This window comes from Myotis daubentonii, chromosome 18, assembly GCF_963259705.1.
Source record: "Myotis daubentonii chromosome 18, mMyoDau2.1, whole genome shotgun sequence".
NCBI lineage: Eukaryota > Metazoa > Chordata > Mammalia > Chiroptera > Vespertilionidae > Myotis > Myotis daubentonii.
The window spans coordinates 19988636-20130063 of record NC_081857.1 but is presented as its reverse complement, the minus strand read 5'-3'; the positions used below and the strand labels follow the sequence as shown (position 1 = coordinate 20130063).

Below are 141428 nucleotides of genomic sequence, written 5' to 3'. Positions count from 1 at the left end.
TCACAAATCTGATACTGAACAGTAATTTACTAAGCAAGCACTGCCGGCAATGTGACAGGTCTGGGGATACAGTCCTGAGAAAGAAAAGGAGGATTCCTGCCTTCACGAAGTTGTCAGAAGGTTCTATTGAGTGATGAGCTTTCTTTGGGACAGCAAGTTACTGGGCAGACTTTGCGCCTTATTGGTATAAGGGCCGAGCAGTAGCAGGAATTACCTAAGAGCAGCCTTTGATGAGATTGGTGAAACCCCAGAACCAAACGTTGGCTTAGGAACTTCTTTCATCCACTCCGTGTGCCATTCTACCTGGGAGCGCCCAGCAGTGACCATCCAAGGAACTCCCAGGAATCTTCTCTTAGCTCCCTGGCATTCCTGTTAGCGTGTGCAGTCATCCTTTAGCTCTTCTCCTATGACTGGCAGGATGAAAATAAGGGAACTTATGTTTAACATGGAGAGTTCCTTTTGTGCATGTTGGCCTCTGTCTCTTTAAGGCTGAAGGCTTGGCTGTCATTGTTTAATCTCACTGATAAAGTTATCATGTAACCCAGTGTCTGTTAAATGAGCTATAAAAAACACCTTTGAAATACAAGAGAAGTGCATTGTGACCTGCAGGTCACATCGAATTCTAGGCAGGAGGGTAGGGTAGAGAAGGAAATACCCTCATTGCTTCCACCTAAATTCTGATCAAATTACTCTAGAATTCTTTGTCACGTAATCTTCGTCAGGGAATTGCTTTCAATGAACAAAAAATCAAAGTGCTCAAGTCACTGCCTCAATCTAGGGCCCGCGCTGTGCAGAGCACAAGCACTGCAAGGCGGACCCAGCGAAGAGAAGACGAAGAGCTTCAGCTGAAATAAGAACCACCACGTAATCTATCAGTGAAACCAGGAAGACACTGATAGGCGGGCACTCTTAATAATCATGCTGAAACAGTAGGTGCAAACTGGGACTAGACCCAGCAAACTCAGAGGTAAGATCATCCATCCTACTTTGAAAATCAAATTGTGCCTGGAGCTAACCATCCTCGAAAAATCTAAAAAAAAAAAAATACCGAAGACTGGAGCAAATAGTCACCTGCCCAAAGAAAACTCATTTGTTCGCTGTAACAGGCCCCAGTTAACTCCGAACTGAGGACATCACCTTTAAAAACAGAAATATGAACAAAATGTGGTGATTACTACTGGCCACAATACCCGACACCTTAGGTTCAAGTGTTGGATGAGTAAGTGGTTTTGCTAGAAATGTGTACAACACTATGGAGCCGGAGGGAGCTCCTACCCAGCCTGAGGTAGAAATGAACTAAGGCAGGAATGAACCAGGAGAAGGTGGAAGAACTTCCAGGTAAAGGGACCAAGAGCAAGGGCACGGAGGTGTAACATGAGCTTTTGGGGAATCATAGGCAGCTCGCTGGTCTAGTGCAGTGGTCGGCAAACTGCGGCCCCTTGGGTGTGGCTCTTCCACAAAATACCACGTGCGGGCGCGCACATACAGTGCGATGGAAACTTCGTGGCCACACTCAAGGGGCCAAAGAGCTGCATGTGGCTCACGAGCCGCAGTTTGCCGACCACTGGTCTAGTGCAAGGGAAGGCCCATCCAGGGCATACGTGGGCTGGCTGACCCTGAGCACACCCAGCCTCGGAAGGCTTTAACCAGGATAGCAACGCGGTCAATATTTGCCATTTAGATGAATCACTGGCAGCTGGGCAGAGGATGAAATCGAGCCCAGTTAACAACACAAATACTTCAGGCTGCTATAAAATTATGGCAGAGGAGTGGTTCAAAACAACGTTACAGGGTGGTAGGTCAGAGCCCAGCTCTGAGGCCAAGGGGTTGGGGTGGAGGGTTGTACTCTATTATGTCTCTAGGGCTGAGCTATGTCTTCATCCAGAAATGCCAAATACCCAAAGTACAAGGAAGAGTTGTTCAGCAATATGACTCGATTTTTAATTCCAAGAACAGGTAAACTTGAACTTATTTGGCCTCTTAAATACTCATGCCCCCCCACCCCCCTTTTTGGCAGGAGAGGGAATGAAATGGCACACAGGGATTTAAAAGAAGCAAGTCAAAAGATATAAATGTTAGCTTGATTTAGAGCTGCTCTGGGCAGTTAACAGTTTGTTTACAACGAGGAGTTATCTAACCCTGAACATACTGTACATGGTAATGAGAAGTCGTCACGGCAAAAAAACCCACAGCCAGCTTGCTGCCCCAGCCAACACAAAAACAGCCAGGAACAGTAGGGATGAAGGTGGGGTTTGTTTGTTTTTTATTATAAAAGAAAAAAATAACTCCTCAGTATCTTAACGAACGAAAAGGAATATTTCACACTCAGAACAGACACCAGGATACAAAATTACAAGTGTTTAACCCCAGTCTTGTCCCCCTCCCCTCTAGGAGCAGACAGGAAGGAGACAGTGGAAGCAAACAAGCAATTCTGTAAGAGACTTCAAATCCCTACAAGTATGATTAAAATCTAAACTGGTTTTGCTTTAAAAAAAAAATTTTTTTTTAATATATCAAAAGGCCTGCTTTAGTGACATGCTAGTCCCCCAGAAAATAACCCAATACCCCCCTTGTCAGTAACATACATGCTCAAGTTGACCAGCCAACTCATAATTCTAAACCCCTGTGCATACATGTGTCTTTATAATCCAAAGCCAAGGGGCTCGGGTGACTGCTATTTGCTCCTGTTAGCCGACCCGTGTCCAGAAGGGCAGGCAGGGCACAGAGAAACCCTTAAATGGTAGTGCGTGTTTAACAGCCCCGACGAGCCAACTTCTCGAGCACTGCCACCCTCACCCCCTCCCCTCAGAAGGTGAGCCTTATTTCTAATCAGACTTCTTGCCTCAACTTTGGCTCCCAGCGACCAGAACGGGTTTTGTCCTTTAGAAAAAGCACACAGATCTGCACACCCATATATATAATTTTTTTGTTTTTGCATTTAAATATAAAAATACTACTCTGATTTGTGTTATAAACGGAGGACCAAGCAACGAGAACTTTTTCTTCGAAGGTAGGGCTACCCATCCCATCCCTTTATGCCGAGCCAGGAAAGCAGGTCACTGTGAAGGGGTCACAGTTGGCAGGTAAGAGGGCTTCCTGCCTGCTGCCCTGCACCCCTTTTCTTAATTCTCACTTTCATTAGAAAGCTGCTTATCACTTTTTATGGAACTTCCCAACCAAAGGGAGTTTCTAACCTAGTCACAGAGCAAGCCCAGCACTCCTACCCCCTTCAGCTACCTCAAAGAAGAAAAAGGCCCTTCCCCTCCCTTCACAAATACTATGCTCACTGTCCAGATAGCTACGCCTGTTGGACAAACACCTGATTAAGTGAAGCAGTGGTTATGTTTCCCCGCCCCCTCCCCACTAACACACTAGAAAGCTTCAGTGATAGGGGAAAAAAGGGTGTGTGTGTGTGTGAAGAGACTAAGAACTTGACCCCGCTAACCTGGCCAAAGAAAGCAAGAGATTAACTGGGCAGGAGGAATAAAAAAAGACCTTGATATTCTGCCCTTTGAGTTACATTTGTTACGACAATTGAGGGGCGAGAGTGGGAGCGGGATGAAGAAGTGATTAGAAGGAGCTGGATGGCTGCAAGTCTAGTCCACTTAGTTTTTGTACTGGAAGGGCTCATCGCCAGTTTCGTTGAGAAGACATGTGCGGATGAGGGCTTCTGTCACTGCAAAGGGGTCGCAGTTGGCAGAGGGGCGCCGGTCTTCAAAGTACCCCTTCTTCTCCTGGCCCACAGACCGGGGAATGCGGATGCTGGCGCTACGGTTGGCCACGCCGGCGGAGAAGTCGTTGATGTTGGAGGTTTCGTTGAATCCAGTGAGGCGCCGGGCATTGTCCCGGCCCCCCTTGGGATCGTAGGCTCGGATGTGGTACTGGTGCCGCTTGCTCAGCCTCTCGATGGACTCCTCGATGTACCTAGAGGAAACAGAGAAGATGAGGGTCCGTCCACGGGTCCCCAGGAAACCTGTCCTTCAGGGGCAGGGGTAGGTACGGATTCAAGAATGGAGTGACTTATCTATCGAAGACTTTTCCCAGTTACCAATTCACCTCCACATTGCTCCAGCAGAGCAAATGTTCCTCTTGTTCCTGGCCTGTCCCAGTGCTCAGAAATAGTGCCAGACACCCAGTACCTGACATTTGTTGAATGAAAAGATCCCAGACTTTCTCTCATCCATAAGCATGAAGTTCATTCACATGCTTGTACTGTTACTAATTTAGTTCTTATTAAAGATTTTCACATGCCATGAAGCTATGTCAACTTTCCCTATTGCCACCCTTGAGTTCTATTCCTGGAGTCATTTTGACACTTTTCAAATAGGAACAGGACCACAGGATTAGAAGACAGTTTTTGAAGCCAAGTGGCAAAAGCTAAGGTCCGAACTAAGAAGTCTGGCTTACTCATCCCCAATACATCAACGTCCCTGGCAAGTCTTCTCGCACAGAAATAAGATGGCCCCAGCAGGAGAAGGCACTCACTTCAGACCGTTCTCCTCTCGCATGGCCTTGGTGCTGAAGTTGGTGTGGCAGCCTGCACCATTCCAGTTGCCAGGAATGGGCTTGGGATCAAAGGTTGCGATCACTCCGAAGTCTTCACACACTCGGTGCAAGATGAAACGGGCCACCCAGAGATGATCTCCCATGTCGATGCCTTCACAGGGTCCTATTTGGAATTCCCACTAGAGAACAAGAAGGTTGGCCTTGAATATAAAGCCAACTGCTCACCCCACTCAGAAGCTCTGAAACCCGCTCCCTTCTCACCTCTAGTCCATCCAACCTTTTAGGTTTTGGGTTAAGGAGGGGAGCATCAGCAGCCCTTGCTACCAAAAAGCCTCTACTTGCCTAGCGATGGGGAAAGCGGCGGATGAGAGCCATTTACCTGGGCGGGCATGACCTCGGCATTTGTCCCTGCGATCTTGATGCCAGCGTACAAGCAGGCCCGGTAGTGAGCCTCCACAATATCCCTGCCGTAGGCTCTGTCTGCTCCCACACCACAGTAGTATGGACCTGTAGAGGCATCAAGACGAAATGTCGAGGGAGGAAATCCATAACACACACCCCCCCCCTTTCCACCTAAGATGAACAGCCCAAGGTCAGCAATCAGAAAGCTCTACTAACACTGGCTCTCCGGAATCACTGTCCCCGCCTTCAGCTGGCAGTGGGGCAGTGGGGCAGGGGGCTCCTCAGTGGAGCCAAAGGTTTCCCCCCCAGTATCAATGGCTAAACATCTATGTTTGGGTCTGGGTAACATGAGGGCACAGTATCATTCCAGCCAGTCTCAGCGACACTCCCATAGCTTTTTGATCCACAAGGAGTCACTGCCATCTCTGGGGAAAGAGACTTTCCTCACCAATTGAGCAGCCGGGGAGGAGCCAAGTTCACTTCTCACCCGGGAGACTTACCTTGGGGTCCAGGGAAGCCATTGGAAGGCCAGCCAAAAGGGTGCCCATCTGTGCCCATGAGAGTATATTCCTGCTCCATTCCAAACCAGGGATGCTGATTGCTCACCATGTCCATTATCCGTTTGCAGGTATATCTTAAATTGGTCTCTAGAAAAAAAAAAAAGAGACAACAATCCTTTAGAGCAGTGGTCCTCAACCTGTGGGTCGCGACCCCTTTGGCAGTCGAACGACCCTTTCACAGGGGTCGCCTAAGACCATCCTGCATATCAGATATTTACATTACGATTCATAACAGTAGCAACATTACAGTTATGAAGTAGCAACGGAAATAATTTTATGGTTGGGTTACAACATGAGGAACTGTATTTAAAGGGCCAGAAGGTTGAGAACCACTGCTTTAGAGACATCTGGGCAAATATACTGAATCTCGGTGCTGGTGGGGAAAAAAGAAATTCTTGCGAATCCACGCAGCCAAAGTGTTGAGAAAAAGCTAAACTGGCCCTGTTTACCTTGCTGGGTCCCATTGGTGTAAAAGAGGAAAATAGGAGATGCTCTAATTAAACACTTGTAGGGAGGTTCCTCCAAAATTTGTTATAATCAAGTCACATGACAGTGGCTCCAGGAAAGTGTAAGTGTTCACCTTATCAGCATGCTGGCCACCTCGTAAGTACCCAATGCCAGGCACTTACACTGTCTATTCACAAGACAGCACTTGTACAGCCAGACCTATTTCTAGTTTCTTGGGCATTTAGAACCAAACCTACAATTTTTATTGAATCACTTGTGTATTGGGAGCCTTGAATTCATTTCGGGTGAGAAGATTTAGTGCTGAGTTATAAAGAATTGGATAGTGCAAAAGAAAAACATTACAATGAGATGAGCTCAACTGGAAACAATTTCTAAGCAAGAAAGGAACTTTAAAATAAGTAAATACAGACGTACTGACTGCTTAACTATGCCCCAGGACCCATTTAAAGAGGTCTACATTAAGAAAAATCCACAACCAAGTCTTCCTAACAATCCTGAGAAGGGTATTAGACATCTCCACCTTTACAAGGGAGAAAATGAGGCTCAGAGATGTTAGGTGGCCTGCCCAGGTTACAAGGCAGGCAGCAGAGCCAGGAAACCCATGACTGTCTTGGCCATCAGAGCTCACGCCCTTTACCACAATGATACGGGCTCTCAAAACAAAGGCATTACAAAACTAAGTGACTTGCCAAAAAGTCTCAATGCCAAAGTGTAGCAAGAGACTACACAGAAGTGAGATTTCAACTGAGTTTAAAAAGATGAATGGCCGAGAACTGGGAACGATAGGCATGCCTGACGAAACCCAAAGGTGCAGTTACAGCAAACCTCGAGGTAAACGTATGTTATCAATGAACCAAGAGGCTCATACTTCAGTCAGTGGACAAGGAAGAACAGATGTCTGGAATGAACCAGCAACCGATAGTTGATATCAAACTGCTCTCAATTATTTGCACATATTAACTCATTTAATCCTTCAAACGACTTTTAGGAGATGGATTTTATTACTCATTTTAAAATCAGGATAGGGGAATGAAGGATAGGGAATAAGTAACTTGCCCAAGTTCATAGCTAAGAAGTGGCAGATCGCAAATTCAAAACCAACATTCTAACTTCAGAACCATGTTCTTAAAATCTACAGGCATGCAGGCCGGACTATGTCACGGGGGACTCCACCAGCAAACAGACTTAGAAGAATTCAGTTTTATGCAACCAACAGGAGACCATGGGAGGATGGCCCACTTTACCACTTGGAATGAGGACGTTCAAGGTGGAGAGATGCACATTCAACCCCCAACTCCTTCCCCTCCCCTCCCCGACTCCTGAAACATTGAGACAGTCCATTACTAATTTGGCAATAGCCTCTCCCTCCCCTTTATTCCATTCATGAACTGGGGTGGGGGTATCCATATCTATCCGATACACACCTGCAGGTTTGCGGTTGTATTTTAAGACTTCACAGAACACCAGCTTGTTGGGGTCCTTGCGGAAAGGGTCCCGAAACATGGTAGCAGGAACAAGATACATGTCACTGTTGGAGCCTTCAGACTGCATAGTACTAGAGCCATCAAAATTCCACTCGGGCAACTCTGGGGTAAAAAGAGAGGGAAATTAAGTTAAAAATGCACAGCTTTCCAGGCAGCACACAGCCCTTCACCCGTCTACACTCTCATTTCCAGAAAGCCAGTGATGCATGTCTGCCACAATTAATATGCACTGTGATGCGTGCATGTAGCCCTACAGTTCTTTCTGAGTTCTAGTAAGACCCTTACATCACTTCCTTAACGAAATAACAGTCACAAGGACAACCTAAGAATGATGGTTCTTCCCTTAATAAGACCACTGGACACCAAGGAGACAAATGGAAACATTCTGACATCAGCAGTCAGTCATCATTTTAAATATTGAAATAGGAGAAACAAGGATTCTCAATCCCCCCACTAGACCATCTGTGTTTCTTCTTTCTCTGATTCATCACCCCCTCCCTGACTGGGTCTATGGTCTGTCCTTAAAGGCCGGTTTCTTCCTCTCTCCCGCTGAGTTCTCCGAAGGCACAAACCAAACTCTTACCAGTACCCCCAATGTCTTTCTAATACCTGCCACCTAGCAGACACACAAGATATGTCTTATATTATGGTCATTCATTCACTCAAATGTCAAGTTATCAGAAGAGGCACCTATCCTAAAAGTAGGTAAGAGGTGACAAGTTGTTCTCTGATCCCTTTTTCTAGAAGGAAGAGGGCTATGGCTTCCCTAGTCTAGACCAAAAAAATAAAGGCTACAACTCATATAATGACTGCTAGTGGAACAAGTAATCAGATTATTTAAAAATTTCCAAAAGTGGCTCAGCTGGTGTGGCTCAGTGGTTGAGTATTGGCCTATGAACCAGGAGGTCATGGTTTGATTCCCAGGTGGGACACATGCCTGGGTTACAGGCTTGGTCCCCAGTGTGGGATGTGCAGGAGGCAGCCGATCAATGATTCTCTCTCATCGTTGATGTTTCTCTCTCTCCCTCTCCCTTTCTCTCTGAAATATATATATAAAAAAATCCCAAAGTGTCATCCGTTAAAAACACATGAATGGCTGTTCCTTTTAAGAAAGCATTTTAGGGTGTTGACTTTGCATCTAGGAACCCCAATGATATGAGTTCAAAACAGTATTCAAAGAGTTTGTAAAGTAGATGTCTCAGTCAGATTAGAGCAGTGGTTAACAAACTGGGTTCCTGGGGAGGCCTTAGCCAACTAAAGGCTACCCAAGTCCGCAAAGTATCCAGCCCCCTTTCACCCCCCAACCAGACTTTATTTTTTGTCTTATATATACTGACTTACACACAAGATTTCATTGAAATAAAGGAGTCCACTGTGGCCACGCTTGGAGGCAGTGTAAGAGCTTAATGTTGAGTGACTGAAGTCTGAAAAGCCCTGCGTTAGAAAAGCTTTCCAAACAGAATAAAGAGGCCCAATCTAGGGGCTTGGTGTCTCAGGCTGCCCACCGAGCACAGACTCCCCACTCTGCTCACCTTCTATACTCTTGGGCTCACTGTCCAGGGTCCGGGTCTTGCATCGCAGTCCTTCTCCAGTACCGTCAATCCAGATGTACATAGCTTGGACTTTATCACCCTGCGGCAGGGACATGTACATCTGCTTGATGCCTTTGTTCAAGTGGGAACTCGCTGAGGTGGACATGGTGGAAGTTGCTCTGGTGAGAAAAAGAAAATAAACAAATGAAGAACACCAATTCCAAAAGGATCCTCTACAGGAATCACTCTATAAGGACAATGAAATCAAGAAGTCACAGAGGGAGTGGTGACCCCCTCCCTTCGGAAGTTACACACTTCAAGGGTCTGTTTATTACTCTGCTTTTGGGGGGATTAAAGATTTATAGGAGACAAAAACCTCCTTATAAGCTTCCTCAAGCTAGAATCTTGAGGGCTAAGCTCTATTGTCTCAGTGTGGCCATGGCAGGGAAATGGTTTTACTTATTTATTTTTATACTAAGACACTGGGGAGGAGGGGAGGGAACCCAAAACAAAAGACGCAGAAGTTCAGAAACACAAATTTACAGAACAGACGTGGTCTTCTAATACAAACAAAATCCAGCCACAGGAAGGCTTGGCTGCCATGGTCTCTGGGTGAGTCTTCCCTTTGCCTGGCATCCTTAGTGGGCATGTCAATAAAAAACCCGTTTTGAAGATTCCTCCAAACCCGGGGGGGGGGGGGGACGGGGACGGGACTGGGACGACGACACCCTCACATTCAGATAGTAGGTAGGATAAAACAAGGGGGTTAGCCAGGCTTAAAAGACTGGTGGCTTCCTAAAAGAGCTGCAGTCCTTATAGTCACCAAGATTAAAAAATAGCTGATCCAAGTTGGATCCTAAGATGCAGGCAGCCATCACTTCCATCAGTCAAAGCCAAAATTCTCACTTCAAGAAGGTAAGTTTGAGAATGACATGTTGAGATTTCCACTAGAGAGCTTTTCGAGGAATGAGGGGATTCCCACTAATACATGGAAAAGGTGTGCAGTTTCAAAAGCTGACGCCCGCTAGAAACTGCAAGCCAACACCCCAAAACCTCGGAAAAGAAGACACTCTGCAGCCACAAAACCTAAGAGGGATCAGTTCTACTGCTCCCTTCCCCCCACCCCCCTCGGTGGCTCAAAAGGGAACACATTGTTCTCCTCCTATGACTTGGGCAACTCTGAAGTACAATGACAAAGTTTCTATGGGCAACCGTCCATGTTTACCCAGCTGAAAACATCAGCTTCTTCCAATATCTTCGCCCTTCCCCTGGGGAAGAGGAAATCGCCTCTCAAGTCGCCCTTTGCCTACCGTCTTAGAAGACTCGGTGGGAGCGTCAAATCCCACCCTCACCCCCACACCCGCTTCTTAAGTCCAGAAGGAACAAATCCCCCCCCCCCCCCATCCTTTCACAGCTCCCAATAAAAGCTACACAACCCAGTCTCCGGCTTTCCTCCCAGACACCAAGCCCACTTCTCCCATCAGCCTGGGTGGGGGATGATCTTGGATCTTCTGCTCTTTTCCGTGACACACGTTGGTCGCCAACAGCCTAGTTGTTTACTGTATCACCTGGTGCCACCGCGTGCCTAGTTGACCCGGTGAGGAGGAACACAGGGTCCTGCTGTTTCTGCAGCTGCTGCTGGCTGGAGAGCCTCCTCCCGGTCTCCTCACTCACCCCAGCCACAGAAGGTCAAGCGGGTCGTTGAAGTTGCACTCTTTGGCCCTTCTCTTTTTGGAGTGGCGTTCGTGCCTGTCCTCCTTGTCCCGCTCTGGCTGGAACATGCTCCGGGGCGAGGGAGTCGAACGTGGCGAGGGAATGGAGCCCGGCGAGGCAGCGGGAGAGAGCGAGGGAGTCAGATCGCGATCGGACCAGGACGCGCCGGAATACGCATGCTGGTGGCTCGTGGTCTTCATCCTAACTCGCGATTTCTCTCCTGGGTTGTTCATGGAGTAGGCGACAAAGCCGAAGCAGCTGGGGGGCTGCTCGGAGGAAATGGACTCCTGGTCATCTTCATCTTGCTTCGCTGTCTTCACCGAGGATCTGCGGCTCGGGGAGAATACCCCTGGGCCACCCCCGGGGTAGTTGGAATAATCCACTTTGAGAGCAGCCCTTTCCTACGGAAATGTCCCGACAGTTGGTGCCCCGCCGCCCCTCGGGCCCCCGGCCCGATCTCAGGGCCTGGCCGTGGGGGCCATACCCCTACGAGGCCCAAGGCTGGGGGACAGCGCGCCGAGGCCGCCTCTCCTCGGCCAGGCCAGGCCTCTCCACTGGCCAGGCCCGCCGCCGCGCCGCAGCCCGGGGTCCCCATTGTTAAGTCACAGTGGCAGGTCCCCGGGACGGGACCGCAGCCGGCGCTGACCGCACTAACACGGCCACTCGCCTCCACGGAGGCCGCTAGAAGAGCATCAAGACCACGACGACCACCGAGGCCCGCCGCCGCGGGGGAGGAGGGCGCGCTCCCGCAGGGGCCACCCGGCGACTCCATCCACCGCGCGCACAGCACCGCCCGCCGAGCGACCTCCAGGGGCGGCGCTCGGGGCCGCCGGCAGCCAGAGGCCGATCAAAACAAGTCCCCGCCCTCCTCCAAGCCTGGCGACCGGCGCGCCCCACCGTCGCCAACCCAGGCCCCCCGAAGCGGGGGCGGCGCGAGCCAGCGAGGCGGCCTGTCGGCCGAGGGGCAGACGGAGGCCGGGAAGCGGGAAGGGGCTGGGCGGCGCGCGCCACCGAGTCCCCGGGACCCGCGCGCCGCTTACCTGGGGGGCGAGCAGGCGGCAGGGGGGCAGGGCTGGCAGGCCGTGAGAGCGAGGTGCAGAGAGGAGAAGAGAGGAAGCTAGGAGTGCTGCTCAGACACTCAGCTCTTCTCCCATCCTCGGCTCTGCGGGGCCGAGCGCTGCCCGCACCCTTTATCGGCGGCCCTGGCCGTCCCCGGCACCCTGATTGGCTCCCAGCGGCCGGCAACCGGGGCGGGTCGGCTGATGCGCGCCCGGGCACCGCGGCCATTGGGCCACAGGCGGCGCCGCCGGGGAGGGGTGAGCGCGCCGGGAAAGAAAGAAAGGGAAAGGGCCCTGGGGGAGGAGCGCGGGAGAGGGGAGGGGGCGCCAGTGCTTGGGCGGAGGGGAGGGGTGGGGCGGGAAGCAGGGCGGGGTGCGTCACGAGGGGCGAGTTCCTGCGGGAAGGACCCTGCGTGCCCTCGCCTTCCGCCCGCCGCCGCGGGGCGTCCCTGCCGCGCCCACCGGGCTCTGGAAGCGCGCAGCAAGCCGCCCACAGCGTCCGTCCCTGCAGCCGTCAGGTTGGATTAAGTTGCAAGAGTCCTGTCTTTCAGGAGGTCCTACTGCAGACCCCGTACGAAATTCTAACGCCGCGGAACATAAATTTGCCTTTTGTTGTTAGAGACACCCCCCCTCCCAGCCCCATTCTCCGCGCTCGTGTCATATGGAGAAGGGCGCAGGGCGCAGGGGCCGGAAAGCCCTGGGCCTGCGGGTGGAGAGGTCGGCGCAGAGAGGGGGCCTCCCGGGGTAGGCCTGGGTGGGTTTGGGTGAATGACCAGATGTCTTCGAGCTCACAGTTAATAGTCAGTGTGCTGTGTTTATAGTACCGTCCATAGAGAGGAACCTGAGGGCAGGCGAAACAAAGCTGGGGACCTGTCTGATTCCCCTTCTGTTACACAGAAAGCAAGTCAGTCTCTCTGGGCCCAAGTTTTCTTGTCTGCAAACAAAGGTTTTCAAGAGAGGACCTTTAGAGTTGCCCACCAGGATTGAAATTCTCTGTGTGCAAACTTCCCCAAGAGCGGCTAAAAGGAAAGGGAGGTCTTTGAATAGACCTAGGGTAGGTAGAAAATTTAGGATTCCTTAAACAAATCCTCCCTGGTTTTGCTTTTCAGGTAATTTATTGCGCCTTCTTTTTAATCTGGAAACAGAGTCAGTATCCTTCCCCCTCTCAGCCTTGCAGTGATGGTTAAGAAAATGGATGCTTGTCAACAGATGCACAGTAATTGTGTATGTGTGTGTGTACATATACATATATATGTACATACACACACACACACACACACCGATATATATGCACCAGTTTTATTCATTCTCTATTTTTATTCTCTGAAGTCCATCTGAAGGTATCTGGCCTTTATTGCATCTTTCAGGAGGAGCCCCAGTGTTGGAAACTTATTTTTGTTTGAAGACTGAGAAGGCATGTTTTCAGTGCCTTTAGAAGAGGAAGGGAAGAAGTTTGTTCTTTTGGTTATTTTTTTGTACCACAAATGTGGGGAAAAAATGTTGCCTGTGACCACAAACACACAACGTGGCTTCTTGGTCAACATCCCTCCCCTTTAAGAGTTTGTTCAACACTGTAGTGCTTTAAAATTACTGTAGTGCACCCTTCATCTTAAAAGAGCTTTTGGTATGTTTCGGACAGGTGACATTCTGGACTGGGTAAAGTGCCCGGCAAGTGTAAGGGATTCCATGTTAAGTTTCAGTGCTGCCTGTTGGAATCTTAGCATGTGGTTGTTGAAAGCTGGGGCTTCAGGTCAGACAAACGTGGGCTTTACCTCTTACCAGCTTTGTGTTGGCTTAGTTACTTAGCCACATGAAGGCTCGGTTTCCTTGCCTACAAAATATTGTAGGGATTAATTGTGACAGCATTTGCAAGTAAATTAGTATAGTATCTGGAACATAGTGTTTATGATTATTATAGGATAAAATGTAATCTGGAGAGATTGGATTATTTCTTCCCTCATAACAACCCATTAGGTACAACTTTCTGACTCTCTTACGCTCCACTGTTTGTTTTCTGAGAGTGGGCTTAGACCTGGTAACAGTGAGCTGTCTCCATTCCATTTCTTTCTGTTAAGTCTTGAGTTTAAGCTGGTTGAGGAGGGGGAAGGGAGGAAGTGAAAAGGTCCTTTCAAACAAGATGTTCTTGTTTAAAAAGGTGTTGATATCCAGATGCCAAACTGCCTCAGCATAAACCAGAGCCTTCTACTCTACTGACCACCTCTATCCAGCACTTGAGGTGGGAATGGCAAACATAACCGGAAATGGAGTAGTAGCAAGTGCAGTGTTTTTGTAGCTTATGATCTCATATTTTGTCCTGTGAATGCTTGCTAGGTAGCTTAACATCCTTGAGCAGTTTACTCATCTTGTGATTCCCAATAGTATGCAGGGTGAGTGTTCAATAAGTGGTGTTGGTTGACCACACAGATAGGACAGCGGCACCAAGAAACCATGTGGTTTTGAGCTGCTTTTCCAAGAATGGAAATGGATTTGCTTTGAGCCATTCCTGTGACCAGGGACATACTTTGTCAGGGCTAGCAACATAGTACACGAGTGCTGAGTCTTTCGGGAGGGAGCAAGAGGCCTTGTCCTCCTTGGTCCACCCTACACTTACTGAAGCCAACCCAAGTAGGGCTCACAGGAGTCCAGGGACTGATCTGGGAATCTTAAAAGGGTATGAGGGAAGGAAAAGTCCTGTTACTAACCCAGACTGTACTTTTGGAGAAGTTAAAAGTAGAACAGCCTGTTTCATCTGGTTTGGCTTTGCTGTGTCTGCTGCCCTTTGTTCTCCTTCCGCTTCTTCCCCAAATGGCCACCCACCCCGTTCCCCACCCCCTCGGTGAAAAGGGCATTAGAATGCTTGAGCCTATGTACGCTCCTATCTCTTGGTACACTCAGTATCAGAGCCGACAGGGGGTTCTATTACATGTGCTGCAAATTCAGGTTTTTGTCTCTTAGGTCGAGTCCGTGTGTCCAAGGGGTGGGTGGAGTGGGAGAGCAATTTTTAATTTTTTTTGTTAATCCTTACCCGAGGATATTTTTCCATTGATTTTTAGATAGTGTAAGGGAGGAGGAAAGACAGAAAGAGAGAAACATCGCCGTGAGAGAGACACATCGATTAGTTGCCTTGGGGATCACCTGGGGCCTCGGAGGTATATACCCTTGTCTGGAATCGAACCCGAGACCCTTCAGTCCTTGGGTCGAGGCTCTATCCACTGAGCCCAACCAGCTAGGGCCAGGTAAAGATTTTGTTCCATATCAAAGGATGGCCGGGGACTAAAAGCATTTCTTCAATATTGCTCTATTGGCTGAAATAAAGGCCTTGTCTAGGGTGGGTTTACCTGGGAGTTCACCTTTCAATTTCTATCTCTTTTGAAGGACTCATTCTCACCCTGCAGGTAGGAAGCCCTTAATCTGGCGGTTTGAGGTACCTTCCCAGGGCCTGCATGGCTGCCTTGTACTCCTGAGGGGCAAGATTTGGGGTAGGGCTCAATCAGACACAAACCGTCAGCCCTCACATGTAGTTTGAGAAATGGAGGTTTCCCCTCATCTGAATGATTTCAATAGGCATTCGACAAAACCCTTTAATCAGGCTAAAGGCACACAGCTGAGACCCCGGCTTCAGAAACTCCCTGGAAACCCAACCCCAAATCGTCAACTATTTTTGTCTTTAAATAAATCAATACCAATTCTTTTCAAAAGAATAGACCATTGTATAATCTTAAAACAAAAATCCAAAAGAAGGAAAGGAACGGTCTTGGGAGTTAATGTCATTACTCTTAAACCAGATTTAGGGAAGGAGCTGCAGGTGGCCAAGCTTTCCAATTTCATTACACAATTAAAGGAGGGAAGACCAGGGTTTACCTTAATTCAGTACCTAACACTGAACACAGAGAAATTGTTCTTTATATCCTTCCTGATTGATATTCTTTTTTGTTTTGTTAATTTTTTAACCTGGGATATCCCGCCCCCTCCCCCCCCATTGGTTTTTAGAGGGAGTGGAAAGGAGGGAGAGAGAGACAGAGGGACACATCAATGGTTGCCTCCCACACGTGCCCCAACAGGACCAGGTCAGATGGAGCCTGCAACCAAGGTAATGTACTTGACCGGACTCAAACCCTCAACATTTCAGTCCTTGGGCTGACACTCTCACCACTGAGCAACACCAGCTAGGTCAATTGTTTGATATTCTTAAGCTCAGGTTATAAAATGAGAAGTTCAAACCTCAGCTGTGTTTCTTTAGCCTGATTTTTGTTGAAGGCTCCTTGAAGTCATTCGAATACAGTGAAGACTTGGTTTCTCAAACTCCATGTTTTGGCTGAGGGTTTGAGTCTCTTTAAGCCCTACCCCAAATCTTGTTTCCAGTAGGGAACTGCAGAGTTGGGAAGCATTAAGTTCATCTTAGCTAACAACATGGGAAAATAAGTACTGTTGGGAAAATTAAAGCCGTGCAATTCTGGAATTAGATGTTCATATTATTCTGTCTTAAAGGTGAGGAAACGGAGGCCTCAATAAGTCAGTAGCTTGCTGATGTCATCGTAGGGCAGTATTTCACAGCTGTGTGCTTCCAGTGTGTAACTCCCTTGAGAGCCTTACTCTCTTTCACTCTGCAGCAGTGGTTCTCAACCTTCTGGCCCTTTAAATACAGTTCCTCATGTTGTGACTCAACCATAAAATTATTTTCGATGCTACTTCATAACTGTAATGTTGCTACTGTTATGAATCGTAATGTAAATATCTGATATGCGGATGGTCTTAGGTGACCCCTGTGAAGGGGTCGTTCGACCGCCAAAGGGGTTGCGACCCACAGGTTGAGAACCGCTGTTCTGCAGTGTCAGGCTGTGGACAATGCCTTCCTGGACTACCACCTCTAAAACACTGAAATCTCTACCCAAGTGCTACACTACTACTGTGGGTTTAAGTGCCTTCCATATAGTGGGCATGCAATACATTCCTTGCGAACAACTGGATTACCAGAAACAAAAATGTTTTACGGTTCCATTTAAAGGGATCTTTGGAGATCATATTTCATATTCAATAATTGGCCCCCAGTTTCACTGTTTTGTGAATCTGGGATACTCACTGATAAAATGGGTTCCTTGTTCTCAATGTATGGATGGATCTATCTTTGTTCTCTAGAATGATGTAAGCATTGTTGAAGTTTATGAAAAAGTTGAGATTTAGCATTGTGGTCAAAACATTACTAGGATCAGAGTGTGCCTTTTTTTAGTTGGTACTTTTCCCAAAGATATCCTCAACTGGGTCCAATGTCCTTCTCCCCCATCCCCGTCCCTTTAATTGATTTGAATCCCTGTGTATTTCACATGCACATGCCAAATTTTCATGGGAAACAAATAGCCCTGGGGTATGTTTTCTGGATGCTTGGGCAATACTTAGACGGGTTCTGTATTTGTCCTGATCTCCTCTGCCTTCCCATTCCGGACCCCTGCTTTTTAAACCTTTTCTTGGGAGACTTGTTTATCAAGTTGGAGAGCTAGAGGCTTAACTGGGGTGGTGTGAACGTAGTGCCCCCTGGTGGAATTTTGTGAGAATTACATGTCTCCCTGCAAGTTGAAGAGTGGGAAGTTGTTTTCTGACTGGCTTTCAAGGGGAGGGCCTCTCTGTTGCATCTCAAATATAGTAAATTAATAACAGGTAAGTTATTACCTATACTGGATATTGAAGAGGTATTATCCTGTGGGTATCAATTGATTACCAGAGGCTTGTTTATGGTTATAAAATTAAGCCAGATGTCTAGACATGGGCAGCAAGCAGCACTGTGGTGTTTCGCCTTCTCCATCAATGCGTACTGGAAATGAAGAGAAAGAAGGTCCCCTCTAAAAAAGGTCATTGAGAAAAGCCTAGGAACCAACAGTTAAGGGGAAATGGCAAGAATCAGGAAACTTGGTCACAACGAATCTTATCCTCAGCCCTCACATAGATCTGAGCCCAAAAATTTAAGACCCATCTAGAAGTTGAGAGTCAGCTAGATTCATTCCCCCCCCCCTCTCTCTTTCTCTCTCTCTCCCCCCAGAGGGCAAGGCTGGGGGGTGGTGATGAACAGAAAATGTGACAAGAGACATCTTTTAGGGGAACCTAGGGTATTTGCACTGCTGCTTGCTCTTGTTTCTCTTTTCTCTCAACAGTTTCATTTGAAGGATCACTCCCTTCACCATTGCCATTAGCAAAATCACAATTAGTGACCCAGAGGACATAGTCATTGGCTTGAGTCAGACACACCTACACTTGAATTCCTGTCTTGCTAGCTCTAAGACTTGGGCAAGTCAACCTGTTGAGGCTCAGCGTTTTTTGGAGGTTCCTTGTAGAAATGCTTGTGGGAATTTTAAAACAACTAGAGGCCCGGTGCACAAAATTTGTGCATGGGGGGTGGGTATCCCTCAGCCCGGCCTGCACCCTCTCCAATCTGGGACCCCTTGGGGGATGTCCAACTGCTGGTTTAGGCCTGATTCCACTGGCTCCTAACCACTCGCCTGCCTGCCTGCCTGATCACTCCCAACTGCCCTCCCCTGCTGGTCTAATCACCCCCAACTGCCCTTCCCTGCTAGCCTGATCTCGCCCCCTAACTGCTTGCCCCCCTCATGGCCTCATCACCCCTAACTGCTTGCTCCCCTGCTGGCCTGATGGCCCATACCTGCCCTCCCCCGCTGGCCTGATCACCCCTAGCTGCCCATGCCTTGGCCCCCGCCACCATGGCTTTGTCTGGAAGGAACTTAGACATCCGGAAGATGTCCGGTTGACCCAGTCTAATTAGCACATTACCCTTGTATTAGTATAGATTAGCACAGTAAACCATGCAGAAACAGAAGAGTGGATTTTGTTATCCCAAGAATGAGGAAGAGTGGGCATATGACTAAGGAGGTGACTTAGGCTTTAGGCTTCCAGAGTTTCACAGACCTTCCGACCTGTCTGGCCACACCTTTAGAAGAAACGTGTAGGCAGAGATTTTGAAAGCAAACAAGCCTTTATTAAGCATCACCTATGCTACAGAGCTTGCTCATACATAGGAAAGTATGTAACTTGATATGGCCTACACTCTACATGGTGAGGAAAGGCCTCCCCAAGGGGAAGGATCTCAGAAACAGGGCAAGCAGAGTGTATCAGCTGTATGAGCCAATGAACACGGTGGGTCTAGTAAATGTGTCGAAGAGTCCCAGAACAAAGGAGTCATAGTGGAGAAGGCCTCCTTGGGGGTGTTCCATGGTGTGAGGTTGAAGGTGGGTCTTATGCTGGGTTCCAGATAACATGATAAAAATGTGACTGTGGGACGGCTTTCTGTGAAATAGAAAGGACTGAGATTTTGCCAACACTCATGGGTAGGACCTAGTAAATTACATGTGCTAAGGTGGTAATGGTGAACTAGGCGAGCTTTGTCTGGAATAGGACTAATAAAATATGAAGTTAGGAAAACACTGAACATTTGGATTCTATAAAAATTTCAGTTGTACAAATTTGAAATGTTACTATATTAAAGCAGTAGCATAGTTTCACTTCATTAATTTGAAATTAACCCAATCCTTAAAGGGCTTTCTTTGGGAGGAGACAAAAGTTCTGTTGATGCTAGCTCCACCTGGTAGAGCCATTTTGGTGAGCAAACAGAAATACCCACTATTCTTTATCAGGATGAGACATGAATGATTCCAGTTTGGAATTGTAAGAAATCATTATTCCCTCAGTTAAAAGGCAATCACTTGTACCCAGAGAAGTAGCTGGTAGATGGAATGACTGCTGGACTCCCCTCTCTTCCCTTCAAAGGCTTCCCTTCTATTGCATTTTTAATCCCCCTGGCTTTTCTTGCACATTTATCTATTCACTTGGTCTTCTTCCCCCCACCTCCCCAATCTATTCAGCATCCCTTTCTCAGCCCCCTCTCATTTCCTCAGCAATTACAAGTTCAGGAGATGTACCAGCAGACGGAGACCAAATGCTCTCCATGGCCATTACCTTCATTGGAGACCAAAGAGGATACAATGCACATGTCTGAGAGAACCTACAAGGAGGAAGAAGGGATGGACAATGTGCCAGGTATCCTGGGCCCTATCTCAGGGTGAGCTCTCTGGGAGGAGAAGAGCCTGGTCATCTTTCTCTGACTGCTCCACTTCTGGCAGCAAGTGGTAGACGGGTCCTTCAGTGTTTGCGTAATATGGAGCTTTTTTGGATCCTGTCAGCTTCGACTTGGGACTGTAACAATGATGCCAAAAGGAAAAAACACCATAGATTCCTAACAGGCACAAAGCATTGATCATCACATGCCAGCAGAAGAAGGTGGTGACAAACATGATGTCACTGATGTCATCATCCTGCCATGGGTAGCCGGTGACTGGTCTGTACAGAATAAAGCCTGCCTGCATCAGCCAGGAGCCCATCATCAGAAACAGAAAGGCCTCAATCATTGAGAGGTGAAATGCATTGGGAGTCCACAGCTCAACAGTGAACACCAGCATGAGCAGGAACACCACCAAAATGAGTAGAGAATGAACCTGCAGTTCCACCCCTGTCGAATCTTGAACATGTGACACCAACAGCATCAGGAGCACGTAGAAGATCAGGACCAGGGCGCCTTTTTCTAGGAGCACACACCTCTGAGGCAGCAAGTTCTTGCTCGTGACATCTACACAGCCATTGAGGGTGAGGAGGATGAACATGGTGAGGTGCTGCCACTGTTTGGGGAGCATAAATCTCGGTGGCAGTTCCCTGTTCATCAGAACCAACCCTCCTTTAATGCAGCTGTTCTCGTAAGCTATCAAGATGGAGCCGGTCACTATTTTCAACAAACCTCGGTAGGATATTTCCCACAGCTTGGCCCATCTTCCCTTATTTCTTGGAAGACATGAAGGATTCAAGCGAGAGTCATTGAATATCGCAGCTTTGGAGACCACTATTGCCTGATACAGTCCGTATGAAAATAGAAACAGCCCCGGGTACACATGACCGATAAAGGTTCCCATTGAACTACAGATCTTCTTCACGAAAGAGAGAAGAACAAAACTTGGGGACGTCCGCACCTTCTGGGGCCACTCCAAGGTCTGGACTTTGGAAAGAATTGCCTTCCACCAACTTTTATCATCTCACCCCTCCCACTGCCCCCCTACAGAGAGGAAATGTTTCTTGAATCAAGCCTACACCTTCGGTGGTGTAAAGCATCATTGTTCCATTCCATTCTGGTACATTGGGAACTGGCTTCTGCCAAAGAAGAAAGTTGATGAATGTGTTTTTAGGGGCTCCCCTCTATGGCCTTTGGGGTGCTTCAGGTCACACTTGTCCCTCTCTCCCCTGGATTCCTTCCCCTTGTGCTGCCCAGCACTTAGAGCAGAAGGAGAGAGGACTAAGGGATAGGGTAGGGGTTACCATGATATCCAGAGGAAGCCAGGGCACTCACAAACCCTTGAATATCATTCAGTACCCCTCAGACATAAGTTGGGTCCAATTGTAAGGTTTTCTTTCTGGATACATATATTTATAAACATTTGGATATATAGCCATTTAATACATACTGTCTACCTGGCTTTTCTTTTATAGACACATTCTGGAAAATGACCAAGAAAACTCCCTTCACCTCCTCCCCTTACCTCTTCACATCTTTGTCCCACCCCTACCCCCACTTCAACATCTCCACTGGATCTAGAGAGCTTCCTTTTGAAGAAAGTGGTGGTTTTGTAGTGTATAAACCTAAGCTTGAGTCATGTTTCCCAGAATTCCCTTTCCTAAATGGTTCCAGGTTGAGCTGGCTTCAAGAGAAATTTACCTGAGAATCTGAAGGTGGGAGTAAGGCAGCAACCTAAGCACACTTTGAAGGGGTAGGTGCCAGGGACCACTGTAGCTTATGCATTTGGTTACTGATCTGTTGGCTCACCTCCTTGGCAGGGGAAAGGAAGTTTATCACTCAACACGAGCCGTCCCATGCTAACATCACAGTCTCCTGCACAATCATCTGCCCTCACAGTACAAGCAATGCTGTGAGCAGAGAGTTGGCACCTGCATGCTGACAGCGCCCCTGGTGGAGAGGAGGAGAATTCACACCCAGGTCACACAGCATTGCCTCAGCAAATACCTACTCTTCCTCAAGTCCACTTAATTCCAGAAAAATAAAATTTCTCTCTGCTCTCAAGGATGGCAATAATTTAGATTGCTTCTTGCTCTTCAGAGATTTGGTCGGAATGGGTATTGGAGTGTGAAGGCAAGTAGGAAAAACAAAGCTTAATTCTGCTTTCTGAAGGACTTTGCTTTATTTAAAATTTTAATTTTAGGTGTTTTTATCCATTGTATAGTCATTGTGGAAAAAACACACAGAGAAAACATCTAAGCAAAAAGAAGAACATTAAAAAATCATCTGTAGCCCCACAGTCTGAAGGTGACCATTGTCACCACTAAGGTATAGAAACACAGTCTATGAAGGCAGCCTGAGAAAGTGGGAAAATGCATTGACTGGAAGCCAGAAATCTGGGTTCTAAATCCAGTTCTCCCTTGATTCACTGAATTTCATACTCCTTAACTGAAAAAAATAAAAATTGAGTGTTGAACTTTCTATTAAAGTGAAAATAAAAGGGCATGGATACTGTTACACAGACATGAGCTTATCTCCTGACTGGTTTTTCCCATTTGGTGAATTTTGAAAATACTTGGAGCACACTGTAAAGCTCAGTGCTTGATTCGAAGTGACAGGTTTTATGAGTCAGGAAGGAGAGGACCCCAGGGATTCTCTTTGGTTCTTAGATTTGCTCCGGGAGAAGCATAGGGTCCATTGCTCCTCCGGGGATCAGCAGGGCTGGGCTAGAGATCATGTGGCCTGTAGGTCCCAAGAGGGGCTGCATTTGGTCATTAATTGTCTCCGGTACTTTGAGGCTGTGGGTCCCAGTGAGGTGGGGGCAGTAGAGCTCACTCCAGCTCCCACACTCGTCTCCCCAGTTGTTCCTGGCAGCCATGAGCTCGTTGCCAGTGGCCAGAGGAGGAGAGAAAACAGCAGCACTGACCCAGTAGAGATGACCCAGCAGTTGCAAGTGGCGTGGATGAGGACAAGTAGCCCATCCTGGATGCTCAGGCCCCCACCTTGGCCACACACCAAACAACGCTGCATGTTCTTTGAAACATGAACACTCTGATCTCTCGGCTTTGAAGATAAGAATCTCCCACCCCAAACCGGACACTGCCCACAGGTAGCTGAGAAGAAAGCCAAAGGGAGTGAATGATTAGCAGAGCTGGCAGACAGTCCTGAGTCTGTGGGCATTGAGTGCCTGGGAAGCTGTTTCCTAAGGAAAACTCACCTTGACCATGGAGCCCGTGGAGGTCTTTCATGGCCTGGCTGCTCCATGGTGAGGCTCCCCTCAGACCTGCCTCCCCCATCCCATTCTCGAGGGTCCCCAGGCACAGCCACTGCCACTTATCTGGTTTGATATGCTAGAATGAGTAGGAAGGTCCTCAGGAATTTAGTAAACATGAACTTACTAAAATCTGTGAATCCTGAATGCTGCAGGGCATATAAAAAGTATATCGTAGTTCTTATCCTCAAAGAGCTTATATTTAGTTGAAGGCACACAGTTCCATACACACATACACACATACACTGAAGACATGAGAAAACTAGACTACCTCTCTTATAGAAATCAAGTGTCACATGTAATTTAAAATTTCTAACAGCAACATTAAAAAAAGCATATAAAAGTGGAATTAATTTTAATGAGATATTTAACCCAACATGTCTAAAATGTTATTTCAACATGTTATTATAAAAACTATAAATGAGCCCTAACCAGTTTGGCTCAGTGGATAGAGCATCAGCCTGCAGACGCAAGGGTCCCAGGTTCGATTCCGGTCAAGGGCTTGTACCTTAGTTGCAAGCACATCCCTAGTGGGGAGTGTGTAGGAGGGAGCTGATCGATGTTTCTCTCTTATCGATGTTTCTAACTCTCTGTCCCTCTCCCTTCCTCTCTGTAAAAAATCAATAAAATATATTAAAACAAAACTATAAATGAAGTATTTTATGTTCCTTATTTCATACTAAGCCTTTAAACTCCGGCATATATTTTATACTTACAGCACATCTCAATTCAGACAAACTAAATTACAAGTGCTCCATAGTTGTGTATAGTTAGGGCTGCCATATTGGATCATGCTGATTTAGGAGAGAATGACATGTTGAGTGAATTTCAGTTTTAGTGAAAGAACAGTTCGGAGAGGCTATAGAAGTTTGGTCAGAAATGGCATCTAGGGAGCCACAGTATAAGCTTTTCAATGGTTGGGGGGGGGGGGGTTTAGTATGGTGCTATCTACAAGCATCTTTTAATTTACTTCCTTTCTCTTTAGGAAGGCCTTTCTCCTCGTCGTCGTCGTCGTCATCATCATCATCATCATCATCAGAAAATGATTGCAGCTCACCTTTGCTGCAAGGCAGAAATACATCAGAGGAAGAGAGAACGCCAGAGGCTGGGGGCTCCAACAGAACCAGGCACAAGGTCAGAGATGGCACGTGTGTTCATGCTGGCATTTGACTTTATGAGGGTGGCAGAAATACCCTTCTGTTGTGTTAAGGCAATAGGAGTTAGGGTTTTCCTGGTTTTAAGTCAGGTAATTAATATACATTGTCTACCAAGCCTCCAAGAGGCTCACTGAAAGCTCAGTAAATTCCTTAATTTTGATGTGACAGACATCCAAAGGGTTATGTTTATTATTCCCACCCAACTTCCTCCTCTACCTTCAGTATCTCACAATCTAGAATTCTCATGTACTCTGTCCAAGCCACTGTTTGGGGGCCCAAGAAACTAAATTCCACCTTATGATTATAGACACAGAGCGTAAGAACTCGATGGGCCTGAAGCTCCTCATTCTCATTAGGATCTCAGCTTCATTTTGGATACAATCTTCCAGTGACATCAATGGTGAGAGAGAATCATTGATCACCTGCCTCCTGCATGCCTTCTCTGCCCCCCCCCGCCCCCCGCCTGCTTTCTGGGGATTAAGCTGGCTACCTGGGAATGTGCCTTGACCAAGAATCGAACTATGACCTCCTGGTCCAGAGGTCAACCACTGAGCCACACCAGCCGGGCTGAGCCGTACATCTTTAATGAACTGTGGTGTTTTTCGTCCCTAACCTGTGCTGGATAAACCTTCACCCAAAACGAATACGAACTGCATTAGTTTTCTATTGCTGCATAACAAATTAACTTCAATATAGGAGCTCAAGCAACACAAATGTGTTATCTCATGGTTTCCATGGCCAGGAATCCAGTATGGGTTGACTGAGTCCTCTGCTCAGATCTCACCAAGGTGATGGCTGGGGCTGGGATTCCCATCAGAGGCTCAAGATCCTATTGCAAGCTCACTGGATGTTGGCAAAATGCAGCTCCTTGCAGTTCTAGGACCCAAGCTTCCGTTTTCTTGCTGCCTGTGAGTCAAGGACTGCTCTCAGCAACTAGAGTTTGCTCGCATTTCCTTGCCATATTGCCCCCAATAGGAAGTTCATGACACTGCTGTTTGCTTTCCTTCAGGCTAAGAAGGTTGCATCTCCCTGATGGCTCACGTTCTTGTAAAGACCTCACCTGACTAGGTCAGACCCACCCAGGGCAATCTCCCTTTTCACTAATTTAAATGCAACTTATTATAATATGAGGAAAGAGCTTGGATTCAGAAATCGTCTTGTTTTTCAACTAGTTTACTATATATTTGTATTTCTGAGGTTCAGTGTCTTCAGCAAAGTGGGCATAAATTATTATATTAAATAAAAATAAGCTGCCTCAAAAATATTATTACGAGGGTTAATAGTAACATATAAAGAACCTCGCACACAGTAAGTGCTCAGTAAGTCATATCTATTTAATAAAGATATATTAAAGTAACAACAACAACAACGAAATAAATTCAACTATTATAAACAAACCATGGGAATGATATTCCATTACATTCACTGGTCCCATTCACACTCAAGAGGAAGGGATTGTACAGAGTGTGTACACCAGGGGCAGGAGTCTTGGGGACCATCTTAGAATTCTGACCACACCATCTAATCTTCCTTTTCATTCATTACTATAAGTTGCACTATAATTGTGTATGTCTGTTTGTGTCTTTCTCATTATTGTATTGCTAATCCCTACACAGTACCTGGAAAAAAGTAGCTGTTTAAGATTTTTTTTAATGAATGAATTAATCCTTTGATCATCTTCATTGAATTTGGAAGATCCCCTTAATTTATTATCTACCTGTTTACAAATTAGTCTCCTTCACTGTAGGTTCACTTTAGTGAAATTCAGTTAAAAAGTTTTTCTCTTATCATTGTTCCAAATATCTGGGGGTGAATTCTGTTTAAAGCTCTGGTCTCTGCAATTACTCTATTAGTGTCTATTGGGACTCAGAGAGGCTCCCAATAGGAAATAGATGGCAACCTAAATTGGAATAGTTCAAGGAGGGCTTAAAAGGGTACTTCTTACACAGATGTGAGCTGGGTGTAAGGTGACTGCAAGGGATAGTTGAGTAACAGATGGAGCTGTAACTGCCTTTAGGCCCCAAGGGACATGGGACAGAAAGTCCTGGTATGGGCAAGCACAGTGTGGTGGCTTACGTGGTGGCCTCTAAAAAGATATTTCCAAGTCTTAACCCTAGAACCTATGAAAGTGACCTTATTTGGCACAAGGGTCTTTGCAGATATAATTAAGTTAAGGATTTCGAGATGAGATCATTTGGCTTTAAGGTAGGTTCTATATCCAATGGCATGTGGCTTTATAAGAGAAAGGCAGAGGACAATGTGAAGGTGGAGGCAGAGATTGTTCTTTTTCTGAGCGATGGACACATATTTTCTTTTTTAAAAATATATTTTATTGATTTTTTTACAGAGAGGAAGGGAGAGGGATAGAGAGTTAGAAACATCGATGAGAGAGAAACATCGACCAGTTGCCTCCTGTACACCTCCTGCTGGGGATGTGCCCGCAACCAAGGTACATGCCCTTAACCAGAATCGAACCTGGGACCTTCCAGTCCGCAGGCCGACGCTGTGTCCACTGAGCTAAACCGGTTTGGCGACACTTATATTTTCTGCCCATTTTTATATCAGGTTGCATTTTGTTTGGCAGTGTTAGAATATCTCTATATATTCTGGATACTGATTTTTTTTTTTTTGTCTGTTACATGTGTTAAAAGTATTCTTCCCAGTGTCCCTTTTATTTTCTTTAATATATTTTTACTGATTTCAGAGAAGAAGGGAGAGGGAGAGAGAGATAGAGACATCAATGATGCGAGAGAACCACTGATCGGCTGCCTCCTGCATGCCCCCCACCGGGGACCGAGCCCGCCACCCGGGCATGTGCCCTTGACCCAAATGGAACCCGGGACTCTTCAGTCTGCAGGCCAATGCTCTATCCATTGAGCCAAACTGACTAGGGCTGTCTCTTTTCTTTTTTTCTTTTTCTTGTGTCTTTTAATTATGGGAAAGCTCATTAAAATGGGTAATCTTTTTAGAATTTGTCTTGCTCGAGAAAGTTTCATATCTTTTATTATAAAATATCTTCCTGTATTTCCTTTAAAATAATTTGATAGTCTTATTGCTGATGTTTAACTTTTCAATCCATCTATAATTCTTTCCTTGTGTGTTGTCTGAGGTAGAAACTAAGGGTTTTCCTCCCAAAATAGAGAGTCAGTTATTCCTCACATTAATTGAGGAGCCCTTTCTTAGCATGTATTTAGTTCTCACACTATATTTCTGTGTCCGGAGCGTCTATTACATTATACTATGTTGATGGACAGCCCAGTGGTACTTGCTTGCTCCTATACCACAGCTTTAATTATAGAATATTTATAATGTATTATGAAAGTTGGTAAAGCAATTTAATCCTCACATGTAGAGGCCAACGTTATATTCCTCTGGAACATGCTGAGCAAATGAGGTGCCTAGGATATGACAGATCTCTGCTCTTAAGGAGACCGCCTTGAGTGGGTAAGGCAAAACTTCCCTGTGAGAGACAATGTGAGAAACAGGACAAAGAATGTATCACCAGCATGGAAAAAACAAGGCAGATTTAGATGAGGTGCTGAAGAGTTCCAGATCAAAAGAGTATGTGAGAATTTTCTGGAGAAATAATTCTCGGTGGCAGTAGTGTTAAGTTTTAATGCCAGGTATAAAGTCACACTGTATAGTTTATATGTGACTGGCGATGGCTTTTTCCAAATTGCACAGTGTCCTTTGGCAAAAGCACAAGTGTAGGATACAGCAAAGTAGGATCTAGTAAATTCCTGGTAGGGCTGGTGGTAGTTAAACAAGTAGCTACGTCTTGCTTTGGCTGGATTAGAAATCAAGAATAAGAAATGTGCTACCATTTAATGGAAATTTGGTTTATGGGAATTTGACAAAATGTGATATGAAAGTACTGATTCTTTATGTGGAAAATTTGAAGTAATCCTGATCTGTCCAAATTTTAAAATGTATGTATGATGTTCTTATTACTGTAACCAGGTGAGAAAAGTGGTTTATACCATAAATGTTTCACTTTAGTTGGCAAACAGAAACACCTACGGTTGCAATTTTGATTTGTGAGAAAGTAGTCTTTATTCCACAAGTAAAAACCTGGAGAAACAGCTGGTGCCGGCATGACTGCTGGACTCCACTCTCTTCCATTCAGAGGCCCATCTTGGATTGCATTCTTTAACTCTCATAGCTTTTCTCCCACATTTATCTATTCCTATGGTCCTCTTCCCCCAATACATCAATCCCATCAGCATCCCTTTCTCAGCCCCCTCTCTCCTCATCTCCTCAGTGATTTGAGGTTCAAGGACAGGAGATGTACCAGCAGATGGAGACCAAATGCTCTCCTTGGCCATTACCTTCATTGGAGACCAAAGAGGATACAATGCACATGTCTGAGAGAACCTACAAGGAGGAAGTAGGGATAGACAATGTGCCAGGTATCTCAGGGTGCGCTCTCTGGGAGGAGAAGAGCCTGGTCATCTTTCTCTGACTGCTCCACTTCTGGCAGCAAGTGGTAGACGGGTCCTTCAGTGTTTGTATAATATGGAAGCTTCTTTGGATCCCATCAGCTTCGACCTGGGACTGTAACAATGATGCCAAAAGGAAGAGATGCCATATGTTCCCAGTAGACACAAAGCATTGATCATCACATGCCAGCAGAAGAAGGTGGTGACAAACATGATGTCACTGATGTCATCATCCTGCCATGGGTAGCCAGTGACTGGTCTGTACAGAATAAAGCCTGCCTGCATCAGCCAGGAGCCCATCATCAGAAACAGAAAGGCCTCAATCATTGAGAGGTGAAATACGTTGGGCGCCCACAGCTCAACAGTCAACACCAGCATGAGCAGGAACACCACCAAGATGAGTAGAGAATGAACCTGCAGTTCCACCCCTGTCGAATCTTGAACATGTGACACTAACAGTATCAGGAGCACGTAGAAGATCAGGACCAGGGCACCTTTTTCTAGGAGCACACACCTCTGAGGCAGCAAGTTCTTGCTCGTGACATCTACACAGCCATTGAGGGTGAGGAGGATGAACATGGTGAGGTGCTGCCACTCTTTGGGGTACATAAATCTCGGTGGCATTTCCCTGTTCATCAGCACCATCCCATCATCAAGACAGAAGATCACATAAATCGTAAAGATAGAGCCGGTCACTATTTTCAACAAACCTTGGTAGGGTATTTCCCACAGCCTGGCCCGTATTCCCTTATTTCTGGGAGGACATGAAGGATACAGAAGAGAGTCATTGACTATGGTGCTCTTAAAGACACCTGCTGCCTGATACAGTCCATAAGAGAAAAGATACAGCCCTGGGTATACATGACCATTGAACTTTCCCATGAAATTACCGATCTTTCTGATTCAGGAACGAAGAGCAGAACTCAGAACCTCTCTGCCCTCCTCTCTTTTGAGGACCCCCTCAAGTTTTGGGCTGTATATAAAGAGCTAACTTCTACCTACTTTTATTATCTCTCTCTGCCCACTCTTCCCAGACAGAATGGAAAGTTCTGGACAGAAGCCTACACTTGTGGTGAGGTGGGTCTCATTGTTCCATTCCATTCTAGTACACTGGGAACTGACTTCTCCCAAAAAAGGGAGATGACTATTTCCTGGTATGCACCTGTGAGAATGTGTGTTCTCATGAGCTCTGAGTTGGGGCCTTTGAGATGTTTCTGGTCGCAGCTGTCCCTCTCTGCCATGGCCTGATTATCCAGATGAAGTCTGGGTTACTCACGAATATTAACACATCTGTTAAGACTGTATCTAAGGCAAGAGGTTTTCATTTAGAGGGGATGGTAGAGAACAAGGTGCTTGCTCCGAGCACACAAATGGTTCTGGATCTGTTGCAGGAGGTACATGGAACAGGAGTTTCTCTGGGCCTGATCGTTGTGCTGAGGGGAGAGGAAATTCATTACTCAACATGAACCATGGTGACATCGCACAGTCTTCATAATCACCTGTCCTCACGGTGAAGAGCAGTACCGTGGGGTAGAGAGGCAACACCCATATGCTGATCGTGCCCCCAGTGAGGAGGAGGAGGGTTACCCCTAGGTCACAGCGCTGCCTGAGCCCTCAGCCTTATCCAGTGATCTCCCTTTTCTACACCCATTTACATCAGAAAAACCAATCTATTCATACCCTTGAGGATGAAGGGCATTTCTTATCAGTGGGACCATGGGGATTTGAGTGTGAAAATGCTGTAAGGGAGATAGAGTTTCAGATAGCTTTACAGAGGGACTTGCCTTCCTTATTCCATTTTAACTTCAACTTTCTTTTCCTTACAGTGTGGCATAGATTGACTACACATTCACTGTATTCATTTCCTTTTCTTCTTTTGTATGCTGATAAACTACATTTCCCACTATGCCTGCAGTTCCATGCAGCCTTGCAACTGAGTTCTAGCCAATGGAGCGTGAATGGAAGTGATATACATATATTACTTTCTGGCCTCCCCCATAAAAGTGTCCCTCGTGTATTCTTTCCTTTCCTCTTGCTTTATACAGAACATTACAGCTTATTTGAAAGTCACACTGGAGAATAGGGGAGCTCCAAGGTGGAAGGAACAGGTTTCCTGAATTGCTTCTTCTAGGAGGCCTATGAACTCTTTAGGAACACTCATTTTGGACTATGTATGGTCAAGTAATAAACATTTTTGGGTAAGCAATGGAAATTTTTACACTTGTTTATTATAGCATCCAGTTTACCCAAGCTATTTCAAAAGTAATATATAGCCTTTTGCAGAAAAATTTGGAAAAATCCCTAAGCAAAAAAAAATAGAGAAAAACAAGCACTTGCAATTCCAAACCCGACGATAATTGCTGTTAACATTCTGTTGTAGAACCTCAGCTTTAGGAAGGCATGGTTTGAAATGGAAAAAATAATGACTGGCAATTGAGAGACCAGGATTCCAGTCCAAATTTCCCCCTAGTTAGCAGAGCTTCTATTTCTCTATTAGAGAAAAGAAAGGGCTTTGGCACCTGTGTTCTCTAAAGAGAGGGGGGAGTGGAGAAGAAGAAAGAGGAGGAGAACGAGAAAGGGGGAGAGTAGGAGAAAGAGAGGAAAATGTGGGGGTTATTGCATAGAAAGGAGTGACTCTGGTACCCCCAATTTTCCCTTTTTAGCTAGTGGTCAGAACGCCCAGAAAATGTCAAGGAGCTGAATGCTTAGGGAGAGGAGGTACAAAGGGAAGTGTGAGTACGACCCTGGATTGGAGTGGGTCATGGAGGAGAAAGCTCTGGGACTCTCTTTGGTTCTTGCCTTTGTTCTGGGAAATTGCTGAGCTGCTCTGAGGGGAGGTGGCCTCTGGGCAGCAAAGTCCATTGCTCCACAAAGAGCCCAGGCATGTTTCTGAGTAGCCCTGGTTCTACCTAGAATGCACTGAAGGTGTCAAGTGGCTGTAGCCCTCGCTGGTTTGACTTAGTGGATAGAGCATCGGCCTGCAGACTGAAGGGTCCTAGGTTTGATTCCAGTCAAGGGCACATGCCCGGGTTGTAGGCTTGATCCCCAGTAGGGGGTGTGTAGGAGGCAGCCAATCAATGATTCTCTCTCATCATTGATGTTTCTAGCTCTCTCCCTTTCCCTTCCTCTCTGAAATATATATATATATATATATATATATTTAAAAGAAGTGGCTGTTTTCAGTCACTAGTTATGTTACTTCCAGATGTCATAGCTGTGGGTCTAAGGGACATAGTGGACATTGAGGGAAGTGCATTCACTTCCTGACCACCCCATTTGTCTCCACCTTTTGGCTATTCCTGGCATCTGTGAGCCAGTGGCCAGAGGAGGAGAGAGAACAGCAGTGCTGATCCAACAGTGATGCGAAGTTGAAATTGGCACAGATGAGGACAAGTAGCCCCACTTAAGGTCCCATCCAGGATGCTCAGGCCCCCACCTTGGCCACACACCAACACTACATGCTGTTCATTGAAACATGAACATCCTGACCTCAATTTTGAAGGTAGGAATCACCCACCCCAAACCAGACCCTGCCCACAAGTAGCCAAGAAGAAAGCCAAAGGGGGTGAATGATTAGCAGAGCTGGCAGACAGTCCTGAGTCTGTGGGCACCAAGTGCCTGGGAAGCTGTTTCCTAAGGAAAACTCAGCTTGATCACGGGAGCCCATGGAGGTCCTTCATGGCCTGGCTGCTCCACAGTGAGGCTCCCGCAGACCCCCCCCCCCCGCCTCCCCACATTCTTGAGGGTCCCCAGGCACAGCCACTGCCCATTGTCTGGAATCAAATGTTAGAATGAGCAAGAAGATCTTCAGGAATTTAGTCAACATGAATTTACTAAATACTAAGATAATCTTGTCCCCACAAAGCTTACAATATAGTTAAAAGCATAGTATATACATGCAGACACACACATGAAATATAGAAATGTATGGTAATTGGAGAATTATTTCGAATCAGAGAATGTCATGCCAAGTGACGTTTAGATTGTATTTTAGAAGCTTTCAATGCAGGAATTGTTCCTGAGGGAGATTCAGTGTTAGTGAGAAACATCCCCAGATATGTCCTGGACTGCCAGTAACTCAGGGAAGGTTTTTCAAAAGCTTTTATACCAACTATAAAGGAATCTTTCATTTCTTTTTGTTGCAGGACAGACAGACATGGCTAAGAATCTAGTGCTGTGTTGTATGGATTGTAGAGAGACAGGACTGATTAAATGCTTTCCCCCCCACCGCCACCCCCACCCCCAGTCTCTAATGCTAAGACAGGGGCACTTGTGGGAGGAGTGGGACCCTGAGATTTAGGATGGGGAAACAGGTGAGGCTGAGAACTCTGAACTCCCCAGTTCCATAGAACCTCCCTTTCTGATGGAAGAAACCCCTCTCCCCAGCTGAGAGAAAAGTCTTCCTCTGTAGAAATACCTTTCAATAACTGCACCTGGGAGAGTTCTGTCACCAGGGGACACCAGTCTTTGTAGGACTCACTCCCACCACCCCTATAACCTCCACATCCATAACAAGAGTAGATCCCAATAATAGCCTTGACAAGGATGTGCAAAACCTGAGGTGGGAGAGGAAGTCCACACACCAAAAGAATTATAAGACCTCACCAGTCAGTATTGGCAAGAGTGCGGTGAGCATGGATGTGAATGAATTAGAAAGTGTTTGACCATTAGCATGAGATAGAAAAGTTGATTGAGCCCCATTAATCATTATGAGTTTACCTTCCTGAGATTCTAGGGTCAGTATGTGGCTTGAACATCTCTAAGCCCCATTTCCCTCATAAGTAATATGGGGTCAATAATAGTATCACCTCAGAGGGTTACTATGAGGATTAGAAGAGATAGCCCTGGTAAAAACAGCATAATCCTCAGTATACAGGGAGAAGTCAGGAAATGGTAGCCGATAATTGTTAACAATTATCTTAGTCCACACCCAGGACTCTAGACAAGACTGTTTTCACATAAATTGTTGCTTCCGGGAGAGCCGTGGAACTCCTTGAAGACACATGATATCTTTAAGGGGCATAATCTACCTCTGTTGATATTCTTAGTAACCCCAAAGCTGACAGCAGATGTCATTTGTGAACAGAGGCCAGGGCCTTAAAGGGGTGCTCCAGGTACTGGCCTTGTGCTGGCAACCTCTGCCCTGTTTTTATGTTTCGTCTGCAGTTGCTGCATTAAGAAGACCTGGCCTTAATGAAATACTCAGTCCTGAATCTTTTCATGTTTCAAATTAACTTTAATGAGCAAACAGGGAAAGATCAAGAGACCTGCGACTGGGACTTAGGGGGAACTTTGAAGCAGAAGCCAGGATGGGATAGATGCCCTCTGGAGACAGGCCAGCATTTGCTTTTGATTGCAGCGAACTCTCAGATCTTGTTCATCTGAGCAGCAAACAAGGGGCTCTGGTACCAGATACCCGAGACTTCACCTTTTGTAACACCTCTGTGCTCCTCATTCAACAAACGTGTTGAGTACCTGCTGTGAGCAAGAAACTTGTTCTCATGCATTTCTTCTGTGCATTGAGTAATACCAAGGTGAATAAGACACCATTAGTGCCCTCAAGGACTTTATATTCTGCTAGAGCAGTGGTTCTCAACCTTCTGGCCCTTTAAATACAGTTCCTCATGTTGTGACCCAACCATAAAATTATTTTCGTTGCTACTTCATAACTAATGTTGCTACTGTTATGAATCGTAATGTAAATATCTGACATGCAGGATGGTCTTAGGCGACCTCTGTGAAAGGGTCGTTCGACCACCTAAGGGGTTGCGACCCACAGGTTGAGAACCACTGTGCTAGAGGAAATAAGATGGACACGAATAGGCACATTAGGAGGGGGACTGAAATGTTACAACAGAGGTACAAAGTTCCAGGAACAGTTGCTTCTATCTTGGAGGGAACCGAGGCTGCGGTACTCAGGAAGTTAGATGGGAGCTGCCCTTTTAGGAATAGTAGGATCTGGACAGGTAGAGCTGAGCAGTGATCTTTCAGATGGAGCACCGTATGAGCAAAGGCAGGGAAGTCTGGGGAATGTTCTGGAAATAGTGAGTTGTACCTCCCTGTCTTCAGTGTTTTCATGAAAAAAAATCTCTTAATTTGAGTTCAGTTTCCTCCTGGGGCTAGTTCTGTCTACTCAGAATTATTGTGAAGAATGAATGATTTGTAATAGGGAAGTGTGTAGATTGTTGTACATGCTGGTATAATGGTAGTTTGGGTCTATCATGCCTGGTTCTGTTTCTTCACCTTACTCTAGTCCCTAAATGGTGAGAAATAGAGCTTTAGGAACTTGAGGGTGGGGCGGGGAACGGGGGGGGGGGGGGGGGGGGGGGGAGGCGCTGCATGTCAATACTGATGCTTAAATAAGGAAGTTTAGGATTGCCACAGGCAGGCCCCAGCAGAGAGTTCTCTCCTGCCATAAAAGGGCCCTAATCCTTGATAGAACTGGTCCTGGACTAATTGTCACATTGTTCCTGTCCTTGTCACAGACTCCTGGATGCCATGGTCATCTTTCCCAAGTGTCCTGTCCCATCTACATCACCAAGATCTCTTCTTTCAAAGACATTGCTTTCATTGCTTCCCCAGTTTTCTGATTGAAGAAGAAGCTTGTCCCGAAAGCTTACGATCTCAGGAGCTTAAGAATTCATCAGACGGTTTTTTCCTTAGCAGAGTTGGTCTTCTGGACTTGTCTCAAGAGTGTTGGGTCTCATTTTGGAGCCATATATTGTCATTTTCTATTTTTGGTATTGAATTCAACAAATGTTTGAAACGAGATCTTAACTGTAATTCATCCTTTGGTCTCTGAGTACCAACAGTGGCTTCCAAGGCTAATAGTAAAACAGTGGCAAAATCCCAGTGTCATTCCAAGGTGGTGGTTGGGCGGGGGCGGCGGGGGCTGGAGCCTCTGTGTAAGACTTCCAAAGGGGAGGCCTGGAGTTGTGCTGCCAGCCTTGGTTCGTCACCCAGCTCTAGCCCATGGAAGAAGCTGAGGTTGACAAGAGATTGGAAACTGGGGCTTTCTTTGAAGAGAAGTGTCAGTGCCCTGTGTGCTCTCTGTTCTCCATCACCACTGGCTTGAGGGAGGCATGAAGGTGCACTCCCCTCACCTAGAGCCAAGTGAGATGGCTTCAAGGGTGCTAGGTGGAAAGCAGGACGTGTGTTCTCTGGAGGGATGAAGAGGCTGTGTCTCGCTCTCACCTGAGAATCTAGTGGCAAGAGGCTGTCATGGGGCTGCAGCTGCCTGGTGCAGAGCCGGGAGAGGTAGCCTCATGGTGGGGAGGTGCAGGCCCATGACAGAGGACAATGGCGGTTGTCTCCAGCGTCTGCATACGAACCCTGTGGAAGCCAGCAGGACAGAGCTTCTTCTAAGGTTCTCCCCCCAGAAGAACCCCTGGGGGGTGAAGGAACCTAAGGGTGGAGAGGAGGGGTCAGAGGTGGCCATCTGGAGGAGGGGCATTGCTGACATGGAGGTCACCTCAGTTTGCTCAGAAGACCATGAGAGGACAGGAATGAGACATGAGTATAAACAACTTTTTTTGGAGATTTCTAGTAAAGGGAAGCAGAGCAGTAGGGTAGTATGCAGAGCACTTAGCACAGTGCCAAGCACATAGAAAGGGCTCAATAAATGTTGGCCGAAGAAGGACTTGATGACTCCTGGGTTGTGCTCAGTAAATGTTGGCCTTCTGAATCCATGCGAACAGGAAGAGCTGTAGGCATAGGGACTGGTCAGGAAGGGCTTCTAGGAGACTTTTCCTTTGGGTCCTAAATGATGGCATTACAGGAGGAGCATAGGGGTGAGAGGATGTTTCAGGCATGAGCCAAGGCACCAAGATAGGGAGGAGTTTGGTAGAGGGCAGCGTGCCTGCCAGGCCCCAGAGCCTTTGGGGGAGCAAACCAGGCTTGAATAGAGACAGCTGGAGACAAGACTGACAGAAGACCTTGAGTGCTAGACTGTGGCATTTATTTTGGGTCTGATAATTCAGTAGGGAGCCAGAGATCTTGAGCCATCAGGGACATAATGGGAATATAGCATTCATTGTATTTTTCAGGCTATGTGCTGTGTTTCTATTCCAAGCGTTGAAGTTGAGCAGGTTATAACTCGTGCTCCAGACAATCTAATGAGAAGCACATGTTTTTATACTAACTCCAACCTTCAGTTTCTTCCCTGAGTTAGGACAATCCTGGGAATAAAATTCTGAGGATAAAGATTGATAGGAAATTGGAACTCACGTTAGGAACTTAAGGAGGGGTAGGGCAAAGGGGGGTCTCCTGAGTGAGGTCATTGGGTGCTGGCTTGAAAACAGACTGTTTCTGCAGAAATCCAGGCACCGCTCTCTCAGCTGGCTATTAGGAGCAGGCTTTCATGTCTCAGGCCTGTAAGCCTGAACAATGCCTCTCTCATTTCCACAAGTCAGGGTGGCAAAATAGTCACCTGGTTGGATATTTTAGAGTTCGGGTGATTCATCTGGTCACATATAGTATTGAGATTCTGACCAATCTGGTTACCCAGGGAAATGAGTGGTGAGTGTGGGTCCGAGAGAGCAAGCACCAGGCCTTGGCCCAGCGGGACCTGGGTTTGAATTCCCATCTTTCACCTCCTGGCTATGTGACCTTTGACAAGTCCCTGAACCTTGATTACTTACCTGGCAAATGGGGGTGATAGCTCCGGAGTTTGTTGCATAAGAAGAATGTCTACTATTGCCATTCATTCTGTAAATGCCATCCAGTTCTAGCTAGTCAATAAATTCCGGGTAATTGGAGAACTATGGGGGAGAAGCAGCAGTACACCCCAGATTATAGTCCACTCTTTGGCAATCCTGATTTGGTTACATGTTCCAGTTTATAAGGAAAACTCTTAACAGGAGATTGCAGCCATTTCTGAATTCTTTTGATTATTAGATTATGACTCAATATCCTTTTTGATCCTGGGGCTATTTACACAGAGCAATTGGGCAAGTACGTAGCTGGAGGGAATGAGTAGGCAATGAAAATGTTAACCAGTGACTTTGGGCTCTATCTGCACTCAGAACTATAGCTTTTTATTAGGTTACCAACTGCTGGCTGGGATGATGGAGACACCAGCTATGGGTGTCACGGCCTTGCTTGCCCCATTCCACCATGGAAAAGATTCCGGACCAGCTATACTTAGGCAGCCATAGAAATTCAACATGGCCGGTGAGGAGGGTGGGCCTGACCAGGAATGAAAGGTATTGTCCTAATTACACTGCCAGGGTGGCAAATAAGCCTTTTGTTCCAGAAACTTGGATCTTCCTTATCTCTCAGGCGGGTGGACAGCTCTCTTTTTGTTCTGAAAATGTGGACCCTTCCTGTTGGTACACAAACTATTGCAGCAGAAGGGGTCAGGATGGACCCTTTGTTTAGAAAGTGAAAGAGCCGGGGGCCTTAGATGAAACCCCAGGGATTGAGACAAGCATGAGACTCAGGGTTTATCTGATGCAATTACTCCCCTGAGCAGGACTAAAGAGAGGACAGCAGGGGTCTGATAGGATTGAATGGAGAGACAGGGTCCCAGGGCCATGCAAGGAGCACGTGTCTGAGCTCTCAAGGAGTGACGATGAGGGTGGTGGCTTAGAGCGGCCTCCTCCTGCAGCCCCTGCTGGTGTGAGCAGGGACTAACTAGGCTGGGGCAGCCCGTTTACGCCCTGGGCTGCAGCACCAGAGATGGAGTGTCACCCCCCACTTGGAGCTAGAGGAGAGGGACATTGTTGCTGTATCAACAGCAAGCACTCTCTCGCATGCCTGTCTTCTTTCTGAGTGGCTTGAGCAGAATTGTTTGGAGGTGAGGAGTCTGAGATCCAGGGGCCAGTAGAGTTGGTTCCTTCTGCGGCTGTAAGGGAATCTGTTCCATTGCCTCTCCCCGAGCTTCTGCTGGTTGGCGGTTAATCCTTGGCATTCCTTGGCTTCCAGAAGCATCACCGAATCTCCGCATCTTCAAGTGCTGTTCTCCCTGTGTCTTCCCAGATTTCCTCTTTTTAGAAGGATGTGAGTTAGATTGGATTAGAAATCTACCCTACTCCAGTATGCCTCATCTTAACGTAGGTAATTACAACTATAATGCCCCTATTTCAAATAAGGTCCCATTCTGAGGTGCTGGAGGTTAGGACTTAACATAGAAATGGACGGCACAGTTCAACCCATACCAAGGACGATCCACACAAGCAGGGTCCGCTGGCACACATGGTTAAAGAAAAGCACCCCAAAATGTACCATAGAGGAATCTAAGCAAGGCTCTTCACCTCACTCACACTCAATTTCCCCAGCTGTCACAGGGAAGGAGCCTCCTTCACCTAACAGGGCTGTTTTGAGGGTCAGAGGAGATAATGTAGAGAAAGCTCAGGAAACTAAAAACATGACTTTTCATTTTTATTACATTATTTCATTAATTAAAAAGATAACTCCCATCTACTGAAGGCTGTGCTAAACTCTATCACATTCCATTCTCACCATAACCCTATGTGGTGAATATCCTCATTTGATGGGTAGGGAGACAAAGATTAGAGATAGGTTCAGTTATTTGACCGATGGGCTCATAAGTGGCAAAGCTAGAACTGAAACTTTGGTCTGTCAAGGCCCAAAGTCTGAGCCTTATTCTGAATTTCTCTGGTATTAGAGCTGAGTTCTGGGCAGTAGTGAGGCTGAGGAAAAGGCAAAAGAAAGAGGTTATGCTTTATACTAAGGAGGAAACACCAATCTATTGAGCCCAGTAGATGGAGACTTAGTGTAAAAGCAAGTAAGCATGGTGTTAGAGGATGGGGGGGGAAGAGAAATAAAAATATGAATAAAACCTAGTCCAGTGGTTGGCAAACTGCGGCTCTTTGGCCCCTTGAGTGTGGCTCTTCCACAAAATACCACGTGCGGGCGCGCACATACAGTGCGATTGAAACTTCGTGGCCCATGCGCACAAGTCGGTATTTTGTGGAAGAGCCACACTCAAGGGGCCAAAGAGCCGCATGTGGCTCACGAGCCGCATTTTGCCGACCACTCACTAGTCCATGTCTTGGAGCAGGTGTGAAAGCAAATAACAGATATGGAGGGAAAGGAGTCTCTGACCCTAAGCCAGCTTGGGGAGGGGGCTCAGGAAGGGAGCAGAGGCGATAGGGGGCAGGTGACTTTGACCTGACTTGGAATGTGCCCAGGGTGTGTACTGTGCTTTGAATCCCAACTCCCATAAGTGTGTAGCTTTGAACAAGTTACTTACAATCTGGAAAACTCCGTTTTTTAAACTGCAAAATGGAAATTTGTGCTTGCCTTCTGAATAGCCACCTGCCTCTTCTTTCTCCCTAAAGGACCCCGTTTTTTGTTTTGCTAGTTACCCCTCCCCCCCTTGTGTATCAGAGGAGGTTGGCCTGGGCACCAGCCATGTTTGCAGGGACCGAAGCAGGCTGACCCCACTGGTGGTTGGTTCCCTTGCTGTTGATGGGGCTGCACTACCTCTGGAGTTCTTAAGCGAGAGAATAAATGTCCTAATGCTTAAGCCAGTGGGATCAGAGTTTTCTATTTGCAGCCAAAAACATCCAAAATGACTTATTACCTGCTAGATTTGTGTGGAATAAATGAGACATTCCTATAAAGGGTTTAGCACTGTGAAATGTTAACAATTATCATTTATAGGATACTTTATTATAGAATTATATAGGACTTTCTTCTTTACTAATATGTATCATGTTTCTCCAAATACATATGAGAACATTTTTGGCCAGAACGCAAGCTTCTGCTTTGTTGGTGCCCAACTCAGTTGTCAAGAAAAATGCATAGTAGGTATTTAATATCTATTTCATAGTGTGTGTGTGTGTGTGTGTGTGTGTGTGTGTGTATGTATATGTATGTGTATGTATGTGTATATATATATGTGTAACTCTGATGGACGATCTAACCCAAGAGCCCTTGTGAGTTGGTTGGAGACTGTGACCCAAGAAAAATGTTTCATTTTGCCACTGAAAGTGACTTCCAGGAGAATGTACTCTAAATCGTTTGAAAAAGGGAACAATGGCAGACCTTTCCAAAACAGGAAGGCGCCAGAATCCCAGGCTCTCGGGGCTGGAAGGACCTGGGAACCATCTGGTCCATCGCCTTCATTTCCCAGCTGAGCCCAGAGGCTGCCTCATGGTCAGGCAGCCAGAGGCCAGGCCAGGCCTGGAGCACAGCCTCCGACTCCTGCTTCAACCCCTTTCCCTTTTGTCATTACTTTCTTCACAGTCACCTTCCCTGCCAACCTCTCCCCAGAGGTTGGGCTGCCGGGAATCCATGGGAATGTGTGGGAATCCATGAGAATTTGTGGGAATCCACTTCCTACCAAGGTCGTCCTGCAGAGTCGCTGCCAGGGGCCAGGTGGCCTGGCATGAGATCTGAGACTCGGCATCCTTTGTTGACTGCAAACATCATCCCTGAAGGGTCACGAAGGGCCAGGTGTGGGAAAGAGGCCTCTCCCTAACCACTGTCTAGTGTGCAGGGCTGGTTAAAGGGTACCATCCAGGTCAGTGCAAAGGAGAGCACAGCACCTGCGGGCTGAGTGGCGCTGTCCATCCCAGGGAGCTCTTGAAAGACTTCTAGTCTGCTCTAGGCTGGCTCTGCACATGGCCTACCCTCCCCCTCCCCCACCCACCCACCACATTCACAGCTTTGTTCACACCACTGTCCATACCTAGATGCTCCTACCTATTCTCATCTGCTCCCCATCCCCAGGTTGTTGGCCAGTGCAATTTAAATTTCAGTGCAAATATTTACTCCTCCATCAGAATTAACCCCACACTCCTCTATATTCCCACCATACTTGGTCTATTCCATCATCATAAAATTTAATCCAAGATGGCTTTAGTAGGGTCTTTTCTATTAGATCTGTGTTTCCCAAACTTTCAATGCATACTAATCATACTAATCACCTAGGGATCTTGGTAAAACAGAGATTTAGATTTAATTGGTCTAGCTTGGAGCCTGGGAGTCTGTATTTCTAACAAGCTTCCCAGTGATGCTGACACTGCTGGCCTATGGGCCACACTTTGAATAGCAAAATATTAATATAATTGGAGAGGGGCATAAGTACTATATAAATGAACTAAAGTCAAACAGAGCTAAGTATGGGGCCTGCTATGTGCTGCCCGGGGCTGACTAGAGATGCAAGCAGACCACAGGGAGCTTCTGGAACAAAGAAAATTCCTGTAAAGATTGATTAACAGTCCAGCTGGAGTGACTCTGTGATTGAGCATCGACCTGTGAACCAGGAGGTCATGGTTCAATTCCCAGTCAGGGCACATGCCCAGGTTGCGGGCTCAATCCCCATTGTGGGGCATGCAGAAGGCAGCCTGTCAATGAATCTCTCTCATCATTGATGTTTCTAGCTCTCTCTCCCTCTCCCTTCCTCTCTGAAGTCATATATATATATATATATATATATATATATATATATATATATAGCTACTCATCCATACTTTTTATTTACCCATTCCATAAAGGGAAACCGACCAGAAAATATACCTTGTAAAGGTTAAAGTTAATCCCAACATTTTGTTCCATTCTCTATTTCCTCATACAAGCAGTCTTCCATAGAAACTATAAGCAGATATAAAAGCTCAGCCTGTAGGGACAGTTAGGGTGTCTCTTCCTTCTCTTGTAAGGAGAGTCGGCCACTCTCTCAGTGGAGTGGCTTTTCTTGCTTATCCTCTCTGCTCTAGAAACTTGCTTCCACTCTAACCTCTTGTCTGTCTGGCTCACATCTTGAATTCTCTCCTGCTTGAAGCCAAGAACACTCTTGGCTCAGGGCCGGATTCTCCCCTGGGGACTCACCCCTCCAGCATCGGTACTGCTTTTGAGTTGCCTGAGAGCAGGTGCCATGTCTTATTCATCTTTTCAGCACCACCTTATAGCATAATGTCTGGCTGATTATAGGTGGTTAACACACATTTGTTGAAGTGGCTAAGTTACTGTTGTTTCCTTTAAGTGTGAATATGTGATCTGGGCAGTGTTAGAAAACTGTTGTGGCTGGGATGGCAGAAAGTGAGGTGGTGCAGAACTTGGGGGTCACAGGAAGGCAGGATAAATCCTGAGTTGAACCAAGACCTCAGCGTTACAGATCCAGAAACTCAATTTTATCAGTCTCTTTAGGTTCTGAAGGACTGATTGGCACTAATACCTAAACCAGAAGGACAATTTATTCACTAATATTAGAGGCCATGTCTTTCCAGTGACTGAGTTGCTTATGCCTGCTAATGAGATACCCCTACCAACCATCCACGCTCCCCCACCAGCGCCCCACCCCTGCCCCTTTTGCTGGGATCAAAGTAGCTAGGGATAATTTAGCTCAGAATATTGACTCTGAACACAGATGACTAAATGAACGTGTGGGAAAAATAAAGCAGATAAAGGAAAAGCTTGAGAAGTTGTCCCTGTTCCAAAAAGATTTCACTCCTGTAACAGAGTACTCATTTTCTCCCAAATAGTCTTTCTCCTTGGATGGCACTGTATAAAGCAGTGGTTCTCAACCTTCTGGCCCTTTAAATACAGTTCCTCATGTTGTGACCCAACCATAACATTATTTTCGTTGCTACTTCATAACTGTAATGTTGCTACTGTTATGAATCATAATGTAAATATCTGATATGCAAGATATGATAATGACCCTGTGAAAGGGTAGTTCGACTGCCAAAGGGGTCACGACCCACAGGTTGAGAACCGCTGGGATAAAGACAGATAAAGTCTGTGTTTCCAGACTCCATGTTGACCAGCCACTCCTCCTTCAGCCAACACATCCTTCCACCAGGAAGCCCAGCTTCAACATAACTGATTCGCTCACAGCTCTTTCTAGCAGCATCTAGTCTTGAGGACACATGCAAGTGGGCATTTTCATGCCAGGCAGCGTGTGTGTGGCACCTAGAATCTCTTAGGGTGAGGATGCTTCTGCAGAAAGTATTCCATTTATTTGCTGCTGACTCTCCTTGTCCCCCAATTCTGCAGACCTCTCATTTGGCTTCTTCTCTTGACAGTACCACTGAGGCATTGGGCAGAGTGGGACAGATTGAGAGCTAGTCAGTGGGCCCGCCAGGAAGCTGGGCTCTCCTGCAGCCTGGGAGCTGGCTGAGAAGGGGGCTCACAGCCTTGGTCCACTTACGTGTTTGCCTTATGCTGACTGAGCTGGGGTTTTCTTGTGCCTCTTGTGGACAGCCAGCTTGTGACTCTCAGCGTCCCAACTAAGCCACCAGCCATGTGACATCCTGTGAGTCACTTCTCTCTGGACTTTAGTTTCAAATAGGCCCTATGGTCTCATCCAGCCCTAAGATGACCAACTTAAAGTAATTTATATTTATAACCTGCTTTAAAATACAACATATTATGGAATCCCACAATTCCATGTTTATCTATGAGGAGAATGAATCTTGGAGAAGATGAACACCTCATCTTGAATCATCTGCCTAGCAAACTAGGCAAACTAGGTCTTAAACACAGATCAAACGTTTCATTTTCTTAATCACTGATTGACAATGTCTCCTGGGACCTGAACAAGGAGGATTTTTTTTTTTTTTTTATCCTGCTCCTTTGCTTTCTTTTCCTTGCCTCTCCCATTTCAGGAGCTGAGCTGATTTTACCCTCTTTGCCTCAACTCTCCGTTGAGTTCCCCATGTTCTCTTTCAGTCTTCATCTTTCCTTCTTCCCTCCACCTTCTCCCTCCCCTATTCATCCCTCTCTTAGCCTCCTCCTCCCTCCCTGCCCCCTTTCTCCGCGTGCATGCCAACCTCTCTTGGTAAATATTGCTGGGTTCTGCTTTGTAAAGATGTCTCCCCACACTCCTGGGTGAATCTGTGGGTCAGTGAGGGCCGGAGGATGGTGTCCAGGTGCAGCCTAAGGATCAGGGTGGTGTTTCCTAGTCTAGTGCAGTGGCTTCAAGCATCAGCTAAAGGATGGCTGGCCTACATTGGAATCACCAGGGGTGGGAGACATGTATGATTCCAGATGCAGAGACTTTATTCATTAGGGTCAGGGTGAAAACTTAGTACTCCGTAATTTAAAAAAGCTCTCCTGAGGTGCTTATGATGAGTGGAAAGGTTCATACTTGTGCCCACATGGCCCTGCCCCTAGTGGTGAGCCAGTGAGTGGCCAGGTGTCCACAGGAGTACCAAGAGGGTCGCCTAAGGTAGAGGTCTTTCTTGTAGGTCATGGAACATCAGCTAGTAAGTTTGGCATCTGCTCCCTCCACATTCTAGGACCTAGGTGGATGCCCCATCAGTGATACCTCCAGCTCAATAGGGGGAGCTCTTGCTTCTGCCATATTTGTGCAAGCAGAGTATTCTTATCTGCATTCCATCTATTTTTGGGTATCAGTCCCCAAACCAGAGATGTGTCCATTCCTTTCACCCTTTTAGATGGCACTTCCTTTTCTGATACAGTTGTCACCCCTGTTATTGGCTGGAAATGAGAAGAGCAATTTTCACTCAATTCTCTCTTAATTGAATATGTTTCCTAATTAAATTAAATTCCTAATTAAATTAGGATCCTAATTAAATGCCAGGACTTCCCCACATGAGATCTCTGGGGGACACACATGCAGAACTTGGTAGAATCTTTGAGGCCATCTAGTCTACCTGTACCAATGAATCCACTCTGCCTATTGCCGAAAGATAAACAATGTTTGCAGATAAGCTCTGTGCTGCATCCTCACCAAGCTTTTTGCTGGATTCACACTCTGCCCTTGGTTTACACCAAGTGCCCTCAATGGGGGCAATATCTCCCCCAAGAGGGTAAAAATATTGTGATTTTAGGTATTACAATGGTTCCAGGAGGCCATAGGAAATAAAATATACAATATAGCTGTGATATTAAATTTTCATGGGGACATTTGTAATAGTGTCAACAATAAAAATAGTTAAAAATGTTTTCATGCAGGGAAGGTGATAAGGGAACACATGTTGAAAAAGTTTCTTAGAGGGGACAAAAACTAGAAAAGGGTTGAGAAACACTGATTTATGCAAAGGGCTCTGCGCCTGTGGCTGAGAAGTTAAAATTATGCCAAGTCATCCACATCCTTTCATTCTGCATCTCCTGTGTCCAAGGACGAAGAAGTCAGAGATAAAATTCTCCTCTAACTACATAGCTCTGATCATTTGTTCCACTCATATAGCTTTAGCTCTGAGCATTAGTGGCCTTGCATCATTTGTATGTATCTGTTCCATCTTCATAACTAACTATAAAACATTTTTGGATAGAGACCATGTGCTCATTTGACAGTTCATTAATTTATCCGTTCATCTATCAAACATTCATTGAACACCTCTAGGCATGGGGCTAGATTCTAAAGGGACAAAGAATGCAGGATATGGTCTCCAACTTGAAAGACTTCCCAGTACGTAAAGAATGGTGGAGCAGTGTGTCAGGTATAACAATAGAGATGTGTATAAGTTGCATAGAGAGGATCTTTCCCATTTGGGAGGAGGCAGTGCTTGAGCAGAGCCTTGAAGGAAAAAGGAGTGCCCCAGGTAAAGAATGTGGAATAGGAAGAACATTCCAGAAAAGCTTCCAATATTCCTGGAGATGGTACAGGTGGGAGGGGACTAGGAATGAGGTCAGGCTAAAGCAAAAGGCGCCTTCAAGCTTATTCTCATGACATGGATTTTACCCATAAAGCAGTGTGATGCCACTGGGGGATTTAAGTTAGCCAGTGGCATAATTAACTCTTTTGACTGCAATGTGGATACGAACAGGGGAGGACTGGAGCCCAGTTAAGAGATGTTGCAACAATGCAGAGTTGGTGATGCCTGGATGAGGGTAGTGGGTGCGTTTTGGGAATCCAGAGAACTTGTTGAGGATGTGGGGGTGAGTAAAAATTGGTACCACCACTTTGAATGGAGATTCATCACTGTCTGTTAAAACCCCCCAAAAGGGAATAGTCTGTGATTCAGAAATGTCAATTGTGGTTACCTACCCTAAAGAAGAATATCTGTTCAGCGTTGTTTGTTTAAAAGCATCAGACCAACATGTTCATTGGTAAAGAACTAGATGAAGAATATGACATTAAAAGGAATGAGCAGCACCTCTCTCTAGCAAAATGGTTCTATCTCCAACACATTCTATGACTGAGTTGAAAAAAAGCCAGTTGTGGAATGATACGTAGAAGTATTGACATCCGAAAGAAAACTCATTTTGGCATATGAAGAGCCCCTTTGCAAACAGCGTCTTTTCCACTTTTTCATCCTACAGTGGACTTGTTAGGCATGGTCTCACGTACCCACACAGAACTTCTACTGTCTTCTTATTTCCTTAAAAAAACTACTTAATATCCAATAGATACAAAATAACATGGAACTCTTGGGGGTCATCATTTGCCTGAACTTTGTTTATAGCTTCACATATGTGTTCACATCGTTCAGTTTTGTGTGTTTTTGAACTTTGACATTCTTCTTTCACTTAGAGTTATATATTTGAGGTTCCATGTTTGTATTAAAGTTCTGCAGAGAAATAGAACCGAAAGATCTATGTAAAGGAGACCTATTATGAGGAGATGGTTTGTGTGATTATGGAGACAGAGAAGTCCCACCATCTGCTGTCTCTATCTAGAGACCTGCTGGTGTCATTGCAGTCTGAGTCTAAAGACCTGAGAACCAGGGGTGCTGGTGGTACAAATCCCAGTGCAAAGGCAGGAGAAGACCTATGTCCCAGCTCAGTAGACAGGCCGGAAGCAAAAGGGGCAAATTCCTTCTTCCTCTGCTTTTTCTTCTATGTGGGCCCCCAACAGATTGGATGAAACTCGTCCATATTGATGCAGGTAAGCTATTTTAATAAATCCACTGATTCAAAAGCAAATCCCATAGGTACACCCAGATACAATGTTTAATCTGGGCTTCTCAGGAGTGAACATTTTCCTGGCAGTTCTCAAGTAATCAGGCACTAAGTGTGTTTACTGTGGCTCTTAAAGACTATTTATACCCCGGGAAATACAGTTGTACTTGTGTTTGTATGAGGTTATATGTGAGGACTCCAAGGGATGTTCTCTACGTTGTGTGTTCTCCGTGCTTCCTCTGAGTTCTTCCTTACATTCTGTGAATTTGGAGGGAAGTAAGGAAGGTAGCATTGGCATCAAGGACAAGGGGGAGGAGAAGCAAGGGGGACCCATAGCATAGTCTCTGAGAAGGGCAGAGGCCCAGGCGTTGTGCTGGAGAACATGCTTATATCACTATTTGGCAACGGTTGGTTAGTTATCAATGAACCAGAGCAGAAGACCAGACGGAAACCATGACACCCACCCCGCCATAACTTTGGGTCTCCTCCAAAACCATTTCCCTTCTGAACGTGGATGCAGTGAGCTGGATAGAGGATATAAGTCGACTTCAGGAAGCTCTCTCCACATCCTAGAGCCTGAGGAGGTCCTTGCCAACCCTCTCGCCTCTGCAGTTGGTCAGACCTGTCTTCAGTTCCATGGGAGGCTTTGAGGGTCATCTGTACCCAGGCCTGTCCCTCTTCCTCTACGGACTTTATCACGCACGACTCGTTTTCAGGGCCTTGATATGCAACAACCCCGTTCAGTATCTCCCACGCTGTCCCTGGAGCAAAGGCAGATGGGCCAGGCTGCAGCAAATATACTATGTCGGCTTGGTGAAGATACTGAGCGCCTGCATTTTAGTGGCCCAAGAGCTGCATAGCATTCCTGGACAGTTTGTATTCATCAGCAAGATATATCACCAGAGGAACTTTTTGTACCGCAAGCAGTGGCAGCATTTCACTCTGTATATGACCTTCTTCCTGAGTGGGTGTGTCGATGTGGTGAGCCAGAACCTGCTGCCCCAGAGGTGCGCTGCTCTGGAGCAAAGTGCGCAAGTCCTGGGCATGTTCCTGCTTCTGCCCCTGATGGTGTCTCACATACAGGACTCAGAAGGCGTGGAGCTGCAGTCGCACATCCTGCTCATCCAGGTCATCTTCCTGCTGACACTCGTGGCCATTGCAGAATTCTGGGCTCCCAACGTGCTGCAGCTCTGGGTGTTGAAGGCCTTTTTGTATATGATTCTAGGCTCTTGGCTGATGCAGATAGGCTTTATGCTGTACAAACCCGTCTCCGGCCATAAGTGGATGGACGATGACAAAAACGACATTATATTCGTCACCACCTTCTTCTGCTGGCATGTGGCTTTCATTGCCGTTTTCATGACCTGGATCTACGGCTTCTCGTTTTGGTGGTATTGTTACGTTTGTTGATGTCTGAACCTGGGCGGGCCCAGAATGGTTCCTGTCACCTGCACCTTCTGGAGCACCTGGTGGAGAAATTGAGGGAAGTGGAGCTGTCAGAGAGGAGGACCAGGTGCCCTTCCTTCAGAGCTTCCACCTGATGCAGGAGACGCTGCTAGGACGGGCAGGCCGCCCCCCCCCCCCCCCACGCCCTTCTGGCTCCTCCTCAGTCTCATTTGCTGAGCCGGGTGCAGAGGAAAGGTGATAGGCATGTGACTGTGACCTTCACTCCCAGCTCCCCGAGTATTTCCCCTACCTCTCCTCACTCTCTTCAACTCCAGCCAAGGCAGTCTGCTCACCCTGCTCCTCTCTGCACTCTCCACTCCCCTCCAGGAGAATGGAAAAATAATATACTACATCTTGCCTTTGGGTCTTGATAAATACCCTTCACCCACCACATAGAATACCAGCTAGTCATATTTAGTACATCATCATAATTCACATACTGTATCACATAATAGTTTACCTCTCATAATAACCACCTCCACATCTGGCCTCTTTATGGATCTCTTCCATACTCATACTGAGTTGGAACTGCCATTTTGAATATATAGCACCATTAGAACTGTTACTGAGTTCTTTGTTTTGATTACTTTATAACTTGTCAAAAGGAAAGTCAGATCTTTTTTTTCAGCTTTATTGAGGTATACTTAATATACAAAAAAAAATCATATATACTTCATGTATATATTTTAGTGAGTTTGGACCTATGTGATACCGTGGGGCATTGTCCTCCTCAGAGTCTAGTTCAGTGATGGCGAACCTTTTGAGCTCGGCGTGTCAGCATTTTGAAAAACCCTAACTTAACTCTGGTGCCGTGTCACATCTAGAAATTTTTTGATATTTGCAACCATAGTAAAACAAAGACTTATATTTTTGATATTTATTTTATATATTTAAATGCCATTTAACAAAGAAAAATCAACCAAAAAAATGAGTTCGCATGTCACCTCTGACACGTGTGTCATAGGTTCGCCATCACTGGTCTAGTAGAACAGAGTAACACCCTACATGAGTGAGGCTTAGAAGGGATCATCTGCTTCCAGAATTTCTGTCTCTCTCTTCCTGAGTGTGTTCTGTAAGATCTTCTATCTGTGTCTAGTACCAGTCCATTTCTCTGTACATACCTCAATCAATTTCCAAGTAGTAGACCCACCTGGACCCACTCCTTCCTGGTTTTCATGTATAGTACAATTCAACGGCTTGTTTATTTCACATCCTTTTCTTTTTACTCCTACAGCTACCCTGTCAGATTGGTTTATAGATGATAATCTAAAATTCAAAGAAAGTGGCTTAAGGTGGCTAGTCATTTTGCAACGCCACATAATGCCATAGCTGGGTGTCAAGGAGGGCTGGAATTCTGAAGAGTAGAGGTAAATTATTGGGGACTTGCGAAACAGTGTCTCTGTGTCACCATGCTGCTTCTCCCCCTGCTGTGCCCAGGAGATGGAGCATCTGTCAGGTATTCCTAAGGTTCCCAACCATCTGCAGAGCCTCCCCTGTGAAGGAAACCCACCCACCAAATATTGTTCTGAGGTTGCAGCTTTAAAATGGCAGCATCAGTCCCCATTCGGACTTCTGATAGCGTCCTGGGACTCTCCAGCAATGAAGGCTCCCTGTTGTCTTTTAATGGAGGATTCCCTGGCCAGCCCTCCTGGCCCCGCCCCAGCAGGGTAGTCCAGATTTCTCCAGGCTTCTGGGCCTGTGGAATTCTGGCCCTTCATTCAGCTGCTGTGCTTCTTCTTGATCCAGGTGACCAGTGGAGCTCAGCAATTTCCCCTTTAGGTTCTGCTGTGTTCCTGGTTGACCCCTCTGGTCCCATCTCCTTGGGTTTCTCCCCACAATCTTGGGTATCTTTCCAAGCCTTGCCCTGCCTTGCAGCTCCCCCTTTCTGTAGCCTAGTTGAACCTCCTCTAGTGACCTGCAATTGGGGTGGTAGGAAATCTGCTATATCCTTTCCTATTGATATAGCAAAACTCTGTTTCCTACTTCACTCAGGCCTCCTCTTTTTGATATTTAGAGCATATTTTGGATTTTTTTTAACCTAAAAAAATGATACTTTTTTGCTGTTATAATCAGACCTCATCTTGAGGCAATAGCTTTCACTAATTAAGGGATGTTGTATACAAGGAGAGAAAAGCAAAGCCTGCATATTAATATTTTGAGGTATTTTCACTCTACAAGGGTAAACATTGAAGAGATACCAAAGCTACAAGTTGGCAGAGCTGTCGCATTTCCAAGGACTTTTGAGTCCTATTAGATATGGATGAGCTCATTCTTGTAGTAAATTAATGCCTAGAAATATTATGTCTCACAACATGTGTCTTTCAAGTAAAACAATAAATATTAATAGGGGCCTACAGAGCCACCAAGGATTATTAATGGGGCCTGAGATAATGGTGGAATGGGCAGGCTTCCTGTTTAGATGATAAGGACATTTCTTTATTCCTACATCACAATATTGTATGCGCACTCTGACAGTAATCCTAAACTTTGAAATGTAAAACCAACTGAAGATACATTTTGGGAAGAACAAAACCAAAAAAATAAATATGGTTTTGGAGAGAAAGGTGTCATCTTCACTACTGTCCACCAGAGGGCACTATCTTTACATGTGCCCACTAAGGCATTTGCTCTCCATTTAGTATCGAACTATCCATTTAATAGAAATGAAAGAGGGAAGAAAAATACAGAAGCAAGGGTTGTCTAAGAATCCACTAATATAATGAAGGTCTGTGTGTTTCCTGTTAAGCTTAGATGTGTGAATATGATAAGCATAATATTTAATCAATAGCTACAGATTATATTTTTAGATCTATAAACAACAGATACATATATATAGATATCTACACATATATAGATTTATAGATATGTATGTATCTCAAAAATACAGTGTCAATATCCCTTGAGCTAAAATCGCTGCTTTTTAGCAACCTTATAAGAACCATCAAAATGCTCTTTTTAGCTTATCTGTAATAATCTGTAATAATAAAAGTGTAATATGCAAATTGACCAAATGGCTAAACAGCAGAACGACCGTTCAGATGACCTTCTGGATGAAGCCGGGGCTGCGAAGGCCTACTCTTGCACCAGTTTCATGCATCGGGCCTCTAGTCAGATAATAGGCATGCAATAAGTAGTAAACAAACAGTCTGGTACAGTAGCATAGATGAAATGTCAGTTTAATTTTGATCTTGGTTTTGAAGGATAAGTGGGAATTTGTTAGAGTTGTTCAGGCAGGCGTTCTAAGGTCTTGTAAGTTCCTGTACTCAGACATCTAACTTGGCATTGCAGTTCCAGTGATGGGATTTCATGGCCCAGTGGTTCCAGAGAAAAATATTGAGTTCCTGCCCCCTAGGAAGGGTGACTAAGGAAGAGCCACACAAAATTGTTTTATGGACAGCTTGAGGATTTGCTTTTCAGGGCTGAGAATTGATTGAGGACAAAGTATAAACCCCTAGTCTGATTTCTTCTTCATGGAAGGTACTTAGCTAATGTTTATTGTCTCCCTTTTTAAAGCCAGTGGAAAATGAGATAACCCACAGCCAACCAGAGGAAACTATCTGGAAAGGAGGGGAAGAGGTGGAAAACAAAACTTGGATCTTAGGTTGAATTTCCTAGCTTATATGAGAGACAAGTCATTACATATACATTGATTACCTGTTAAATTTCTAGAAGGATGTTATATCCAAAAGATACATTAGAAATGGCAGATTCCTGCTTTCCCAAAACATAAAGTCAAGTTAAAGAGGCAGAACTTAAACTTAGGACTTAAAACTATCATTGGACAACAGTGACAAAGAACCTGTCAGTGCACACAAGAAAATATGTACTAAAGGCCTTAGAGTGGGAAGAGTCTGAGACGTTCAAGGGGATCCAGGAGATTGGGTCACATAGAGACTGGTAGAATCTGGAACCCTTTGGAACAGGTGTCACTGTGCATTCTCAAAGAGCTGGGTTCTGTTAATGGGGCTCATGCTGCCCCTGAATCACAGTGGCAGGAAGAGCACGGCAACATGAGCAATGCTGGTGAGTCCCTGAGAGGGAGGGCTCCCAGGCTTTGAGTCCCCAAATAAGGCAAATCACTCACCTTCCCAGTCATTAATAGACCTGAGTCATTCAGGGACATGACGAGTGGCTCTTAGTCCTTCCTGCCCTCCGTTTTCCTTCACTCTGCTCTTGTTTTCCCCACCCCACCTTCCCCACCTCATGCCACCATATATTTGAGGACAGGACAGGACCCCATTCATAAGACAACTAAGTAAAATGCCGGTCAGGCCATCCTGTGTCATGCCTCCTCCAGGCCAGCATGAGGTTTAGGATTAGTCAATGATTTCCTTGGTTCTCAAGTTGATATTGTTATTGTGTGGAATGAGTGTTGAAAGCCTTCCCAAATTATTAGGAAGATTGAAGGCAGAAGAGGTGAGAAAGGGAAAACAAGAATGAAGAAATTATAGGATGAGTAAGGGGAAGATGTGGAGAGCTTTGTTCCCATACCCCAATAAGACTGTCCTATCATAATCAAGCCCTTGTCACCAGCCGTGTGTATAGTTATGGAACACAACCAACTGGGAAATTTCTGCCAAACCCCACTTTCCTGTACTCAACTATCTTAATGATCTTATTAAACAAATCCATGGTAGGCCTTGTGAATGACAAACAAACAAAAGTCCTAAAGATTGAAGAGCTATAGAACTTAGACATTGTGAAAACCCTTTCAGTGCCCATGAAAAGAAAGATGAAAAGGCAAGGTCCCTACTCTCATAGAGTTCAGTGGAGTGAGGAAGACAAGATACACCAATGGATGAAAACAATGACTTGTTCATTGTAATGATGGGAGATGTACATGATGGTGTGTGTGGGGGGCGGTGCCATTGCAGTAGCTTCTACTGTGCTTGGTTTACCACAAAGATTATATGTAGCCCAGTTCCTGATGGATGACTAGTTATTTCTGAAGCAGATGGGATTGAGATGACATTTCAGGCAATGGGAATGCAAGAACAAAGACATGGAGGTTGGAAGTGAGAATACAGAGCAATGTGTAAGGAAGAGCAATGTCTCGTCTGGTCAACAGGTGGCACTGTTGAATGTCTTTGATAGCTTCTTTCCATATAGATATTGTTTACTTCCTCTTTTATAACATCTGTAGGAAAGGAAGTTTAATTAAACATGAGGATACACACAAGAAGTGGCGGGAGGAATTATACAGAAAAGTCCATCATTGAGAGGAAGTCCAAGGAGTTTAATTTTAAGGGGTGGTGGGAGATGAGCCTGGGAGGGAACCCAAAAGCCAGAACTGGTGAAGCTCAGATACTGTACTAAGGAGTTTGACTTTAGGACAGTGAAGAGTCTTTGAAAGGTCTTAACAATAATAACATCAGAAGATTATGGCAGCAGTGTGTGGAGAGGTTTGGAAAGGAAAGAGCCTGGAGCTAGGGAGGTGATTTTAAGAAACTGATGCAGTAGTCTAGGTGAGAGATGACAGGGGCCTGAAATAAGGGAGTGACTTATTTTATGGATGGAGAAGAGAGGACAGGTTCCAGATACATGTAGGGAGAAGCCACAAGGCATGGTCTTCCATTGCATGTGGGAGTATGAGAGAGAGAGAGAGAGAGAGAGAGAGAGAGAGAGAGAGAGAGAGAGAGAGAGAGAGAGAGAGAGAGAAAGAGAAAGAGAAACAGAGGAATCAAAGGTGATTTTCAGGTTTCTGGTTTAGATCATTGGATGAGTTGTGGTTCCAGTGACAGAGATTGGGAATACAGGAAAAGGGACAGGTTGGATGAAGAAGAAAAAAGAAAGAAAGGAAAAAAAGGTCAGATCAGCGTTGAAAATATTGAGATGAAGGTGCTGGTGGATGTTCATGTAGAGATGTCCCATAGCTCTTTGGGCATTTAGAACTAGAGATAGAGAAGTTTGGACCAAAAACACAGATTTTGGAATCATCCACATGGCACAGAATAAATATCTCAGGGAATGCTTATAAAAGGAAGGGCAAAGGGCTGAGAAGGGAGACAGAAAAACATGGATATAAATTTACAATACAAACAAACATTTGCCCCACAACCCCACCTGGAGTATGGGCTCTCCAGCCCGCCTGACGCTACCCACAGCCACCACCACCTTTCAGAATGGCCAACGGCACGTGCCTGTGGCCTGAGCCAGGAGGTGCAGCAGAAGATTGCGAAGCAGTACAGTGCAGACCTGGAGCAGATCCTGATCCAGTGGATCACTGCCCAGTGCGGCAAGGATGTGAGGACATCCAGAAGAGGCTCAGGGATGGCCCACGGTGCTGTGTGAGCGCATTAACGGGCTGTGTGTACCCCGAGGGGCTGGCCCAGTGAAGAAGATCCAGGCCTTCTCTGTGGCCTTCATGTGGATGGAGCAGTTCCTGTCAGCAGCCAAGCGCTGCGGCATCTGTAGCACCGACATCTTCCAGAGCAGGGGCCTCTGGGAAGGAAAGAAATGGTCTGTGTGCAGAGGACACTGATAAAATTGGGTGGCAGTAGCCTGGGTGATGGATTTTTCTCTGGGGATCCCAACTGGTTTTTTAAGAAATCCAAGACAACTAGCTGCAAGAGGGCAAGAACATGATTGGGTTATAGATAGACACCAACCACAGGGCATCTCAGGCAGGCATGACTGGCTATGGGATGTCATGCCAATTCCTCTGATCCGTCCTCAGCCCTGCTCCTGCCCTCCCTTGGACAGCTTATTTTTATTTTATGTATTTATTATTTATTATTTTATGTATTATTTTATTTGTTTGTTTGTTTTAGCAATGACATTCCCTAGAAGCCCCTGGAGCTCTCAAGCTCCCCTCTGCCAGGGTGGGGGCCTGGGCTGGCATATCTCCTCTGGGGGTGCCCAATGGCAGCCTCTCCCCCTGTGCTTACTAATACAGTCCCTTCTCCAAACTCACAAAACCTGGACCAACTGGCCTCTTCTTTTTCCCTGACCAAAATTTAGGGCCTTTTCCTCCTCCTTCAAACCTCTCTTCTCCCCGGATCTCTGTGCCTTCAATTCATTCCTTGGCTGGGGGTCATCAGCAATGCCTTTGGGCCTTCCTTCCACAAATATGCCTCGCTCACAGCTGTGGCTGCAGGGACTTAATTTATAGGGAGGGGCCTGTGGCAGCTGCGACCCCTGCGAAGCTGGACTGGGGTCGCCACACACTGAAGGAAGCCTGCCCTGGCAGAGGCCCTCCTGGCCCCTCATTTTCCATTCCCCTTGCTGTGGCTAAGGGATGGTGTGAGGGGAGAAAGGAGGAAGGGCTTCCCACTGTGGTCAGGGGCTTGAAGAATCTGAATTTGCTGATTTAAATAAATTATCTCTGTGTTGTTGGTTTTTTTAATTACAACACGAGGTGGCAGAAAGAATAGGTCTGTGGAACAGAGGGCATGAGCTGACATACTCTGTAACAATAGTGTTTGGTTGTTTTAGCTTTTATTTCCATTTTTATTATATGAAGACAATAATCATCAACTGTCATCAGGAAAAGTTATGGAAGTCTTGTTTAGTTTTCTTATATTATCATAACTACACTCTAGTGGTGGAGAGTGGTACTTACTATTCACACCAGTTGTTCAGACTGAGGGATAGGACTAGTTATGTATATAGGTTGCTCATTTTATAAGTCTCCCATGATAAACTTTAGGTGTGATGGGCAAATGTAGGAACATCGATAGAACAATTAGCTTATTATTCTCTAGTTGAGCATTGTGCTCTAAGAGCAGAGATAGTGAATTAGAGTTAACTTACAGGGGTCACCTCGTCCACCTGTGGTCTCCATGCTTGGCTTTGTAACGTTCAACATTTATCTCCTCAGATGAACTTGGACAGTGCAGTGATCAAGCCTGAGGAGAATGAAAATATTTTGCACGACCAGATCAATATTTAGAAAAGCTCTCGTTGGGTTTAAAGTTGGGCCCAACCCAATAAGTTACACTTTGACTGGAATAAATGTACATTCTTGCCCTTGGTGTCTGAAAAGTAACTGAATAAATAAGGGATGGTGGAGTTAACAGTGAAATGAGAGAGCACCCACAGCTAACCCTACTTCCGGCCACACTGATAAAACATGCGATATGGACAGCAGTTGTCTGTGTCCTTCCCTGGGGTGAGTGCAGATGGTTTGAGTTGTGCTAGACACTCCAACCAACACAAGGGGAACCAGATGGCAAAGAGGCGGTTGAAGAATTGCTTAATGACTAGCAAGAGGGGTTGGAGATAAGCAGAAGGTTGTGATGTCTTCATCAATGTGAGAGCATTGCCCCACTTAAGAGGACTTAAATGAATCCTGTGAAGCTTCAGAGGGTAGAATTTCTGTCCGTAGAAAGAAGATAAAGGAAGGCAGTTCACAATAGGAAGAATCTTCCTAACCAGTTCCTCTTTTCATAAATGGCATGGCAGCCCTGGGAGGCCGTGAGCTCCCCACAGCTGGGGGTGCTCAAGCGGAGTGATACTGCAGAGGAGAGTCGGGGGTGGGGGGGAAATTGAGTTAGATGACCCCAGAGGCCACGGTCAGCTGAGATTTGGCGATGTGAAATGACCCATTCAGTTGCTTCGTTTTCTCATCCTGAGTACAATTCTGGTTCGTGAGTGTGTTTGTTTTTTCTCCCCAAATAGAGATAATCTGTTCTACAAATCTCATAATTCTGCTGGAGGATGAAATCTTTGCTGATTTTTTCAACACATTTCTTTCTCTCCCGGTAAGTTTTCTCACTCGGACTTAAATCCACATGTTTCATCAACAGACAAGTAGTGAATCTCACTGAGCCATGTGCCTTTAAAAAAAATAAATAAACTTACCCAATAAAAACTTTTCACTTTGAGCAAGTAAATATGAATTAGAATTTCCTTTAAATATTCAGGAGCTTCCCATCATTGATATAATCCTAAGTCCCCACCTCCTTAATTGCCTTTACCTGCCCATCACACCCTCTGCCGGTACCCAGTAGTCTACCAAAGGGGCACCCCTGGCATTCTTCCTCCTCCGCACCTCTGCTGAGCTGTGTTCTTAGTTTCTGTAGTTCCACCGTCCAAGGTCTTAACCATTTTTCAAATCGCTGCTTACATCCTATTCTCCTTAAGGAATTCCCAGGTTTCCTTCCAATGGGACTTATTTTCCCTGCCTCTGTGCCCCTTAGCACTTTGCAACTAATAAAATGTCTTAGTATTACTTCTGAAACCTTTCATGACACTGGCAGAGGTAACAGTATGCGTGAGGATCACCCCAAAGACCTGCTCTGAGAGGGCTCTTCCTCTTTCCTCTTTTTACCATGTTGCTGGCACTACCATCCATCCAGGCAGCTAAGCCTGTTACCCCAAAACTCCTCCCTCTTGTTACCGCCTCTCCCCAACCTTCAAACAGTGAGAGGTCTGGCATTTTGCTTCGTAAAAAATCTCTCTTATCTGTCCCATCCTTTTTGCCTTTAGATCCTTATCCCACCTGGTTCCCTAGGTCACAGGCTCTGCTCCATGACAAAAGGCTAGAATTATCTATCAATTTTGGACACCTAATGCCCCCATAAGAAATCAGTACCCCTAATCTTCATATCCTTGGTCCTTTCTACTTTCTCCAGCTCAAGAGTTCAGGCAAATCCAAAGCTGTTTCTCTTTATGAAAGAGTTTAGACCTTTGGCTTTAGCCAATTAATACACAAAATACACAAAAGTCAACACCTTTTAATAGCTTGGGCTTTGGCCTTTGCACACAGGCAAGATAACTCCCAGGTTGAGGCAGGTCGGAGCCAAAAGATAAACAAATCTTGTCATTTCGTCTACTTTGGGTGTTTGGGGGCAAGGCAAGTTGGTTCAGTGGCGTACATTTAAGAATGAATGTCCCCTGAAATAGGAAGCAATGGAACCTCTCTTCCCCTGTGGCTGCGATGCCCGGTGACGTGTTCGTGAGGAGACGCTCTGCCCCTTTGGCTGTTTCCTAGTTTTCTTTTGCAGGTCTTCGGTCAGACACCGTTTTATACAGTTGAAAATGCACAGTGGAGCTTGTGGCCAGAAATACCTCATGACTTGGTGAGTAAGGGCCTTACTTCAGTGGCGGCCGTCTTGGGGTCAGGGGGCTGAGGGAGCTGAAATGGAAGTGTGATTGGGAGAGGGAGAGGGAGGAAGGAAAGCAGGTGAGTAGAGCAAACAGTATCAAGCCAGTTAGACATTTCTCCTTTGTGCATTCTTATCACTTGGCCAAGAGGTGCTGGTGAGTTCCTTCTTTTATATTCCAATCGAGGGTTAGCAAATGGGACGTCATCTCTCATGCTCACTGTGACTGGTTGGGTCATAGATGCTTGAAGCCCTGTGTTGAAAAGAACTCTGAGGCCACACCTAAGCCAGAAAGAGTCTGGGAATTGATTGGCAAAGCCTGACGTGGGTGTGGGGTAGGCAGTCACAGTCCAGGGGCTACATAGTAATTTGCATGATAAAGTGTAGTTCAAGGTCAGATGCCACTCTGCAATACCTACTCCGCCACTCTCCTCCAGAGATTTGTCTCACTTTTCCCTCTTTATATCCTTTTCCTTGTCCTCATCCGTTGTCTTTCTCTTTCCCTTCTCCCCCTTCCTGTTACTAGTATCCTCTTCCACCGTATAAATGTTAGACATACCAATGGCTTCCACATACCCTGCCGGCGGCAGACAGCCTCAGACAGATCATCCTACTCCCTGCTCACAGCAAGGTTTTGTTTTTCCCTGGGATCTGGAGAGCTGAGAAAGACACCCCACTCTGACTGTTACATTTAGTATTCCTAGAACTCCGAAACGTAAACATTTTAGTTTTTTCCTCCTTTTTCTGGTGGCTCAGTGTCTCAGGGATCCATCCTGTACTCTAACTGATGTTATGTGTGAGTCTTTGTGTGCTTTTGTACACGCTGTGCAGTTGATATGGGTTGGGAGCCTGCAAAATATTATAAATGTGCTTACAAAGAAGCACATTGAATAGAGTTATGACTCAACACCAAAGTCTCTTCTGCTCCTCTTTTATCAAGCAAGACTTAGATCTTATTTCAAAATGGATATGATTTTGACCCTCTCTGGGGTCATGATTTCAGAGAGGAAGGGAGAGGGAGAGGGAAAGAGATAGAAACGTCAATAATGAGGGAGAATCATTGATCAGCTGCCTCCTGCATGACCCCCACTGGGGATTGAGCCTGAAATCTGGGCATGTGCACTGACCAGGAATTGAACCGTGACCTCCTGGTTCATAGGTCAACGCTCAACCACTGAGCCACATCAGCTGGGTGACTTAGACCTTTTTTTAAAACAGCTTCACCCACGAATATTTCTTTTGTACCAATCCGTTCACTCCTTTGGGAGCCTCAGTTCAAGTCTTAAGTTTCTTTAGGTTCTCTTTTTAATCTCTGGGCCAGACTCAGCAAGTGTTGGGTTATTTGTTGCCCTTTTCTAAGCTGCATTTCTTTGCAGTTCAGTTCCATTTCTCTTTTCTGTTCCTATTTTGTTTGGACTCTAGATTCCAAAGTACAAAGGATTATTGACCTGGCTGGGAAAATACCGATTACCTTTCTTCTGTAAAACCAACTTGTGTTTCCATTACATTCTTTGTCAAGAGCTCATCAGTTTCATTAATTCCCCAGAAGGAGGTAAGCATGAAAGTATAAGTATGAAGAAACATGGGAAGCCAGGCTGCGTGTTAGTCCTACAGTAACATACAAATAATGGCTACTTTTATAGCCTTAGACATGCAGGTGGCTCGGTCTGTGTTGTGATAATAGGTAAAATCTTGAGCTGGAAAATTGTTACCTAGATCAATAAGCAGGAGTCAAATGGGCTGGCTGTTGTCTCACTACATTCATAAATGAGAGAATGAGTGGTGGCCACAGAACATGACAAAATTGCCTGAACTCTATGCAAAATCAAACATATCTGACCACCTTCATTGCCACCACCTGGTCTAAGCCACCATCATTTCTCACCTGGCCACTGAAATCATCTTAGACTCCTTGGTTCTGCTCTTGTTCTGCTGCTCAAAGCAGTCAGGGTGAGCCTTTCAGCATTTAATTCAGATCATGTCATTCCTCTACTCACCACCCACCACCCCTGCACCAATGGCTGCTTTCTCAGTGTGAAATCCAGCACCCCTACAATGGCCTTCAAGGTCCTAGAGACCTGGCCTCATTTCCCTTCTGACCTCATCTCCTCCTATGCCCCTCCTCAATCACTCCATTTCCACCATATTGACCCTCTCGCAGTTCCTTGAACGTGTTAGGCATATTTCTATTTCAAGGCTTTGCACTGGCTGTTTACTCTTCCTGGAATGCTCTTCCTCCATATCCACATTGGCTCCCACTCTCATCTCCTCAAATCTCTGTGAAGTTCTCACCTATTCCATGAAGACCATAATGCCCACTTGTCCACCCTCTGCCTTAGCACTCCCAACCCTTCTCTACTTTTTCATTTTTTCGTGTAGTGCTTCAACTTTTCCAGATAATGTTCTTGTTATACTGAATGTTCATTGTCTGTCTCATTCACTAGACTATAAGCTCCTTGAGGGCAGGGGTTTTTGTTGTTTGCTAATGTATCCCAAACACCTGGAATGGTACTTGGCACTTAGTAGACATGTAATAAATATTTGTTGAAAGAATGAATGAATAAAATCTCCATCTAGGATTGAATTGGTAACTTTACTTTCAGCTCAACTAACCAAAGGAAATCAGATAGGCTCCACCCAGGGAAGGTTAAGATCCAGGAGATCCCATTGAGTAAAATGTTGTAACAAATCACTGCTATGCTCTCTCTCTCCTGCGATATACCTATTGGGGAAACTGGGTTGGTAGAATTACTGTCATGAGGGGATGGTAGAAGGCAAAGGGGCTTGGTTGGAGGGTGTTTTGATTTTGGATTGTACGTATGCTTGTGGGTCTCTCACATGTCAGTTGATGCATATCAGTAGAGGGTCTGGTGCCTAGTTTCTAAAGCACCACATAATCGGGACCCAACTCATCTAACTATCCACCATTTCTCCTCACTGAGCGAATGGGGGTCTGACTGTGCGTGAGGCTGAGAGAGGAGCCGGGGACAGAGCTCACTCTCTCTCACCATGGACTTTTCCTGGCAGCCAAGATGATGAGATGGAAAAAGGCAGACCAGTGGCTACTCCAGAAATGCATTGGCGGGGTCAGAGGAATGTGGCGCTTCTGTACCTACCTCAAGGGCAGTGCAGGTGGGTTCTTGGAGTTCTTCCTGGGGCCTTTGCAAGTTCTCAACAGTTTCTAGGATGCCCCAGAGCACTTACTGACAGTTCTGTGTGTCTATGGTGAATATAAAAAATTACTTATAATGCAGTTTGAGTAAAGTCTTTTAAAACTGGGATTCATAGTGTAGGTTAGGGCAAACGCATTGAGTCCCTTTCGCTCACTCATTTGTTCATTCATTCAACAATGGTGATTGAGCACCACTCTCTGGCAGCCACTGTGCTGGTAGGTGGGGATACAATGGTGAATGAGAGCTATACTAAATCCCCACGTCATAAAGCTGCCACGGTGGTGGGGAGACAGACAAGGAACAAGTAAAAAAATAAATCCTGGTGGCGAAAGTGTTGGGATGCATCGCTCTCTGCTCTATTGGGTCCAGTAGTTGGTGGATACTGGGAGGCTAACAGCTTGGACAGTTCAGTAATGTTAAGTTTTACTCAGGGACAAGCCCTGGTTTAAGGGTGAAATCCTGGATCTCCAGGGAACATGGAGGGAAGAACTATCATTCAGTTTGTCACAAGGACTTCAGCCCTGACAGTTATGAAACGGGGAACATAGTGTTTGGCACATTTTGGCCCCAGTGTCCTTCTGCTAGCTACTCTGGGTCCATCATCTTGGAAATTTGCTTTACCCTCTGTCTTTATTTTTTGGACCAAACTCCAATGTCTCATGATCCATCTTCAGAGTCGTGCCGTTTTTCTTAAAGTGACAGTTTTTCTAACAAAAAAGTCACAAAAGATCCCTATCCATTAATTCCCTTCCCCCATGACTCCCATCTGCCCCCATATTAGGACATTTCTGGAGATGGTGCCTTGACCCAGAGGAGTGGCTAATGTTGGAGGCAGTAGAGCAGGTGGGTGGTGGGGGTATCAGCTGCCACACCCAGATGCAACCCCTGAAGGGGCTAGATAGGGGTGTAGCTCTGTGCCTCCCCTGTCTGATCTGTAGGTGAAGAGCTGGTGGATTTCTGGATCCTTGCTGAGAAGATCCTGGGCATAGATGAGATGGACTTGGAATTGAGAGACCACTACCTATCGCTCCTCCTCCTGCTGAAGGCCACCCATCTTCAGGAGGGCTCACGGGTCGTGACCCTCTGCAACATGAACATCAGTGAGAACTATAAAGCGTATCTGAAGTAAAATCCCTGGGAGATGTAACCAAAGAAATCAATCCAGTGTCTGATAGCCCTCAGTCTCTGGCTTTGCACACTGCCACCCTTTCCATCTTCTATGCATCAGGGATGCCAGTTGGAGACCCAGCCCATAACAGGGGAGGGATGGGAGAGACCATTTGTCCTTAGGCTGATACTGGCCTCTTCCTGAGCTTTTACTTGCCGGTGATGTTTTGCTGGATGGAGTGAAGAGGAATTGGAACAAGGTAATTGCATGGCTCCTCCATCTTCTGAGCCTGCAGGGCTTGTCTTTTTTTCTTTTTCTCTTTTTTTCCAATTGGGATTCTTTAGAATAAACTGCAGCCCATGGCTCAAGTGAAGTACATGTGGCCTATGAACTAAGAATGTTTTTTATATTTTTAAAGGGTTAAAGAAGACAAGTGTGCAACAAAGACTGTAGGTGGCGCACAAAGCCTGAACTATTTACTAGCTGGCCCTTCCCAGACAAAGCCGCCAACCTCTTCTCTAGAACACCCAGTGAGGAGGCATTGCTAACCCAAACACAAATGTGTTCCGGATTTGCTCTTGGGGATTAGTCACGCTACTCTTAATTCATAGAGATAATTGAGAATTGATGGCATTAAAACCAGGGCTAATAAAGACTCCTTCAAATTATTGTCCAAAGTCCTTCCTCCTGTCAGATCTGATCCCGAGAAATCCCATTCAGAGGTACATGTTCTTACACAAGTTTTCATGTGATGTTTGCTTTTCTTTACAATAACATTCTATAGTCTAAAAAATAACTTGAAGAATCCCCTAGAATGACTTATCTGGGGAACAAGGAAGGTAATCAGAGAAAGGCGTCACTGTGCTGAGCAAATCGTAAACTTGCATCCATCATATATTTGACCTCTTTTTTTTTTTTTTTAAATATATTTTATTGATTTTTTACAGAGAGGAAGGGAGAGAGATAGAGAGTTAGAAACATCGATGAGAGAGAAACATCGATCAGCTGCCTCCTGCACATCTCCTACTGGGGATATGCCCGCAACCCAGGTACATGCCCTTGACCGGAATCGAACCTGGGACCTTTCAGTCCGCAGGCCGACGCTCTATCCACTGAGCCAAACCGGTTTCGGCTATATTTGACCTCTTCACATCCTTGGGTTGCGTGAGGAACCAATGAAATTCTAATCAAAAAACATTCGGAAAAACTTCAAAAGCTCACTGGCGCCACATCGTTTTTCATCTTCCATCTCTCTGTCTTCTTTCCAGAGTCTCTCCTGAACCTTTCCATCTGGCATCCCAACCAGTCAACCACCAGGCGGGAGATCTTGAGCAACATGCAGAAAGTGGCTTTGTTCAAACTCCAGAGCTATTGGCTTCCCAACTTTCACACTCATGCCAAGACCATCATAGCTAAGGAGGATTCATGCCAGCATCTGATGCAAGAGTATGAGACTCGCCAGTGCAGTCTTTGCTGTTCCCATTTAGGAGAGCCCCCTCTGAACATGAGCATCAAGAAGTCCTGCCACGCCCAGAGGTGGTACTCGAGCAGGAAGATCAAACGGAAGATGTGGCAGTTGATAGATCATGCCTCGTGGTCTCTAGAATTGGATACCAAGCCAGGCGACAATTCTACGTCCTCCCAGAAGATCTCTCCTCAGGAGAAAGTGGTTGTACACATGCCTTCCCTGAAAACGGCCTCTTCAAAGGAGGGAATAGCCAGTTCTCTGGAAAAGGACAGTCTCAGTGCCAGGAAGTCCAACATGAAGAAGAAAGCCAAGAGCCATCTCCACATGGAGGGCCTCTTTGAGACAAAGATCGCTACCCACCTGAGGATGGCCACCCCCATCATCCGTCACTCCCCCCGTTTGACCATCAAGGGGGCCATCAAGAAAAGACTCTCCTTGGGGTACACCCACTGGGCCTTGTGTGCTGATGCCTTTGCAGGGAGTCCCTTCCGGGACCACCTGAAGAAGCTGAATTTGAAAATGGAGATCCAACTCCTGGACCTCTGGCAGGACCTGCGCCATTTCCTCAATGTCCTGATGAATAACAGGAAGACTGGGAATGCCATCTTTTGGCACATTCTGGGCAACCGGATCTGTGAGCTCTACCTGAATGAACAGATTGGTCCACGCTTACCACTCAAATCCCAAACCATTGAAGGTCTGAAGGAGCTGCTGCCTTCTGGGAATATGAACCCCTGGATACCCAGAGCCCAGGAGGAGATCTGCCAGGTAGGTCACACCTTACCGAGATGGGCTAAGATCTGGAAGATTGGGTCAAAGCTGACCTAAAATCCTATCTGCTCATCTGTACTAAGTTAATGATATACTTACCCATATAACCCTTCACCTATTGAAGAGTCTGTTAATTTTTTAGGAGCAGGCTGTACAAATTCCCAAGAAACAGCCAAAACTCCAAAGTAGAATGGAGATGGGGGAGTGGTCAATATCCACCTTTTATTCCTTCTTCAGTTCCCCCTTATGTGGAGTCTCCCAAAACCATGAACCTCTGAATGTTCCACTGAGGGAAGTTTTAATAACTCTGTTCTGAACATCGTGTATTAGAATGCAAGGTCTTTCTTTCCTAGAATAGCCAACAAGAAAATGGCCAATGGAGAAGGGTTTATTCTTATCCCAAAACATGAGATAAAAGCAGGAGACCATCCTAAAGACTCAAAGGAAGTAAGGCCCATTGCTTGATTGTTGTATCATCAAGATCTTGGGAGAAAATAAATGGCAGAGTCAGCTGGGAAACAGACGAGCATCCAATAAAAGGGATAATTACAAGGTAGTGGGCGCGAGAGTAGGGAAACTACAGAGGATAGTGCAGTACCCCAGGGCCAGTAATGGTGGATCACCTTTATCACTCCTAGGCCAGAAGAGTGGAGGAGAGGGAATAGTTGCCAGAAGAGCTACATGGAATGGAGCGCTCGGCAGGAGCTGTAATTGTCAGTAGAGGGATGTAGCCAGTCCATAGTGATCTGGCTGGGAGGAACCAAGGGGAATAGATATCGGCTCCTGCCTTCCCATCTTCTGACTGGATAAACCCAACCAGAGGTCATGGGAGCTTATTGATGTGGTCCATACAGGTTAATTTCCCAAGGCATAAGCCCGGTAAAGAAAGGGTAGAGAGTAGATCTGGAAGGGCAAATAGATATAAGTAGCAAATTTTTTAGTGCGTTATAATTTACCTTATAAAACACATTACCTCCTCGAGGCTTCCTAGCACCTCTCAGAGGCATACAGGGTAGTATTGTCATTTGTACAATGAGGAAAGTGAGACTCAGAGAGGTTAAGTGGATTAGCTCAAGGCATACAGCAGACTGGTAGAGGAACCAGGGGGTAGAACCCAGGAGTTCTTGGCTCTAAGTCCAGCACAATTTCCAGTACAGAATAATTATCCAGGGTTGCACATCTGGGTTGTATGGGACCAGGTGAGTCCAGTGGATCCACAGCCACAGCTCTCTTGCGCACAGTTCTTCAGTCCTGGAAGTCTAGAGGCCCCCTACCTCTTGTGAAATATGTTCCCTCCTCTCCGCTCCCAGGGAACTTTGCCCACACCTCTATGGTGGCATGTGCCGTCATGTTAGAAGGTGAGCTCCTCGAGAACCAGGCTTGTAGCATATTGATCTGTATATTCTCAGCAATGGGCACGGTGTCTGGCACGTGGGAGGCACTGAGAAAGTACTCATCAGATAAATAAATGAATGAACGTGAGGGTATAGATCAGGGGTGGGCAAACTTTTTGACTCGAGGGCCATAATGGGTTCTTAAACAGGACCGGAGGGCCGGAACAAAAGCATGGATGGAGTGTTTTGTGTGAACTAATATAAATTCAAAGTAAACATCATTACATAAAAGGGTACGGTCCTTTTTTTCAATAGTTTTATTCATTTCAAACGGGCCGGATACGGCCCGCGGGCCATAGTTTGCCCACGGCTGGTATAGATAGATAAACCTAGCTAAGCACTAACTCATAGCTTTCTGTTGTTATTATTGGGCTTTGTTTGCTTATTTATTTTAATGTAATGAAATAATTTTCACAAGTGGACAAGGTCTTCAAGGAGGAGATATTAAGAGTAGACACACCAAAAGAAGATGGTTGGTTTTCAGGACAATTTTGAGAATCAGATGAGATGGTACTTTGGAAAGGAACAAAGATTTAAGAGGTGTCAAATGGCTGTCCTTCAGTAAACTATTCGTTGTACCTCTTCTTAAGTACCGGTTACTATCCTCTGAGGTTCAGAGAGAGGCTGCATGAGCTGCAAATTTAGAAAGACAGAGGAACGTCCTGGTTGGTCATGGCTAATGTTTGCTGTTCCATTGTATCTCCAAACTAGAGACTCCGGAATCGGCAGCCTACCCTTCTCCCAGGTAAACAACCAGCAGGCTGAGCACACCTCCTAACGCTTATGTCCTTATGTCGTGTTTGAATTGCAGATGCTCAGCTCCTGGTATGATGAATTCCTGAATGAAGAGGACTCCTTGTTTCTCACTTATGCAGTAGGAGGGGCTTTGAGTTGGGGATGAATAAGGTTGAGGGAAGAAAAGAGAGTAACTGCTCTTTTAGAAGCCTTATTCGTTAAAGTAAATGAAAGTCTGATATTTTTTTTTCCCTAGAGGCTACTGGGGGGTTTGACGTGGTCCCTGATTCTTAAACATAAAGCTCTCAAGGCAAAAGACTCAAGTGCCTAAGCTGACTTTAAAAGAGTCACATTCACATCGAATGTCTCCGTTATAGGAAGTGGGTTTGCAATGGATCTGAGCAAATTGAAAACCGCCAGCCTCAGTCCGCCTGACAGGGAGACACAGGAGGACGGGGCTGTTACAAAAGTCTTGCTTCTGGTCTAGTTCCTGTAGCAAATATTGTCTGTCCCCCTACCCCTTCTCTTAGACTCAGACCAATGTCAACCACACGAGGAAGCATAAGAAAGACTCTATAAGCAAACAAGAGAACATTCTTCTTTATAAGAGATTGGAGGAGTCCCTGGCATTAAGCCAGGGTCTGGCTAACATGGAGGAAATGGATTCTGTGCAGTGGAGAAAACTAGCTACTGAGGACCTGAGACATGACGGGTCTCTCCGGGTAGAACTGAAGTCTCCAGTATTTCTGACAGGTGAGGGCCATCACCATAATTTTTTCGACCCCTGACACATAGGCATCTGGGAACTATGGAGCGTTAACATCTAGTGTTTGTTTACTGTGTGTCAGCACTGTGCAATGCAGGAAGCAGCCGATTGATGTTTCACTCTCACATCAATGGTTCTCTCTCCCTCTCCTTTCCTCTCTCTAAAAATCAATAAAAAATTTTTTTTTTAAATAACACTCAACTCTTGAAATCTTTGCCTTGCACAGTGCACTTTATATACAAAACAAGATGCACTGGACATTGGCCCCTCAGAGCTGTGCCTGAGCATGAGTTATTTAAATCTACCGTGATCAGGCCCTCTGTTTTACCTAGAGTTTCACCTTCTCTCTAAATCCCGAACATTCCAGAACCTCTCCCAGAAATGTAGAGAGAAGTGGGAGAAAGGGTAGCTGGTAAATATCACCACACCATACAGGGCAGCAGGCATTTCTTTAGTGGCCAGGAGTGTCAGGGGCAGCCAGGAAGAGGGAACCACCCTCCATGGAGACGCCCCCCCCACCCCCCTCCCCCCCACAGCACACATGATGGTTTCATCCGCCGCTGCATTTTTTGAACAAGGTCTGACCTGATAAGGGCCTCCTGTGCATTGTCCATCTTGGAGCTCTGTCTGCTCAGGAGGCTGATGCCTCTACTCAGGCTGCTCCGGAAACAGAGCACCGGAACTAGAGTGCTCTCCGCTTTCACACAGAGGAAATTGGTCCCAGAGAGGTGGAAAGGTTGCCCGAGGCTGCTCAGCAAGGGAGGACTAGAAACCTAGATCTTCTACAGAAATAAGCCACTGTTCTTGCAACTTACAGCCAGACACCCTTGGCTGAGAGGCGCTATTGACAACAGTGGCAATTGTCATAAGGACAACTGACATCTGTGAGTCCACACGCTAGGATTCCTTCTGGACTTCACCAGTATCACTCAGAAAGCACTAGACTGCCCTGGGAGTTCCAGGACAACTGGTGTGCCTGGGCAGAAGGTCCCCACGGGTCAGGTGTCTCCAAGAAGGACAGAATCCTCCCAGGCTAGAGGGGTGGCCCACCGTCTTTCCTTGCTTCTAATCTGGCTTAGAGAACTTGTGTTCCTTGCGTATAGACATTCCATTAGAACATTATTGTTGTACTTAAATAATGTGTAAAAGGCAATACTTTCAACAAAAGCATATCAATCTTTGACTCCAGAGTGGTCAACTAGACTCTCCCCTGTTTTTATCTACTTGATAGATATAGAGAAAATGTCCTTTGAGGAACTCTGCTACAAGTATCCAAAGGTGGCCATAGAGAAGATAAGTGAGGACTACAAAATATATTGTGAAAAAGCACCTACTAGAAAGATGGGTAAGTGTTTAAACGAAAGAATCTCCCAACGCAATGAGCCAAAACCCAAAAGGGGAACCGTGCTTGGTTTGAAATGAGGGATGGTCAGACTTGTCTCCCAGCTCCTGCCCCCTCCTACAAAGTCATAGAAGGGCATCATGAAAATGAGATGCGATGATAAGTGAACGAGGATGAGGATGAAAATAGTTAATTCCTAACTTCTTGCCTAGTTATTACTCTGGGCTTTTAAATAATGCAGATTTATCTTCTGCGAAGTTCCCTGGAGTCAGAGATTTATAGAAGGAGGTTTGTTGGGAATAACGCCTGGAAGGGAATGAGGAAAGCAGCACTGGGCAGAGGTAGGCGCTGACTGTTAGGCAGTTACAGTAGACCTCCTCAGATCCTGTAAGAAGCTGGAGAGCCAGTGACACTTTAGCATGGTCCCTCACTGAGGCAAGGGGCTTTTATAACGTCTGTATCAATTCACATGGGGTGTGGCTGTCCCTCAGGAGGGTCTGACCTTGGGTCAGGCAGGGCCCTTTGTTGGAGGCAACTCCCAGAATGAGTTTCAAGACTTCCTGCATTTCTGACTTGTCCTTTGTCAGTTTTAGGAAAATTCCAGTTATTATCTCTTCAAATATCTGTACTGCTTCATTCTATTGCCTTCTGATAATTTTACTACACATATTTTTTTAAAAAATATATATTTTTTTTTATTGATTTCGGAGAGAGAGGAAAGGAGAGGGAAAGAGAGATAGAAACATCAATGATGAGAGAGAATCATTGATCGGCCGCCTCCTGCACGCCCCTTACTGGGGATCGAGTCTGCAATCTGGCCACGTGCCCTGATTGGGAATTGAACCCGTAACCTCCTGATTCCTAGGTCGATGCTCAACCATTTAGTCACACTGGCCAGGTCACATATTTTTGACATTTCAGCCACATTCCCCATGTCTCGTTGGCTTTACTCTGTTTTTCCATATTTCTTTTTTCTCTCTGTGTTTCAGTATAGATATTTTCTTTGGGTCTTACTCCTAGTTCAACAATCCTCACTCAGCTATTTATAATTTGTCATCCTACCCATTTCTTAACTCTCAATTTTCTACATTTCAGTCATTAAACCTTTTATTTTTAGAATTTATTTTTTTCCTTTTTGCGCTACTCGGTCCGTGTTGATATTTTTTCCTCTTTTAATTGCTTACATTAAATGAATAGTAGTAATTTTCAAGTCCATATTTGGATTTCCTGCCATGTTTTTTTCAAGTGTCATGTGTCTTTTTTCTCCGTGGTGTTTGGTCATCTTTTGAAATGCCTTGTTATTTCTGCGTTATTTGTGAACGCGCTGTTGGTCCAAGTTTGTAGGGGTGATTTGAGGCTCTGGGTGCCCTTAGTGTCCTCCGGAGAGGGCTTGCTTTACTTCTGACACACACTGAACAGGTGCATCCAGATGACCGTCACCCACTGAGGGTTAGAGCTGGTTCAGAACTAGCTTCCATGCCTTTTGATGGGTGAGCGAGTTCTGGTTTTCCTTCCTTTTGGCGGGGGGCGGGGGGGTTCCCAACTGAAAGCCTGGGGTGCTCTTCAGGGCCTCTTCTCCTTTGCTGTCTTCTGCCTTGAGAGCCCACCAAAAAGTTCTGTATTTCTCAGTAACAGTTGTCATACCTGTCAAATGCCTTGAACGTAAAAGCAGTGGCCAATGGGTTTCTCTGCCCATTTTCTAAGGGCGCACGTCTTTGTCTTCAGTCCTCTTCTGGCCTTGAACAGGGCAGATGCCTCCAGGGCAGATGCGCTGTTGGTGTCAGCTTACCCTCTGGTTTCTAACCTTCTCTTTGCTTCTGATCCCTAAGTTTCTATTTTGATTTTGTATTAATGTCTTACAGGCTTCCTTACAAGTTTGAACACGTGTTACTCTTTTAGCCAGCATTTCTAGGTGTTTTTTATTGGGAGGTTTCTTGGGGTTCTTTGTTTTGTTTTTTAATATCTGGTCTTACATTGTCTGGGTTGTACTTTTTCACCTATTCAATTGCATATTAGACTCAGTATATGTTTCTACTGTTTTCGATCCTTTGGCATATTATCTGTCACTGAACGTATTACCGAACCAGACAGAAATGTCCTATGTGTGTGTGGGGTGGGGGGACATTCTAGTTAATAAATAGTTTATAAAGGATTTACTATAACCAGGCCATGTTCTAATTTCTGGAGGGGCAAGATGAGTAATATGCCATCCCTGCCCTTGCAAAAGTCTGCATTATTTTCTACGATATTAACGACCTCAAAAGGCTCTTTGAATACTAAAATGCTTGGAGCCTGTCATTCTTAAAAAGGAATGTTTTTACATATTTTTGAAATAATGGTTTCTAAGTGGCAATAGGGCACCAGACACCCACCCCAAATTGTGTACTATGGTGCGACAGAATACCACTTGAGAAGTTCGCTGTGCAAGTTGTGTCCTCAGGAGAGGGAATGGTTTCTGTTAAAGCCAGAAGATGGGGGGAACTCTTAATGAGGAGGTCAAGGAAGAATCCGTGAGTTTGCCCTAGCTGGTTTGGCTCAGTGGATAGAGCGTTGGCCTGTGGACTGAAAGGTCTCAGGTTCGATTCCAGTCAAGGGCATGTACTTTGGTTGCGGGCATGTACCTTTGTTGCGGGCACATCCCCAGTAGGGAGTGTGCAGGAGGCAGCTGATCGATGTTTCTCTCTCATCCAATGTTTCTAACTCTCTATCCCTCTCTCTTCCTCTCTGTAAAAAATCAATAAAATATATTTAAAAAAAAAAAAGAATCCGTGAGTTTACTGATGACAAAGCAGGGGTTCCAGAGGACAAGTGGAAGGGTTTCGGAGGAGGCAGCAGAGGTGTCCGGGGAGACTGTCACGTGGAGTACGGTGTAGTAAAAATGACTGACTGGGGAGAGATGCTGTTTGGTGCTGAAATGATAAGAAGTATGATGGAGTAGGTCTCAGCAGTTTTCTAAGGAAGGTGGGCTCTAGGCCTAATAGCCAGCAGACGTAAATAACGCAGCCTGGACTGATGTTACGGTCAGGGGTTAGAATCCTCCCCAAGTCTCTTATGCCCTAATGGCCCATGCACTCCCAGCACTAATGGCCTGAGATGGCAGCAGTTGCGCGGACTGTGGTTTTCCCACACGCACTCTTGCTACTTTGTCCCTTCTTCTTCTCTGCAACGTTCTTTATAACATGGTGTTGCCCAATGTTGTGACTTCTCATTAGGTTACCAGTATAAAGTCTATCGTCAGATAATCACCAGAGAACCAAGGACACATTCACCCCCGCATAAGGAAGCGTCCGTGAAAAAGATTCCTGTTGCAAGGAAGCCTTCCCACGGACCCAGGTAAGACATAGGGTCTGGTGACACCAATATCTCCAGGCACAGCCCTGGAGTTCAGCATGAGCCTATTTCTCTGTGTTAATGTCCACACTCTTTTCCATGTATCGCATATACATGCACAAGCATACTAAGTATTTTAAATCACTGTCTGTTTTTGAAACCTGGCACCATGCAATATGTACAATACACTAAGTTTTTCAACATAGCAAACTATTATGGACATCCTTTCATGTCAATATGTATACAGGTCTACTTTCTTCCATCGAATGGATGGAGCATGATTTATTTAACTATATGTTTTTCATGGATATTTATGTTATCTTCAATTTTTTATTGCTATCAGCAGTACCATAATATTCGTCATTGTACATGTGTCCTTGCATATTTGTGTTTTCTGGATTGCGTGTGACTGTAGAAGCCTCCTAGCTGGGTCCTTCCTTCTTGTCTCTCCCCCTCACAATCAATCCAAGAGTCGCCTCTGGTAAGATCCCACTGCTGGCAAAGACGCTGTGGCCCGTGCTTTCAGGAGTGCCCCCTCACCTTTATCCACTTTTCTTAGTACAAATGCCACCTCTACATAGAAGTGATCCAAATGTATGACTCCCTCTCCTCTGAAACACTAAATCCCTAAAATATAACCCCAAACACTTACCATGTACTATTTTGTACTGCTCTTTATTTTTTAGGTATATGGACTACCTTCTTGACTAACATTTTCTTGTAAGCCAGAACATTCATTCAGTCATTCATTTGTTATTTATTTATTTAATTAATGATGTTTGTTTGTTTTAAATATATTTTTGGTGATTTCAGAGAGGAAGGGAGAGGGGGAGAGAGAGAGAAACATTAATGATGAGAGAGAATTATTGACGGGCTGCCTCCTGCATGCCCCACACTGGGGATCAAGCCCACAACCCGAACATGTGCCCTGACCGGGAATCGAATGGTGACCTCCTGGTTCATAGGTCAATGCTCAACCACTGAGCCATGTCAGCTGGCCAGTCATTCATTTTTTTAATTCACTATCTATTAATGACTAGTGACATGGAGAGTTCTCTTACAGAGGATAGAGATAGATTAGCACGTACAAGTTTGGTAGTCAACATCGCTAGCAGAGTATTTGCAAAGAAAAGTTCCCAGAAGTATGTTTTCAGTTACTGTTAGCCTTCACAGGGGCTGAGAAGCCCTCTGTCTCTTCTAAATACTCTAGAGAGGTTTTTTCCTCCCTTTCAAGGAACTGAAATTAATCCCTGAGGTTTAATCTTTATTCCGTTTGATATTCTAATTTGTACTACTTGCTACTTTTCACTATATCTACAGAGATTCGTATTTTCCAAATTAGTTGAAAATGAATATCACAGAAGTCTTTTCTAGGTCATATATTTATAAGATCATTAAATTCTAGAGGGACTATGCAGGGTTATATAGTCTAGTTCAGTGGTCGGCAAACTGCGGCTCGCGAGTCACATGCGGCTCTTTGGCCCCTTGAGTGTGGCTCTTCCACAAAATACCACGTGCGGCGCGCATGTACAGTGTGATTGAAACTTCGTGGCCCATGCGCAGAAGTCTGTATTTTGTGGAAGAGCCACACTCAAGGGGTCAAAGAGCCGCATGTGGCTCGCGAGCCGCAGTTTGCCGACCACTGGTCTAGTTTCACGACTCCATTAGGACCACAGCAGAATGATCCAGGTATACCACAGTTACAACTCTCTTAAACCTTGCCCTTAGTCCAAATTCAATGTACTAAACAGTTTTTGATCATACACAGTGTCCCAGACACACTGTGGATACTAATGATACAAATAAAGACATAGTCCTTGCCCTTAATCCAATACATAACTAAATAAACTACAATACTGACCTTTAAATGTCATGATAAAATATTGATTAATTGCTATAAGAGCATCATTGAAGGAGGAAAGTTTGCGTGAGGGTTAGGAAAACTTAGAATATCAAAAGAGGCCCTGATCTGCATGGAGCAATTCAATTGCAAAGAAAGGGAGTGTTTTGTGGGCAGGGCTAAACCTTCTAAACTGAAGAAATGACACGAAGAAATGAACTCAGAAGTATGAACGTGGTATTTGAAAATAGTCCAGTGGTGTTAAAGCACAGAATACTTAGGGAGAATTTAGACATAAAATACAAAATTAGAAACCTAGATTGAGATTAAAATAACTGAAAGAAGGTTTTGAGTGAATTATTAAGGAATTTGTGTTGATTAAGTGGCAATCAGGATTCATGGGGGTTTGTTGGAACAGGAGTAGCAAAAAAAAAAACCCACACCCTATTATATGGATTTTTAAAATATTACTCTGGTAAACATAATAATAGTATGATGAGTCAGAGACTCAGACTAAAGGCAAAAATAATAGTTGGAAGGTTGTGGCAGTTGTTTGGGCAAGTGATATTAAAGACCTGAAGTTAAAAGTGGAATCCTATATAATAAAAGTATAATATGCAAATCGACCAAACAGCGGAACAACTGGTCGGTGAGCAGGTGGTGCCAGGCCAGCCAAGGCGCGTGCCAGTGGGCAGAGGGAGGGGATGGCGATGGGGTGGGTGGAGGGTGGCGGCAACCAGTGGCAGGGCGATGGGGGCTCATGTCAACCCCTGATCACCTGCCCAGTCACATCCTACAGAGGGAGGCCACGGGCAGCGACAGTAGCCAAGCGATTCAGGGCGGGGCCGGCCACTCGCCATCCCCAGATCTTGCCATCCCCAGGTTAGCCCGCAGGGGTCACCTCCTGCAGAGGGAGGCCAGACTGTGGCTTAGGCCCACTCCTCTGGGGGAGTGGACCTAAGCCGTCAGTTGGATATCCCCTGAGACTCCTGGACTGTAAGAGAGCACAGGCCGGGCTGAGGGACCCTCCACCAAAGTGCACAAATTTTCGTGCACTAGGCCTCTAGTAGATATACAAGGGAAGATACAGATTAAAAAACAAAACAAAACACTGAAGGTGAGGAATTGGACTTCTGCAATGGTAGAGTAAGAACCTCAAAAAATTGTCTCTCCAATGGTAAAACTGGACAAACCTGTCAAAAATTTTAGAACTCTATAAATTATGTCATCTAAAATTTCAGTTAAAAAATTATGCATACCCCCATCCCCCCCCCCCCAAAAAAAAAACACACAGGAAAGGATGGCTCGTACACAGAGGGGAAAGAGCACTCATTAGAAACTTTTATCTTTGAAGTGATCCAGATATTGAACTCTAAGAACTTCTAAGCAATATGTTCAATGAATTAAAGGTTGTGGCATGTTTAAAAAAAATTAAAGGGCCGAAACTGGTTTGGCTCAGTGGATAGAGCATCAGCCTATGGACTGAAAGGTCCCAGGTTTGCTTCCAGTCAAGGGCATGTACCTGGGTTGCGGGCACATCCCCAGTAGGAGATGTGCAGGAGGCAGCTGATCGATGTTTCTCTCTCATTGATGTTTCTAACTCTCTATCTCTCTCCCTTCCTCTCTGTAAAAAAATCAATAAAATATATATATAAAAAATTTTTAAAGTAAAAAAGAAAAATTAAAGGAAAGTATTATGATAATGATTCATCAAATGAAAATATCTAATAAGATAAATATTATAAAATAGAACCAAATAAAACATTGGAAAAGTATGATAATTGAAATGAAAAATTCACTAGAAAGAATCAATAGCAGATTTGAGTTGGCAGAAGAATTTGTGAACTTAAAATTAGCTCAGCAGACATTATCCAGTGTGAAAGCATCACAAAATAAGAGACTTGTGAGACACCATCAAACAAATAATGGAAATATCAGGAGAGAGATAAAGGGGCAGGAAAAATATTTGAATATGCAATGGTTGAGTACTTATTCAGAACATACTAGAAGCTGAATGAATCCCAAGTAGGATAAACTTAAAAATATTCACACCTAGGCACTTATAATCAAACTATTGAATTACAAAAAGACTAGAAACATAGTTTTACCATATCAATGAACATTGAGATCACAGAGGAGGTAAGAATTGGGGGCAGGGAGGGGAGAGGGAGGAGTCATAAGGCAAAATTCAAGAGGATTGAGAATGAAACATTAGGGGCACCTTTATTTAAGGAACAGTGAAAAAGAACTCAGCAAAGGCAATTTAGAAATATTGATCAATAATTGCTGATCACTCTTGCTCTACCCACTGAAATGACTGCCAGTTAGGGGTTGTTTTGAATCCATAATGCAGAAAGAAGGTGGTTCTAGAAAAAAAAAAAATAGCCCCTTTAAAATACCTCTCGTCCTCTTCCATTGATGTTGGCAAATGATTGAACCACGCTTAGGATGGACACATAAAAATTTATCTACAAGGAAATAAGAGTAACCAATTCATTCACTCTGATCTTCACACATAGTTAAAGGCCCCACAGCCCGGGAGAAGCCCTTCCCCATTCCTTAAGTGAAACAGAATTCAGGGTCACCATCCATTCTCTCAACCAGTGATGCTTTCTTGTTTCCAGAAACCTGGCAGAAGTCTTTCGAAATGTGCAGCACTTGGAGTACTTCACGGAGTTCCTCAAAGAACGGAAGGCTGAGGGCCCATTGCAATTCCTGATGGCATTACAGAAGATCAGTATTGAGACAGATGAACAGGTCTCCAAGTCTCTTGTTGAAAATATAATGGAGACTTATTTCTCTGGCATAGTCCCTGCTGGTATGCAGCTTCCTCCTGGTACTGTTTGCTTCTCCCTGTAGTATCATAGAAGAGTCTGGAAAAAAGCTGGTCTTGAGTCTCCTAAGGGAGCATAACAGAATAGCGACCACATGGGGGCAGTATTGAACCAAAGATTAAGAGGGATAGTGAAAGCAGAGAACAACAATCAATTAGAAATATTGGTAGTAAAAGAAGCCAAGTGCAAAACACTTGCATTTATATGTGAAATACATACTCTCAGTTAATTTTACCCTGAAAATAGGATTTTATTTAATCCCTAAAAGGTAGGGATAAATAGCTGTACTTAACTAATTCGGACGGTGAAACAGAGGGGCTAACTTATCCAATTGGTGGAACTTGAATTCAAGCTCAAGTTGTTTGACCTTCAAATCAACTACACTGGAGTTAGATACAAAAGTGAGAGTAAACTGTATGCAAAGCAAGCGTGTCCACCGCTCACCGGTTATAAAGGTAATTGTGCCAGGAAGCAGAGCTATCCCTTGGAAAATCCTCATAATTTTGCCTTGTTTTCTTGCCTAAGGTGGGAGGGTAAATCTGACCCTGTAATTCATTTGGCCAGAAGCAGAAGTTGCATGTAACGTATTGACCTATAAGTCTGAAGGCAAACTAAGGGGGTGAGCTTGGTTCCATCTTGGAGGTAAACAAGCCAAGTAATAAAGATGAAGCCTACTGTTTTGACAGAGATGGTTGTGTGTGTGTGTGTGTGTGTGTGTGTGTGTGTGTGTGTGTGTGTGTGTCTGAGTGTGTGTTTTGCTTGTGGTCAACCAAGAAAGGTTATAGATCTTGTACAAGTCAAAAAAGAGGTAAAATTGGCAAATCTTGTAAGAAATGTTTATTAAGTGTCAGGATATCAAGTTCTGTACATTGTTTTGAATGAGCCAGAAGTGAACACCATAGTCTTTCAACAAAAATTGTATTGCCCTTACAATACTTACTTGTAATCTTGGATTTCTCATTTGCCTCAGCAATTAACTTTAATCCTTTACCTTTCTGCTCTCTTCCTGAACCAAAAACTTCAAATTAACTGCAGAAATGAGTCTTTTAAATATTTATTCCCTTTACACACTTATCTGAGATTTGAGTGGAACTAAACTAGATTAGGAACAGTATTTGCTCTACAAATACTCTTGCACGTAACACCTGAAGATGTGTTTGAGATTTTCAAGCAATCTGTGGAGAGATCAGTCTAACCAGATTGAGAATAAGGGACTGTAAGACTCTGAGATGAAAAAAACACCAGCTACTTCAGAAATGATAGACGAGAGATGATGGCTTCTCTCCCCTCCCCTCCCCTCCCCTCCCCCTCTCCCCTCCTCTCTCCCCCTCTCCATGTAATTTTCTAGAAGAAGTGCTGCAGTGTGATGACCCTATCATCAGAGAAGTCTCTCAGAAGGGTCGTCTCAGCACAAACTCATTGTTAGTTCTCCAGAGCTGTGTCATGAAATCTCTGGAAGAAAAGTGGTGAGTATTGCTTCGTGGAGGCAGTGAGCCTTTCTGGAGCTGCCCATTGGCTGCTGCAAGCCACATGATTCAAGTCTCATAATACACTTACAGAGTTCATCGTCAGAGCCTCCCTACAAAAGAAAAGCCAAACTTATCTTGAACCTTCTTACCTACCTACATGATGTGTGGGCATGCACACGCGCACACACACACACACACACACACACACACACTCTCTCTCTCTCTCTCTCTCTCACACACACACACTCTTACACACACACTTCTGTTCATTTGTCTGAACAGGAACAATATAGCCTTGATGGGAAGGGCAGGCTGACATTAGCAAAGGATGGAAATATTAAGGAGACTATTTTTGACTATCTTGATGTTCCCCAATTTCTACTTTGACTTCCTCCAAAAGCAGAGATAGGCTTGCCTTGGCTGCGCCTGTTGGTGTGCCAGGCTTTGGCCTTCTGTGACAGTCCTCCCCTCCTCCTGCTAGGTTTAAAGAATACCAAGAGCTGTTCCCAGATTTTCCTCAGGAAGTGCAAACTCAGATACTAACTGTGTATAGGAAGCCCTCGAAGACTTCATCAACGCAAATACAGGAACCCCAGGTGAGTGAGGAAGCCAGTGCAGACAAGACACTGGGGACAAGAAAGCCGCTGCTTAGGAATTGTCGCCCATACAAAACAGTTGCGCTGTTAGCTTATTCAGTCACCAAAACAACTGCTCTCTGGGGTAGGTTTCTGAAACCCCATTTTATGAAGGAGGAATCTGAGTCTCGGAGAAATTCAGTGGGAATTTAAGGAAGTCGCTCTCTACTGCCTTTGTGAGAGGCAGCAGGTACTGATGGAGATGAAAATGTCAGGTTTTTGTTTTTTGTGTTTGGGTTTTCTTTGTTTTTTATTGCTGAAAGCTACTTTCAAGGACATGAATTGACCATGAAGCCAAAAGGGTTTGATCATCCTTTCTCTTTGATATTCACATGTCCAGTCACGATAGCATTATGGAACAACTTAGGCCCCCACTTACCTGAGTGAGCCCCTTCCTGTATGAGAAAGGGCAGGCCTGAGCATGTGTCCTGAAGACAAACACTTCCCAGAGAGAGTGCAAAGGGCCCAGAGCAGGCCATACCTGCTTCCTTCTTCCAAACTCACCAGTCATCTAACTCATTCTTTCTCCAACTGGAGGAGATAAAAAGGGAAGAAAGAGAAGACAGGTATGCTATTCAGGAAAGTCTTCATAGGGTTGGAGAAAAAAATAAAAAGAATCCTAAATAATCTCTTAAATAATCTTGGTTCAATGTATTATAGAGTTAATTTATATCAGAAAAACTTGACCCCAGCTCTGACTCCAAAGATAATGCCCAGATATTTCTTTTTTTTTTTTTAATGCCCAGATATTTCTGAAAATCATTCCTAAGCCCATTGACCCAATACCCCAGGTATGGAAATGGGCTTCCCTGGCCTTTCTTCTTTGTATTTCCTCCATACATGAGTCAACTCCATGTCAGGGTACCAGGAAAGATCACAGAGGACATTGGAAAGAATACTGCACTCAGAATCCGATGCTTTGTTTTACTTTCAGGTCTTCCTGTTGCTCTTAGATAAGAAAAGATAAATGGAAAACCAACATGTACATAAGCCTACTTTGTGCTAAGTACTGTATTAGGGTTTTCATATATCATCACTAACCCTCACCACAACCATTTGTTTCTGTCTTACACGTGGAGACATGGACTCATGGTTTAAGTAAGTTGGCTCAAACTATATACAATTAGGGTGAGCTAGGTTCCAGACTCAAAGTTTCTGATTCTAAGTCCATGTGTTTTTGAACTTGACCTCCGGCTCTCTGAAGCCATGTTTCTACTGAGGTTACCTGCCTGTAGAACGAGACAACAAAACTAGATCAGCCAGATGCTTTCTGGCCCTCAACATCCATTTTTCAAGGGGTAAATGAACTAGAGAATGTTCAGTAGGTCTCTGTGAAGAAATGGATGAAGGAACTTACCAAATGAATTTGTGTGTGAGAGTGTACGAGTGTGTGGTATATGAGTGTCTGCATCTAATTATTAGTTTTTCTTTTGTAAATGCTTAGAAATGGTTTCATTCATTTCCTTATTTTTTTCAACATTTCAAAATCTGCCTGCGCCATGATTCCCGCCTTGTGAGTCATACTTATCTCTGCCCTCTGTTTCTTCCTGTTTTTAGCTCGGACAAGTCCTTTCTCAAACAGGGCAACTCAAACCTTCATTTGCCAATGGCCCCAGACATGCCTGGTTGAAGCCAGAAACTTCTCAGCAGCTGCTTAACCTGGGGAAGGTTATACAAGTTCTCTGACCTGGGTTTCCTGGGCTTTTAACTGGGGCTTAAGATTATTCCTTTTTAAAGGAGGTGTTGTGAGGGTTGCATGTAAAGAATGTCGAGTTCCGGAGAGTAGTTAACTCTCAGTGGACAGCAGCTGTACTAACTATGTCATACCCTCTCTCTTTCCCCAGAAAAGAATCTGGCCAAAATTGGTCAGCTTTATCAAGAGCTTCTGTAAGTACCGCAGAAGCATGAACAATGTCAACTTGCGCCAGGAATTTGAAAAATATCTCCACCTGGAACTTAACAACAAGGAAAGTAAGTCACATGTCTGTCTGCTGTCCTTCCCTGTTGATTTCAGTAGCAGGGCTGGCTCAGAGAAGAAGCTGCAGGGGTATGGCTCTGTGTCATTCATGTCTGCATTAGCCCGGGGTCCAGCAAGAAGTCCAGGTTCTGGGTGCAAAGCCAAGCCCAGGCCAGCCTAGAGAGGATGGGAGTCCAGTGGCATCTGCTCAGGGACCCAGAAAGGGTGGAGAAGGACTAGGCTAAAGCAGTGCGAGATCTCACATTTTACCAAACTATTTGCTGATGTTGTTTGTTAGTAGTAAGAGATTTATTAAATTGTTTCGTTCATTCATTCAACGCCCTTTGGAGAATGTGGCAGGCACTTTGCTGGGGATACAGTAGTGAGCGTGCAGCATAGGATCTGCCCTCAAGGGACCTCCAGTTTTGAGGGCAAGGCAGCAAGTAAGAGCCACAGATGTTGGAACCAGATTTCCTGGGTTTGAATCTGGCACTTTCTAATGGGAGGACCTTGTGAAAGTGGCTTTGTGCCTCAGTTTCCTCATCTGAAGAATGGAAATAATTGTGCCTGTCTCAGAGAATTGTTGTGAGGATTAAGCGACTATATATATATATATATATATATATATATATATATATATATATATATAAAATAGAACTATTTGGGGCAATGGTAAGTGCTGTGGAAGGGGTAGCCAGTATTCTTGCTATTATTATATCACTAGAGGCCTGGTGTACGAAATTCATGCACGGCGGAAGGGAGGGGGCCCCCTCAGCCCAGCCTGACCCTCTCGCAATCCGGGACTCCTTGGGGGATGCCAGACTGCCAATTTAAGCCCGATCCCTGGACCACTGGCTTCTAACCACTCGCCTGCCTGCCTGCCTGATTGCTCCTAACTGCTCACCTGCCTGCCTGATCACCCCTAACCACCTCTGCCTCAGCCCCCGCCACTGCGGCTTTGTCTGGAAGGACATCTGGAATGACATCCAGAAGGTTGTTCAGCTGTCCAGTCTAATTAGCATATTATGCTTTCATTATTATACATTGTGATGAGTGATCCTATTGATGATTGCAGGGAGACCCTAATTAGTCCAGGGGGAGGATCAGGAGAGAAACGTACCAAAAATGACATAAAGTTGAGTTTCAGAGATAAGCGAGTTAGGCAGGCAACATAGAAGGGAGTGATTTCTAGGTCTGCATATAATCCTAAAACAGGAAAGAGGGGATGGTGCAGATCAGGAACTTGAGGCCATTAATCTCCAGTTGGACTGGAGATGGGGAAAGTGAGATGAGATTAGCGGGTTTGAGAGTGACAAACCTTGTGTCTCTTTTGATGACTTTTGCGTTGTTCCAGCTGTCACTTCAACAAACAATGCTGCAAAACTTATTTTGCAACTGTCAGTTTCTATGAAATACATTTTTAAAAATGGAAGTAATGGGTAAATGGTTAAAAATAGTTCAGTTGTGGCCTTCTAAAACCACTGCACTAATTAAACTCTCACCAAGAGTATAAATGAAGGCCACATTATCACCCACATGGGCTGTTATACATTTTTTAGAAATTGGCAGTCTGGTAGATGAAAAACAATGTACAATTCTTATGTACATTTTTTTTAGTATTTGAGCACCTTAATTTATTGGTCATTTGTATTCTTTTTGAACTGTTTATATGTCCTTTGTCTATTTTTCTATTGGAATTGTAGTATTATTATTGTATTTCCTAACTTGCAAAAAGTTTTTGTATGTATGTCTTATGGACTGCTTCACAACCAAACATTTAGGATTTAAGAATAGTCCTAGTCCTGGCTGGTGTGGCCCAGTTGGATGAGCATCGACCCATGCCCCGGAAGGTCACCAGTTCAATTCCCTGTCAGGGGACATGCCTGGGTTTCGGGCTTGATCCCCAATAGGGGCATGCAGGAGGCAGCAGATCCATGTTTCTCTCTCACATCAATGTTTCTCTCTCTCCCCCTTTTCCTTCCTCTCTCTCTAAAAAATCAATAAAAACATATTTTAAAAAATTAGTTCTAGCTCTTTTGTTTCTTCTTTTAAGTAAAACCAATTCCACCTCTTATGCCCAGGATGTAGGAAGTCCAATTTCACCTTCTTTTGACTTCCTACATCCCCAGCATTGTATGGGAGCCCAAGAAAAAGACGCTCCTGCAACTCCACAGGAGATCTGCCCGACCAGTGGTCCACCACTACAGTCTTTTCCAGAATTATGTCCTCCAATTGATTGACCCATTTCTCATTATGAAAGGACCTTTTTTATCCTGGGTAATATTCTTTTCTCTGAAATGTACTTTGCCTGATATTAAAATAGCCACTATCACATTTTATTAGTGTTAGCCTATGTGACTTTTTCCATTCCTTTCCTTATAACCTATTTAAAGCCTTACATTTAAAGTGTTTTTCCTGTAGCCAGCATATAATTGGCTCTTGCTTTAAAAAAAAAAACAAAACACACACAAAAAAAACCACCATTATGACCTTAGCCCAGTTGAAAGCCAATTGTTAAGCATTTAGGTATTTTGTGAGCTAGTTGACAAACCATTGATAGATTGAAATCAGCCATGGTGGGAGCATTTGCTATAGAAATGGGCAAATAAAACAGATCATATCTGCCCAACCTCTACCAGAGAAGACTTGTCAACCTGCCCCTGCGTCCAGATTTCTTGGGTGGATTTGGCACGCTCTTTCCTAAAATCCCTGATGATCATATCAATTTCCACTGTTATTCAAACTCTTTTTCCCTTCAAATGCAAGTCTCAAAGACAGAGAAAGAGAGACTGTAAGATAGTCGGGAGAGACCTTATGCTTTGTAACCCTAGGACCTAGCACAGTGTCTGGGACACAGAAAGTGAGAGGTATTTACTGAATATTGTAGTCACCCTCCCATCAGAACGAATCCCACTAGGACTAGACAGTTTCTTACCGGTAAACCCAGCCAGGCAATGAACTAGGGCCTACTTGTCAGATCCAGCCCAACACTATTCTCTCCTAAGCCCTGAATCCCCATGAGTGGGTTTCTTTGAATATATCCTCATCAAGAGACTTTCTAAAATAACTGCCTTGGTTTTCGGACACACAACCCAAACCTTGAAGGATCTTCTCCTTTATTCATTCCTGTCATGTTTCTACTCTAGCTTCCTATCCTCTGCTTCTTATTTAACTTCTTTACCCTTCCTGTTTTGGCTTTTCCTTTGTGCTTCTTTCCCAGTTTACTTCTGAACTACTTCCCTGATGAACCTCGAATAAGCAGCATCAGAACCACACACTCTACTTTGAAGGTCACCTCCGCATGCTCAGTTTCTGCAGCCATAGTGGGGATGGGCATAATTACAGTGCGCTCCTGTCTCCATTAGACCAGCATCAGGAAGGCGCCTTTCAATACTTGGTTGATTTCTTTTTGGTATGTATGTTGTCACGCCATCTGAGCAGACGGCTTTTCCAGCAGTCCTCCAAGTCCAAGTGAAAGGTGGAGCCCAATGGGAGGCAGTCACTATTTCAGTAGGCCCAACGGTGTGTCCGTCGTCTTTCGCTTTAATTATGCCCAGATTGAAGGCTTCAGGCTTCAGAGGGACTTGCTCAAGCTCGATGTTAATTCCTTCCTCTTTCTTTTTCAGATTACCCTGCATCACCAAATGTACCAGCACGCCCATCCCCGCATCACGCAAATGTCCGGGGCGCAGAGGAGAATGGAGATGTAATCTTGATGAAGCGCCGTATATTTGGCCACAGGGTTATTACTGTCAACTTTGCCCTCAGTGATTTATATTTCTTTTCTGAAATGGAGAGGTGAGTTTCCCATCTCGCCTTCCTCTTGTGGCTTTTCATGCTTAGTGCCTCCTGGCAAAGACTGGCACAGGGATTTCTGTGAAAACCTCACTGAATGCTGTCACTGTATCAATTTCCACCATTTTTTCCTTTTTCATCCTGAAAGCTCTTTAATATTCTGGAGTTCCAAATATTGAAATGCACTTACTTATACCTGGGTTGTGGAACCCTTTTGCTCTATTATTTAGTAATATGATAGAAATCCTCTTATGTATTGGACCAATAGTTATTTTTTTTAATTTATTGATTTGAGAGAGAGAGAGAGAAAAAAACATTGATTTATTGTTCCACTTAGTTATGCATTCATTGGATGACTCTTGGATATGCCCTGACCAGAGATCAAACCTACAACCTTGGAGTATTGGGACAACGCTCTAACCAACTGAGCTACCCGGTCAGGGCTGGACCAGTAGTTCTTTAGTTAAAGCAAGGAATTATAATAATTAAGGTTGTGTGTGTATGACATTTAACAGATATTTTTTAAGTTAAAACATATAAATGTGCATTCACTCAGCTGCCAAACTTTTGATGTAAAGCCAAAGCCATTCCACTAATTGGGGGCTCACATATTTTTCTTGTATAGACTATGCCTAAAATGCTATCTACTAATTCTAAAAATTGTTCTCTTGTTAAAGTGAAGCAAGAGCCCTAACCGGTTTGGCTCAGTGGATGGAGCATCGGCCTGCGGACTGAGGGGTCCCAGGTTCCATTCTGGTCAGGGGCATGTGCCTTGGTTGTGGGCGTATCCCCAGTGGGGGGTGTGCAGAAGGCAGCTGATTGATGTTTATCTCTCATCGATGTTTCTGACTCTCAACCCCTCTCCCTTCCTCTCTGTAAAAAAATCAATAAAATATATTAAAATAAATCAATAAAGTGGAGCAAGAACTTAAAGGTTACTGCAAAGCAACTTAAGCCTTCCGGATTTTTATACTTATCTTTTAAATGTTTGTAATCGCCTTGCTATACCTAACTCCATAGCAATTTTTTAAAAAGCAACTCGACCTTTATTGGAATATTCCAAAGCATTCCAATCTGTTTTCACAGAAACAATGAATACCTTTATTTTCACGTTTGTATTTTGTTAATTTTCATAAATGATGAATTATAGTAACAAGTACAACAGGCAAAAATATTTGGGAAGAAGTATGAAGAACTTTCAGTAAATGCCTGTCTTAGCTAGTGGGGACAGTGTGAGCTTGTACAAGGAAGGTACCAGCAGCGCATGGAGTCAACTTGCCGCTGTGTTTTTCGGAAGCGCGGAGCGCTGGTAACGCCGCGCATCAATTAGGGTTAAGAGCTTTTCCACTGCACTTCGGTGAGGGACCAGGCTCAGTTCCACAACACCTATAGATTGCTTGATTATTCTTGGCTCTGGATTTGGCATTGGAGATCCACAAAGTACAAATAAGACATGCTCTCCGTCCTCCACGATCCCACAGAGAGAGGGATGGCCGGAAGGACACCAAGTTAGGAAGTGTGATGCTATGGTAGAGTCAGGAAGTGCATTTAGACAACTGAGCCCTCGGGTGTGGTTTCATGGCAGACAAGTCACCTAAGTTGAAGTTTGAAGAATGAGGAGAGGGTTAGTGAGAGTTTTTTTAAAAAAATCTGTGTAAGGGAGAGGTGAGTGGGGAACAGAAAGGAATACCAGTCAGGGTGAACAGCCTCCAACGCCTCTCCAATTCCCGCTCTGCTTTCTCTCTTGTTGGCTACACAGCAACCAGAGAGCCTATGAACAGTGTCAACCAGATTAGAGCACTCTCCTGCCCAGAACGACCCAGCGGCTTCCCATTTCCACGGGAATCAAGTCCACACCTCCTCCCATGGCCTAAATGGCGCTATGCAAGCAGGATATACCCCCTTGCATCTCAGAGCTCATCTCCTTCCTGCCACTCACCAACCACTTGCCCCAGGCTCCAGCTCAGAGGCTCCGCCCCCACCTCTGCCCCTCCCTGCCCACCAAGCTGGCTTCACATGACTGTCTTTTTCTCATTGTTCCGTCTCAGTGCCTGCTCCCTTCCCAATTACATCATGCCCTTTTTCTGTCCTCATAACCTCTGAATATTTAATTAATCACCTATTTACTGTGCATCTTCTTCCCTCACAGACTGTGAGCTCCTGGAAAGCCGGCCTTTGTTTATTTTATTCCCTGATAAGTCCCTGCTGAGTCCCTGCTTCTGGAGCTGTGTCTGGCACAGCAGAAACCCTGAATTAAAATATTCCTTGACTGAATACATGAATGGAATGGATATGGGAAAACCTGGTGTTCTACTATTAGGAAGACTTTAAATTGTTACAATTTTAAATGGCCTGGGAGAAGTCAGCTGTGTACTTACATCACATAAGGTGTAACTGACAAATATTTGAGGGTCACTGAAAGCGTATGTTGCTAGAAGACAGAACGTAGAGTGGTGGCTGCCAGGGGCTGGGGGAGGTGGCGAATGGGACAGTGTTTAATGGGCAAGGAGTTTTAGTTTGGGAAGATGAGAAAGTTCTGGAGGGGGTGGTGGTGGGGATCACACAACCACGTGGACGTACTTCATGCCACTGCAAAAACAGTTAAACTGGTACATTTTATGTTATGTACATCTTACAATAGTAAAAAAAAAAATTAATAAAAGGAATATGTTGCTTCAGAGACTGGTGGTAATTGTGAGAGGGTCAGCACAGGAGGGGAAAGAAAGAGCAAGACAGCACTTAGCCCTCGAAGCAGTCAGAGGGCCTGATGGGTAAGGACGGGAGGATGGGATTAATAAAGGAGTTTAGTGATGAAGAAACGCACTTGAGGAAGAACTTAGCATGTCATCTGACACGTGGAAGGCACTCAATTCGTGTTTGCCGATAGATGGACTACGACCGAGTGAATGAAGTCACAACCTGGCCAGGATTTGGCCCCCTCTCTTTTAGACCAAAAACAGGTGTGGGCTGGCTGCCCTAAGCCGCCACTGCTTCCCTCTTTGCTGATTTCCTACCTACTGCCTCTCTTTAGGTTTAACGATTTGGTGAGTTCAGCTCATGTGCTTCAAGTCAGCTGGGCCTATAACGAGAATGACGTGATCCTCATGAAGTCCAAGATCAACATCATCCTAAAGCTCTACCTGCAGTCCGAGGTCCCTCCGAGGCTGAGGGTAAGGGGGCTTCCGCTCCTCTCTGGCCTTGTCCCAAGGAGCATTTTCCCACAAAAACCCTGAAAGCTGGGTCCTGGGTCGGCGGATATCCGTGACCTAGCAGCCCCCAGAAGAGCTTCTGCCCTCTGGGGAGGGGGGATCTTCAAGGTGGTGGGGCCCAAGAGAGGTTTTCTGCCAGTGACGGGCTCCCACTCTGCGGTAGGTGAACATCACTGAGACCCAGAGGGATGCCATCATCGCTGCCATTGCTGAGGGCCGCCTGGATCGGAACATCTTTCACGGGGCCATCGTGTCTCTCTTCCCCGTCATTATGTACTTCTGGAAAAGGTAAAACTGTCACCCCTCCCCTCCCCAGGTCAGGGAAACACTTGACTTGCTAGAGCAGCGGTTCTCAACCTGTGGGTCGCGACCCCTTTTGGGGGTCGAACGACCCTTTCACGGGGGTCGCCTAAGACCATCCGAAAACACATATGTAATTACATATTGTTTTTGTGATTAATCACTATGCTTTAATCATGTTCAATTTGTAACAATGAAATTGGGGGTCACCACAACATGAGGAACTGTATTAAAGGGTCACGGCATTAGGAAGGTTGAGAACCACTGTGCTAGAGAGTCTCCTGTCTTCCCATAGCTCTCTGCTCCAGTTGGTGTGTTCCCCTCCTGCTCACTACACTTTGTCCCTCACACGCTCACTCTGAGCACTGAGTCAGAGGATGGGAGGCCCAGTAAGACAGGACTGGAACGCCTGGCTCCCAACACTCCCTGGGTGGGATGGGGGGTAGAAAGGAATAGCAGGCTCTTAGGTTGTGTTCGGCGTGGGCTCCTCACCTAAGGGTGACATGGACCACAGCTACTTGGGAGCAGCCTGTCAAGGCTGACACACTGTCCCCATGCTCAGGGAGCCTCCTGGGGCAGTGAGCCAGGAGAGTTTGCCTCTGCTATGCCCACATCCCATAATTACCAGTAGGGGCTCAGTTGCTAGATATTTCCATTTTCTAGAGAAGCTAGAAATTCAAGTTCTTAGGTCCTATCCCCCCAGGTTAAAGTAGGAAAGGTGGCTACCAACTCAAACCTAAAACCTGGGGAAGAAGCTGGAAAGGCCAGAAATGAAACTGGAAGAAAGACAAAATCCACAGAACAAATGTGACCAGGGCCCCCTGGTTCCTAACCTGTCCCCTAAATTCTCCCAGCTGGTTACTCACCTGGCCTGTGGTTCACCGTGGCCCCAGCCCGCACCTCCACATGGTGAATGGCAGCACCCTGGGTGATAGAGACCACAGGACAACTGGCTGAAGTGGCCCCAGACCAGGCTAGTTTGGGATGTTTAGATTACTATTGTGATTCCAGCACTTAGGGGTTTCCCTCTCCCCCCCACCCCCACACACAAGTTACTTTCTTAAAATAGAAGTGTTAAGGTTGCTTACCAACCACCAACCTTCCATTTTAAATTCCCAAGATAAATTATGCAAAACAAGATTGAAATAAATTTTTAAAAAAATCCAAGGTCAAGATAACCAGTTGAGCCTTCTGAGCACCAATTGTTATCTAGCACTCACGTCTAGACTTAATTCTCCGCCTGCTAACCAGGACTAAATGCAAATGGGTCCCGAAGCTTCCTGGGGGATCAGCAAGCCCTGGGGGGTGTTCGCCGCTCCCTCTGGAGTCAGGCTCAGCGCTCCCGCATCCCGTTAAGGAAGTACCGGGGTGCCTCGGGGAGGCTCGAGTCCTGATCCTCGGGCAGCTGGTTCTTTACTCGATTTCCTATATATTTATGAAGAGTTTTATATCATACAACTGTGTCCACATCTGTTACCTCAGGTGAACCTCTCAACAACCCCATGAGGTGGGTGATGGAAAGTATTATTGTCTCTATTTTATAGATGAGGGAACTGAGGTTCAGAGTGGTTCAGGGCCTTGGTAAGTGGTACACTTGGTAAGTGGGTTAAAAACCAGGAATCTTGGTCTCTCAAGCACCATAAAGAATGCATCGTCGGCCCAGCCACTGGGGCTCAGTTGGTTGAGCGTTGACCTATGAACCAGAAGGTCACGGTTTGATTCCCAGTCAGGGCACATGCCCAGGTTGCAGGCTCAAACCTCAGCATGGGGTGTGCAGGAAGCAGCCAATCAACTATTCTCTCTCATCGTTGATGTTTCTATCTCTCTCTCCCTCTCCCTCTCCCTTCCTCTGAGAAATCAAAAAAATAATATTTTTTTAAAAGAATGCATCCTTGGCGTATTGGGAGGTCCATGACTCTACTGGAGGGAGACCCAGTTTAGCAAGTGGAATAGGAGAAACCCACTGTGATTGGGTGGAATGTGCCCTGGGGAGGAGGAAGGAGGGCAGCAGTCAAGACCACCAGAGCCAAAGCAGGATAGAAAAGGAAGCCAAGACACCTCCAAGGGCTCCACTCTCCGGACAGGCTGGGGAGAGCCAGGGCTCAGGGCCACGGAGGGAGAGCTGGGGAGCGTTGTGAGGGCTTCCAGGCAGCGGCCGTTCTCAGGTTGTAGTGCGTGTGCGAGTCTGAGCTCCTGAGAGGAGCCAGGCTTTCCTCCAGGGCAGGGCTGTGGGAGTGAGGTGAGGGGGCCCAGGTCCTCAGCGAGGGACAGGATGCCAACTAGGGGTCGTTCATCGGGACCTGAGGGGGGCTAGCCAGATGCTCTGGCCGCACCAGGTGGGGTTAGATGGGAGCTGAGAGCCTGATGTTCAGGGGGGCACACCAGGTGGAGTTAGACGGGAGCTGAGAGCCTGATGTTCAGGGGGGCACACCAGGTGGAGTTAGACGGGAGCTGAGAGCCTGATGTTCAGGGGGGCACACCAGGTGGAGTTAGATGGGAGCTGAGAGCCTGATGTTCAGGGGAGCACACCAGGTGGAGTTAGATGGGAGCTGAGAGCCTGATGTTCAGGGGAGCACACCAGGGTGGGGAACACCAGGGTGGGGAACAGCAGGTCTTTATAGACTCCATTCACTGGCGGTTCCAGAAGGAAGTCCCAGCATCCTGCCTGTCCTGGCCCCTCCCTGAGCCAGGTAGCACACTGAGGCAGGAGCTGTCCTCTTGTTTGTGCCCTGCCACCCCCCCCCAACCCCATCCCGTGAAGACTGGCTCTGGCCGGGTCCCCTGTGCTCTGTCACAGTCCCCTGGGAGGTTTTCTCCCTGTGACCAGAAGCCATTCTTCTCGCAGGTTTTGTTCCTGGAAGGTCACCCGCTCTTACTTCCAGAAGAAGGAGAGGAAGAGCAGGGACTCAAAAACGCCTTCTAAGTCTGTGGCCAAGAACTCTATTTGGAGTGGAGGTAAGCCCCGCCAGGACCCACAGCCCGATTCGCTAGCAAACGGGAATCATGAAGGGAAGGCGAGGGCTGGGAGGACCAATGGTGAGACCTCACAGAGGGTGTTTGCTGGTGGGATGGGCATCTCATTACTGGGCCCACAGAGAAGCATTCAAGTATATGTTATCTGTGGCAATCAGTGCTGGCAGGAAGGTCCCCCACCCACCCCATGGGCGGCTCCCCGGCATTACCTTCCAGGGTGCCTCTGGGCACGTGGTTCACAGCCTCCGTGGTGGGGACACGGAGCTCCATAAACGGTTATAGTGTTAAGTGAGAAAATGGAGATGTGGATGTAGAGTATGATTTTATTGTGGTGAGTATATATATATATATATACACACACATATATATATATATATATATATGCATATAGATCTTTATGCACATGTATGATTTTTATGAAAACATGGGGAACAACTTAGAGTGTTAATAAGAGTATCTCTTACAGAGGCAGAGCTGCCTCAAACAGATTGTCAAACTGCAGTGGGAAGGCCGGGGAGGGTTGGGGGGCAGGAGGTAGGGGGGTAAGAGATCAACTAAAGGACTTGTATGCATGCATATAAGCATAACCAATGGACATAAGACACTGGGTGATAGGGGAGGCTAGGGGACTGTCTAGGGCGGGGGGATAAAATGGATACATATGTAATACCCTTTGTAATACTTTAAGCAATAAAAAAAAAAAAAGAAAAAAAAAAAGAAAATCTTTTTTACCTGTACTTGTTAGTAATACTGTTTCTATTTTTTATATATATATATATATATATATATATATATATATATATATATATATATTAATAAATCTTTATTATTGAAAAAAAAAATAAGAGTATCTCTGGGTGCTGTGATTTTGACAGTTTTACATATTATTAATATATTGTCAATCATATTATTCATATGGTATTTATGTTCTGTTATTCATATATTCATAGGTAACTGTGTTTGAAGACACACATACACATGTCTCCTTTACACAGAGCAGTTCGGCTCAGTCCCGTTCCCAGGACGCGCGCTGAGATCAGTACTTGAGTGAAGGGGCATTTTAGAGAGAGGGGGGAGGGTGCACAGGGCAGGGCCTGGCGAGGGCAGGCAGGGCTGGGTGGAAAGTTCTGGGAACCAGAGTTCTGTGCACCTGGGGACAGTACCAGCTGCAGAACAGCATGTGGGGATAGGACCGGAGTTTTAAAAACAGCAGCCGGCCCTCCCGGGATGGAGCTGGGCACGCGGTTTCAGCTCCTACCTGCCGATGCTCGTGTTCCTTTCCCCAGATGCTCGCTCCTGCCCCGACCCCAGAGCCCACACACAAACGTGCCACCCCTTTCTTTGGGGCCCTGGAGACCTAACGCCATCTCTGGGGAACAACTCTGGCTACAGAGCCCTGGTCCTGCCCCGCGGACCCCTGGAGAGGGCCCTCACCTCAGGTGGAAACAAATTACCTTCGTCCCTGGCTGCAGCCACCCTGTGGTCCAGGAACCCGGCGCCTCCTCCTGGTCTCTGCCCTGTGGAATGCCACATCTGCAGACAGCAATCGGCTATCTTTTCAGTGTGTGGGCGACAGTGTTCCTGCAGGTGCCAGGGCTTATGTAGGATGAGGGTGGGGGTAGGGAGAGAGGAGGCGACAGCAAAAGGAAAAGGAGAGGGAGGTGGGCAGGCAGGGTGGACCAATGATGCTCACTCCGAGGGCACAGGAAGTGCGCCCCACGGAAGTAAATCCCTACATCTTTTCTGGTGTCAGAAGTCGGAAGGGGGTCGGCAGGACGCCCTGCATTAAGGGGTCAGGCCGCTTGGGTTCTAGGCCCGGAAACTCATCCTGTATGAGCTGAGGCATTTTGAGACTCTCGCTTCCCCTCTTGAGGCCTCGGACCCCTGATCTAAGATACAGACATTTGGATTTAGAAAATGTTCTGTCGCCAGCATCCTGTAATCCCGGGAGGGTTAACCAGGAGCTTTCTTGCTCACTTGGAATGGTTTCTTTTGTTGGGTATTGCTATGAAGGCTTTTAATGCTCCCCCTCTTGCCTCCCCAGGGGAACATGCCATCTTAAGATTCTCCTTGCTCAGAGGTATCGAGTGGTTGCGGCCTCAGCAGCGAGATGCAATAGCAAGTTCAGTCCAGAATTGTGAGTTGGAGTTGGAACCCCATGGATATCAAAAGCCCACTACTCAATGAGAGGGTGACCCTAAGGCCAGCTTGGCCCATCTCCTTATTGGCCAGGAGGAGACTGAGGCCCCCAAATTATGAAATGACTTGCTCAGGATCACACAGCTTGTGAGTGGCGGGGATGGAGTGAGAAGCTGGTCTCCTGACTATCCTTCCAGGGCCCCGTGCCAGCTCTCATTAGAATAATCGTATCTTTTATAGCCCTTTAAAGGCGGTAGCTGAAGCTTCTCGATATTTCTGCTGGCTCCTCTGCCCATTTCCAGGCATGCTGTGTCATCTTCATTAAGAAACAGTGATGATGATGTCCCACTTGCTACTTTCCCCTCCCTCTCAGAGCACCTGCTGCTTCAATGGAACTTCAGTCCATACTGCCTGCTTCCTGGAGGCTTCTGCTACTGATCTCCTTATCCCTGTAATGGGCACTCCGGTCCTAGACTCCCATCTTGGGTCCATGTTATATCCTTTCCCTTTCCCATCTCCAGCCGTTCGGAGTCAATCCCAGGAAAACTGCCTTGGTTCCCACATGGTCTTTCCCAACAAACCTTTCCTTTCTGCCCATCGGCAGCTTCTCTTTCCATGTTGGAGATTCTGCGTCTCTGAAATGTCCCCTCATTGCTTAGTGGGGAGGTGATTATGGAACTTCCCAGGAGCCATAGGGCCCAAACTGCTCTAAAGTTTGGTGTTTCTAGAGCTTATCTGGCCTCAGATCCTTATTTTACTTCCCTGGGTCAGTGAGGTTGAGCTCATGATCTGTGCACCCAGATGAAATGTCTCCTAGGACAAAAAAATAAAATAAAAAATAAAAAAATACTGTAGCATCCAACCCAGGTCTCCTGACTGTCCCTGGAGTGTTGCTGCTTCATCACTTTCCCAACTCCTTCTCTGGTCCTGGGATGCCTCCCTGGCTGGCTGGCCTCCAGGGAGGGCCTGTGCCCTGAGTTCTGATGCAGTTTTTCTCTGCATTTGTCTTTAGCTTCATCGACGAGCAACCTGACCCAGACGGGACATACGGCCTCCTCTATGCAACTGTTTCCTGTCTTAGGGTAGGCACCAGCTGGAAGTGCTCTTCGGTGCTGAGCTTCCCTGTCCAAGTGCACCATGGGAGACGGGGGAGAAACTTCCCAGAGACCTAGCTCCACCTCCTGACACTCCATGGCATATAGAACCAAGAAGTTGAGCTTGCTGCTTCCAGAGAGGCCTGGGGTGTCCTCACCCACCTCCATTAGGACAGGCCCTCGAGGAAGTTGAAGCCTTGACCCAGCTTCCAGTAGAGCACCATTGCTGGAGGAAGAGCAACCCAAGTGGCCTTTTATTAGCTCCCCCAATGTACCAGTGCTCCGGGATAAGGACCTAAGATGGGAAAGAAAGAGGAACTGTTCTGCTTGGCAGGAGATTGGCAATAGGAGCAGAAAGGATTTGAGCCTGTCACAATCTGATTCATCCTCGCTTCTGTAAGAGCATCAACATGGGGCTGATGCTAAATTAAGGCTCTGGGAGAATCCCCAGGGGGTCATAGAAACCAGTGCCAAAGAACTGCTTGAGAGTCAAGGTTACAGACAGCAGGCTCTCTGAATGGCGGGCGGGCCTTGCCTCCTCACCAGCCATTCCACCTTCTCAGACCTGCTGCCAGGCCAATGGGGCTTGGAGCTCCCCAGGTATCATTGGCCAGCGCTGGTGCCTGGAAGACAGCCAGGTACTTGGGAGCTCTTTGCTCAGAAAGGCATTGCCTGTCTTCAGAGGTTACAAGCCCTTGGGGAGGATGGTGAGAGTAAGAATGGGAGGGGCCCTCTCCTGAAGGCAAGGGGTTTGGGTTTAGGCTGTTGCCATCGCAGAGGGTGCTAACACCTTATCGCCATTGCGCTAACCAGCCACTCTTCTCTCTTCCTTCAGGAAAAAACCATCTGGCATCAAAAAGGAGAAGAAATAATCTAGTCGGGCCCCCCAACAGAGGCGCATCATCTCTCAGAAGCTTCCTGACACTGACAGAACCTTTTCTGGTCGGAAAAGAAATGCCCCGGCACCCTCTGCCCTGGAAAGATCCGTGGGGTGACGTCAGTGGGTAAGATGTGGGCAGAGAGCGTGAGCAGAAGCACCTCTGCCCCCTCTGATCCTGGGGGGCCTGGCAGAGACGGTCTTTCCCCCATGGACGTGTGATGGAACACCCTACTCTTGGGGTCAGGAGACCCGGGTTTTCATCTCGCTCTGCAGCCGCATGGCCTGGAGAATCCCTGACTCCAGGTCGTTTAAGAATCCTGAGACAAGTGTGTGGAGATGGCATGAAGCACCCCAGGGAGCTAGGTGCTGTTTTATTAGACAGATGGGGGTCTTCGAATGCTAGGATCTCCCATTTGGACAATGACTCCCGTCCACTGTCTCAGCAAATCCTCAGAACCCTGTGGGTAACCGTGTCAGAAACCACTCATTTTTAAACAGCTGGAGAAACCAGCACACACAGGAGGTAAGTGACTTTCTCCCAACATCACGAGGCAGTAACTGCAGAGTCTGGACTAGAGCACCCACTGCTGCTTCTCACTCCATGCTCACCATGGATGCAACTTCCCATCACAAAAGGGATCGTTCTTCCCTGGAGGTCTGTTCATTTGCCAATTGATAGATAAAGAGACTCTTCAGATAAATGTTGGCGTAAAGGCCTAACTTATGATCATAGTTTAGAGTGACGAGGCCCATGTTCTGCTGTTTGAAGACAGTCAGGAGGAAGACGATAGCATGCTGTGAAGGGCTTACCCCCAGAGGCCAAGGAGAGGTTGGCGTGTTGACTCCCTGGGTTGCAAGACAAGGAAAGACTAGAACGCTTATTGGGGAATCCATTCGGGCTTCCAGCCAACATTTCCTGCCAGGCTGATGTCCTTTAGCTCCTAGACTTTTCCCGAGGATGAAAGGTGTTGCAATGCTGACACAGGGCTCACAGGGAGAGATTGTAAGAGCGTGTGGGTGAGGCTGTGATTGATGGTGACAGGTCAGGAAGACCAGAGGCGGACAGGACTGGAGGCCTCACGACTCTTAGCAGGACCACCGTGAATAGAAAGACGTTCTGGAGCCCGGCTGATTGCTTCCTTTGGTTTCTTACACCATCTCCCCTCAGCGATCCCAGGTCTAGCATGTTCTAACACCAGATTTAGGCTAGCAGCACAGAACCAGTCACCTCTAAAATGCGGATGTGTAATACACATGAGAAAAGCAACCCGTGAGAGAGAACAGAGTGGTAGAGACTGGCAAACTGGAGAACCTATCTCAGAGGGGACAGTGACAGTTAGCTCTAGCCAGCCAGCCAAGCCACAGTTGCCAGAGCTGCTTACTTAGAAAGAAAAAGGAAGGGAGGAAGGGAGAAAGGGAAGAAGGGGCAGAGGGAGGTAGGGAGGGAGGTGAAAGAAGGAGGGAAAAGAAAAGAAAGGAGGGAGGAGGAAAGGATGGAGGGAGAGAATGAAAAGGGGAAAAGAAAGAACGAGAAAGTTTAAAATTTTGTAATATTAAGCAGGTTCAACGAAACTTGCAACCTTTGCTTTAAGCTTTTTCTTTCCCCTTGAAATTATATTGAGGCCCTAAGTCTACCTTAGACGGAAAGTATGGGAGGGGAAGAAGAGAACCCCAATAATAGACCCATAGGAGCCACAGGCATCTACAGAATAGGCCATGGACGGAGGCAAGGAAGCTGGCTTACTCTGGGCCCTGTATTCGTTTTCTGTTGCTACCACAAACAATTGCCCAAATCTTAGTGGCTTAAAACAACACAAATGGACTATCTTATAGTTCTGCAGGTCAGAAGTCTAACCTGGGAAGCATGGGGATAATGTCAAGGTCATTGGCAGGACTACATTCCTTTTAGGGGGCTCTAGGGGTGGTTCCCTTTCCATACTCATTCAGGTTATTGGCAGAATTCGGCCTTTACAGTTATAGTGCTGAGGTCTGGTTTCCTTACTGGCCTTTCTTTGCCTGTTTGCAAAAGCCTCAACTCCTTAGTGGCATATATAAGACCATTGACAATGTGGTCCAGTCTAGGTTTCCAGATTCATCTTTTATCTCGCCCACTCATGCATTCCATCCTCCGAATGCCCTGCCCTTTCTTCTCCGCCTGGTGAGAAGAGACATCACAGCGGTGACACCTCCTAGTTGTCTCCTCTCTCCTCCTCTCATCATCTCCTCGTTGTCCCTGCAACGTATTTTTCCCCTCTTTGGAGACACCTGTTTGTGCATGTGCATCACCTACTAGACCAGCGGTTCTCAACCTTCTGGCCCTTTAAATACAGTTCCTCATGTTGTGACCCAACCATAAAATTATTTTCGTTGCTACTTCATAACTGTAATGTTGCTACTGTTATGAATCGTAATGTAAATATCTGATATGCAGGATGGTCTTGGGCGACCCCTGTGAAAGGGTCGTTTGACCTCCAAGGGGGTCGTGACCCACAGGTTGAGAACCGCTGTACTAGACTATAGACTTTGTAGGGCTGAGACCACGTCCTATTTTTCTTTGTACCTCCAACACCGACCACAGTGACGTGCAGATGAGAGTCGCCCCATGAATACACAGTGACGGCATGAGTAAGTGAACTGTGCTAGATGCCGGGGGTGTAGTGGAGAAAACAGAATTTGCAATGTATATCTGCACTGACCTTACCATCAGTTATGCTGGCTTCACAGTCACCAGACAGTGTAGTTTGCCAGACAATCAAATCAGCAATCAAAGACAGCTGTGACTAGCCCAAGACAGAAGAAATACCAAATTGTCCTTATGCAATTTGTTTTTGTTCCAGTCATTCTGGATGCTTGAAGAACTTTCTGGTTTCTCAGGAAGCTCATACGACCCATTCAGACCAAAGAGTGACAGAAAGAGGTAGAGGAAAACAAAGCCAGAGAGACTGAGCGAGACCTGCCTTCCACCTTCAGGAGCCTTTTCAGTTTGGTGTGTCAGGGAGTGACACGAGATCGCCCCTCTTTCTACAGAAGTATGAAAAGACGTCTGTCCCTCATTTTGAGTGCCTCCAACTGACCCAAGTGTCACCCCAGAGGCGGGGGCAGCTTGTGTGCAGCTCGGGGTGCTCGTCCCCACCCCCACACCTCAACTGGGGCTGCAGATCATTAATCAGAATAAAGCATGTTCACATTCACAGTCCGGAGGCCTCCTGTCCTCTTCTTTAAGAGAAGGGCACAAGCAACAGTATGCAATTTCTTGGGATCCACAGGCCATTTTCAGTTTAAGAGATCAGAAACACTTACTCCCCATCCTGGATCAAGACCAAGGGCCAGTCGGTCTCATTCAGAGACATTGACACATGGGCCCTCTCCTGACCCACAGAGTGCAGGCCAGGAGGCCCTGCTGCCTTTCCTTCGGAGCCAAGTTTTCCATGAGGCAGATTGGTGTGCAATCCCATCCTTAATCCCTAGTAACTTGGTGATCATCAGCGAATGACTGAACCTCCCTGAGCCCCAACACCCCTGTGTGTGAAATGGAGAGGAGAATATCTACCGCATCGGGTTGTTTGGAGACTAATGAGATAACATAGGCCACGTGCATGGCATGGGACCAGGGACATTAGCGGCTGCTCTTCTTTCCACCTCTTCTCTAAACCTTCCCACAGCATGAAGAAAGCACTAGACCAGTAGGGGTATAGTTGAACAGTTAATTCCTGGGGAAATTCTGAATGCATTTCCTCCAACAAGATACATGATTCATGGGGGTTGAGTGGCCAGGATACCCACAAATCTATTTAATTCCTGATGTGTATGTAGGAGGAGTCATATATTTAAGATTAATGGGAGGTAAATATACTTCCTCCTATGCCATTACATGCACTCCCTGACCCCTAACAGATGCTTTCAAATGTTTGTGACCCCCATTGAGCACTTAGTATGCGACAGAACAGAGAGGAATTGCAAGACTTGTTTTACAGGCGAGCTAATGGAGGTGTGGAGAGGTCAGGTTTCTTGCTTCTTGCTTGCATGGTTTCTGAGAAGTACAGTGTAATTCTTATCTGCACTCCTCTATAGATGAGGCATTTCTTTCCTCTGGCTTCTTTCATGATTTTTTCTTTATCTTTGATGTTCCACAGTGAGAGTGAGTATGATGTGGCGGTTATTCTTCTCGGTGTTCTCTAAGCTTCCTGGATCTGTGGTTTGGTGACTAGCATTAATTTGGGGAAATGCTCAGTCATTATTGCTTCAAATATTTCTTTTTGTTCCGTTCTCCTCTTCCTGGTTTTCCCAGTAATTAATAACCTTCAGAAACAGAGCTCATCAGGCCCGGATGGGTTCCCTGGTGAATTCTACCCATCAGACTGGTTCCCTACAATCTCTTTCAGAGGATAGAAGCAGAGGTCATGCTTCTTAACTCATTCTGTGTGGCCAGCATTACCCAAACACCAAACCCAGACAGACATTGTAAGAAAAGAAAACCACATTCCTTAAATGTTTTGTTGAATTCGCCAGGTGACCCATCTGGGCCTGATTTCTGCTTTGTAGAGTTGTTACTTATCGATTGAATTTCTTTAGCAGATATATAGGCCTATTTAGATTGTCTGCTTTCTCTTATGTGAGTACTGGGAAATTGTGTCTTTCAAGAAATTGGTCCATTTCATCTGGGTTATCTAATTTGTGGCATAGAGCTGTCCATAGTATTCCATTATTATCCTTTTAATGTCCATGGGATCTGTTCTGACGTCCCCTCTTTCATTTCTGGTATTAATAACTTGTGCTCTCTCTCTGTTTTTCTTAGTAGTTTGGCTAGAGGCTTACTGATATTATGGATCAGGGGTCCTCAAACTATGGCCTGCTGGCCACATGCAAATACAGATATTGTATTTGTTCCCGTTTTGTTTTTTTACTTCAAAATAAGATAGGTGCAGTGTGCATAGGAATTTGTTCATAGTTTTTTTTTAAACTAGAGTCTGGCCCTCCAACGGTCTGAGGGACAGTGAACTGGCCCCTGTTAAAAAAGTTTGAGGACCCCTGTTATGGATCTTTTCAAAGAACCAGTTTTTAGTTTCATTGATTTTCTCTATTGACTTTCTGTTTTCAATTTCATTGATTTCTGCTCTTATCCTTATTATTTATATTTTTCTGCTTGCTTTGGATTTAATTTGTTATTTTTCTAATTTTCCATTTAGTATCATTAATAGCATACATATATATAACTCCCAATAATTATGTCATGAACATGCATCTTTAAAAACCAGAAGTTTAACAGCAATTATTCTAAGAGTTGCAATTACACAGTAACATTTATTTTCTTCTTCTCTAAAATTAATTTTCCAGCAATGAACTAACATTAAATATATACACAAATATAAATCTCACATATTTCAAGTATCAACTATAAATTTTTATTTAAAAAAGGATGAAGTTATATGCTTAAAGCAGCTCCTTGGAGTGTTTATATTACTGAGAGAAAGCAAACTAACAATACAAGCAAAAAAGAAATGTTGGAAATAATCTTTGAAATCTTAACTTGATAGAGCATTACACAATCATTTTAAAACATTACAGTAAATCAATATGACATCATATTTTTAATATAATCAGTAAAAAAGCAGAATCAGAATGAAATAATACACTAGGGTGTCGATTATGTAAAACTCTCCTATGCATGTAAACAAACTCTGAGATGAAATGTGGAAATTTTAAAGTTTATTATCATAATGGGAGTATGGCTGTTTTTTATTTCTGGTGTTCCCATAGTATTTATCAAATAATATAAACTAGATTTTTTTAACAAGACACTACCATAAGTTTTGTTACTCTTATTCAAAAATTGGCTTATGTCTTAAAGTTCAAGTTTATGTTGATTCTGGTTACTTTTGACCCACCTCATTTATTTTAAAGAAAACTCACACCCTACAAGTTTTGTTTTGCTTTTGATTTACTTCTCATCCAATAACATACAAGAATCTTAGCTAATGTGTGGAAAGACCCTGGCTTTGTCATTGGCTGGGCGGCACTGGGCCAATCACTGAACTTGTCTGAATCTGTATTGCATCTGTGAATGGGCATTACACACCTGACTAGGGGGAAGGGGCAGGATGGGTGCTATTCTTACCTGGGGGCTTGTAGAACTTCAGGTTGGAGGACCACGATCTAGTTCCTCACCTTGTGTCACCAGAGTAGAGAAGCATATTGAGGACACAGATTCAGGACAGCGGCAAATAAACTGCCCTCTGGGAGCTCCTATTTACCATGTGTGCCAGCATAAAAGACAGACCAATGTTTGTTTGTTTTTTGGGGGAAGGGGCAGTCTTCACAAATTTCCCACTCACTAGTCATCCATGTTGCTCTAAAGGGCATCAGGGAAATGCCAGTCAGCCGAGAAGGCCTGGGCTGTAATTCCAGGGATGGGAAGGAAGCTACTCAAGGGGTCACTGGTGCCTACCAGGGCCTCCTGAATGCAAATCAGTTACCATGGGGAAGATGGTGTGTGTGGATCAGGTGACTTCCAGTCCAGAGCAGAAGTGGGCAGAAGTGCAGTACCGAGAAAAAAATATCCCATGGACAGGTGACCAAAACCCTGGAGTGCAGCTGTCTTCTTCAAGGGGGCAAGGTGGCGAGGCCACACACCAATGCAGAGTCGCTATCTCTTTTACATATCAACTCAAGCCTTCTACTAAATACCTTTGTAATTCTAAATGCGAACAGTTCTTTAAAGCTAATAAAAAAAAAAGATCTAGATAAGAATTAAAAAGGAGGAAGCCAGCTTGACATAATGATAGAAATGACTGACATATCCATACTCACTACAAATCCGAAAATCAAAGCTTCATTTTAAAACCTAACACAATCTTGCTACTCCTCCAACCTTAAACAAAAACCCTAAGTGTGTTTCTTCCAGCACATCTTCATTTCATTTGGTGACACCCATTTGAGACCTCCTTCCTCTTCAGGAAGTTCCCAGGATCCTGTTTTGCCCTGTGCCTTCCATTGCAAAGCCCCATGTTTACCCCCACGAGGAGGATAAGTAGAAAGAATGGCAGACTTACTGCCAGAAAAGCAGTTCAAATCAAGACAGTGACGCTTCCCAGCTGTGTATTAGAGTGAGTCACCTTGTCTCTGACCTTCGTTTCCTCATCTGAAAAATGGATTGTGTTGAAAACTAAGAAATAAAATATGCAGGTTTAATTTAGAAATTATAAAGCACCATAAAAATAGAAGGTGGTGTTGTTACTCATATATGGTGGTTCATTCATTTTTGAATGAATTTTTATTGAACATTACCTGTGGCAGTCACTTTGCTAGGCAGTAACGATATAAATTAAAACGTGTGTGTGTGTGTGTGTGTGTGTGTGTGTGTGTGTACATATACACACACAGGGTGGGGCAAAGTAAGTTTACAGTTGTTTATATGGTAAAAAATATAATAATAAATAACACAAGAATACACTGTTTCACAAAGAATACAGTAATTAATATACAATAATACAAGAATAAACTCTGCTTCACATACAGCTGTAAACCTACTTTTGCCCACCCTGTCTGTATCACTGGCCCTAAGGAGCTTAGATCCCTGTGCGGAAGGAGCATGCTCAGGGTGGGGAGAAGCATGCTCCCATGTGGCTCTGGGTGCTAAGGAGCCAGAAAGAGCACTCAGACTGGGGTGTAGAGCACTCGGCGAGGGTGTTCAGAGGACTTCTGAGGAGGTGACACTGGAATTGGCTCACTACAGAGCAAAAGCAAAAAACAAATGCAAGTCACTCCTGTGTGAGACGGCCCACACACTCCATGGTCCTGGGGCCTGAGCCAGTTTGCAGGTATCCTAGCCCCTTAAGGCCAAGTTTCTCAGCCTCAGTCCCACTGATATTTTAGGCTGGATAATTCTTTGGGGGTGGCAGGGCTCTCCTGTGCTTTGTAGAATGTTTGGTAGTATCCCTGATCTCTGTCTACTAGGTGCCAGTAACACTCCCTGTCCCCCAGCTTTGACAACAAAAACTTTTCCAGACACTACCAAATGGCCCCAGAGAGGCAAAATGGCCCTGGGTTAGTGCTACTGCCTTCGGGTCATAAAAACCTTAAGATCATAGAACCAGTGCAGGTGGTTCTAGAAGGAATGAAATTTAAAAAAAATATCAGTGCCTTGACTTATACTGTGCTGAATGAATGAGTGAGTGAGTGAATGAATGGGCAAGCCACCTGGAGCCCCTTTGATATATTTCTTTTAGGTCTCATCCGAATGTCCCCTGGGCTAGTAATTAAGTTCTAAGATGCTTAAGTGAGAGGCAACGACACCACATCCATTTATTCCGTGCTCTGTACAAGCTGTATGATCTGGGACAAGTAGTTCAAACTCTTTGAGTCTCAAGTTCATCAGTTCTCAAATGGGGATATTAACCCATGCTGCAAACAAGATCTTTGGGATAATCACACGAGATAGTTGATGTAAAGCATACAGTACTAGAAGTCTAGGTACTCACTCCTTCCATGCAATAGACAAGAGGAATTTCAGCAGGATGCCCTCTGGCTCTTGCTTCTAATCTTTACCCCCAAAAAAGCACCATGGTAATTTGCACATATACTTTTTTATATATATAAACATGTAGGGACTGCCTGACACATTGCCAGGAACTGACATTATCCATCCAACTCATCCCTCACAAGCAACCAGGTTGGCTAAGAGGCCCAGAGAGTTGTGATTTGCCCTGGATCGCACAGCTAATAAGGACCTCAGAAGGCTCAGTCAGCACTCAGGGCTGGCTAGCCTGCTGGCCACCATTGCCCTCATCACACTGGGGCCTGTGTGCATTGTGAATTTGGGGGAAATGCTTTGCATATTCTGTGTTCTGTAGTCTCTTATAGATGTAGATGATCAGATCGGGGAATTTCTCCTGAAAATACCGGGAAGGGTCTGGAATTTTCAACTTCATCCTGAAATGAAATGTAAATATTTTGGCAGGCATGCTCCCAATGCTTCCCCCTTTATAGCACATGGCCTGGAGATCACTGTGCTTCCATGATCTATAATAATAAAAGCGTAATATGCTCATTAGACCAGACGTCCTTCTAGATGACCTTCCAGACGAAGCCGGGGCTGTGAGGGCCGAGACAGCTACTGGGGTGGGTGGGGGCTGGGGCAGAGGCAGCCGCTGAGGCGGTGGGGGCCCAAGCCCATTGCACGAATTTCGTGCATCGGGCCTCTAGTTTCTATAGAAGAGAGAATAAGGACTTGGGAATCTGACAGAGCAAGAGTCATCGCCTGATTCTTCAACTATCTGTGAACTTTGGCAATGTGATGTTTGTGAACCTCAGTTTTATCATCCATGAAATGGACATAATACAATTCCACAATTTTTTATCTACATTTCCAAAATCCAAAGATCCCTAGAAGCGGAAAGTTGTTGGTGGTTGTTGTTTTTTAATGAGTTTGCAGCTAACATTTTTGGCAGTAAACGCTGACTTAACTAACATGGGGCTACTTCCTAGATTTTTTAAATGTTACATTCATTTTACCCAGCTGCCCAGTTCACTGTGGTTCCACAAGGGAGTCACTAGCCTGGTGTTCAGTGGGACCTAGCAGAAGTTAAGGAAGATGAGCCCTAACCGGTTTGACACAGTGGATAGAATGTTGGCCTGTGGACTGAAGGGTGCAGAATTCAGTACCGGTCAGGGGCACATGCCTGGGTTGCAGGCTCAATCTCCAGTAGGGAGCGTGCAGAAGGCAGTCAATCAGTGATTCTCTCTCATCATTGATGTTTCTATCTCTCCCTCTCCCTTCTTCTCTGATAATCAATAAAAATATTCTTTTACAAAAAAAAGAAGAAAGATGGGAGCCTACTGGTCACGTCCATCATTCCTTGTAAGACCCATGTAGTGGCCCTTTTCCCAACACGGGGAGGAGTTACTTTTCTTTCATCAAAAGTAACTGTGCTCTTCCCATCAAATAGCAGGTATAAATTCAGAACTGGATTTTCAGATCTTCTCATTTCAAATGTGACTTACAGGAATGAAAACAATACTTACCATCTATTATTTTCTTCATGAATGTGTTCTCCCAAATTCCGGATGAACTTTAGCAAATCACCCACAGTATCCTGGTATTTTAAATGGGGTTTCTTTCTATAAAACCATTGCATTTTTTTCATAAGGCCTTTGTCAATCTAAACAACAAGACATTTCACAAAAATGTGGTAGCAATGCAAAATAAATCCTGGCGACATACAAATTTGAATATGTGTCAAAATTACTACTATTAAAAAAGCAGTGGTAACGATAGCTGTGTTTGGGTATGGGGTTCGGTAACTAAATTTGTCTGTTTCCAAGTTGTTTTCAAAATAAATTAAATATATTAACACATGGTTCAGAAAATCTTTGGCTACTGTGCTAGGAGATGTGCTCATTATACTATACCATACTTTTATCCTTGTGGCCACCCTTCCAATATGATCATGGTTGTTTTTGTTTGTTTGTTTTTTCTTTTGAATTATATTTCCAAAGGGGTTACATATTTCTCCTTGCCTCTAGGTGTCCCAGGGCAACTTCGGTCATAGTAATGCCTCCCTCTTTGTGCTGGCACCCTTGTAGATGGCTTCATATTTAGAAAGAGTTTGGAATAAGGGAACAAGACGCAACAACCATGAGGCCATAGGTCCCTTAGGAAGAGTGAGTGGTGCCTGGGCCACGGCTAGAGAAGACCTGTTGAGACGGCCCACATGTACTATGGGTGGAGCACACGTGGGAAATGCTGAGCCACGTGTATGTGGCGGGGTGGGGACGGAAGGCAGGAATATACACCGGGAAACGTGGCTCTGGACCTGAGCTGCCAAAAACTGATTGTACAACCGTGAACATGGGCAAGCCACCAAAATCAACAGGAAAAAAAAAAAGTCTAAAATGGAAATTAAAAGATAAGGCCTGAAGTTCATCAAAATTAAATATAAGTCAATGCAGTTTAGGGGAAACAGCTAATGAATTAGGGAACAAAATAATAGGGTTCTCTTCCCAACTCTGCCAATCTCTGCCTTTCCAGTCCTGGGTATTATGGGAGCCTCAATTTCCTCGACAACTAAATGGCTGGGTGGGCCTGATGGCATCAGAGTGTTATGCAGTGAGTGGCTTTAGTGCGCAGGTTCCGTAGCCAAACTGCCCAACTTCAAATCCCGCGGTACCCCTTACTGGCTCAGTGCCTTTGGAAAAATTGTCTGCCTCAGTTTGCTCACCTGCAAAATGGAGATATTTGCCTCAGAGGTTGTTGTAAGGATCAACTGTGGTGACACAAAAGTCCTCACAACTGTAGCTGCCATGTGGTCAGCACGACATAGTCCTTAGCTATAACTATCATCTGCTCTGGTTCCTCACTTCTCTGTTTCTACAAGTATAAGTCTCAGCTGAAGTTTGATAGATATTCATCTGGCAAAGAGTCGTGGCACACCTACTTCATGCCAGGAATAGAATAGCAGACAAGATAACGGATGGTCTCTGCCCTCGTGGAGCTTATAGGACAGCAGGAAAAATGAACAATAAGCTGACATTTATGAGTGTGATGTGTAATCTAGAGTCAAGTGAGGGAAGGAAAGCAAAATGAGACCCAGAAACGAGGTGTGGGAGAAGCAGAGTCCTAGAGTGACCTAAGATAGGGAAGCTGCTGGTCTCAGTCAAAGACCACCGGATTCTGGATTCGCTCATAGTGCTTTGTACCTGTCTCTGGGCGCCCAGCATGTATCATACAGCCATTGTTTCTGTGAGTCTCCCGGCCCTACCTTGGCCATGCCATACTCTCCTTTGTATACATGACCTCACATGGGCCTAGCACATACCTAGTACTTGTTGGATGTGTGCTAATTAATAAGAATGAAAGTTCTATATAGTACTGACTAGATCAAGATGGTGATTTATTTTGATGTTTCACTATATTTAGTTCAAGTTAGGTGGACCTTTTCTTGAAGAGGAAGAATTTGAAAGGTCATCTCCTCTTCATAGTCTGCTTTTTGGGGCAGAATGTAGGTGTGTTGTGTGGATCCTCAGAGCTGGGCTGTTCACAGGCAGCAGAGGCCCTGGACTGAAAGGCCTCATGGTGGAGCACTTCCTCTGGATTAAGCCCTATCTAGTCAGCTGCTCTTGTTACCATGGCAATAGGGTCATTAGCCAGGCCCTTTTCAGAAAATAAGTCTTGAGGGAAAGAGCCACAGAAAAGGCAAAGGCTCATGGCTGGGACAAGACTATCCTAAAGATGAGCCTAGATGGGAGTCTGTCAGGAGGGCTTGGCCTCTATAAGGGGCGGGGGGGGGGGGGGGGGAGGGTGAGGGGGAAGGGTGGCCAGAGACCCAAAAGGTAAAGGGGACTAGGATGGGGAGGAAGAAAAGGGAAATCCTTTCTTTCACTTCTTGGTTGGGCCAGGCCAACAATATATAAAAAAGAAAAACTATGATAAAACATTACACAGCTTCTTATTCCTTAAATAACCTCCAGACTGTAAGAATTGTTCATACCTCAGAGGTCCACTTATCAAAACGTCTGGAAGGTTCAGATGGTCTAGGTTGCAGTAGTTGGAGGATACTGAGTTCTTGGCTTTGTATTTTCGTTTTGATCTCAGATTCATTTCCCACATCCCTAAGGGTCCTATAGCGGCTGAGGATGACAGAATTATCATGGTCATTCCATCCTTCCCACTCTTTCAAGAAAGACGAAACTGTTAGATTTTGGGTTTTAATAGAATAAAACTATGTCTTTAAAAATTCTGCATAATGGGAGAGACAGGCATCTCTCTGTTTCTCTTTCTCTCTCCCTATTCTTCAGAAGAGAGAAACAGAGCCCAGAGAGGTTAAGTCACCACTCCAAGGACACACAGCCAGGAAATGCCCAGGTGGATCTGCTGATTCTCAGCCGGACTCCCACCCACACCACCTCACGGTGATGATTAATTTTACATGTTAACTTGACTGATCACAGGGTGCCCAGACTAAACAGTTTTCTGGCTGTGTTTGTGAGGGCGTTTCCAGACGAGATTGGCGTGTACATCAGTGGGCTCAGTCAAGCAGATTGTCCTCTCCGGTGTTTTATGTCTTTCCTATTGGCTCTGTTTCTCTAGAGAACCCTGACTACAGCACTCACTGTCTCCATGCAGGGGCCTGTGACCTACACGTAAGTTTTACTTACCTCTCCCAACTCCAGAAGAAAGGATGACCCAGCAGGTCGCTCAGAAGGTTCTCCACACTTTTCCTAGGCCAGAACAGCTGCTGAAGGAGGTCCTGAATTTCTTCATTTGGAGACGATGTAATCACTTCCTTGTTGCTTTGAGTCTTCAGTGTCTCAAAAGGGATGTCTCCCTTCCTTACCACATATAGGACCAGCCGTCCAAGGGCCTGCACCAAAACCAGCAATCAAGCCAAAGCTGCTAACGCACGATCACTCTATTTGGGTAACTTTGGAGCCAGCCTGTGGTACAGGCTAGGGGCAAATGGAGAATGGAAGGAATATCTCAAGGAGTCCACAGGCTGGTTAGGGAGAGATGACACAGGTTTGTGCATAGAGAACTCTTCCAGGCAGTATGTAGGCCTCACATTTCAGGTCTATAAGGAGAAAAAGAGAATCCTGGGCCAGAGTGCCAAGACAGACTACCTGGAGAAAGAGGAATTTGAGCTGGGCATCAAAGTATGGGCAGAAGTTAGATAAACATGAGGAAGAGAGAAGGTTTTAAACCAGGGGGATGCCAGGAGCTGGGAACTGGGACTTTGGGTTGGGGCTATGTCAGTCAAGCAGGTAAAGGAGCCAGGCCAGGTCCAGCCGGATCTAGCGATGGGCCCAGGGCTTAGGCCACAACAGGGAGGAAAGGCCAAGTAGGAGGCCAACATCGGAATGCCTGCATCAGGCAAGACACCAATCAGGGAAGGAGCTGAAATCTGGAGCCACTGAACCACCAAGGCCAGACCCAGGGATGAAGAGCCCTGGTCCATTGGGGTGAAAGTTCAACACCCTGGAGACTCTCCAGGAGAGATCTGCCCTGACCCAATTGGAATTAATGGGGAACTTTGGTCTTCAGAGGCCAGGCTCTGTTTCTTCTCAGAGAACCAGATATTCCAGGATCTTCACCTTTTTAACCAAACTTAGTCTCTTTCAAGCTGGGGAATCCCACCCAGGTGTTTTCAAGGGCCTTAGAATCTGGCCCTCTTTGGAGTTTGAATGGAGTGGGAAAAGAAATCTTATTTACTACTGGAATTCTGGAGCTGTTTTGGAGATACCTGCTGGAAGTAATTGGAGAAAGAAAGAGATCCAAAAAGACACAGAAAGAAGCCACAGTGACAACCAATCCACACCAGCCTAGGGAAATGCCATTGTCTGTAATTGAATGACAGCAGTGAGCACGGGGAGGGGGGAGGAGGGAGGGGGGAATTCCTTGAAAGTTCTTTCCTTCCTGGTTAAAATAGGGATGTCCTCTAATTGGCCATAGAAAATAAGGTAATGAATGAATAAGGAAGCAGAGAGATGGAAAAGTTGGCCAGCTCCAGAAATTACCTCTAGATCGCTCTTGACTTGCTCTGGCTCTCCAGCCCACTTGATGCTTTTATCAAAATCTGCCACACGAACAGCATTCTTGGAATCTAAGGAATAGTTTGTAGAGAGTGGTGCATTGAAAATCCTCATTCTCCATGCTGTGAGTAATTCATTTAAATAAATATGTAACCCAGTAGGCAATCCATCATCTCTTAAGGCCATAATAAAACTTGTTATGTTTGTTCCTCAAAACACTCATGTGCCCTGTGTCATTTGACCTACGAAGCATCTGCCAATAGCAAGTCTTATATTTTATTTTTTCCAAGCCAGGGGGTGGGGAAGGATGAGGGGACCTTGAACCAGCACCCCATTCATGCAATTCCTGGGGGTAAAGAGCAGAGATTTGTAAAGGAGCTGTTAGCAGAGTTAAGGTTACATCCTATGGCTAAACGACAACTAGCCTACAAGGCTCCAGTCCCAAGGCCACTTTAGCATACTACTCCATAACATAGCATAACAAATCTAGCCCGCTAGCCACAGCCCACAATGACACTGTCATCAGTTACCATGGGTCCACCCTGTGCTTGTGATGAGTCACTGCCTCCTTGCCCTCTTCAGAATCTTTCTTCCTTGAAGGAAGCCACTGAGTCCTCAGACAGAGGGATGCAGGGATGAGAATGGTCAGGAACAAGACGACAGGAGGGCAAGTCAGTGATTGGTCATCAAAGAGGTGGCTCCTGCTTTTTGCGTCATGGAGTCTGAGAAGGAAGGCTGGGCAACCCCATATAGGTGAAGGCCAGAGCAGTTGTGTGCTTCTGGAGCCCCTTTTATTGTAAACTTAGACATCCTGTGTGGAAATCCATCAAATTATTCAACAAGTGTTTAGTGAAGGGAAAAGGCCCGTGAAAGGGGGAACACAGTCTCGGACTAGGGAGTGTAGAGTCTCAGGCTGAAGAGACAAATAATTACAGATACACATGAAATTAACTGCAATTTTGAAAATGCTAGCCAAAAGGGCAGGATGCTCTGGAAGTGTCTTCCTAAAAAAGCTACATGGCGTCCTAACCGGTTTGGCTCAATGGATTGAGCGTCAGCCTGCGGACTCAAGGGTCCCAGGTTCGATTTCAGTTAAGGACATGTACCTGGGTTGCGGGCACATCCCCAGTAGGGAGTGTGCAGGAGGCAGCTGATCGATGTTTCTCTCCCATTGATGTTTCTAACTCTCTATCCCTCTCCCTTCCTCTCTGTAAAAAAAAAAAAAAAAAAAAAAAAATCAATAAAGTATATTAAAAAAAAAAAAAGCTACATGGCTGGGGTGGGGAGGAGTCTTCTTTATGAGTAGAGTCTGGGTAGGTGAGCAGAGTGGAGAAGAGAAGGAAGAGAGAACTCCAGGTAGGAATTCCTGAGACAGAAAGGAACCTGGGGAATTCCACCATGACAGAAAGAAGGCCCAGAGAGGAGGGATTAAGTCAGAAAGTGGCTTGTGATGAGGTTGAAGGGGTAGATGGGGGGCAGATCATAAACCTCAGATTGTTTTCAGTTATGAGAACTGATAAATTCCCTTTATGTGTTTAAGCCACTTGAGTGCTTGCTTGGAATCTGTTTCGTGGTATTGCATCTTGTCCTAGCATCCCCAATTTGACCTGTTTTGCCATTAAGTTTCACAGTAACTGCCACCTTGTCTGAAGGAATACACCTTCAGGATTCTCTGACTTGAAGACTATTCTGGGAATCCAAATTTCTGGAGCAGACTCCATCCAAGACATACCTTCATATTTGTATTTGCCAAAGGCAATATGAGGTTAGCTGGTATTCCATTAGCAGCCATGACCTCCATGCGGAGGAAGGGTTACAACTGGGAGCAGGAGAGACTGCACTGTAATTATGACTGTGTTGCACTGACCCTCAAACTCAATAATCCACATTGACTGCAGTCCTTTCCCATCTGCAATGAAAATGCTTTCCTTTTGTCAAAAAGGACCCCACAATTTCTAAGACACCACTGGGGACTCACCTATTAAGATGTTTTGTGGCTGTAGATCCTGGTGAGTGTATCCACATGACAGGATACACTCCACGGCCTTAAATATAGATGAGACGATGTTTCGGCCAAACTCATCTTCCTCGTTTTCCACAGCCTCCCCTCTGCGCTGGGCCAAATGCCTCTCTAGTGTCTGCTCGCAGAGGGAGGTGCACACATACAGACAGCCCTTGTGGATCTCATGCCCGTAGATTGTCACCAAGTTACTCTTCCCTCGGATGCTCTGTAGACAGGAGATTTCCCTTTGTCCACGACTGCTGTCTTCAGAGAATCGCTTCACAGCTACCTCTTGCTCGTCATAGAACCCCAGGTAGATGCCTCCTTCTGAACTGTCAGCGATTTTATATTCTTCATCCCTAAAGATCTTGAGTCTGCCGATCATAGGGCGGTATATCCTGTGGAGATGTTTCAGGGCCGGCCCCCAATGTGAGCTCTGAGGCTCCCAGTCTCCAGCTGGAGGGTGATAATCTTCTCTGGCTCCATGATGGAGAAGAAGCTTTACAAGGGAACTGTTGTAATGGCGCCTCGCTAACATAACAAGGTTCCCACAATCCGTACTGGCTCCTTTGCCACACAGCAGCTGGGCAATTTCTGTCAGATTGAGTTCGACAGCCCACAGCAGTGCTGTTTTGCCCTCCCTGTCTGTGTCATCAATCTCTATATGTTTTTGTTCCAGAAACATGCGTACCAAAGTCAAGTGCTTCTTTTCCACTGCCAGGATCAGGGGCGTCTTCCCTCCTTCTCCGCTCACATTGACATCGGCCCCATGGTGCAACAGAAGGCGAGTGATGGCCTCCACATTACTGTCATCAGGCCTCGCAAGAGCATGGATCAAAGCGTTTCTGCCCATGTTGTCACGAGCTCTGACATCTGCCTTCATCTCTTCAAGAAGGATCCTCAAAACATCTACCCGTCCGTACTTAGCAGCATCCATGAGAGCGGTGGCCCCTCCTTTCTTAAGCCTCTCTTGGTCCTCCATTGTCTTTCGACCCAAATTTACTTCTGCTCCGTTCTCATACAGGAATCTTAAGGCTTCGACCTTACCATACACAGCGGCTTCCATGAAAGCCGTAAAGCCGTGAAGATCCCACTCATTGATATCTGCACCTTTTGAAAGGAAAAGTTTGAGCAGCCTCACATTTCCCACAATCCCAGCGACAATGAAGGGGGTAGCCCCATTCCTCTTCCTCAGACAAGGGTTAGCACCATAGCGAAGCAGCAGTTCCACAATGCCCTCATTGTCCATTTGCACTGCGTTATGCAGAGGGGACCAGCCCCATTCCTCTTCCTGGAAATTGACATCAGCCCCTCCTTCCAGCAACTGCTTGACCAGCTCCATGTTTTCTCGTTTAACAGCTTTTATCAACAAATGATTGTTGTCCCCTGAAGTCCCCCCATTGCCAGAGGGTGTGGGTCTGTCCTGGAGGTTGTTATGGCTCTTGGTCTCCATGATCATAAATACCACTGGTTACAATTTTTTGCCTTTGAGAAAATGAAAACTTATCTCCTTGGGACTTGATCAAAAGAAACATGGAGCTCTAGAAACTCCTGTCACGATAAATCAGGATTATCTGACTACAGATCAGCAGTATGAGGAAGGGCAATACCCTGGGAGTCTTCTGACATTACACCTGGAGACAAAAGAAGTATTTTGTAATTTTATAATAGAAAACATTTGAATTAGAAAAACAAGAATTTTACTGGCAACTTTTCCAAAATACACCTACTTATTTGTTAGAGAATGTTGTATTACATAATATTATAAATATACATATATAAAGTCAAATAATGAAAACTATTACTCTATAATCCCATTACCCAGAAACAGACAATGGCAAAATTTTAGAACATGTCAACAACGCATCCTAGTCTCCCCACCCATCTGCACAAACATACTACACAAATCGGAGCTGGGAGTGTCAGTTTAGTCCAACTGCCCTCCATCAGTTCAGAGCAAGTGACATCCAATTTAAGCATCAGATTGCACCAAAGTGTGATCTGGATATTTACTGCACCTGCTCCCAAATTCACACAGCCACCATTTTTCAGCTATCTCAGCACTCTGTCTCCAAGTCTCCACCTTCTGAGGTCTAAATCAACGGTGCTGCCTGAGCACCACCGCCCAGCAATGAAACCATTGATCCAACTGTGTCTGTTACAGCTCAGAGGGGCCAGTCTCAGGAAAGGAGCAGAGAAGGAAAGAAACAGAGTGAAATATCTGAGTGGAGGATAGATCATCCCAACAAAAGCAGGGTGAGGGCACTTCCTGCTTTCAGTTTCATTTTCCCCATTTGACCAGAGGTGCCTGGTAAACAGAGCCGACGTGAGTAAATAATGTGTGGCAGAACCTTGGCATTCTCAGGAAGGCTCAGGACTCAAGAGCCCTGGGGTGCCTCTTGCTGCCTCTCTTCTCTCCCAAAGTCCCACACCCCTTTCACCTCCAAATCCCCAACGCCCAGGGAATCCTTCAAAGAAAAGAACTTCTCAGTCTTTTCCAGCTCTCCCCCTTCTGCTCATCTTACCTTCTAAACTCCGCTGCTGCCTCTGTTACTTCCTGTCAGCACCTAATCTTAAATACTGTTGCCAGCAGAAAACAATTCCTCTGGTCACAGTCACAGAGCCAGGGGGGCGGAGCCAAGAAAGGAGTGAGCAGGGAGCAAAGGGAGAGTAAACTGGCACACAGGCACTCCCTCTGGAAGGCGTAGCCTGTGCAGCCAGGGCTTTTATACACTCTAGAGCAGTGGTTCTCAACCTTCCTAATGCCGCGACCCTTTAATACAGTTCCTCATGTTGTGGTGACCCCCAATTTCATTGTTACAAATTGAACATAATTAAAGCATAGTGATTCATCACAAAAACAATATGTAATTATATATGTGTTTTCCGATGGTCTTAGGCGACCCCTGTGAAAGGGTCGTTCGACCCCCAAAGGGGTCGCGACCCACAGGTTGAGAACCGCTGCTCTAGAGAAAAGTGGTGGCTCTTCTCTGACGGCCGGTGACCAATTTGATCTCCAAGGTCATGCTGCTCACCTCTCAGCCTTTCAGGTCACAGCCTCCAGCTTGATCCTCACCACCCTACTCCAAATCCCCATCTTCTTGAGGGAAATGAGTGGAAAATAAATATTTATTGAGCACTGACTTGGGGGCCTGCCACTCATTGCTTCATTGTCTTCCCTAACAGTCCTGCTGATGATGGAACTGGGACTCAGAGAAGCTAATGTAAGCCCAGAGTCCAAGCTCCCTCACCCATCTGGGCACCCATATTATTGCAAATTCTACTCTCATCTGTGTGATGGGTAATCCTACTTAACCTCACGGAGCTGCTCTAAGGACTAAATGAGACCAGGGATCCCCCACAATGTTTGTTCCCTTCTTCCTTTCCCAGGCTCTTACACTCAGAATCCCTCAGGCATCACCCCCAGAATCCATCGCCTCTTAGATCTGGGCTTAGCGTGTGATTCCTGGGGTTTTCTACCCAATGTACCTGAAGTCTGGTCCCTTTACTCAGGCTAACAGCAGGGGAGCAATAAAAGTCAACATAAGGTCCAGATCCGTATAGAAACAGATAATTCAACATAGGGAAGAATTTTTTTTAAAAAAATAGTGGTAATGAGAGAAAGAATTAGAGATCCATAGGGTGAGAAAGGAGAACAGATTTGGATCCTTGCAAACCTCCCCCCAAAGTCCTCAAGCCCCACTCACCCATTATTCCCTCAGCCCTGGAGTGGAGCAGTCGCACATACAGAGTGGCTTCCCCTAGCTCAGTGGTCGGGAAACCGCGGCTCGCGAGCCACATGTGGCTCTTTGGCCCCTTGAGTGTGGCTCTTCCACAAAATACCACGTGTGGGTGCGCACATACAGGGAACGTTGTGGAGTGAAAGAAGATGTAGTGTCGAGGATTGAGAAAGGTATGTTGAGATGGTTTGGACATAGAGAGAGGATGAACGAAAGGAGATAGACGAAACAAGTATACAAGACGAGTGTGGATGGGAGAGTTGGAAGGGGTCGACCTCAGCGAACGTACCTCAATCAGATTGAGGATGTTTTTAGCAAAGGCCAGCTTAGGAGTACCCTAATTAAGTTAATAACAATGTACCTACCTATATAGTTTAAGTTTAAAAAATTTGGCTCTCCAAAGAAATTTCAATCGTTGTACTGTTGATATTTGGCTCTGTTGACTAATGAGTTTGCCGACCACTGCCCTAGCTCATCGCAGAGACGTCAGTGAAATGACTCCAGAATACGACTTTGAATGTATATGAACTTATAAAATACTCATAAAGCGGGAAATGGGCAAAAGTAAAAATGACTACCACCTGATAATGTCTAGCTACTGGACCAAGGGGAGCAGCCCTTGTGCTGGTACAGGCAGAACTGGTCACGGCTGTGCTGTCTCTATTCAGAGGACAAAGTCATACGGGCTCTGAAATGACAGCAGGCTGAGCCGAGTCCCACCAACATGACCTAACAGCCCAACACAAGTTGGGTCCACCATGATGGATGGGCTCCACCCTTAGTCCCTGTCGCCCTCTGTTCCCAGCCAAACATGGGTCTTTCATCACCTGTGACAGGCAAGCTCATCCCTCTGTCCTTGTGGGACTGGCGGAGGCCAGCTCCTCCACAGGACTCTCGCCCCACGTCCCCTGACCACACACACAGCCCATGGAGACAGGATCTCACAGTGGGTTTTATTTTTATTTTACAAGAATATAACATGCTGCAACAGGAAACACAGGGATTGAGTACATCATCTGTATCTCGGAAACCAGCTCCAGTTGTCAACAATAAATAAATATTTCAATAGTGAGGAGTCCCTGACCAGCGCCAAGAGGTTCCCAGCACGTCCCGAGGTAGAGAGCCTGGTGGCGGGAGGGACACAGGCTGCCAGGTCCTGCTGAGATTCTCGGGTCGAGGCAGACTATAGTCACAATAATATAGTCACAATAATAAATAACAATAGCAATCACACCAACAGACAGTAACAAAAATAACATGCTCTGGCAGTCGTCACAGAACCAACAAGACGTTATAACTTAAATAATTGTCTCCTGGAGGAGCTCTCAGTGCAGCGAGAACAGGGCTGATTCCCCGGGCACAGGGGGCCGCCTGGTCCATCACCTCCCCAGCCTGGCCTCCTGCGCAGGCTCCCCCCCCCCACCCCACCCCCCAGCAGGTTTGTTCAGCGATGCCCTGAGGTGACAGGCAGGTTCCGATTTTCCCAGTCCTGCTCTTCCACGCAGCCTCTCTCTGTAACTCCACTCCCAGCTCCGGGGATCTGTCCAAGGGTCATCGTGGTCCCTTACATTGCGGTAAGTGCCCCTCGCACCCACCGGAAGGAGAGAGAGGTTCCCCCACATCCAGCCTGGGTGCCTCTTTTCCCCTGTTCTCATCCTCACACAAAAATATTGGCTTGACTTAAACAGAACTTTCAGGAACTGTCAAGAGATTTCTATCTTATGGTCCCTTTCTCCCTCCCTGCACACAGCTGGGCATGAGAGCCGACTAGCCACTCACCGAGAGGGGCCACCCCTTTCTCCTCGAGGGCGTGGGTTCAAGGGTGGAACCGAGCTGAGGGGGCGTATCCCAGCAAGAGGCCCTCCTCACGCGTGCACCCTGCTGCAGACACAAGGTCAGGGACCACCTACAAGGCCACCGAGAGCACCAAGATTCATTTCCCATGGGCAAGATGGTGTCTCTCCGCTGACTTGGAAGTGGGCTCACAGGCCAGTGTTTGAGGTATAAAAATCTCCCTTGGGGCCAGCGTCACACTGGTCCCCTGGCCTTGAAAGACTGTGAGGCTGGACACGGGAGTGTTAAGAAGTACAAGCTAAAGGGCCCTTGGGCGGCTGAGGCAGGTGGGGCGGATGGAACGGGAAGGGTCTGCGTCCAGGGCTCCCTCCTGTGCCCAGGACAGCCTGGGAATGAGGGACACAGGCTGTGACCAGTCCGCTGTGCGACAGGCAAAACAACTGACCTGGCTGATTTCCCTCCCATTTTTGAGTTTCCCTTTATTTACATTTCCCAAACCACCCTGGACTCTTTCCTGCCCCGTTGAGAATGACAAGAGCCCATGATACCTCCTGCATCACCCTTCTTTTCCCCAGAGAGCACCACACAGCCGTGACCTCCAGCCCTTATCCGCAAGTCCTGGGAGTGGGGACGACCCTCTCGTGCATGAAGTTCAGTCCCACCGTTTCTGGAGGAGAGGCTGTTGCTTCCAAAAACAAACAAAAACAACACGGCTTTGTCCTTCACTGTCCTCTTGTTTGCTTTGCAGAACCTGCCTCCACACAGGGGCAGCTGCCTCAGGGCTGGGTGACTCAACCTCTCTCCCCGCTGGCTCCTCGCTGCCGCGAGGCTCAGGTGTGTGAGGGCTCTGCTGAGCTGCAGCTGGACGGAGAGGCGTTGGTGGCCGAGGCCTGGGCAGCCAGGTCCTGGTAAGCGGGTGACTTCAGGAAGCGCGGATAGGAGTCCTTCTCCATCAGGGTGCGTGTCTTCCCCTGAGCCACATCGAAGCACGTGGCCGTGGCAGCCTGCAGGTTGGTCCTGGTCAGCTCCCTGGTCTCGTGGTCTATGTTCACCTGTGGGAAGGAGGGCAAGTGCGTGGGTGAGTGGGGGTTGCGGGGCACGGTGAAGGGTCCAGCAGGCAGAGGGAGGAAGGACTGGCAGGTGGAACAGTGGAAGGAGCCCTGGATTCTGAACCAGGAACCTGGGTCTCCAGAGTCCATTATTAAGTGGCTTTCAACTCTGGGCCTGTCCCCACATCTGATCCAGTGTCTGCCCTCCAATCTCTCAGAATCCTCAAGCATGTGGTAAGACTGTCCACAGACGCAACCCCTTTTCACCCCTTGCTCTCTAACAACCACTCCTAGGTTCGTGCCAGAACCTTTCAAACCTCAAGTCAGTCTGGTGGCAACTCTCATCTTCCCATGTCACTCAGAGGAAAAGCCACAGTGCCTGCTGGGCCCACGCAGCTACCTGGACCCACCCCTGGCCACCTGCCACCTGTGTGACCTCATCTGCTATTCTCTCCCCGCTCCACACAGGCCAAGGTGCTGGTTTGTGATGATGACAACACTCTCTGGCCTTTGCTCTTTCCTTTTCCTGTTAGGTGTTCTGTCCTCCCATAACTCTCATGCCTCTGTTCATGTGTCACCTTATCCGATAGCCCACCTCCCACTTCCCTCTGTAAAATGGGAAGACCTCACCTCCGTACCCCCACCCCTGTGCTCCCTCCTGTACCTACTTTCTGTTATCAGAGGATTAGAGCACCCCCTGGCAAATGTTTATTTGTTTGATTGGTTGCTGGCACCTTCTCCCACTAGGATAGAGGCTCTGTTTGTTCACTGCTCTCTTCTCAGTGACTATAACAGGACCTGGCATGGAACTGATGCTCAATAAATCTTTACAGAATAACGTGGACTAGATAAAAGTGTTCAGAAAATAAAATAGAAACTATGGCACTAAAAGCAAAGCATTACTCTCATCTCTCCACTAGGTGGCCCCATGGTCCTTATCAAATGCAGGCGCCAGGGGGTGGAGGCCTGAGAGAAGGTTGCAAGTTCACTGATCACAGAGCTGCCCATCTGAGGCAGGCCCGCCAGGGGAGCGAGGCAGGTTACACAAGGTCCCTACAATGACCTGGCTCCCCAGCTGTGTGTTTTGGGCTTCTAAAAATGGCTCAGTCTGCAAGAGTGGGTATGGACAGATGCCCAAGCTCCTGCCAACCCCTTCACCCCCATCAGTGAGTCTGAGGGTAATGGCACCCAAGGGTGGCACGAAGCCCCCCCAATTCTCAGTGGGGAAGGAGCGGGCAGGGTCCGGAGGATCTTGGGACACATCTGGGCTCTGACCTCTTTCGGGGCCTCGCTGCAGATGAACTCCTCAAAGATCCTGTGTGCCCGGGAGGCCAGCTTGGTAGCTGACCGGATCTTCTTGAACTCCTCACAGGCCAGCCAGAACTCCAGGTTCTCCTGGCTGAACTCCGTCTTCAGGAAAGCATGGAAGGCAGCCACGCCATCTGGGTTGGAGGGAGAGAGGAAGAGACCGGTCAGACTGAGGGAACAGCAGGGAATAAAAGAAGCGAAGACAGCCATTGCCGTTAACAGCTCTATTTTTAGGAGGCAATTTTCTCGAACAAGGACCTGCCTTTGTATTCTGAACAGAGAGGCTGGCAGACTAGGGGATCATTATTATTATTACTACTGTTATCTTGCCCGCCCTTTCAGCATCTCTCAGGCTGGCCCCCCAAGCACATGAGCGCACACGTGCCATCCACAGACAGACACCACGGGGTCCTACTCACTTTTACTGGTCAGCAGCAAGTCGAACGACTCTCTCCATCCCAGCACATCTTCTGAGAAGTTTCTGCTTTAAAAAAAAAAAAAAAAAAAAAAGGCCAAGATTTTAATTTAAAGAAAAAGTCCAACCAATTCATGCATAGCACAAATCTTAGCCAGAACTCTGATGGGAGCTGCCTAATTCACATGAAGACTTGCTCGGCGATTATTGGAACTGACTCCTCCAACCCTTGGTTGGGGGAAGGGGAAACAGAAGTATTTTCTAGAAGGCAAGTCTGTAACCAGGAACCAAAGCCAGGCCCCGTTTGGCCCTCAGTAAATATCTTCTAAGGCGCTCTCCTTGCTGTCCAAGATTCTTTCCTTTCCCCCTGGCTCTCGGGGTGCTGTTTTGTACTTTTCCCCAAGGAAATAAGGGCCTCGTGAATAAAGGGTATGTCACCCAGAACCCCAGAGCCTGGCACAGCACCTGGCACAGTTGATGTTCAATACAAAAGGGCTTTTAGGTAAGGCGCACACCCGTGGAAGCAGAGCCACTGACTGATAACTTCAAGTGGGCCTTGGACCCTGTCCTAGCCCTGGTTGCATGTGCAATGACAGCTCCAGGTGGGAGAGTATGGTAACTGGACATTCGGGTCCTGGGTACACTCATCTGTAGGCAGACTTAGAACCCTGGAGCCATCCTCCCAGTCACCCAGGAGCCAAGCAGCCAGAGCGGACCAGCAGGAAGCCCGGGGGGGGGGGGGGGGGGTCACCCAGGTCCCTCCCAGCATGTCCTGGTTTCTCCTTGGATTCTCCCTCTCATGACTCCTTTCCTAAATCGGACTCGGTCTCCTCTAGGGGCCCCGGGCTGGTCAGCAGGACTCACCGCTCTTTGCTGTGTTTGTTGTTCCACTCGGGCTTGCCAGCGTTCCCAGTATCGGAGCTGAGGTCTGATTTGTGAAGAAAGATCCCCAGCCGGGTCTTGAACTCTTTGGCTCTGGAAGACAAAGCAGGAGGAGCATACGTATAAGGATTCTCCATGTGCTCAGCCAGGGCAGAGAGGTTTATGGGGCCTAAGAGCTCGGGCTGGCGACCCCTGAATTCCAGCCTCAAGAGTTCCTGGGAACTTGGCTTCTCTCCTTAGTACCAAGAACCCCCAAACAATGAAAGGAATGTTTGAGCGGGGCCTCGGTAGGTCTTACACTGTCTGAGCTTACAGCACCTCAGACAGTTAAGTCACACTGCTCTCACCCTCTGGGCTTGTGTTGAGTATTTCTGGAACTGCGTGGAAAGTAATTCCTCATCTTATCTTTTCCAGCTCCAGCAAGGATTGGGGGCAGCTGAGTGGCCGCCTGGGAAGTGGGTCCATCCCTCACCTGTGGATCCAAAACCACCTCCCGGCCTTCCCGGGCCAGAGGAGGCCACGCCCCCAGGTGTGGGCTAGCCACTAGAAACCAAGAGCTTGAGAAACTGAGGGAGATGGTCAGTCCGGCCTGGGGATGCCAACGTGGTCTTCTGCAGGTCACCTGAGAAGGACTGCCCTTTGTCAGAGGCTAGAGAAGGACTGTAAACAGCGGCCCCTGTTTTCCCTCCTCTCTCCTCTTGGCTCCGTTGCTTCTCTGAGATTCTAAGGCCGTGGTTCTCAACCTTCCTAATGCCGCGACCCTTTAATACAGTTCCTCATGTTGTGGTGACCCCCAACCATAAAATTATTTTCGTTGCTCCTTCATAACTGTAATGTTGCTACTGTTATGAATCGTCATGTAAATATCTGATATGCAGGATGTATTTTCATTGTTACAAATTGAACATAAAGCATAGTGATTCATCACAAAAACAATATGTAATTACACATGTGTTTTCCGATGGTCTTAGGCGACCCCTGTGAAAGGATCGTTCGACCCCCAAAGGGTCGCGACCCACAGGTTGAGAACCGCTCGTCTAAGGGAAGCAGCTGAGCAAGCGGCACCCAGGTGACCTCTGCCTCGCCCATCAATGCTCAGCATCCTATTAACCCGCCCGCCCTGGTCCCCAAGCCGGCGCCCCACTTCCTCCGGGCGGCGGGACAAGCCCCTCTTACCTCTCCAGGCAGGTGGTGGGGAAGGCGGACAGGGTCCGGCACATGGCTGCGGGCGCAGGGCAGCACGTCGTGGGGAGATCGGCGGCGGGCTCCAGTGGGCACGGCAGCGCGAGAGGCAGAGGGTCCGCTGCGGCTGACACTCGTTTGCTCGGGTTGGGTGTTTCAGGCTGCACTCGCAGAGCCCGCGGTCTGGCGGCTTTTATTCTCTCGGAGGGGAGGGGGCGGGGCGCACTGCTCGCCGCCGACCAATCCGAGAGCGGGACTGAGCGCTGCCGAGGCAGAGGCGGGGGCCGGGAGCCGAACCCCCGCGGCGCGGGTCCAGGACTGCACCCCGCCACCCGCTTGCAACCTTCACACGGGGGTGGGGGGCGGGGGGTCACACGGGGCGGCCTTGCTCGGGGCAGAGAAGTCACAGGAAGATGAGACGCGCACACCCAGTTCGGAGGGGAAAAACCCGCTGGTCTCTGGTAAAAGCTGGAAACCAACGCAGAGGTGGAGGATTCTCGCAGTGGGGAGACGGGTCGGGGAGGCACACATGGTGTGGATCACAGCCTGAGCCTGTTGGGCCCTGACATGCAACCGCGGGCAGGAGAGCATCGTGATTATACTGGTAACTACCACTTACTGTGCTCCTAGCCGGATGGCCACGAGCTAAGTAAGCCCTTTATCAACATCTCATCATCACCTCCTTTTTATAAATGAAGAAACGGAGTCAGGAAGTTAAAGAGACTTGCCTGAGATCCTAGAGTTGGAAATAGCGGACAGATGGAGGGAGGTGAGGACTGATTGAGCATCTATGTACTCGCCACCTTACTAAGATTAAATAACTCCAAGCTGCACAGGAATGAGTTTACTATGCTTTTCCCACTGCTTCCTCCTCAAAAAAAAAAAAAAAAAAAAAAAAGGAATCTCACCACCTCTGTCACTGATGAGTGATCCTGGGTATAAGAGCTGCTGATTCAGTGTCCTAGCCTCTGAGATAAAGGTGATCAATGCTTCCCCTGCCTCTCTCCTCACCTTCCCATAAAGGGGATACAACACCCCCCCCCTTGCCCCTCAGCTCCCTCTGGGGTCGCCATGAAGAGGTTGCTTGCAAGGTTGCCAGTGTGGAGTTTAGAGCCAGATCCTGGCTGCAAATCATGGCTTCACCATTTACTGACGGAAGACCTTCCTTGGGCAAGCCTCTTAATCTTCCCAGCCTCGTTTTCCTCGTCTCTAAGATGAGAACGTGACATGTGTATTTCATAAGGTGGGTGTGAGGTGTAAATAAGCTAATTCTTAGTTTTCGTTTCCCAGGAAACAGGAAATTCAGTTCCTCTGAGGCAGAGACTTGCTGGGGAGAGTTCTCAGAACTCAGAGGGAGTGAGGGAGGTTGGGTGGGGCAGAGGGAGGAGGCGAATGCCCCGGGTGGAACAGTCCCTTGAAGCTGTCCCCCACTGAAGGAAGGGTTCAGATACCCCCACATCGGCCTTGCATTGGAAGCCGTTGCCCCAAGAGCCGGCCTTATATTAAACAAGGCAACTCTCTCTCTCCGTCGAGGGGAAAACACCTAAAGAGACTGCACTGGGGACGAGGGCCTCGGTCCCAAAGAAGGGGATTTGGGCGGCATGCCACACACCTGCAATAGCAGGTGAGGCTCTAAGATCAGTGCTCCGCGCATGCCAGCGCTCAGTAAGTGTTAGTGCTCAGTTCCACTTAACACAGGGATTGCTAGGCAGTAAGGAAAAGTAAGTACTGCCTTTTTTTGTGTCTTTTGGAAGTTAGGTTTCATATGGGGGCATCTAAGAGCTGCTATTCCTCAGCAAGGCCTGGAAGTAAAGGGTCAGGAAAAAGAGAAACAAGAGGAGAAAAGGTTCCCCACCTGAGAGAGCTCAGTGAGAAGGCCCAGAAAAGCTGGTGGGGGAAGGAAAGGGAAAAAGCACTGAGGGGGGTGGAGGAGAAGGCCTGGAAGGCGTCCTGGAGGCATGGCTAGAGCAAGAGGCCCAGCTCAGAACAGTGTGTGGCTTCGCTTGTCCAGGCTGATCCCCTCGCTAACCAGGGCCTGCAGCATCTGACCTAGTTTGTCAAAACACAGTGCCCTCTGAGGAGCCAGAATCAGCGCTTCCCCAGCCTCCCTGTTGGTTCGGGGGTTGGTTAGTGGAGCTCAGGGGGCAGGTACAGTGGCAGCTCACACGTGGGCAGCACCACCTCAGCTCCCAGTACCCACCCTCACCCCTGTCTCACCAACTTAGGCCCTGATGTAACTTTCTCACACGTCCAGGGCTGGGCCGGTGTGGGGCAGGAGATGGGCGAGGGTTGGGAGGGGCAGTGGTGTGCAACCAGACAATGGAGGGATGTCTGCCTGAACATCTGTTTCTCAGCATGCTCCTTCATCCCCGTGGGACACCACCCACCCAGCCCATCAGCGGGGGTTCTCTGGTCTGGAGAACTCTCAGCTGGGGTGAGGCTTGTTGTTTCACCTGGGGCTTCTCAAGCCCCAGGGCAGCTGCCAGGTGGGCGTGTGGGTGTGGGGACAGCCGTTCTTCAAGGGACAAAAACGAGTGTATGGATGGATGAAACCCCAGCCTGGCCCTCAGCGGCACCATGTAAGGAAAGAGCCGGGACATGGCCACATGATAACAATCATGGGGATTGTGCAGAGACCCTCCGCAAACCTTCCCTTCCTTTCTGTTTCCCTGCCACTGAGCCAGAGGAGGTTCCCGTTTTCCATTCTGCAGACAACCCAATGGCTGTGCCCAAGCCGCCTTCAGTTAATTGCTCTGGAACTGAAAACAGCTGAACCCTGGGCCCGTGAAGCTCCAGATTCCTGAGCTAGTTCTGTCTCCCATTCGACAAAGGAAGCAGAAGAGACAAAGGAAGGTTGCACGGGGCACAGGCCTGCACATCCACTCCGTGAACACGGAGCTCCCTGCTCAAGATGAAGAGCCCTCCGGGTGGCCATGGTTACCTCTTCGGTTTCCTGGCAGAAAGTCCTTGAAGTTCATCATTTATCCCAAATTCTCTTCCCAGCAGGTAGGTCGGTTCATAACTGCAATTTCGGTAATGACTCGACTGTTGCTGTAAATCCAGAAGGATGAGCTCACCTATGAATCGCACTGGCTGTGATGGAACCTGACCTCATTGCTTTGCCCAGCACTCTCAGCACAGCTGCACTTTCTCCAAAGGAGGGTGTGGGGACACAGCTCTGCAGCCTGGGCCTTCTGGGGTCAGGATTAAACATCTCACAGCCACGTTGCCTTCCATCTCCTTCAGCCCCTCTGACCCCCTGCCCCACCCTTTCCACCAAGGCCGAGGGCTAGATGGGATCTTTGTTGAAAACAGTTGGGGGAGAAGAAAATACTTCCTGGACTTCTGATTTGTCACAGACAATCCCTACATTAGTCTAGATCTCCTCATTCCAACCATCAACCTACCAGTAAATATTTACTAAGAATTTACTATGTTCCCAAGTCGGTGGGAGAAACAGCAGCCCTTAAGGCTCTTCCCTGCCTTCACTGACCTTGTAAATGAGCTGAGGAAACGAACGTTGTGGGGGCCGGGTAGGGACTGGGGATGAAAAGAAACCCTTGCCTGGCCTTGCAACAGATGTTCAGGGAAGGGAGGGATCAGATAGGGTCATGGTGTTAAATAAAGGGGTGGGTGGTTTGGGAAGTGAGAGGGTTTGAGAGCCATGGAACATACTGGACACACAGCAGGGAGCATGATTCAGGAGGGAGAAGCAGCTAGGAAGAGCATGTCATAGTTTGGGGGAACAGGGCAAGAAGATTTAGGAATTCCCGACACACAGGCAGAGGCGCCCAGGCTTACGAGATTTAGAAACATAAAAGTGGCTGGATGAGGAGGGAGAGATCACCTCCTAAGGAGTGAAATAGTCCCTGGGGTTCATTTCCCAGCTGGTTGTGACACAACCATGGTGCCCTCCCCTCCCCGGTGAGGGAAGTTGATGGAGTTCAGCCTGGGTGTAGGAAATGACTGTTTTCCTCTGATTCTCCTCTAGGGCACTGGGTGCAGCTCACTTTGATGATTCCTCTCTGGTTTTCCTCTTCTTCCCTCCCTTCCCCCTCCCCTCCTGGCAGAGTCCTCATGGGGTGGGAGTGTGGGAGACCTGCTTCTCTCCACCCAGCTGGCCAATGGACCCCTAGCCTCCAAGGCAGGGCAGTCTCAGCCAGCGGTACCCATGGGTGCTAGGAACATGTTAGGACTGTTCTGTATGCATATCAGGCTCCAACCACCTGATCTCGGGTTCTTCCCTTCATACCCTAAAACCCAGCCCAACATGGCAGTGAGCAGGTCACTACAGGTCCGTGCTGCCTGGGACCACAACCCCCCGAGGCCCCTCCCCTCCCTGCACAACTCATTTTAAAAGACATTTTCCAATAAACAATATTATTTCTACTAGAGGCCTGGTGCACAAAAATTTGTGCATTTGCGGGGGGGGGGGGGTGTCCCTCAGCCTGGCCTGTGCCCTCTTGCAGTCTGGGACCTCTCAGGGGATGTCCACCTGCTGGCTTAGGCCAGCTCCCCAGGGGATCAGGCCTAAGCTGGCAGTCAGACATCCCTCTGGCAGCCCAGGAGCCCTCGGGGGATGTCCACTTGCCAGCAGGGAGCAGACCTAAGCTGCAGTTGGACATCCTTAGTGCTGCTGAGGAGGCAAGAGAGGCTCCCGCCACCACTGCTGTGCTGGTAGCCATCAGCCTGACTTGTGGCTGAGCAGAGCTCTCCCTGTGGGAGCGCACTGACCACCAGGGGGCATCTCCTGCACTGAGTGTTTGCCCCCTGGTGGTCAGTGTGTGTCGTAGTGACCAGTCATTCCCAGTTGTTCTTCTGTTAGGGTCAATTTGCATATTACCCTTTTACTATATAGGATATTGACATATGATTTACATATAACAAAATGCGAAGATCTCAAGCATTCAGTTTAATCATTTCTGACAAATGTATACGCCCATGGAACCAATCCCCCGTCAGCTATATAAAATGTTCATCACTCTAGAAACCTCCTTCATGATATCCCCTTTCTCAGGCAACCTCTGAACTGGGTCCTAGGACCTAAGACTAGTGTTGACTGTCCTTGACTTTTCTGTTTATTTTGGAGGCCTAACTCAAACGTGCTTTCTCATCCCCTCTTCAGCCCCTAGCACCAGGCCCAGTTTAGTGTATATGCTGTAAATGCTGGCTGGCTGGCTTCTGTGTCAACACAAATCATATTAACTAACCTTTATTGAACACTTGCTCTGTGCCAGGCTCTGTTTTGATTTCCCTGGAATTGGCTTTCCATTCTCATGATGACCCCATAGGATGGGTTCCTTCTTGTCCTCCTTCTACATGGGAGTAAGCTGGGGCACAGAGCGGTTAAGTAACTTGCCTGTGGTCACACAGAGAGTCGGAGGCCTAGCTGGGTTTGGAGGTCAGATAGTTCAACTCCAGAGCTTGTGTTCCTAAGCATACTAGTACACCCTGCCAGCTTGCTGTGTGGAATTTTCTAAAACTCAGAATTTGCTGCCCGTGAGAAGAATAAAGCATAGCTTGGGAAATGTTGGCAACTCATCCTTCTGTCCTCTGAAGTTCTCCTTGCTGGATTGTCTCTCTACCCCCCTCCCCTTCTCAGCTCACCCCATTCCCCTCCCGTCAGTCACATTTTCCACATTCGGTTTGCCCTTAGCTGTGTGTCATCACTGGCCCAGGACTTTTCGGCTTCTGCAGTCCCTTGTGGATACAGTTCCGGAACATGGCTGTGGAGAACCACTTGGTCTTCAGAATTCCCTCGGTTAATATCTGGGCTTTGGTTTATCTTTGCAGGAAGAGTCTGAATTCAGCTGCTCGGCCTGCCACCCATTCCTCTTAGCCCACAGAGGACCTAGACCAGTGATGACGAACCTATGACACGCGTGTCAGAGGTGACACGCAAACTCATTTTTTTGGTTGATTTTTTGTTGTTGTTAAATGGCATTTAAATATATAAAATAAATATCAAAAATATAAGTCTTTGTTTTACTATGGTTGCAAATATAAAAAAATTTCTATATGAGACACGGCACCAGAGTTAAGTTAGGGATTTTCAAAATGCTGACACGCCGAGCTCAAAAGGTTCGCCATCCCTGACCTAGACCCAGCTGGAAGCCACCCAGGGAGCTGCTAAAGGAGACCCAGCTTCAGCTCCCAGAGCCTTTGGGATGTGCGAGGCCCTGGGCACCTTTCTCCTCCTCCCCCTCCTGGAGCCTGAGTGCTGGTAGATGGAGCCTCTGGTGTTTTGCTTTCCTGGTGTCCCATGCTGGCTCTGTGCTTGGTGTTTCGTGTCCTGCCACACCCACGTGGGCTTGTCTGCCTGAGTTCTCCCTGGTGCCAGTGCCCAGGGTCCCCCCAGCACGCCTGTCCTGGGCCTGTCCCCAGCCGGGCCACTGCTGCCTCAGCTCTCACCTGCAAACACTCTGCTGTCATATCAACATGTCCCCTAAAGTACCGACAAAATCAGAGGCAATAAATGAGCCCCTAATCCTGCCATTCCAAAATGGGAGAATTACCTGGGCAGTCTTCCTCCTCACCCTCCCTCTGCCCACCCCCTTCTTCACTGGTCACAACTGTCATGTTTCTGGGAGCCTCTCACTCCCGCTCACTAAGACTTAGAAACAAAGTTCATCAGAATCGGAATGGTTCTCATTTAGTGGGCTGGGGGAGGCCCTGAGAAGCAGCTGAGAATGAAAGATGAGAGGGAAACAGGCGAGTCCTGGGATGTGCAAGTGACTGAAAGTTCCAGTTTCCCGTTCTTCCCAGCAGGGGAGTGAGCATTTCTTCAGCCCAGAGCTAAAAAGTCAGGCTGGTGCTGCAGGCAGGGTCCCTCTCCTCGCAGGAAAGACGCCCGGGGGAGCCTAATGGAGGCACCCCGAGTGTGTGTGTGTGGTGGTGGGGGATTCTGACCAACTCTCTCTGGCTACCACATTCTCCAACAGGGCACCCACCAGCAGCGCTGATAGGCAGAGTTGCGGAGCAAAGAGAAGGCACGTTGCTCTCGGGGAGACTTTGTGAACAGCCCAATGGGTGTGGCAAGGGGTACAGGGATCCAAAACAGGTGGAGAAAAAGCATCATTTTACTCTCAAACTGTGTGTGTGTGTGTGTGTGTGTGTGTGTGTAACTGAAAGACCCTCACAGAGGGCAACATCACAAGCAGCAGTTTATTTATTTTTTAAAAAAATATATTTTATTGATTTTTTACAGAGAGGAAGGGAGAGGGATAGAGAGTTAGAAACATCGATGAGAGAGAAACATCGATCGGCCACCTCCTGCACACCTCCCACTGGGGATGTGTCCGCAACCAAGGTACATGCCCTTGACCAGAATCGAACCCGGGACCCCTCAGTCTGCAGGCTGACGCTCCATCCACTGAGCCAAACCAGTTAGGGCCGCAGTTTATTTAAAAAAAAATATATATATATATATATATATAATTGCTTTTAGAGAGGAAGGGAAGGGGAGAAAGATAGGAACATCAATGTGAGAGAGAATCATTGATTGGCTGCCCCCTGCACGTGCCCCCACTGGGAATCGAGCGCATTCCAGGCATGTGCCCCGACCAGGGATCCAACTGTGACCTCCTGGTTCATAGGTGTATGCTCAACCCCTGAGCCACGCCATGCGAGCGCAAGCAGCTCTTTATGTCCCCACCCACCCACCCTCACTTCTTGGGAAACATCAGCGCATCAGAGTGCCCCTGGCTCCAGGCCCTGGAAAGCTGCCTTTGAGATGTGGGCGCTCACTCAGGCAGGTCTAAAGTGGCCTCAGGCAGGCCCAGAACCCGGGCCCTCGGAGCCTAGTGGCTGAGTGGGGAATGAAGGATGCATCCACTCCACAGGCTGCTGGTCTTGGGAGAGTCACGGTCAACTTCACCCCCCAGGAGCCTTGGGATCACAGACACTCCTGGCTGAACTTCAACCAGGTGACTTTCTGGAAAGGGTCGAAGACAGGCTGGATGACTCAGTGGAACTTATTATGCACCTCCTGAACACCCCACCTTCCCTGCTGCAGCTCACGGAGTGCCCCACAGCAGCAAACTGGCACAAAGTCAGGGACAGGTCGGCAGATGTTAGGGGGTCCAGTGCCCCCCGGCTTCAGTTGGACACAGGACACCAAACTCCCAGGGACCCTGTGCCACCTCCACCTCCCTCTCAGAAGGTCTTCAGTAAAGAGAGTCCCTGGTAGAGACATAGAAGCATGAACAGATTGTTGAACCTTAGAGGGGAGGCAGGGGAGGGTGGGTGGGAAGAGATCAAGCAATGGACTTGTATGCATATATGCATAACGCCTGGACACAGACAATGGGGTGGTGAGGGCCGGGGAGGGGGGTGTGTGCAGGGATGGGAGCGGGCTGGAAGAGGTTAATGGGGGGGGGGGGGGGGAAGGAGGACCTAGGTAATACTTTTAACAATAAAGATTTTTTAAAATCGATAAAATATAATATATATTACAAACAAGCTTTAATACTGTAATGCCAACTCCAGACAAGGGTAAAATTGAAATTTAAAATTATGTGAATGTGAATACATTTATAGGATAGACACAAAATGCTAAACAAAGAAAGAAAAGGGAAAAACGTCCCTGGGGCCCCTCCTGCTTTCTTAGTGATTACGGAGAGGCCTGTGCTCGGGAGAAGCTATGGGCCAGATCCGTTTCTGTTTGGTGGTGGAAACAGACTTCAGCTGGCTGCAGCCGGCTCGCACGTGGCCCTGCTGTAGACCCCGCCTTGGAGGATGGGAAACTGCCTTTGCAGGGTCCACGGTGATCCTACACCCAGCTGCCTGCAGACGCCAAAGCTACAGACGGGGAGCCGGACAGCAGTGGGGTAAGCAGCCTCCCACAGCGCCACACCCAGAAACCCAAGGTGCCAGGTCTGTCCAGCAGGTCCCAACCCAGGGCTGCTCAGTGCCCCGTCCTGGGCCTCTGAGTGGCTCTCACACTGGACCTCAGAGCCACACCAGGCCCTTTCTCCACACTGCCCTCGTTAGGGGTTTCTAGGTGATTCCACAGGCCAGGGGTGAGACCTGAGGGCCACAGGAGCACCAGCCCCAGCATATGACCATCACACACACACACACACACACACACACACACACACACACACGTGCAGAGACGTGAGGTCGGAGCTACAGGAGGCCTTTGCAGCTCCTAGAGGTTAGGGACCTGCCCTCCATGCATCCCTCTCCCCCTCCTTTGAGTCATCAACCATAAGCCCCTTGCCAACAGGGATAGTAGGGTGTGGGGGTGTAGGGGTGGGGAGGGCGGAGGCAGGGCTCCTAGGAAAATCGGTTCTGTAGGAAAACAGGAGGCTCAGCACAGCACCGACACTAGGTGTGAGTCCCTGAGACAAGTTGTGCGGCAACGTGCCTCTCTGCGCTCGCTCAGCGCCCGAGCAGAGGGAGAAACGTGGTTTGGTGTGTGAGCAGCTGGAGGCTGGGCTGGAGAGCTGGGTGGGAGGGAGGCGGCAGGGGAGCGTTGGAACAGGTGGTCCTCCCACCAGACCTTCAGCTCCTGACCCAGCATCTGTCCTAGAAACGGGCTCCTGTGGACAAAGAGAAGAGCCAGCGGGGGGTGGGTGATGTGTTGCAGAGAAAGAAAGGAGCTCTTCCCACTGGGCCCCACACATCTGAGCAGGAGGAGACACGCGGGGAGCAGTGTGACTGGGCCCGGTGAGCACTCCCTCCCCACTCGCCCGCTGGCTGTGCGGCTCCAAGTGAGATCGCTGGGAACCTGCTGGTTCCCAATCCCCAGACCTCCCGGTCCCTGGCTGCACTGAGAGCAAGGTTACATTTAGCGGGCGTGTTCTGTGCTGCAGGGATGGTCTTACAGTCCTCGTCCATGCAATCCTCACACTAACCTCTGGAGAAGGGACTCTTCCTGTTGCTGCTTTACACGTGGGGAAACTGAGGCCTGGAACGGTTAATGGAGGAAGGGACAGAAGGTAGAGCCATGATCTGATTCTGGGCATCTGACTGCAGTGTTGGTGGAGTTAGCCACTCCCTCAGAGCTGCAGAAACCTCTTTCCCGCCCTGGGTTCCAACATGCTCACATCCCCGCTCCAGGAGGACTCCAGCGATGACGCTCTACCTCCTCTCATTGGTCCGTCTGGGCTTCACTTCCTGGGAGGGGCGCAGAGAGTACAGGGAAAGGACTGCCAGCTTTCAGCGTGGCCAGCCCGGTCACGCTCTCTCAGCAGCTTTTGGCCTTGGGGCCCGCCTTCTTCATGGCGAAATGGCCCTCCACTCTAAGAACGGTACTTTCACTTACCCAGCACCTACCCACTTCAGCCTGTCCTTTGGAATTTCACACACAGGAGCTCATTTAATGCTCACTCCCAACCTGCCAGGTGGGGCCACCACACTCAGGCTCATCTCCCACCTCCGTGGCTGCTCCTCTTATCTTTTGTCCGTCCATTCGGTGTAGGTGCTGCCCCAGGGCTGTGGCCTTGACCTGCCTGTCGCCTGTCTTCTCGTCCTAGAGCCTCTACCAGAGTAAGTGCTGTTGCTTCAAGTACTGTCTGTCTGTGTGGTGATGACCTCCAAACCCATCACTCTGGCCCCTGCTCATGTTCAAGACCCATCTTTCCACCATTAGGTGTCTTCATGCTTAACTTGTCCAAAACGAATTCAGTGTCTTGTACACACCACCACACTTCACTAGATGAATGGCAGTCATTAATGGCAGTAAAGCATCTATTCAGTTGCTTGTAGAAGAAATCTCATTCACCATTCATGACCCCTCACTTCCATCCCTCCTATTTCCATATAGCCTCCAGGTCCTGTCTACTCTAGTCTGCTCTGTGGACTCTTCCCCCTCCATCCTCACAACCATGTCCTCGCCCTCTTGCATCCTAGCGCATCTTCTCCACCCCCTGCTTCTGTTCTATCACACTCTGGTGCCAGACCAAGATAAGCCAGACCATGGCATCACCCTCTTAAAGTCTTCAGTCTCTCCACCTCCCCCGGGGTCACACTGACACTCCGCACCAGACATTCCATTTCCCCCACAGTCTCATTCTCACCAGTTACTCCAACCTCCTTTTCCACCCGCTCCCCAACACCTTCAGCTCTGGTCACGCTCAACAACCTTCACCCCAAATACTCTACGTTGTTCATGCATCCGCTTTTGCATGCATTGTCACTGCCATTAGAGGGAATGGCATTCCTCTTTTGTCTGATGAACTCCTATTTATCTGACAAAACCCAATTCAAAATTCACCTCTTTGAATGTCTTTATTCTTTGAAGATGCATGCTGAAATGTTTAGGAGTGAATGTCATGAATCCCTCACTTAGTTTCAAATGATTTAGCTATATGCTTACATCAATGTGTATATACCTGTGCATCTATAGCTACCTATCTATATATTAAGAAAGAGAGAGAGAGATAATATTGCAAATGCTGACAATGGTTGAATCTAGGTGGTGGTTGTAGTCATCTGTTAACTCTTCTATACTTGAAAATGTTCACAATTAAAAGTTGCGGGGGAGGTGGGATCACCTCATTTGTGATAGCTTCCTCATTGCCCCTGACAAAGTGAATTACCCCTTCCCAACAACACGGCACCTTTTATTGTGATTTTGTGTTTAGCAACTCTCTCTTCCACACACTGTGAACCTGCAAAAGCATGGTAGCTGCACACAGTAGGCACTCAGGAACTGGTTATCTGCATGGATGGATGTCCTCTCCTGTGAGGCTGAACCTGATGAACAATAAGCCACAGGAACAGGAAGTCATAGGAGTCACCATACACACCCACCACCACGCTTCATTCTCTGTCAGACAGATGCTCATTCCCCATAAGACAGATGTCGATGAGCACGGAAAAGGCTACTGTGAAATGGGGGAAAGGCAACACATGGCTGTTTACTGAACGGCAGAACATAAGTAAAAATCAGGAGCTCTAGCCTCTGTGGCTGGCTCTATGACTAACCAGCTGTGTGACCACAGGCAATTCCCAACCTCTCTGTGCCTCAATTTTCTCACTTGCAAGCAAGGAGTAACAAGTCTGTCTCGCCCAACGAATGGGAGGAAAGTGTGTGAGTATGCTCTGAGAAGTCTAAGACTTATACAAACAATGCAGTGCTATCTGCATTTTTCTTATGAAAATGAGCAAGATTTTGTCCTCCCTATGATCAGTGCAGAATTCTGAGTCACTCAGTTTGAGGCTGGGGTGGGGGTAGGAGGCGGTGCTTTGCCTCCTTAAAGGGTGGGAATTTCCACCCAGCCGGGAGTGATGAGCACCTCTGGCTTGGGCCTCATTTTCTCCCACCCCCTCTTTCCCTTTCCTCTGACCAAGTGACAGCTGCTGGGAAACAGAGTGGAAAACCTTAAAATAGAGCAGCAAACGTCTGGACTCCCAGCCCCGGGCTCCGTTGCATCATTCTGCTTATGCAGCAGGCGCACAGAAACCTTGGCTCACATGGCTCTCAGGCCTCTGCCCCAGAGGAGCCGACGAGGCCGTGGAAAAAGCAGCACGCAGATTCCAGAGAAAAGCAGTCATCGAGGAATGTGGAGTTTTGGCTGGCCGCCCCGCCCCGCCCCGCGCCCCATCCGGGCGAGATGCGAGCCCTGATGTTCCTGGAGCCTCCAGGGCCTGGAGCTACTGGAGTAGCAGCTCTTCCCGGAAGCAGTGACCATGCCGCTGACCCCAGGGGCTGGGGAAAGACAGTGAGAGGGGAGAGGGGGTCCATGACTCCATGGTTTCAGAGAAGCTTGACTTCCCAGGCTCTGAGCACTTAGTCGGGGCTGTTTATGCAGCAAAATGCAGGTGTAAAGTGCTGGGAAGTAGAGAGCCACCTGGAAGACAGGGTCCTGGGTCTGGGACCCAGTGGACCCCAAATCAAATTCCAATCTGGTAGGTGGTCAGCCTGACTCTGGAGGAAAGGTCCTCCCGGAGTGTGAAGGCTGAAGTGATGGAACCAAAATCATAAGAACCTGAAAAGCAGCTGTTACTCTCTGCGTTTGGGAGGCAGATAGATAATGAACAAGGATCATCGCATGGTAAAATAATTGGCAGGAGGAGTGATCAACGTAGTAAAGGAAGCGGAGAGTCAAAGGGCAACTACTTTGAGCAGGGTGGTTGGAAAGGTGTCCTAGTCAACTTCCTGTTGCTAACGGCAGAAAAGGACTATTTCTGACTTAAAGAGAAAAAAAAAAATCATTGAAAGGAGTTTGGGGTAGCCCACGACATTTTCAGGAAGTGTCAACACAGACAAGAACAAAGGGAGACGCGGCAGCCAAAAATCCCTCCGCAAAACCACTCTGAGAAGCCAGCAGGTGCCAGGGCCGAGGCTAGCCGCCCCTGCCTGCCCCGCGCCAACGCTGGAACTCCCCGGACATCTGGTGCCCTGGAAGCCGGATGCTGCCGCCACCACTAACCTCAAAGTGGCTTCTCCGCCACCCATTTCTTTGCATCACCAGCTCCTGACTCAAGTCCCAGATGGGTGCTCCTCATTGGCGCCCCGCTGCTGCTGATGCAAAGTTCCAAGCCGTGCTGGGCCGACATGGGCATTTGCTGGCACTGATGAATATGCAGACCTGAGCTGCAGGCAGGGCAGGGAGTGGGGAGGAGCCCTGACTCTCCATCCACTCCTTATTGAACTGTCCCCCGCCCGACTCAGTTTGGCTGCTGCAGCCTTTCCCTTTCCCCTTGATGAGATTTCAGCCTCTTTTCCGATAAAAATAATAGCGACTAATTCCGAGCGTCTCTTAGACACAAATCCTTCACAGACATCATCTCTAAGACTGACTCCCTCCTTGCAAGGCCGTTAATGACTCTCTCCATTTCAAATGCTGACGCTAAAGCTTAGAGAGAGTATAGATCGTGTCCAGGCTCTCCAGAGTAGGAAATCGCTGAGCTCAAATTTGAAAGCAGGTCTATTATGTTCTCAGGCGCACACGCTGGCTCCTAGGGGGGTTGGAATTTAGACAAATGTTCAGCATAGACGTGGTCCCCGCTCCCACATCCTGGCCATGATACAGAGGGAAGGCAGTGAACTCCATCTGGATTTAGGACTGGGTGGAGTCCCAAATGGGTAGGACTCCATCTACAGCCCTTTACCTGCCAATCACCTGTGATACACTAGGACTGAAGCTGTCCCAGCCTCCCCAGGGAGCTGAGCTCTGAGGCCACTTGGCAGGGTTCTCTGGTTCCTTCTTGCCAAGGCAGACCCCTCCATCCCCTGAGCTTAGTCCACCAGGCCTCCAGAAAGCTCCTCTGGAGTTCTGTACTTTTGGGTTTACACATCTAAAGGCAGGGCTCGCTTTCATAAAATGTGTATAGGCCCCGAGCTGCACTGGAGTTGCATTTCTATGAACCAATTCTAGATACACCATCGTTTCAGAAATCATTGTTAACTCCAACCGCGCTCAGCGCTCACTGACATGGGGGTACTTCACTCAGCTTCAAGGTGCATCGCGCCCTGCCTCCCCTATTTCACTTGGCAAGCAAAGATCCACAGGCCGATATTTAAATGTACCAGGGAAGCTCACCATTAATGGACTCCCAAGAGGAATCATAAAGTGGAAAAAAAAATGCTGTTTGATTTGATCATCCCCTAACACATTCATATTTTGCATTGAATTTTTTTCTTATTTTTTGTTTTGTTTTGTTTTTCATCAGATGACATGTCTCTACTTAGTGGTCTCATCATAAATCAGTACTATAAAGTGGGTCATTTGGTCAAAAAGAATAGACAGATGGAGAGAGGCAGTGAGAATGAATATGGATTTCTGGGCCTTTCTGATTAATCCTGGGCCACCCAGTCAGCCATTCAGGACTCAGTTTCTCTCTTTGAAATACAGAGCAGAGTCTCCTTTGCATCTTTCGTGAGGGAGTCATGAGATTTTAATGAGGTTCTCTGGCATTTTAGAATGCCATCTGCATATGCCTGCCAGGAGAAAAGCATCGGACCTCTGGATATAAGGAAAAGGGGGCTGCCACTTCTTGCTCAGAGCCCTCTCCTGGGCCATGTTTCTGTTTTCCCAGAGCAAGTCACCCTGAGCGAGGAGGGTGGCGTTGCATCACTCACACTTTCCCCCAAGGCCCGGCCAACAGGACAAGCAAAATAGCTGCAAGGCTGAAGACGCTACAGCCGCGGCTGGAACATTTCCCGGCAGCACGACGCTGCTGTGTTAGGTGTGAATCAAACATGCAAACCTCTGGAGATTTGTCTTTCGCTTCTCTGAGACACAACTTAGCAGAACGGCTGAACATATGGTGACACACTGTTTGCCTCAGCACCCGGGCTTGTGGGCACGGAGAGGGGAGGTAGGGCTGCTCTGGCCAGTGCCCAGGAGTCCAGTCCCTGTGGCCACCCTCCTGTGAGCCTCCAGGCTCTGCCACCGTCTCTCTTCTCCACCCTGCCTCTCTGGAACTAATGGACTCTAGGAAGCAGAGCTGGCCCCAGCTGCCCAGGCACTGTTTGGGGCTGTGATTTCATGTGCAGAGGCACTGGGGCTCTGCCTGGGGACCCCTGGGCAGGAATCAGACCGGCAATGAGCCTGGTTCCCCCATCTCTCTCCTGGTTACTTGGGTTAGGAAGCCAGTCCTCATGTCCATGGGTGCACACACATGTGTGAGTCCTGAGCTATAGGACTGAAATTCTCTCCAGAAAGGCCGGCAGTTTCAGCTACATTTATGTGACATCCCCGCCGTAGGATTGGTGATCCCTGGTGGGGTACGAGTGGATGACACAGGGGGGATCAGTCTTCAACCTCCTCTGGTGGAGGATGCAGGCAAGACTCAGCATAGAAAGCCTGGCAGCGGCCAGGGCGCCTACAGGAGCCCACCCAGAACACCCGCATTGGGGGCCCAGGAATTGATTTAATGTCACCATTATTTGGCACTTTTGGCATTAAAGCCTATATGAGAATGTATGCATACCGGGTCTGGATTCCAGCCCACAACCCCTGCAAGTTTCTTTATTTCCTATATCCTACCCTAACTTCTCAATTGGAGCACCCATTCTGCAGACTGCTAAAGAGGCAAAACACAAAACAAAGCAAGAAGCCAGACCTTCCCAAGGTGCCTCCCCATGACACGGTACCAGGGTGTGAGGCTTTGTAGAAGGCCAAGACCTTGAGGGGTGGGGGGAGTGGCTCTGGTCTCTGGTCCTCTGTCCACTCAGGTTCCTGCTGAGACAGCACAGTTCCTCTCTACAAGGTCCTCGGCGCAGCAGCTCTCTGTTGCTTGGTTACTTCTCTTACTGAACTTGGTTACTTCTTTTGCCGTCCTGCCTATGGCCCCCTGGCCCCCACCACCAATCCTCTGTAGGTCTTGTTGCCTCCCTGGGGACACCCCTGGAAAACCCATTCCGCTTTGATAACCCAGAAGCTCTTTATTCCTCCCTGCCCCCAACCCCCAGGAACCTCTTTCCAATGGAGAAGCTAAACCACTCCAGAGAGGAGACTTGCCAATGCTGACATTTGGGGGAACCCACGGAAAAAACCTGTTTCTCGAAAAGCCCTGCTCATGCCCTGGCTGGTGTTGCTCAGTGGATAGAGCGTCAGCCTGCGGACTGAAGGGTCCCGGGTTCGATTCTGGTTGGGGGCACATACCTGGGTTGTGAGCTCGATCCCCAGTAGGGGGCGTGCAGGAGGCAACCGATCGATGATTCTCTCTCATCATTGATGTTTCTATCTCTCCCTTCCCCCGCCTCTCTGAAATCAATAAAAATATATTTAAAAATAAAAATAAAAAATAAAAGCCCTGCTCATACCCATGAAGCTTCCAGTCCTGTTTTTGGTGCTTTGTTCTTAAGTATGAGTGAATGACCAAGGATCACCAGCCCTTAGAGCAAAACCTCAAACACAAAAGAAAAAGGTCAAAAAATAAAAATAAAAACAGACACATTGCTGGGAACAGAGTAAAAGTAAACAACAACAACAAAAAGTAAACAACAACCAAAAACCATCATTAATATTCTCAGAGAAGTGGGAGAGAATATTGCATCCATGAAACAAAAAACAAAATTTTGTTTTCTAAAGAGCAATTTCAAAAAAGGACAAGCTCTGTAAATGAAAAATATGAGAGCAAAAACAAAAACACCAATAGAAGGTTCAACAACAGCGTTGAAGAACTCTCCCCCAAAGTGGGGAAAGGTAAGAAGAGAAAGGGGGCCCCCAAAGTGAAGCATCGGCCTCAAAATTGACAAGGCCTCCCAAGCGCTCTCATCTAGTGATAAGCCCACGTCATTGCAAACGCAGACGCTGGAACACAAAGGAGATCCTAAAAGTTTAGAGACCAGGGTGAGGGGGAATGGGGGAACCGGCCACAAACGATGAACAGGAATCAGAATGACAGCCGCCTTCTCCATGGCAACATTGAAAATCAAAGACAATAGTAACGCCTCCAAGTTCTAAGTGAAAACTATTTCAACCTGGCATTTTAAACCAACCAAACCAAGAGTGAGCAGGGATTGAGGTTTTCTGATTGATCTTCCATGTGCCCTTTCATAGAAAGCTACTACTGGAGAACAGGCTCTGCTGAAATCAGAACAGAAAAGAGAATGAGGTGGGAGACAGGAATTAGGAGACAAGAAAAGGGTGGGAGAAATTCTCAGGGAGGTCAGCAGAGGAAAGGGTTACAAGAGCTAGACAGCAGACCCAGAGACCAACGGATTCCTCGTCAGGGGGTCAGAGGACTCCAGGGGGGACATCTGGGTCCTGGGGCCTGGGCCGAGAGGTAAGGGGAATATCTCCCAGGCTTGCTGATGTGGAAATGTTATGAGCAGTGCTTTACAGAGCTGTGGGAACATGTGGGAGGACTTAGGTGTTGAAAGAAAACTAAACAAGTGAAAATTAGAGGCAATTATTAACCCCAGGAAAAACAAAAACAAATTATGCAAGAATGCATATGTCATTAACACACATTCATTGGCTTCATAGTAAACAATATTTGTACAATCATGATCACAAAAGCAATTGTTATCCAAGAAATGAGGGAGGACTAGAAGAGGGGAAATTACATGAGTTTAAATTCTCCTTAGCATCATAGGGAGTCTATTACTAATGTCTAGAATTGAATTGAGAGCAAGTAGCACACTGTGAGTTAGAAATAAAGGGCAAATACCAGGTAAATAACTTAACGTTGAGTTGCCAGTGGTTTTTTCCATGGAAAAGGAGGTGGGGTGAGGGGAGGGGTTAAGAAATGGCTAATTTTTATTATGTGCTTTTTTTCTACACATATAACTTCAACTAATTTCCCATTGATCATTTTATTTAAAATAAAAGTGTGTTAAGCAAATATCAAACACAAACCCCACTGGTCATGTATGTGAGACAGACACAGACAGGTACGGGAAAGAATTATGGATGCTCCCTATGCACAGGTGAGAGAAGCCAATGCCACCCAACAGAGGAGGGCCAAGAAACTCCTCACTTCTCCTCCACATTGAGCG

At 46.8% G+C, this 141428-nt stretch overlaps 7 protein-coding genes and 1 pseudogene across 10 annotated transcripts; 3 read left to right on the top strand and 5 right to left on the bottom strand.

Annotated features, from left to right (window-relative positions):
• Positions 1-2240: 2240 nt before the first annotated feature.
• GLUL (glutamate-ammonia ligase) lies at positions 2241-11847 on the bottom strand. 2 transcript variants are annotated; one of them, XM_059673598.1, is made up of 7 exons: positions 11706-11847; positions 8953-9131; positions 7361-7522; positions 5409-5555; positions 4886-5013; positions 4486-4685; positions 2241-3924 (listed from the first exon to the last, which is right to left on the bottom strand). In XM_059673598.1, the coding sequence occupies exons 2-7, from the start codon at positions 9116-9118 to the stop codon at positions 3606-3608; spliced, it is 1122 nt and encodes a 373-aa protein (XP_059529581.1). In that variant the 5' UTR covers positions 9119-9131; positions 11706-11847; the 3' UTR covers positions 2241-3605. The 2 variants fall into 2 exon arrangements, with proteins under 2 accessions (XP_059529581.1, XP_059529580.1); XM_059673597.1 differs by lacking the exon at positions 11706-11847 and adding an exon at positions 10627-10761.
• A 7931-nt stretch (positions 11848-19778) lies between these two features.
• On the bottom strand, positions 19779-20810 carry LOC132220899 (transmembrane epididymal protein 1-like). The gene has a single exon (XM_059674574.1). It carries the CDS (start codon positions 20684-20686, stop codon positions 19781-19783), a length of 906 nt encoding a protein of 301 aa, XP_059530557.1. The 5' UTR covers positions 20687-20810; the 3' UTR covers positions 19779-19780.
• Positions 20811-23006: 2196 nt separating this feature from the next.
• Positions 23007-99316, top strand: RGSL1 (regulator of G protein signaling like 1). Its single transcript, XM_059675023.1, has 25 exons — positions 23007-23047; positions 24123-24187; positions 57492-57574; positions 58820-58894; positions 60341-60470; positions 61946-62050; positions 63030-63191; positions 64468-65435; positions 67644-67706; positions 68098-68320; positions 69565-69678; positions 72888-73008; positions 77470-77663; positions 79028-79145; positions 79630-79744; positions 81341-81451; positions 81628-81754; positions 85367-85538; positions 88567-88705; positions 88908-89032; positions 91890-91999; positions 94062-94154; positions 95169-95238; positions 96086-96254; positions 98968-99316. The coding sequence occupies exons 1-24, from the start codon at positions 23007-23009 to the stop codon at positions 96120-96122; spliced, it is 3561 nt and encodes a 1186-aa protein (XP_059531006.1). The 3' UTR covers positions 96123-96254; positions 98968-99316.
• Positions 28625-29531, bottom strand: LOC132221053 (transmembrane epididymal protein 1-like). Its single transcript, XM_059674979.1, is given in 2 exon segments — positions 28625-28729; positions 28731-29531. Coding segments are annotated over 2 exon segments (906 nt in total).
• Positions 48063-48836, top strand: LOC132220608 (transmembrane epididymal protein 1-like). Its single transcript, XM_059673872.1, has one exon. It carries the CDS (start codon positions 48063-48065, stop codon positions 48834-48836), a length of 774 nt encoding a protein of 257 aa, XP_059529855.1.
• Positions 52890-55537, top strand: LOC132221052 (transgelin-2-like; annotated as a pseudogene).
• Positions 99317-104406: 5090 nt separating the features above from the next.
• Positions 104407-115312, bottom strand: RNASEL (ribonuclease L). 2 transcript variants are annotated; one of them, XM_059674571.1, is made up of 7 exons: positions 115181-115312; positions 112632-114289; positions 110639-110724; positions 109283-109488; positions 108616-108754; positions 106151-106287; positions 104407-105058 (listed from the first exon to the last, which is right to left on the bottom strand). In XM_059674571.1, exons 2-7 carry the CDS (start codon positions 114112-114114, stop codon positions 104878-104880), a joined length of 2232 nt encoding a protein of 743 aa, XP_059530554.1. In that variant the 5' UTR covers positions 114115-114289; positions 115181-115312; the 3' UTR covers positions 104407-104877. The 2 variants fall into 2 exon arrangements, with proteins under 2 accessions (XP_059530554.1, XP_059530555.1); XM_059674572.1 differs by lacking the exon at positions 106151-106287.
• Positions 115313-117343: 2031 nt separating this feature from the next.
• RGS16 (regulator of G protein signaling 16) lies at positions 117344-123218 on the bottom strand. Of its 2 annotated transcripts, none has more exons than XM_059675717.1 (5): positions 123020-123218; positions 121826-121936; positions 120966-121030; positions 120514-120680; positions 117344-119241 (listed from the first exon to the last, which is right to left on the bottom strand). In XM_059675717.1, exons 1-5 carry the CDS (start codon positions 123061-123063, stop codon positions 119020-119022), a joined length of 609 nt encoding a protein of 202 aa, XP_059531700.1. In that variant the 5' UTR covers positions 123064-123218; the 3' UTR covers positions 117344-119019. The 2 variants fall into 2 exon arrangements, with proteins under 2 accessions (XP_059531700.1, XP_059531701.1); XM_059675718.1 differs by having other exon boundaries at positions 120966-121027; positions 123020-123216.
• Between the last annotated feature and the right edge of the window lie 18210 nt (positions 123219-141428).

Excerpts from the sequence above, each read along its gene's own strand:
- LOC132220608 (XM_059673872.1), top strand. The coding sequence starts at position 48,063 with ATGGGAGGCTTTGAGGGTCATCTGTACCCAGGCCTGTCCCTCTTCCTC.
- LOC132220899 (XM_059674574.1), bottom strand. The coding sequence starts at position 20,686 with ATGGGAACCTTTATCGGTCATGTGTACCCGGGGCTGTTTCTATTTTCA.
- RGS16 (XM_059675717.1), bottom strand. The coding sequence starts at position 123,063 with ATGTGCCGGACCCTGTCCGCCTTCCCCACCACCTGCCTGGAGAG. Across the intron at positions 121,937-123,019 it reads CCCACCACCTGCCTGGAGAG|AGCCAAAGAGTTCAAGACCC; the intron begins GTAAGAGGGGCT and ends TTTGTCTTCCAG. Across the intron at positions 120,681-120,965 it reads CTTGCTGCTGACCAGTAAAA|ATGGCGTGGCTGCCTTCCAT; the intron begins GTGAGTAGGACC and ends CCTCCAACCCAG.
- RGSL1 (XM_059675023.1), top strand. The coding sequence starts at position 23,007 with ATGGAGCCCGTGGAGGTCTTTCATGGCCTGGCTGCTCCATG. Across the intron at positions 57,575-58,819 it reads ACACATTTCTTTCTCTCCCG|GTCTTCGGTCAGACACCGTT; the intron begins GTAAGTTTTCTC and ends TTTCTTTTGCAG. Across the intron at positions 85,539-88,566 it reads TTCTTTTCTGAAATGGAGAG|GTTTAACGATTTGGTGAGTT; the intron begins GTGAGTTTCCCA and ends GCCTCTCTTTAG.
- GLUL (XM_059673597.1), bottom strand. The coding sequence starts at position 10,733 with ATGTTCCAGCCAGAGCGGGACAAGGAGGACAGGCACGAACGCCACTCC. Across the intron at positions 7,523-8,952 it reads TGAGCCCAAGAGTATAGAAG|AGTTGCCCGAGTGGAATTTT; the intron begins GTGAGCAGAGTG and ends TTTTTACCCCAG. Across the intron at positions 5,556-7,360 it reads ATACAACCGCAAACCTGCAG|AGACCAATTTAAGATATACC; the intron begins GTGTGTATCGGA and ends TTTTTTTTCTAG.
- RNASEL (XM_059674571.1), bottom strand. The coding sequence starts at position 114,114 with ATGATCATGGAGACCAAGAGCCATAACAACCTCCAGGACAGACCCACA. Across the intron at positions 109,489-110,638 it reads AAGTCAAGAGCGATCTAGAG|GCCCTTGGACGGCTGGTCCT; the intron begins GTAATTTCTGGA and ends GTTTTGGTGCAG. Across the intron at positions 105,059-106,150 it reads CATGAAGAAAATAATAGATG|GATGAAGTTGAAAATTCCAG; the intron begins GTAAGTATTGTT and ends ATTTCATTTCAG.